This window comes from Protomyctophum bolini, assembly GCF_963924005.1.
Source record: "Protomyctophum bolini genome assembly, chromosome: 8".
Classification (NCBI taxonomy): Eukaryota; Metazoa; Chordata; class Actinopteri; order Myctophiformes; family Myctophidae; genus Protomyctophum; species Protomyctophum bolini.
Window position 1 is genome coordinate 19,916,717 of NC_137869.1, and position 144,179 is coordinate 20,060,895.

At 41.0% G+C, this 144,179-nt stretch overlaps 4 protein-coding genes across 15 annotated transcripts; 2 read left to right on the forward strand and 2 right to left on the reverse strand.

The window, feature by feature from the left end:
• The first annotated feature begins 524 nt into the window (after positions 1-524).
• On the forward strand, positions 525-51,780 carry clocka (clock circadian regulator a). Of its 9 annotated transcripts, none has more exons than XM_080770771.1 (24): positions 525-623; positions 9,018-9,074; positions 23,306-23,368; positions 24,031-24,226; positions 24,596-24,690; positions 31,695-31,754; positions 32,590-32,738; positions 33,662-33,753; positions 35,078-35,167; positions 35,557-35,677; positions 35,829-35,942; positions 36,158-36,276; positions 36,714-36,796; positions 37,282-37,388; positions 37,688-37,835; positions 38,358-38,433; positions 38,548-38,698; positions 39,082-39,182; positions 39,311-39,904; positions 41,286-41,459; positions 42,733-42,942; positions 43,669-43,850; positions 44,313-44,586; positions 45,967-51,780. In XM_080770771.1, exons 5-24 carry the CDS (start codon positions 24,671-24,673, stop codon positions 46,216-46,218), a joined length of 3,117 nt encoding a protein of 1,038 aa, XP_080626897.1. In that variant the 5' UTR covers positions 525-623; positions 9,018-9,074; positions 23,306-23,368; positions 24,031-24,226; positions 24,596-24,670; the 3' UTR covers positions 46,219-51,780. The 9 variants fall into 9 exon arrangements, with proteins under 9 accessions (XP_080626897.1, XP_080626899.1, XP_080626895.1 ...); XM_080770773.1 differs by lacking the exon at positions 525-623 and adding an exon at positions 883-1,011 and having other exon boundaries at positions 24,031-24,231; XM_080770769.1 differs by lacking the exon at positions 525-623 and adding an exon at positions 883-1,011.
• Positions 51,781-52,564: 784 nt separating this feature from the next.
• tmem165 (transmembrane protein 165) lies at positions 52,565-58,283 on the reverse strand. Of its 2 annotated transcripts, none has more exons than XM_080769716.1 (6): positions 57,898-58,283; positions 56,172-56,394; positions 55,508-55,683; positions 54,040-54,222; positions 53,772-53,877; positions 52,565-53,660 (listed from the first exon to the last, which is right to left on the reverse strand). In XM_080769716.1, exons 1-6 carry the CDS (start codon positions 58,063-58,065, stop codon positions 53,584-53,586), a joined length of 933 nt encoding a protein of 310 aa, XP_080625842.1. In that variant the 5' UTR covers positions 58,066-58,283; the 3' UTR covers positions 52,565-53,583. The 2 variants fall into 2 exon arrangements, with proteins under 2 accessions (XP_080625842.1, XP_080625841.1); XM_080769715.1 differs by having other exon boundaries at positions 56,172-56,397.
• A 374-nt stretch (positions 58,284-58,657) lies between these two features.
• Positions 58,658-64,460, reverse strand: srd5a3 (steroid 5 alpha-reductase 3). Of its 2 annotated transcripts, none has more exons than XM_080769346.1 (5): positions 64,218-64,460; positions 63,324-63,463; positions 61,634-61,825; positions 61,145-61,273; positions 58,658-59,120 (listed from the first exon to the last, which is right to left on the reverse strand). In XM_080769346.1, the coding sequence occupies exons 1-5, from the start codon at positions 64,439-64,441 to the stop codon at positions 58,867-58,869; spliced, it is 939 nt and encodes a 312-aa protein (XP_080625472.1). In that variant the 5' UTR covers positions 64,442-64,460; the 3' UTR covers positions 58,658-58,866. The 2 variants fall into 2 exon arrangements, with proteins under 2 accessions (XP_080625472.1, XP_080625471.1); XM_080769345.1 differs by having other exon boundaries at positions 58,658-59,126.
• Positions 64,461-73,596: 9,136 nt separating this feature from the next.
• Positions 73,597-107,936, forward strand: kdr (kinase insert domain receptor (a type III receptor tyrosine kinase)). 2 transcript variants are annotated; one of them, XM_080771213.1, is made up of 30 exons: positions 73,597-73,886; positions 76,374-76,467; positions 77,703-77,905; positions 78,567-78,688; positions 82,440-82,608; positions 82,952-83,091; positions 86,367-86,550; positions 87,904-88,027; positions 88,482-88,651; positions 88,797-88,953; positions 92,122-92,251; positions 93,835-93,946; positions 94,534-94,878; positions 95,199-95,342; positions 95,480-95,611; positions 97,194-97,300; positions 97,879-98,014; positions 98,543-98,647; positions 98,874-98,987; positions 99,371-99,459; positions 99,859-100,009; positions 100,441-100,532; positions 102,042-102,164; positions 102,746-102,857; positions 103,686-103,785; positions 104,589-104,694; positions 104,852-104,988; positions 105,101-105,185; positions 105,486-105,562; positions 106,676-107,936. In XM_080771213.1, exons 1-30 carry the CDS (start codon positions 73,820-73,822, stop codon positions 106,893-106,895), a joined length of 4,047 nt encoding a protein of 1,348 aa, XP_080627339.1. In that variant the 5' UTR covers positions 73,597-73,819; the 3' UTR covers positions 106,896-107,936. The 2 variants fall into 2 exon arrangements, with proteins under 2 accessions (XP_080627339.1, XP_080627340.1); XM_080771214.1 differs by having other exon boundaries at positions 82,443-82,608.
• The last annotated feature ends 36,243 nt before the right edge of the window (positions 107,937-144,179 follow it).

The following is a 144,179-nucleotide window of genomic DNA, read 5'->3' on the forward strand; positions in this document are numbered from 1 at the left end:
AATACATTTGGCATCCCCCATGGGCCTAATGATGATGAATAAACATAATGATAATCATAAAATACTAGTAAAATACATGTCAGAATTTAACAATTGACAACTTTGAAGCTCAAACTCGTGCTTACAAGTTATTACTAATAGGAACGATAATAATGATGATGACTAATCATGAAAATGAATGATGAAAATGCTAATTTAAGATTGTTTGATTGATTGAAATATGTATTAACAGTTTGTACAATGGGTATTTCAAACGAAAGCACAAAACTTGTTTACATCAGGGTCCTCGATTAATCAATCAATCAATCAAATGATGATGATGACGATTATGATGAGAATGAATGATGAAAATGCTAACTTAAGATGATGAAGAAGATGAGGAAGATATTAAGATAATGGTGGTCTAGTATACGTAGGCTTCTAGGCATGTGCGCTCTGAGCTCCGTCTATTCTATTGAGGCCCTGCCTGGTTCTTTGAACAACTCCAGTCTCGAGTCAGTTGGAGCCCTGCGCAGCAGCAACAGACAGACCGACCTAAGGCTCTGAGTCTGGACCGACCTACGGTAGTAGAGCAGGAGATTCCTTCCAGTAACGAGGGATAGACAGACAAGACAGGTCCAGCGGTAAGTGTGTATCATGACATTTATTTCTAACCATAACGTCAGTCTCCTGGTTGAATTGAATACCTGTTCTTTTTGTTGTGCAGCTCTTGTCCATTTTGCTGATTTGCATTAGAAAGAAACAGCGGGTGTGTGTGTTGTTGTGTTTGACAGAGAGAGCGAGGGTGGAGGGAATCAGGAGGGGGGAGCCGAGCAGGCCCGCTGAGTTTGACCCACATTCTTATCTAAAGCCTTGAGTATATACTTAGCCGCGCGCCTGTGTCGCGCACCGGGAGAAAGGGCAGAGCTACAAGTTCAGTAGCTCACAGTAGTGCGCCGCGAATGCGAAGCGTTGAGATCTTGTAGATTGGCATTGGCTGGTTTCGGAGCGCGACACCGGCGTGCAACTAAGGTACAACTCTCCCCTCCCCTCTCCTCTTCTCCTCTCCTCTCCTCTCAACCCACTGTACGCTAGCACTGCGAGCTAACGGTGGCTAACGTTGACACACATTTGGGACGCTTGGCTGCAGAGCGAGCAGCGCAGCTGGTGGCCGCTTTTGTTTGTCATCTGTGGAATGTCTTAAGTCTTGACTGTCCATGACACGCGTCCCAGTAAGTGTGACAAGCTGTTTAAGTTGTGTTTTTATTATTGTTATTATTGTTGCTGTAAATGGACGCTAGCTAAAGCGAGCTAGTTCGTTAGCATCGCAGCGAATTGCACCGACACCCGCCGGCTCGCCGGCACATCCGTTACACAGACACGCGTGACTTATCGAATTTGGTGACCCCCCCCCAGGTGGCTAGCTGTTGTGTATCCTGGCGCAAAAAAGCTCAACTCGAGATTTTGCTGTTGTAATAGAAACGCCAGAGGATTGTATAAGGGCAGGCTGGGCAGCTGAAGAAAAGTTGGTTTTGGAGTTTTTTTTTAAGAGGCAAAATTGCAAAACGACCACCTCTCTAGGCACTGGCGTTGATAGGTCACCGATTTCGATGTGGCAAGCTTCCAGGGGCTGCTGTGACTGACCCCTGCTAGAATTTGGTTTGATTTGGTGTTGTACTTTATATAAATGTGACAAGCACCTCGTTGCCATCGCTCGTTGCTTGTGTCTCTTTTCCTCCCAGTGACAATTCATGTCAGGAGATCACCGCTACTTTTCTCACTTGAGTTCTGTTCTGTCAGTAGCTTTTCAGTAATACATGTGTAAAGTTCTGCACTGTCCTTCATTTAGACATTGATTAGAATCGGAGAACTCTTTATTCCCACGTATGTATGGTCCGGTTTTAAATACATAATTAGCTTTGTTTTGTGAAGCAGTAACAGCCCATCGGAACAAATTTGACTGCTACCACCAAGCACATAAATTAGACATAAGACACATGTAGAACATGCATTCGGACAATGCAATAAATTAGACATGAGACTTGAGATGGAAGGAGTTATTTATAGAAAGTATGCACAGTTTTACTGTTAAGCAGTGAGTACTGAGTAGTAGTACCATCTACCAGGGTCCTATGTACCGGAAGTAAACAACAAATTGGATACAATGATGTAGACGAAAAATATTGCATGGATGCTCCTGGGACGTATCCTCAGTTATGTATCCCAAGGTCATCAGGTTTTCTGGTCTTGCAACATCATACCCCTCACTCAGGTGACCCAGCCGGGGTGATCAAGTCCCGACTTATGTCCCAGTAGCTACCCACGATCAGGCCCATTAGGGAAAGACCAGGGCCACACAATCCGCTGCTCCCGAACTACTCTAACGGGACTGGGAGGTAGACCAATCTGGCGCCTGGAAGGACTAGGCTCTGTTGGTTTACTCCTGTCCGGTCCCCTCCTACGTGACGTCTCACCGGGTCCCCTCCTGCTCTCACCAGGTCCAGGACCTGTTGCACCAGACTCCCAGCACTCCTGACACTTCATTCAGGAGTGGCGGATTCTTGAGCCGCAATGGTTCTGCAGGCTCCACCTGGGCAACTGAATGGGCTTGAATGCCTGGCACTCCTAAAAGGCCTCACCGTGGGTTGTTGGGCTTCCTTCTCACGGAAGACATTATTAGCCTGCTGTACACATAACTATTGACAAGGAACATGTGATAAAAATCAGAACTGGCTATCCAGAATGTATGACATCACATCAGTGAATTCACTCACTGCAGTGGCTCCAGCAATCACACTCACTTGTCATACCTTATGACAAATATAACTAAAGTCTATTATCTTTATCCCTTGATGGAGGCCCGAAATATTAATGTCTGTAATATATTTTATTCCCTCTCTGTACCAAATTCTAAACCCTATAATATACTTTGTTCTATGTCAAACAGTGAAAATAGGCAATCTATGTGAGCTAGTACTAGATTGCCTACCTTTCCTAATTTTTGCTGAATGTTTGCCTTTTATGACATGCCCTGCCCAGAATATGGTTCAGTAGGGTTAACATTTGTGTTGACCACAACCATGAGAGCCAATTTGATGCACCCCTTGACACAATCATTGTTTATTTAAAAATAACTTGAAGGACAACTTTAGTTTTTTTCAACCAAGGTTCATGTTTTAGGTTGTTATTAGAGAAAGTAAAAGATGAGTGTTAATTTTTTTTCATTTGCTGTTTTCTTTCGTTTTAGGGATTTTAGCTGTTTTTGACAGGGGGGGCGGGCCGGGGACATTCGAGCATGGAGCTAAATATGTATTTCTTTAAAAAAAATTATAGCGATTTATTTTTGTATTATTTAGTATAGTCCTACTAGACCCCAATAAATTACATCTGGCCACAGAAGATCACAGGATCTACTGAATGTGAAGGTAGCCTACTGGTGGGAAGCCACACTGTGTATCATAGGCTCAATATGCCAGTTTGACACATTCAGTAGATCCTGTGATCTTTTGTGGCCACATGTAATTTCTTGGGGTCTAGTAGGACTATAGTAAGGAATAAAAAAATAAATTGCTATACATTTTTGTAAAGAAATACATATTTAGCCCTGTGCTCGAATGCCCCCGCCCCCCTGTCAAAAACAGCTAGACTCCCAAAAACGAAAGAAAGCAGCAAAGGAAAAAACAACTACACTCACCTTTTACTTTCTCGAATAACAACCTAAAACATGAACTTTGATTGAAAAAAACTAAAGTTGTCCTTTAAGGCAGTCACTAATACTATGCACATTTAGAGGCTGAGTTCTGGTTCAGCGTATCTTTTGAATTGTTTACAGTGGGAGAGCGTTCACGCGTGCTGTTTTCTCTGCTTCCTGAGTTAGCCTGGCGTAGCGATACTAATATCACTGTGTGGATATTAGTCTCGACTCTTGTCCCTCTCAGTATTAGATTTTTTTTGCGATGTCTTTTTGCATACTGGGCCCTGGTTGGTTATAGCCTGGTTCCAGACGAATCTGGTTGGCTCGTCACCACTTTGGCCGTGAAGACCTGTAGTCCTCTACAATTGAGAGGAGCCAAACTTAATCTGCCTGGGGCAATATGCATACGCATTGCAAAGGCAGATGAACGCTGGCTATGCGAGGCTAGCTGAGAGCTACAATATTTTCAGCATGGACGTTTGGAATCGTTTAAGGAGAGCGCCATGGCGTTTTAAGCTGAGACAAAACGCCCGGTGGACACAGCCCCGGCCCCGGACATTTTGTAAAGTATCACTTGTATTGGGTATCCACTATCCAGGTGGCGCACAGAAACATTTCCTGCCCATCACCGTGTAGACAGACTAGTGGTGCATTCAATTAATCGATAAGATATGGCAATATATCGATCGGCAATCTGATTCCGGACGATAGGTGAATTGAGAGGCTTCTGTATCGATACAGCAATAAACGGCATGAATTATCTGGGTGACGCAGTGTTGCCAAACGTACCTCTGTTTAACGTTATCAAAGCCCCCCTTGCAAGTTGCAAATGCACTCCCTTCCCAGATCCCTTGTTAGGATGCTTAGACATTTATTTGAATTTAAAGATCTCTGTGGGCCTGAAAGTGCTTTATTGTATTTGTTCAACATGGTCATGAATAAACATTTAATCGATATATATCGTATTGTGGCCTCTGTATCGTGATACATATCTATCGTGAGATTGCAAGCAATATCCACCACTAGTGTAGACTCCTCCACGTTGCCTCCAGCTTGGCCGTGTGATCCAACAAACAAAGGCCATGTACATGGGTGGGAAACCATCAGGGGACTGAGGGGAGGGTGTTCTGTGATTCTGTCACTGCACTAGTGACTCCAACAGGTCCAACAGGCGCCTGTTGAGTATGGCGCTGAATGTTCCTCCACACCACTAGCCAGGTAAATACCTCACTGTCGGCAGTGTCGGGTGAAAAGAAGCAGCTGGCGATGTGTATCGGAGGAGACATGGTTGTCTTCATCCTTCCCAAGACCAACATTGGGGGTTGGCAGTGACCGGGACTATTTGAGGGTATAAGGAGGACTGAATTTAAGGAGGACTGAATTGGGGAGACAGGAGAAAAAAAGGGAAAACAGCATCACTTCTATAGTTAAGTTAGAACACAACTAACAACTTCCTGACTGCCAGAGGCGGTGTTTAACACTGAATGATGCAGGATTGTCCCTATCATGCCTTGGCTGACATTTTTGTTTGAGTTGAAATAAATAAATAATAATTAGCACACTATGTTAACCACTTAAACCCTTGTAGGAACTCCATTGATCAGAGTCTCCCAGGGCTAATATACTAGGTCAGCTCCCCCCCATACACTAAATATCATCTCTGAAATGTTCTGGATGGAATGATCGCCCCCAAAATAGGGACGCTAGGGTTCATGTCGTTAAGTGGCACACACTATCTTACCCACGATAAAATGTGGTAAGCAAATTGGCAATTTTGTGACAGAATTGTCCATTCAGCTGTTGACACTCAATCAGAAGGCTTCCACAACTCACAGGACGTCCTTAACATGTGTAACTAACTAATTGGGTTCATTCGGTCAGCCATACTGTACGCTTTCATATTAAAAAGTAGAACAGCAGTGTAAGCATTAAGCAAAGGAACTGACTGTGCATAAGTACTGTGTAAATTCTTTCCTGAGAGATTTCCTTGACTTTGGAGGTGTCAAGCGCTGGACTCTTTTGGTGATCATTCAAATCTCCATTACTGACCTTTTTTATAGACAAGGTATGACAGATGGAAGGCTATTTTTTAAACTCTGGATATTTATTTAATGGAGCACTTCACACATTTTCAACCGTATCTTCATATATTGGTCCTCAATAATGCTCATTATGCTTCTACAGTTCTACTTGCTTTGCCTCATAGGTGGGTTATAATATGGACCGTTCCATCATCAATGGAAGCTAGTAGGATTGCTATGATTTCCTTGTTCTTGCATCAATGAAGTAAAAGGTTTGAAATGGCCTACTGATGATGTCCCTGGTTTCTGAACTGTAAACAGCCCCAGTCTGAGAGATTATTAGTAGACAAAATGTTATAGTACCACTACCATGTTATAATGAGCATTAGTGAGGAGGACCAATTATATGAAAGTAATGGTTGAAATGGACAAAGAGCTCCTTTTAAGGCAGCATGCCTTAAAAGTCAGGCTCTAACCCAAAAGGGATGGGGTAATACCCTAGATACTGGGGTAATGGGGTATTACCCATTAACCTTTATGGTTAACCTTTGTGGTTAATGGGTAATAAGCCAAGTTTTTGATCCGGCCCCCAGCCTAATAGGTTTTAGATGTGTCTTTTTTTGCTGTTTTTCAGCATCCTTTGCCACTTAATAATACAAGGGTCACAGTCACACACAAAAAAAAATACAGTTTATTTTGTTTTTTCTTGGGTAAACTAATTTCTGAGTGCAACCCTCTTTCAGTTCATAATGCACCTGAAAGGTCATAGCACTGGTAATCGAAACAAGTTTATAATTAGAGATGCTCCGATAATCGGCCAGCAATCGGTGATCGGCCATATCGGCCGATATTCACTCTAATTGGCATTTACCCTATCTGTGATCGGCAATTTAGCCTATCTGGAGAAACTGATCTTTTACACTATTTTAAGTGGTATAAATGTCAGATATATAGTATAACATCATTTTGCATTTTTGTGACAGGCCTAAACATCCTCCCCGTCCTCCCCACACACAGGGACAGTTTTGACGTGGGTTTTGACATATACCGGTAATCATTTTGGAAAATTAAAATTTGAAACATTTCACAAGATCGGTATCGGACCTATCGGCGAACGTTATCGGTCCCCAAAAACCTGATCGTAGCATCCCTATTTATAATCGGTAATTTATTGCAGAATGATAGGGGAAGGCTCCCCTATCATTCTGCAATAAATATTAACTCTGCCTGACGCAAGGGCTGCCTATAATGAGTAGACATCACTTACGTTTTTAGTGGGAGGCCCCCCAGGCATCAGCCACACTTCTCAGCCCTGTTTTCTTGGAAGGAAAGGAGAGCATGAAGGGCTCAGGGGAGGGTCTCTCTGAGGGGATGACATAAGTGCTGCTGTGCAACACAGTTTAGGCAGTTATTTATAAAGGGCTTTGTAAGTTTGTAATGGGGAACCCTCCTCTCCACATAACTTTTCTTCACCGCACAAAATAGGCCTGTCTTTATACTCCGCTCACGTGGTAACGAGGTGGCTGAGCCCAACCGCTGACGTGGTTCTGACATGCTGCGAACTTTACTTCAGCCTCATTTCATCTTTTGACTGTATTGAGATTAAAGTACAAAGCTTGATGAGTGACTTCACTTTACCTCATTTTCAATTGCTGTCATTCATTTTCCTCCATGGCCCCTGTTGTGTGGCATTGTATTGTCTTCTTTTTGACTCAAAGCTGGCCACAAAGCTTGCAACCCATTTTGATGGTCTAGGTTGCTTGGCTCCGGGTAGAAGACGAGTTAAAGGGCCACTTCACCCCTTTTGTAACCAGATCTTATTTAAACAGTTTGACGGCCGCTAATTGTTTAATCCAGAGTTCCACCGCGCGTGAAACGCTATACCCGACATTTGTTTAATGTGTTTAATTCGCCGTTTTAAAATAATTAAAAAGAAACAGCAGATTTATCCGGGACCTGGTGACGAGGCCGTCAGGTTATGATGACGAAACCGGAAATCAATTCAACCTCTGGGCTGCTAGGGCTTCTGGGAAATTGAGCCCAATTTTCTTGTGGGCCGTTGAATAAAGCTTGATTTGACCAGGGACGCAGTCTGGGAAAGGAATCCGGGACAAACATTTGGTGAAAATGAGCTTGTAGATCGGCTATTTTCAGAAAAAATTAAAATTAGGAGGCTGAGTAAGACCCCTGGGGAACCTTGGTCAAGGAAGTATATACAGATTAAGTGGTTAATACTTTGGTATATAATTATATAATTTGGTTATTTGTGTCCTGGTTAAATGAAAAATAAATCCAGATGTCTTCTGTTCTCGTCAACATTGTGTGTGTGTGTGTGTGTGTGTGTGTGTGTGTGTGTGTGTGTGTCAGATAACAGCTTTACCACATTTGCATAAACTGATACTTTGGGGTCTGGAAAATATATGTTAGACTTTCTTTGCTTTGGCATTCCCACAGATCACAATAAAAAGAAAAACTTTGAGAATATTGGATGGTCACTTTCAAATATACGCTAAAATATTATTTATTATGGTATAGTATTACGGTAGTATGCATTATTAGCCTATGTCCGATTACGATGAAAGATGAAAAAAAATCATCTGGATCTAATTCAATTTGGGGAAGCTTTGCAATATTTTTTAACATTAACAAGTTAGTTACCCTCTCCCCCCCCCTCATTTACTTCCAAGAGCAGATGCTTGTGTTTGCGTCTCTCATAGGAATGGGGGTCTAGCAGAGCCCCATTCCATCTGATGGCCTGGAGCTTAAGTCTGAGTTGGACTCGTTTAACTAAGTATAAATCAAGCTTTAGCTGCTGGGAGAGAAGAGGAGAAGAAGTGTCTGTGCAGTCTGCGCGCTCACTTGTGTCTGTGTGTCTTTATTTATGCACGTACATGTTCATGTCTGGTCTCTCAATGCTGTTGGAGTCTCACGATGACCCAGATGTTTTAGTTGTGATTCATCTCTTAATCTGAACCTCTGGGACTGGCGGGCCGGCTTTTGGTGGATCTGGAACAGAACTCTCAGCACGGCGCAGGGCACCGCCTCAGACTTCTCTTTTCTTCAGAAACACTAACTTTACTTCGAACTCAGCTAGATGATTCCTATACTAAACACGTGTCTTCAGTAACATGATAGTTTGCAGTGGAAAGCAGCGATTTTGACAAACAATGGCTGGGGGGGACTGGGGAGTGAATATTGTCACTGTTGATGGTGATCGTCTGGTTTCTGAATGGTATCCTTCCAGGATACAACGTGAGTGCTCGTATTCTTTTCTACATTCTGAATGGTTTCTCTCTCTCTCTCTTTCCCCCTCTGTTCAACAGATGGAGAAATCAAGAAGAGTTGAATGACTGAAGCGGTTATCGCCCATTTGCCAAAAGGTAGGAGGATGAACAAAGAATCTAGGTTGAAGAACAGAATGGTTGCTGATGGATAAAGTGGTGTTGATAAGGGCAAGTTCTTATTTAATACACCATATTTATTTAGAAATGTTCAAATGTGGAACCTAATTCACAAGAAACCACAGTGGCCTGGATTTGCTCAGACATTATTCATTTTCACATTGCAAAATCCCCTAGCTTCTCTTCATTCATGTGGAAATTAAATAATGATGACTTGAAACCAATGGCGGAAGTAAAAGTAGCAAAAGTAGCAATGTATAAATACTCTGGTACCAGTAAAAGTCCTGTTTTCAAACATTTTGTACAAAAGAAGCACAAAACTATTGGCATCAACATCTATCTATAAATGCACAAGTCTCTTTACGTCTGTACGTGTGTACGTCGAGAACCGTCTTTAAATTGGACATGCGTGTTCCACACCCCCACAGGGAGTGCAGTGCCAGGTGTCGAGTTGGTCGGACCCGCGGTTGTACAGAACAGCCACAAAAGGCCTCTGTCTAATAGAAAATAACCAATCTAATCTAACTATGTTGATTTTATAATGAGAACTTCATTTTAATTAGTTTGTTAGACTGTGCCTTATTTGTTATTTTGGGTTATTACAACTTTTAGCCAACTTTTTTAAGCAAAGAAGACTAATGTTGGCTGGCTGCCCATGATTTTATTTACACATTTGATTTATCTTCCATTCCTCCAGGTAGTAATGCTGAATATCTTTAAACGGAACCGGGCCCTCTCACACCAGCGTAGAATTTGATTACTGAAATTGTGTGGCAAAACTTTTGGGACAGACATTATCACAAGGCTTTAGATGAACAAACATCACACACATTTGTATTGTATAACCTTGTGGAAATGTAATATAATCTATTTCACAATTATGACTAATACCAAACGAGGTATTCATGTTTTATATAAGATTCAGAAGTAGAGAAAAGGTTTCTTGAATGAAGCTGCTACCAGGACCCCAAAGTGGGGTCCGGGGGTCCTTGAGGGAGTTCCAGGGGGTCCCTAGCTAAATGATAGTTTGGAACCAAAAGAAACCCTTGTGGTTCTGTAACTCTGAGAGTGTACGGGTCCATTTGTACACACTCTGAGTTAAATTAACATTGATTTTACAATATAAATGAGGGTCCCAGAGATAGAAATGCCATTAAAAGGGGGTCTGTAGACTACAGTTCTACAGTAAAACTGTTCTCTTATGGGGGTACCTGGCATACCTTTTCAAATGGGGGTCCGCAGGCTAATGAGTGTCAATCATTTGGGGGTCCTTGACATGAAAACGTTTGGGAACCACTGAACTAAGTAACTAGCCGTTGGGAATCCTGTCGGCTAAGTATATGTAGGGTTTATGTCACTGGTTACCAAACGTTTTAACCCCAAGACCTTTTGCCTTTGGCCTGGGAAGGAAAGAGATTGGACTTTCAACTTGAGGCCTTTTATTTAGGTGAATTACATGCAACTAAATTGATGCAACCAAGAATGCACTGTAACTAGCATATTGTCTGTCGGGTGGAAAGCCTGGAAACCTCATGTCCTAACTAATACTTTAACCCCTTTTGGTGTTTAAAGCATTACGTTATACTTTAGCTATTGAAAAATAGCAGATCTACAAGCTCATAGCACGGCACCGAGTGCCGCACTACGAGCTTGTAGTTCTGCTATTTTCGAAAATCGTGAAAATGTGGTGCAAATCTTTGAATATATATTCTTTCAGAGCGCACGTTTTAACTGAAATCTTTGCTTCTGGGGGTACCCTGGAACAACCTATTTTCAGATGGGGGTCGGCGGCCAATTACATATATTTTTGGGGGAACTTGACATGAAAATGTTTGAGAACCACTGAAACATGGTTTAGAAGGCATTTGTAGAATCATCCTCAGGTCTAAATGGGTTCCCAAACCTTTTCATGTCAAGGACGCCCAAATTGACCCCCATTTGAAAAGATATTCCAGGGACCCCCATAAGAGAAGATGTTTACGGCTCTAGCAGTGATTCACAGTCTAATATCCAGTTTGATGTGGATATTAGACTACAGACCCCCATTTAATGGCATTTCTATCTCTGGTACCCCCAATTTATATTGTAAAAATCTATGTTTCTTTAACTTTTAATTTGTACACTCTCAGAGTTACAGACCCATAATGGTCCATTTGGTTCCAAATTATCATTTAGCTGGGGGGCCTCCTGGAGCTCCCTCAAGGACCACTGGGGGTCCCCGGACCCCACTTTGGGAACCACTGCATTAAATAATTAAAATTCAAAAACTGTCAACTACTGTAGCTTTGCATCGTGTTTCAAGCTTGCAAATCGGCTGCTTCTGATACCTTTGTGTGACGCTGCGGCTTAGCAACGATATCAAATTGGCCATTGCTGTCTTTGCTTTAAGCATTTTTTGTACCTCATGTTCCAACACCAAAACAATAACGGCATGTGGCCTATTTTCCATAAGGAAATTATTTTGCTCATATTAATCAAAGTCTGGAGCCGGAATCGCCCAGGGCTCTACTAGGCCCCCTCTTTTTTATTATTAGTTTTTTCCCCACTGCCAAGGACCCCCAAATGGAAGTATTAAAAATAAATAAAACCGTTTCTATAAAAAGCACGCTGTGAGCTTGTATCGCTATTTTTTTAAGCCAACATATATCATTTGGATAAAGGGGTTGAAATGATTGTGATGCTGTATCAACAGATTATGTGAAAAGTTGGATCCCTATCAAAATCAAAGAGGTAGCCTAACATTAGCAACATTACAGATTAGTGATTCAGTCATCAGCTTTTTTGTGCTGAGAAAGACATTTCCATGAATATTTAAACTGTAGGAACTACACTGGAGTTGTTTTGCCTTTTTATCAACAATTTCAGTTTCACTTATATCCTGTACTTTGCAACCTTAACTGCCATAGCATGACACTAATTATGATGCCAGATGACCCTGCTACTACTAGTCCACTTTAATTAAATGCTGTTTATTAGATTTAGATGATGATAGATTAGCCCTTTGTGTGCTCAGTTATGTTTGATGGAAGATACAGTAGTAACTGACGAGGAATCAGAAGTGTTTTGTTTATCTAAGCTTTAACTACATGCAATATAGTGTGACTTTGGACTGACTGGGTGTAGTCTCAAGCATACATGTGCCTGTCTCGTGAGCTATAATGACAAAGTCCTATTCCTTCCATTTTAGACAGGTCACATACTCGCAAAAGAATAATGGACAAAGTAAGGTTCTGGCCACTACTGCTGCTCGAGAGTCCTTAGCTACCTTTCAAAGTATTTGTCACAAGTTTCACTTCTTTCTGTTTCACAATCCACTGCTAATGTGGAAGTCTATACTGACTATTGATTCCTGGGGCTGACAGATTCTGTGAGTATAAAAGAGAGCATAGAGACTGCGCCCATTGTAGGCTATTCCTTGGATGTTGGTCACTGTGTACGGTATTCTAGCTAAGATGTTGCCAAGTACTCCGTGTCTTTACTCGCTGTGTATGGTCTGCGGTCGCTGTGTGAGTCACTCCTCTTGTGCTGGTGCTCTCTGTTCTGAACTCCAGTGACCCACTTGGCTCTCGTCAGAGGGCCCTGGCACTACTCCCAGTCCTCCAGGAGAGAACAGCAGCACAAGGGTCCCTGCCTGTCACCGCTGCAGCCGTCTGCCAGTGGAAAACCGCCGCTGCTTCAGACATTCCTGTCTGTGGGGCGCAGGGGTGAAAACGCAAAAACAAAGACCCCTTTTGTGGCGCTGAGGTCTGTGGATGCGTTACTGTTGGTTGGAAAAACGACTTTTAAGTTTTAGGGGGTTCGGCCCGTTATGATGATGACGTGGTGCAGTGATAATTGTCACATGCACGTGCCCTGGCCGCGGGTTTCCATACCCGGGTACAGGCTTTAGTTACGACATACTATTGGTCGACTGTTATTAGACCGACAGTCCGACACCCTAAACAAAAAACTAACCTAACTAAACCTAACCGCAAGCACGACGCATGTCGGACCAACGCTTGTCGAGAGCGACGGGTGATTTTCGCATGTGTGTCAGATCTGCGTGTGCACCCCTCCCTACACACGCACAAAAAGTACACACGTACCTTCTCCCATGCCCATAAATCACACTACGCTAGCCACGAGGAAAATCACCCTCAATTGCTCTCCAATTGTCATCAAGAGGTGTGGTGCACCATGCTGCCTCAAGGCACAGTGTGTGAGTAATAGTTTAGATATGTATTCATGGTCCAATGTCCCTCCCTGGAAATCAGCCGCTTTACATTAGCCGACTGTTAAAATGACATCCTCGCTGTACTTCAGGCTTTACAGTGGAGCTTCACAGCAGGTTTCAAATTAAGTCTTCCGGAACTGCCGGGTTACTATGGCAACGGTAGACTCATTTCCCCCTGCTATCTGTCTGGATCCCATGGACAGGCAGCGGTTGTTGTGTAGGAGTGACACTCAAGATGGGTGTGCTTCTCATTAATGGATGGCTGACAAACCCCCCTCCACTTACAGTATGCTCTCAGGTGTCAATGATGTGACGCGGGTGATGATGATGACTGCCACGAAACCGCACTTACCCAACGATGGGATACCCGAGCATGCATTACACCACCACGTGATTTGACTTATATACCTTTATTAATACATAAATGAGTGGCCCAATTTACAAGCTGGCATTAACCAGAGAAGGACCAGATTACATTTACACCTGGTATGAAAATGCATCTTGTCAATCCCTCTAGAAAGTTGATGAACGTTGTCTTATTAAATTGTAGGACCGACTGTCCGCAATGTTATTTGCAAGTGATCAGATGTGATTCTTACATCGTCCTACATCATCGACCTACCTGGATTGGTTACTGTGCTGATATAGGCGTGACTCGTGAGACAGTAATGCTTAACGTATACTCGCTTACCGAAAACAGCAGATCTATGACCTTACAGTGCATCCTGATGCGGAATGTTGTGAGCTTGTAGATCTGGCTGTTTTGGATAAATCAGACTTCAGTGTCCATGTGTCCAGAATGAGACCCATCTTTAGAAATCAGATTTGAATTTCATTTCAGTTCTCAGTACTCTAATGATGTCAAATACATCTCAGTGGGGTTTGGGGTGGTTTTTGTTGTGGTGTCGAGGGGAGGATTGAGAGCATTTACATTTTTTTTTTCTTTCTTTTTTTGCAAAATATTAGTCAAAACATTTCCGAGAACTCGTAATCGGCATCAGACCCAAATCTGGCTTAGATCTGCTATTTCAGACCATTTTTGAAAACCTTTTTTTGTCCTACACGGGGTTCCCACACTCATGGTATTCTTTGCTTTGCACTATAGAGCACCGTAGTCCCACCCCCTGCGAGGGCACCAGGAAATAATTCCACATTCATTTTCCCCATGGACGTTTCAAAAAGTATTTATTTAAAGCCTCAGACAAAGCCAACTCGGTAGGTGACAACTCAACACACTTTTCTTTTGGGCTAAACAGATATTTAGAAAGACGGAAAAAAGGGCAGGACAACACTTTTTTGTTGTTTTTTTTCTTCTTTAAATAAATACTTTTTGAAACGCCTATGGGGAAAATTAATGGGGAATTATTTTCTGCTGCCCTCGTCGTTCTGAAAGGGGGCGGGACCGCGACATTCTATAGCTATTAGCAGGTCATTGCACATATAATAGGAGTAAGAGACTCAATATTACGCTGAATGACTGTTCTATAGGTCTGGAAATCTAATATATCTACCAGTGAATATGAACAACTGAATTTCCTTACTCTATCATAATAGTTGTGATACTCAATCTGGAATGGTTCAGTGGACAGCATGGCTGCATTGTGACTTACAGTACATCCTTGCATGCATAACCTGTTTGTGGGTTGAAAGGGTTGACAACTATATGGTTCATTGTGACACATGTCACACATGTCACATGTCTCTTTGCCTGTACTGTTTAACTGCCTTTGTCCTGCTTCCCATTCTAATCTTGAACAGGAGAAGCTCTCTCCATTATGGAGATCAGCATGTTGATAGAATGGGAAGGTTGGGACAAGTGTTGACCTATTATAGCAGGCTTGTATACACAGGTCCATCTCAATTAATTAGAATATTGTGTAAAAGTTCATTTTTTTCCCTTTAATATAATTAAAAAAGTGAAACTTTCATATATTCTCAATTAATTGTGCATAAGTATTTAAAACCTTTTTTAGTTTTAATCTTGATGATTATAGCGTACAGCTCATGAAAATCCAAAAAATCCTATCAACAAATTAGAATATTGTACGAGACCATGCCACGCCCCATTGATGAAATAATTTGTTCAAAAGTAGCCCAGAGCAGAGGGGCACGGTGGCACAGTCGGTAGTGCTGTCGCCTCACAGCTAGAAGGTCCTGGGTTTGATTCCCGCTGGGGACTCTGGGGGTGTGTTCTCTCCTCTGTGTGCGTCATCAGCACCTATACCCGAGGCGGGGTTGGCGAAAGGGCCTTTTCTGTGTGGAGGTTGCATGTCCTCCCTGTGTCCCCTAGGGTAGGTACCCTCACAAAAAACATGCAGTAATCCTGGTCTCTATAAACTACCTCCCCCTGGGCAGCTGGGGAGCCTGATGGAGGGGAAAGGAACTGGTCGGAATAACGTGTTCCTTCCACACGCTACGTCCGGCTGGGAAAACTCCCCCCTGTCAGGTGAAAAGAAGCAGCTTGGACTCCTCATGCATAGAAGGAATCATGAGGCCAGTCCGCTACCCCCCCCCCCCCCCCCCAGGTTGGCAGAGGAAGCTTGGCACCCAGGATTACATTAGAAAATTGACACAATCGTGGGATAAAAAAAAAAAGTAGCCCAGACCAAGCATTGACTGCATATACTTTTCAGATGGTCGACATTTCTCGTTTAGAAAATAAATAATATATTTTTTTGTTGAGATGGGATTTTTTGATTTTCATGAGCTGTACGCCATAATCATCGAGATTAAAACAAAAAATGTTTAAAATACTTCACCTTATGCACAATGAATTGAGAATATATGAAAATGTCACTTTTTTTATTATATTACGGAAGAAAAACTTTTACACTATTCTGTGTGTTCTGTCTGTCTGGTGCAGCGGTTTACGGTTTAAAACCGAACCATTCGGTACGCCCTGCGCGGTTCAATACGGTTTTACGGACTGCAATTTTTCGGTTTTGAGGAGAAAAGAAAAAAGCATCACTGCAGAGTTCCCATCCACCCGGTGTTGTTTGGCAACAGTTGATCCACAAGCATCAATACACATTGGGAGCCCGTCTATATTCGTCAGACGACGCCATCAGATTAATACAAGATCATATTGATTAGCCTACCTGACGTTGTTGTGCTCACAGCAGGAGCTCATTAAAAGTATTTTCCGTCAGAAAAAACAACAATATTCCATGGCTGTACATACTGTAGGAAGTAGGAACTCTTCTTGTAAGCATATCTTTAATCTTTAATTGTAAACTAAACTTGTGTTTACTTTTTCTTTGCGCACACTTCTCCCTGCCCCCGTCCCCCTTCTCTTGCACTGCAGCTGCATGTGTCTGAGTGCATAGGGTGATTTCTTTCCCCCTTGAGTATAACATTAGCTTGGGCAACACGCCCTAGTCACCCTGCTTTTTATTATCATTATTAATTACTGCAGTTCCTATTATCAAGCTTGGGCAACACGCCCTATTCACCCTGCTCTTTATTATCATTATTAATGACATCATTATCATATCATTTCTTATTATTATTATGATTATGTATTTTCATTAGATGTTTTAATTTTATTATAATTAGTTAAAGCTCACTTGGCAGCTTTAAGGCCACTCGATAAGCCCCTCTGGGGCACAGTGTGTTATGTTTTTCCTTGAAAATAAGGAAAAGGCTGGATTGTGTCTGGATAGGGGAAAAATATAATAATAATAATAAACATTTATTGCTATTTATATATATATTGTTTTAGTTTTTTTGTACCGAAACCGAACCGAAACCGTGACCCCCCTACCGAGGGTATACCGAGGTACGAACTGAACCGTGGGCTAAGTGAACCATTGCAAGTGTCTTAAGCACTTATGCCATATTTTATACTTGTACTAATCGAAAATAGGCGATCTCGAGCTTATAGATGACTGTGTTTTGCTTCTTTTTGACATGAGTAGTAGCTACAGAATCAAGATCATATCAACAGAACATAGCACTGACTTTAGTGTAGCTTAAGAATCTGTACACTGTTGCACGGGATATTGCACCGGAATTTGCAGATGTTACAGGATATTGCATTGGTGTAGAATCGTCTAGAACAGCGTCTTTACATTGCCGCAAGGGGAGACACCCTCTCGTCTAAATACTGGAGTTAGGGGATGCTAGCTCTGGTGTGTGTGTGTGTGTGTGTGGGGGGGGGGGGTCAGCTGTGGAGGAATTCAGCCAAGCTATTTTTGCCCTGTACGGTGAGGTCGGTTGCTATGGCACTGCCCGCTGTTGGCACAGCCGCTGTGGCGCCTGGGTGCGTGTGTACTGTGTAGGAGGAGTGAGTGATGCTCTGCACTGCCACACGGTGACTCATATCCTCAGAGCTCCACTGCCCTACATACTGTATGAACACACACACACACACACACACACACACACACACACACACATATACATCATGCACCTTATATCAACAGTGCTCCATGTAAGTGAGAGGAAAGTGTCTGCTTTCATATACGACGAGGCAATGGATGTATTCTAGCCCTTTTAGATCTGAGTCTGATTCTAGAGACAGTTTTCTGACAGAAAATAATAATAATAGAAAACTAAATTAAAATGTATGTTGCTATATATTATCGCTGTCAGGCAGAATCCTCTTATCCATCCATGTTGGTTTAAATTATGATAGATAAACGGTTCTTGGTTCACCAACGGTTCTAGGTTGCTAAGCGATATCAACAACCGGAAATGAACCGCCGACCGGAAGTGAACATTTCGCCTGCCATCCGCCTCAATGTTATCGGATTTAGAAAAATACATTTATCTATTCTCAGAGATTGCGTCTTTGGTTAAAAAAACAAACAAAACAAAAAATAACCTATTCAACGGCCATAACTAAAGAACCGATGATCACGGTTACATTTATTTTGTTTTTAATGTGTTCACTTTTTAATGTCCCCCCCCCCCCCCCATAAATATACCCTACTGCCATAGACTAGTGTCGCTCAGAAGTAGTGAAATAGCTTATCTACAAGCTCATGAATTGTGAGATTGTAGATCGGCTATTTTCACTATTCTGTGTTGTTGACAATCTAATCATAAATACGAAAGGTTTTGGTCATTCTGGGCTTCTGCCCAACATAAATCATATATTGGCAACATCTAAAAGGACACAGATGCTGTCACGGATTGAAAGGTATAACGGCGTATATGTTTTACAGATCCAAATGAGATAGACCAGTGATTCTCATGTGAGGTTTGAATATGCATTAGGCCACAGACCGATGACAATTTGGTACGATTTGTTTAATTTTAACTGTAAAATCCCCCATGTTTATTTTACTCTGGGGTCCATCTGGTTCCATTTGTATACTCTCAGAATTTGGTCCCCAGACCTGACGTTGAGAAAGCAGTGTTCTGGAATGGAAAAACGCCAGTGATTCTGACTGTGGACAATATCCACCAGCCGCCCCAGCTGTCTGAGAGTCTTCCGTTTGTTTTAATCGCTAACTGATCAGTCCATGCTGCATCTGTCCTTTTCCCTCCTCCTCTGAGTCCTCTCCCACCTTTCCTCCAGACAGCAGCACAGTGATGTGCATTTAGTTTACATACCATGTGATCATACTGATCAAATACTTGATTGTAGTTTGATTGACCCTCACAGCACACCCACTAGTGTATAGTAGTGTAACTTGTGTTGTGTTTAGGGCTGCGACTATTTATTATTACCATAGCAATTATTCTTATCGATTGCTTTTCTGATTAACCAAATATTATTATTTTTTAATTTTGTATACACAAATAGAGTAACCGCTTAATTTTATACTTTGTTGTACCCCACGGTGTTGTGAACATGTGAGCTTGAAGATCTACTATTTTCCACTATTTTGGGACGTTTTTGACATTGAAAATGTCCGCCTATAATGACAATCATGCCCAAATTATGGATTGATTATCAATTGAATATTTTAATTAATTGTCAATTATCTGTTATTTTCTATAATCGATTAAATTGGTTAAGTTTGACTGTTGCATCCCTAGTTGTGTGTTTATACCTGGTGGAATAGTTTAGCCTGTTGAGCGTGTGAGTTGAGACATAACTCAAGAGTTATTGGTAAGAAAAGACGGTGGGACTCGGGAGGGTGTGAGGGAAGGGGGCCAGGGTCTGCCTGCGGAGCTGCGACTGTGTTGGGAACAGTGTTTGTGTGGGAGGGGGGCCGGGCGCGGAGCTGTGACTGTGTTGGGAACAGGAGGAGGAGAGGAAAGTAGGTCATTGGGTCAACGGGTCATTGAAGCACACATGACATCACAAGTTATACAACCCCGTCGTCTCACTGCGCCCCCAGTGGCCGCTGCTCGTGCTCACTGTTGCTACAATCTGTGCCTCAGCCTGTGTTTGCCTTCTGCCTCTCGCAGCAAAGGAATTTTCCTTCACGCTGGATCCCTCCCTCTCTCCCCCTGACTGTCCACTCTGTTTCTGTGAATCACGCTTGACTTTGGACTTTTATACGCTCAAGTGGTTCCTTTCCTAGTGTTTTTCTCCCCCCGTTCTCCTCATCCCTGGAAAGCACTGCAGTTTGTTTTCAGGCAGCAACAAGGTTGATACCGTAACGTTTGCTCTGTTCGGCAGCCAGCCATCAGTCAGTGAATGACTTTGCTATGACATTTAGACAGTGAGCTTAACTCACACTATACTGTAGGGCTCTGCACCGTAACGACGGCAGTTTGTTGACAGTAAGCTCCTTTTTAATGTCGCCCTAAACAAAGATGGGATTCTTTGTGAGCTGTGTTGGTGTCTGACAAATCACGTGCAGTGAGCGGTGAAATAAGCCTGCATAGCTGGATGTCTTATTGGCCACGATACAGCCCCCCACCTTTCAGAGAGCCAGTAAGCCTCTTTCACTTTTAGTAACACAGTGTCACTCTCCCAGCACTATACATTAATTAATCCATAATAAATCCATAATAAACTTTCTACACACTACGCAATGTACAGTAATGGGAATTGATTTCCTATTTTCCTTGAGGATTATTCGTCTGTTTTTATTCAGGTGCTCGCTGGGCTCTGTGCTGCTCTTTTTTTGTGTGTAGAAATGTCTCGGTATGGAAAAAAGGTTTCTGGTTTGTTGAATGGAAAACCTCAGGGTGTAGGGTTTGAAAGGGAAATGGTCTGTTCACTAAGGCTCTGCTCAATCCAGATAATACAAGGGCACTTAGGCTAGGCTCCTTGTCTGAATGTTCAAAGCAGTTACTCACCTAATTTAGTTACTTCTCTTCCGTACCAAATTACCACATACCATTACCCTAATCACTCATTACTCCGGTTGTTGTGACTTCTTGGAATTGGACAAAGTGACGCTCCTCCCATGCCAACCTCTTTGGCACAACAGTATGACTTTTGAAAACCTACCACCAACCCCTTGCCCAAATCACCTTTAGCTAAGCCCCGCCCTCTCCCACTTAGCCACTCCCACTTAGACACTTTCCAGCCGGGCTCATTCATTCCAATGTAAATATAATGGATTTTACACATTAAATACTTTTTGGAACCAGACCGTCAAAATCTCTTCCAAATCCGTCAACAAGGCCTGCCATATGCACTGGAAAAATATTTGCGTGTCATTTCTTTTTTAAAACAATGTTTTATCATATAGGAAAACTATTGGTGGAGAGGTTTGTCTAACCCATGTTATGCTTAGCTGTGATTGGGAGTTTGGGAAGGGGCTTTGCTATAGGTCAATTGTCTCAGAGACTGAGTTTTCAAGATGAATGTTCTTGTGGCTTACAGTGGTGGAAGAGTTAAGTACTCTTAACATATAAAAAAACGGAGCAGTAGCAGTACCACTAAGAATATTCTGTTACAAATACAAGTCCTGTATTCAAACTTCAAAGTTGTACTTTGTAAAAGTAGAAGTACTAACATATTGGCATCAAAATGTACTAGCAGTCATGGCCCAGATGGCTGGCGTAGACGTCTGGGCACCTCGACTGTTGATCCAGCCGTTCGAGTCCCAATCCTGACAACCTTTGCTGTGTGTCACTCCCCATCTCTTTCTCCCCATTTCCTGTAAAGACTATTTCACGTTTTCAAATAAAGGCAGAAAAAGCCCCAAAAACACAAACAATCTCACAACACATCAGTACGTGTTGTGAGCTTGTAGATATTTTCAAATAGACGAAGGTTAACGTAGGGCTTGACTGTTTAATGTATGTTTTGTCATAATCTAATTCTACAGTACTACACTACAAGTTACTTACAAGTAACTTGTAATTTTGCAAATAATTGATGTGGAGTAAAAAGTACATTTGCCTCTAAAGTTGAAATATAAAGTTGAAATATAAAGTATAAAATAATGGACGTACAAAAGTACCTCAAAATTGCACTTAATTACAGTACTTGAGTCAATGCATTAGTTACGAGCTTAGTTTCCACCTCTTGACTAGTTGTTACTCGATATGTTTATGTTGTGAAACTGGGGTGTTGATGGATTCTCCCACAGTAACTAGAATAGGGTGGGGGAGTAACTGAAACAGTGATAGCTTTAACAACACGAACCCTGTGTCCCTATTCTGCGAATGGCATAATAGGCAAGCATTCTGCGAAAACGGGAGGAAATCTGGTTAAAATGGCTGATCTGCAAGGTCACAACGTGTCACTTTGTGAGCTTGTAGATCGGCCATTTTTGGTTAGTACTATTAGATTTGACATGACATATTTTGACATGAAAAGAAAGAAAGGATCAAGTACAGACAACTGGGTGTTGACCAACAAATTACAACAAATTGTATAGGGTTGAAGTGGATATGGGTCCCATGGTCTTCAAGTTCCGAGTCTGGCCTAGAGTCATGCATAATGAACGCAATTATTTGAGATATTCGCAAATTATCATCATAATCGTTTCCATGTTGAAAAATGTTCATACATTTTGAAATGTTTCCCCCCCCCAAAAAATAGCTGATGTATAAGTTTCCAACGCGTGTTGAAAGTATATTATTAAAAGTGCCAGTAATTTCTTTGTATATTGGAAGTCATGATTTGTCATATCTGTGCAATTTGTGATTATGAAGCCTAAAAACCAAACAAAAATTAAAATAAGTGTGGGAAGTATATAGTTTAAGTGGTTAAAACTAGGTGACATCCTGGTAATGAACCAGCCGTTGAGGCTGCTGTGTTGCATGTTGTTTTCTCCAAGTTCTCCCCCATCTTTTCTTTCCGTCTTACTACACTGCACTATTTACTAAAGCAGAAATGCGTGAATAATACGCTTGAAATCCACATTGGGCAAGGCCTTTAATGTTTTGCCCATGTGTGTATGTGACCCAGTGCCATGAGGTCATATGTTAATGCCTAAGTCAAGGTTATGTTATCGTCAGACATGTTAATTTAATCCCATAACTGACTGTTCTGACATGGCCATGGGCAGCATATTATTGTTGCTGTTGGGCAGAAAACGTGTATGTCCATATACTTTGTCGTATTAGAGCAGTGGTTCTCAAACGTATTCATGTCTGAAGGACCCCCAAATTGACAACTGAGCAGCCGCAGCCCCCCGCTTCCGCATTTGAAAAGATATGCCAGATATGCCACCCCCAAAAGAGACATTTAGTGATTCCCAACTGTTTTTAATTTCAAGGATCCTCAGCATTTGATATGTATTAGACCACAGACCCCAATTTGATATCATTTTGATCTCTGGGACCCCCAATTTACACTGTAGTATCATCAGTGTTAATTTAACTCTGAGAGTGTGCAAATGGGTAGCACTTGCCGTAGCACATAGCCTTCAGAACCTTGCAACGGCTAAAATATGTAATTTATATAGCATGTTAGACAGATGCCAGGTTGATTGATCTGACTAGCATCCTAATGATACTACTTTGGATCCATTGGAAGAGACCACAGATTCTTTATTTCTATTTCCCATTTCGGACATACAAGGTTTCGACCACGACAGCAACAATAAAGTGGTCCTGTCTGTTCTGAACTTTTAAGCAGTTGTCGTGATTAAGGCTAGACAGCTAACATTTTTGTCCTTTTGTTCTCCTCTAGATTCAAGAGGAAAGTAAGACAGCAGTGTAATGACATTGTGGCTTCACATCAATTATGTGACTGGTAAGTGATATCTTTTTTGTATTATCATCCCCAGTCCGCCTACATTCAATCTAGAAAATCTGTATATGATTATCGTCCTGGCTCCACATTTGTGAGGTTACACAAGGGTCGGGGATTGGCCCACTTAACCATGGTAGCAGTCCCACCTTTTCCTGGTGTCTTTAAACATTAGTTCAGTAAAGTCAACCAGGCATGAAATTAGGACCACATGTCGCTCACATCACTGTCTTATTTTGGTATCACTGAAAACTATTGGTGAGGAAACGGTGTCAAGCCCAAATTGGTGCCTTGGTGGTTCCCAAATATTTTAGCTCGAGACCCAAAAGAGAAATCTGATGTCTGGGACCCAAACTAGTGTAAATAGCCGGTCGATCAGCTATTTCACTACTTCTTAAATGTTTTTATTATTTATGAAAATGTATGTTTTTTTTAAAACTTTTTTAAAATATGTTGGGGTAAATTAAATAATAATAATATTATATATATTATCTATATCTATGTCTATATAAAAATAAACCGGTGGAAAAAAAGAGTGATACTTTCTCATGACCCATAAAAATGGGTCCCGACTCCTGACCCAGTGTCTGTGTGGGAAACACTGAGCTAAATGATGAATGAATGCAAAATAAAGTCCCCCCTTCCCCCCCTTCCGTTCATCTCAGCCTCTCACATGTAGCTGTCATGTGGCACGTCCACGTCCGAAGCAGACGGAGAAGTCAGCTCATCAAAGGCCCTCTGGTGACCCTCAGCCTTCTGTCCCGGGACCGTCTCCGCGACTCGCCACAGCATCTCCTCTCGGACCCTGCCTTCATCCCGCACAACCTTCATCATCCTCTCAAAGGACTGGCCGCACTGGAGGTGAGGTGAGGTTATTTGGCTCCGCGTCAGCCTCGTAGATGTGTCCAAATTCACAGATACATTTGTTTTTAATCTAGTCCCTATTTTGGACAATAATAGGTTGTCACAATAATAGGTGAACATTACATTTTGTAAAAAAAATAGCAGTTCTACAAGCTATGAGCTTGTAGAACTGCTCGCGTTGTGAGCTTGTCGATCTTTTTTGTGAAGAAATTTGGTATAGGGGGTGGGTGGTTTGGGGGGGCTAGTATAGACCCCCGGGAGAACACGGCCAACAAGGTATAATATGGTTTAAGCGGTTAATTACAAAACCACTGTGAGCTGTGTCAGTATTTCTTATTTTATTCTTTTATCATTCTTTCCTCAAAGGGTATTTCACAAATGTCTACCTCACGATTAAAATCCCCCTCACCACCACTGCGACCCTGAAGAACAGGATCCAAAATGACCTCTAGCATTGACCGGTGAGTCACTCAAACCTTTTTCTTTCTTTGTTTTTTTTCTGTTTGGCTTTCCCCATTCGCCACCACCTCATCACAAATCACTTGGCTTTGCGGTTAAATTCAAGCTTGTCGCCCTTAAAACTTGGGTGTCCTGGCTCTGAACGGAAGCTATTTTAAGCCATCGGTACTCAGTAGCCATAGTAACAAGAGAAGTTGTCTTGTCTTTTATCACCATTATGCTTATGTAGGCACACCTATTTAGGTGACGTCTGTGGCTGGTCATTGCTGGTGATGTGTCATTTAATGGGGCGACAGTGGCTCAGTGACTCTCTATTGCTCTGTAAAGCACTTTGAGCTGCATTTCATGTCATGAAAGGTGCTATACAGATAAGGTTTTATTATTATTATTAGGGATCAAGCACAAAGATTTTGTGAAAATTCCGCCGTTTTAGCACTTTTGGCAGTTCTGAGCTAATATGGTAGAAGGCCGTGAGGATACCTCAGGAACTGAAGCTCAGACTCATTCGTCAAAAGACATCTGACCTTTAGATTTCTCGATGAAAAAATGGTTATGATTTCTCGATCCACTTTTCTGCCTTTTTTTGGCCACGTCACAGAAATTGCATTTGATGGAGTCTGACTCTGGTTACGGGACTACAGCGTTGACAGACAACTCTTCATCAGCCTAAACAAAAAACTGATGTAATCTCCAGTCTACCCACGCCATGTCAATCTAGCAAAAATGATTATTTTTTCAGTCATCTCAGAATTTATATGGCCCTCTCCATATATGAAGATCACCACGATGTCGATCTGACATCATCAAACCCTCTACACTTACACTCAAGACACGCTATATGGCCATGAACCCTGGCCATACCTGTTTTTCATTGTGCATTGTTTGGTCAATGAATAACAGGAGAAATACAGTATATGGGATTGTCAATATATGGCCGTATTGTGGTTGCCGCAGTGCAAGTCACACTTGATGATGAACACATGGATCTAACTAACCTCATCAAACCCTGGATAGCCACACATGGTTTGACATACTAGATGTGCATATATGGAGCCGGTCAGCAACTCTACATCTGACCTCACTGACACTTCAGTGAACGCCCTCAGGGCGCTGAACACCCTCAGGGCATCTTACTGGTTATTATTATCGAAAACCCAATTAAATTCCGGCTCCCCCATGTCCAAGAGTCACTTAACCCCTAACTTGTTTATGTTATGCTTTTAGCATTGCTTGTGTAATTGTACTTGCTGAAATTGTTAATTAACAAATGAATTAATCAATGTGTGAATTTGAGTGTGAATGGGTGCATGTAAATGCATATTGTTATAGTGCTTTGGATGAAGGCGCCCCTCTATATAAAGGCACCACCATTTTAACAGGCCGGGCAGGCAGTCCAAGCAAAATTGGGGGCCAGTTTTCTCTGTCTCTAACCAGCTTGGAATACCCAACCTAATCCCCAGATTACCATGCACACCTCCATTTTGAGCGTGCAGTGTTTTTGCTCTTTGCAAAAGCTCTTCTCACGTGAGTGAGGGGCCACCAGGGGGCTTGAGGCCAGGGTGGCCCCACTGTCAGCTTCCCTGTCCTTCCTGCCGCTGGCATCAGAGCAGCACTGAAGCCTAAAGCAAGCAGCTGGCAGAGAAAAAAGGACCATGACCTAATGTTCTGGGAGTTCTCTTGGCTCTGTGAAAGGGGAAGGTGTTGATTTAACGGCCTCGTCAAAAATATACTGAGACAAAGGGCAGCAATGGGCCCCCGGCTGAAATCTTAAAATGTACCCAACATTTCTTCTTCTTCTTCTTCTTCTTGTACATTTGCTTGGTAATTTGTTGTTGACACTAAACGCCTGTTAAAAATAAAAGGGAAGGCATACTTATGACTTCGTAAATGACCCTTGTTTTGAGACTAAGAGGGCAAAATTCAGCAGTACTACATGGGTTCACGCTGGGCACAATATACGCTGTAGAGTGCATTGCTGGAATTTGGCGGAAGTACCGCTCAAGGAAGTGACATTGACGCTTTACAAATCTGTTTACATTCTCTGTGAATGAGTGTGTGTTCTCTGTGAATGAGTGTGAGTGTGTGTTCTCTGTGAATGAGTGTGAGTGAGTGTGTGTGAAGTGTTGTGATTGGTCAAAAAACATCGTATCCAGGGGAAATACGTCTGACTGATGTTCCGGCCCGACATTACCGTCTATGCACTCTCTGTCTGCCTTATATTATGACCAGGCTTTTGTCTTCGCAGATGAGTAAGTGTGTTTTAAAATGACGAGATAAGCCTGGGACCGAGGCTAGCATGGGTGGTGTTTAAAATGACGAGATAAGCCCGGGACCGAGGCTAGCATGGGTGGTGTTTAAAATGACGAGATAAGCCTGGGACCGAGGCTAGCATGGGTGGTGTTTAAAATGACGAGATTCCTGATTCGTAGCCGCATTTTGTGCTCTTGTTTGTTTTCTATCCGTGTGTGCGAGCGTGAGCTTCTCTGGTCATGTGAAGGAAACGAATGCCACACCCGTGACACTGAATGCCTCGCAAACGTGATGCCGTGTAGAGGCAGAGGAGGACGTCATTAACATCGGCTTAGTAGGTAGACAAACACCAAGATCAGGTTCAACATGAGGTTGGCTGCAGTCCATCGTTGCTTCGGTGCTCTAAAGCCTCGGTTATTCTTAGTTGCGAGCGGGGTTCTCCACCAAAGATTACCGATCTACAAGCTCAGCTATCAGTATAATAAATCTAGTCTATTGCAAACCCATAAGGGTGGAGTCACCAGCCATGCGTGATTCTTTCAAAACGGGAAGGCTTGCAGTCCACACACACACCCATTCATCCTCCTGTGGAGAGCAAATATCATTAGTGTTAATGATTAGCTTGTACTATATGTGTCTGTATGTATTGTGTATGTTTGACCGGTGTGTGTGTCCTGTTTGAACAGTGGACCTTCCATGGTTTGAGCTGTTCATAATAATGCATCATTCAGAGGGGTCTGAGTGTGTGTGTGTCATTGTTCAAAGGAGCCAGCCTCGGGGACACCAATCCACTTTCTCTCTAGATGGAACAAAATTAGTCACGACTAGCGAGACACTGTAGTGTTTCTTACAGGTTGAGACTTTGCTTTTGGGTGTTGGGGGCACGGATCACAGCTTACATTATCTGGTGCACATAATATTGAGCATCTATTTTTTTTGGTGCTTGCACCATCTTGAGTTTCTGTTAACCACTCCCAGTCCAACAATATTTTTGTAATGAACTGAACACAATAACTGCTTACAAATTCAAGCTAAGAAAGCTTAGAAATCAATATCACATTTCATCAAAACTTTGCTAGTCTATTCTAATCAACAGTCTGACAATAGCCATGCCAAGAGCCTTGACTCCAGTAGATCTAGCCATTGACTAAATAAAGCTCTCAGCAGTGTTATTGTGCAAACATCTTAATTTCTTATATGTGAAACTAATTGCAGACAGATGTACCACATAATCCAATAAGTGCTTACAGACTGTGCTGTTGCAGTGTCTACCAAAAGTAGTTTCAGACTGTAGATGCTGTTGCGACTTGTCTGTTCTCAAAGCGCTCATCTCACCGTGATCCTAATCATAATGCTCCCCGTTTACAGTGTCAAAATAAAAATGATCCATTGGTCAATTATGCACACCATGTTCTCCACCTTTTTCCTCCTTCCAATTATTTTTGGAGTCATATGGATGGATGCTCACCCCATGTTGTTTTATGTGACTGAGGCCAATAGCAAGAGGTCCCAACTTTGCTTTACTTCCTGTATCTGCGTGAAGTGGGCGGACAGATTATTAGGAGACGGGGAGAATGTTTGAGTCTATTCGAGAATGAACGTGAACACAGTTTATGATCCATTCCTTAACTCCATGGTCACTGAACGAAATACTAGACCTAATCATCAAAGGCACACAATATTTCCAAGATAATCATACTTCTTTTAGCAAGACAAATCAGGAGAAAATCTACTTTGTTATCAACCTTTCTTAATCCCAGCAACAAACTTGCAAGATTTGAGAGGAGTCCGGAAGAGTCTCTCTGTCCATCTGTAATAGAGCGTTGCAGTCCCGTTCCTTTCCATGCCTACTTAGGACGGGGGTTCTCAAAGATTTTGGCTGGGGACCCCCAGAAATGCTTTGGCCATGTCTAGCGACCCCCGCCCCCCTCCCCACCACCAATACAGACTGACTCCACCAGGGCAGGTCAGGTTGTGGCCTCCTGGTGGCGCTATAATAGGCCAATGTGAAATGGGTGCCATTTCTTCTTACGCCCTGGATGGTAATTGGATGATTTGAGGCATTTTGTTCCAAAAATGTGTTTTGCAAAAATCCACCTGTTGGGTGCGCTATAACAGGCAGATGTGAAAAGGGTGGGATATATTCCTCAGCCTAGTAGGAAAGTCTGTGAAAGATTGCACGTAATTTGCACGCTGCGTTCATGATTTGACACTTTTTGTTCAAATTGGGCCAATCCTGCCAACTTTGAAAGCCAATGTTAGCCAATTAGGATCAAATATGAAATATTGGACAGATCCGTCTTGAGCACATGACTATAGAGATAGTGTGTTACGATTTGCGGGATTTTTGGACAGAATCTGGAGGAGTAATATAAAAAAAAATCTTAAAGTCTGCCTACTATGGAAAATTTGGGGCAGAGGTTCAGCATTGGCATCCAGGGAGTGTGTGCAAAATTTGGCATCGACCGGGTTAACACAATGGATGCTGCCAGCATCTTTCAAAATATAAGTGATAAGAGTGCCAGCAGGAGACATAATGTTCCATTCTTACCTCGCACTGGTCACGCTAAAGTCTCTTTAGAAGCGTTAATATTCCAAACGAGAGGCATGCTGAAGTCAGAAATGAAGACTGAACATTGCCCATCTGGTCAAAACCATGGAGAGCTTGCTCTGTTAGGGCAACCACACTAATAACTTTAAAAGTCCTGCCTACCCATCCCATATGTTTTACATAAAATATCTAAACTATTAATGTCACATATTTTGGTTATCTTAGTTAATTGCCTTGTCTGAATTGGCAATCCTGCAATGCTGGCAATGTAAGTACTGTAGTTTAGCCTCTCTTTGATTTGGAAATGTTTGACCACCTCTAGCCAAACTTTTAATGAAAGACTGACTCTTGACCCTTCCATTTGGCCTCGGGTGACCCCAATATACAAGAGGTCTCAACTGTGCTGACAAATAATAATCCCTTAAAGACAGAAGGGACATGACCCCCATCTTCTGCGACAACTGTAGGGTCGAGAATTTCACCCTTGGTCTTTCTTTATCCCACATGAATCTTGAAATATGTTTTCTCTGAATTGTTTTAGAGGTATTTCTGCTGGTAGTGATAGGAAAAGAAGATGTAGTAATCTGATTAGGATGATCATTTTGACGGATCTTATTCTGCCGCCAAAGGGGGAGCAGGCCCCACCTACTTTGAAGATGGTGTCTCTCTATTTTGGGCATGTCCATAGGCGAACATTTTCAAAATGTTTTAAATATTTCCAAGAATAGTAGATCATACTGTCATACGAGTACAAAATAGGTAAATCGTTTATGTGGGGACAGTGGTCAATATTCTTAAAAATATATGTTTCAATATTCATCTGTTTTTCCACGAAGAAATTGCCAAATTATCATGAGTCTTCAGAATAATTCCTATTGGAAATTGCGTTGTGAAAATGATGCAGAGCTCTACGTAAACGCAGACTCTTGGAGGCATGCAAATATAGTGTGTGTGACATGCCAGTGGTCCAAAGTGCCTTATGTTGGCATAGTCTCAGTATAGCATGCTTAGACTTGTTTAGTGGGAAAGTGCTTGAATGGAAGGAAACGAAAGCCTCTGGGCCGCCAGAACTTGACCTGACTCCGGGTGGCTAATGAAAGCAGCAGCAGTAATGACTAACTGACTAAACATCTCTGCTGTTCCACGGCCATCGCAAGCAGCTGAACAATGCGGGGCCGACGTCACGTCACTGCTGCTTCCCTGCAGGCCACACGGAACACACACGCTGCCTTATGCACTCAGGCTGGGGATGACACTGGCACGCATGGAGTGCTGGCTTATCTCTCATATCCGATCTAGAGTAAAGGAGTATCTTACTATCTTAGTCTTTTCAGTGATATGAGATAGAAGAGTACAGAGACTGTGCATGCGTTATGAGAGAAGACAGACTGTGTGCACAGTACACAGAACGTGGTGGGATCTGAGCTACATTTTTGAGTGGTGCAACCAGTCCAAGGAACAGCAATGTCTGTCCCTCCCTATGTCCATATCTCCATCCCTATGTCCGTCCCTATATTTAGGGTACCCTGCCCACTGTACCAACTAAGACATCACATTTCCCACAGATTACACCCAAGGAAAGTTTGAAGACATGACAAAATAATGACTAAGAAAACTCCCAGATTAAGTACAACAATCTGCAAACACCGCAGCAAGCTATTATGAGCTGTTGTGACAGGAGAATGATGTCCAGTGGAATATAACATCCAAAAAATGGGACAGTCATAATGTGTAATCATGTTACTTATTTTAGTTTTGCACCTATACTTAACTGCACAGGCGCAGGAGGTAGACCGGGCAGGCGGTCGTGTGTGTGTGTGCGTTTGTTTTACATTGTAAAGTGATTTGATGGGTCGGACAGACTAGGAAGGTGCTATGTAAATGCAGTCCATTATATTTTCCATTTGTACTGATCAAACTTAAACCTCAACAATGTGCAATGTGAGAAACTCTTGGTGTAGGCGACGTACAGATGCTGAAACTTATCAAGATCTACAGATACTGTAGATAAAATCACACCACATGAACTCCTGACAGGCCTATATTTGTCTCCACTGCCTTATTCCTGCTTTGCCATAACCTTATTCTTGGGGTATTTAGTATTTAGCCTGCAGCGTAGCTCCAGTCCTGAATTAAAGTGTTAGAGCCCCGGTCACGGTGCTGCTGGGAGAATCCAGTCCAACCTGTGTTGTGTTTGCTCTGCAGGGATGACAGCAGTATCTTTGATGGGTTAATGGAAGAAGATGAAAAGGACAAAGCAAAGCGGTGAGTTGCTAGCAAAGATGTTTATCCAGCTGCTCTGTAGCCTGGATTAAACCAGCAAGCCGCAATCTGTGACTTTCACAGATTTTACCCCATGTAGCCTAATCATTATCTCGCCTCCTTATAATTAATAATCAAACTATTGCAGTGGTTTTCAATCTCCATCTGAAAATAATTTGTGCCGGGGGCCCCCAGAAGAGAAGATTTGTGTTGAAAGTGTGTGTGTGCGTGCGTGTGCGTGCCACTGTGTGGGCGGGGTTATTTATTTATTTTTTAACTAGACCTGTGCCTGTTGGGCACCGGCCTACTTGGGAGGGTGGGCCTAATGGCCCACCCTGTTATGCAATACCTATTATCATAGCACCCGTTTTAACAGTCTGTCAGTCTGTGTCCCTTTTGTGCTCATTGTGGAGATCTCTGTATCTGTCTGTGTGCCTGTATCCCTTTTATGCTCACATGGAGATATCTATATGTGCTTGTTGTGAATATATGGAGATCCCTGATGTTATCAGTATATGGGCATATGTGTGTGGGCCTGCCCATACATGATATGAGCATCGGCATTTGTGTATCCCTTTTATGCTCACATGGAGATATCTATATGTCCTTGTCGTGAATATATGGAGATCCCTGATATTATCAGTATATGGGCATATGTGTGTGGGCCTGCCCATACATGATATGAGCATCGGCAGTTGTGGAAAGTCCTTGTGCAGTGGTAAACGTCCGTTTGTGGAGAATGTCTGAAGAGTGCCGACTAACTAATCAAATGGCAGGTGTGGAGAATTTGCCAAATCAAGCTAACCACTGGTTTACACCCCTGTTGTCGCCCTGACAGTGTGTCCCGTAACAAGTCTGAGAAGAAACGCAGAGATCAGTTCAATGTCCTCATCAAAGAGCTGGGGACCATGTTGCCGGGCAACACCCGGAAGATGGACAAGTCCACTATCTTGCAGAACAGCATTGACTTCCTACGCAAACATAAAGGTAAAGACATTATAGCTGTAATCCCAGGGGTTGTGGACCCATTTTTGAGGGGCGCTAGGCCCTCCTATCTCCAGTTTTGAGTGTTTGTGCAAACACAAACATTGAATGCCATTGACAGACAATTAATGGCCAGTTTTGAGTGTTTGTGCAAACACACAAATTTAATGCCATTGACAGACAATGAATGGCCAGTTTTGAGTGTTTGTGCAAACACAAACATTGAAGGCAAAAGTGAGGACGCAATTTGTGAATGGCCGGAATGAGATGATGTATGATGAGTGCCCCTCACTTTTTATAAATATCACTTATTTTTCTGAAGTTTGCTACAACGACCTTTAATGCGTGGCACTCCCCATCTCTTTTCCCCCAAATTTCCTGTGAACTTACTGTACACTATCCAAAAAGCCCCAAATATATCTAATAATTTAAAAATGCATTAAAAAAAATCAGACCAGTCTGAAGCGAGTGGTGCAACAGCACCCCCTATTGATACTCTAAACAGACAGTCACAGGGACAAAGCTGTTCCTTGGAGTGGTTGCACCACTCAAAAACGTTTAAGAAATAGTGACTTGTGTTGTGAGCTTGTAGATCTGCTATTTTCACTTTTAAATGGGGCGTAAGTATAAAATGTATATTTTGGGTCCTGATAGACTTTCACCCACTTTTTTACTTGTAAAACTGTGATGTGACGATAAAGCTGATTCTGAAACCTCAAATCTCCATATTAAAACTTATATATTTTTGCTGTGTGCTTGATCATACTACAGCGTCACACACAAGTACCACGTTTTTGAGCTTGTAGATCTGCTACTTTGAATTTGAATCCTGAAAAGTAACAGTGTTGCACATCCAGTGTGAGGTTTCCACCTGAACAGAGACGAAGCACCCAGACCTGAGCCGTTTTGTCCCTTCTCTCCATCAGAAAGTTCCGCCCAGTCGGAGTCGAGCGAGATCCGACAAGACTGGAAGCCATCATTTCTTAGTAATGAAGAGTTCACTCAGCTGATGTTAGAGGTAGGCCTGAGACACAAATATTACATAATCCTGATCGCAGGTAGTTGTTTTTTTTTGTCTAATCGTCTGGATCGTTTTCCATTCATGTGTATAAATGAATCTGTTGGATTTTTTTAAAACATCAAAAATAATGGAAGTAGCATAATATGCTACTTCCATTATTTTTTATGTTTAAAAAAAAGTTCACAGTTCACAGTCGCAATGCCACACGTTGTGAACTTGTAGATCAGGGTTCCCCAATTAGCGGCCCGCAGGCCATCTGCGGCCCGCGGAGCGCCCCCTTGATGCCCACGGAAGAATTAAAAAAATATATATATATATATATATATATTTTTTTTTTTTTTTTTTTTTTTTTGGGGGGGGGGGGGGGGGGGGGTTGGGGGGTCCCAGATATAAATGGCATTAAATTGGGGTCAGTAGCCTCTGCATGTCAAACTGGGGGTCCTTTTCAAATGGGGTCTTGCCCTGAACATTAATTTCAGGGCAAGACCTCGACCTCGTGCATGCCGACTCGGCCCCCAGCCTGGTACCGTAGTCAAAATATGGCCCTTGAGGAAAATTAATTGGGGAACCCTGTTGTAGATTATTAATCTACAAGTTCACAACGTGTGGCATTGCGACTGTGAACTTGTAGATCGGCTATTTACACTTAAAAAAAAAAAAACATTTTGGCCCTACCTTATTTATTTTGATTAGTGGTATGATTCTGGTATCGGTCATTGTCAGTATTTTCTTTTATTACAAAGTGTTTTTCAATGCCAAAAACACAATTAAATCATTCATCGCAATTATTTGTGTGACAATTAGTCATCAACTGAAATGTCATCATGGTGAAAATCCTATGACACGAATCAGGGCATCGGGGCCCATGACGTAAATCACCGTCAAATTCAAGTGCACGGTCATGTGCCCGAGACGGAGATTGCTAATCTCCGTCAAATTGGTGCTATGAAAACTGATCCATCGTCAGCAAGCCTAGAGGCGCTTGCTGACGATGGGCACATTTTATTAATGGATTAAATAGGCCCGGGCCCTCAAGGTGTTTAACTGTTTGTTTTGTTTGTACCAGGCATTAGATGGTTTCTTTCTGATTAATAACAGTATGTTTTGTTTGTACCAGGCATTAGATGGTTTCTTTCTGATTAATAACAGTACGTTTTGTTTGTACCAGGCATTGGATGGTTTCTTTCTGATTCATAACAGTATGTTTTGTTTGTACCAGGCATTAGATGGTTTCTTTCTGAATAATAACAGTATGTTCTGTTTGTACCAGGCATTAGATGGTTTCTTTCTGAATAATAACAGTATGTTCTGTTTGTACCAGGCATTAGATGGTTTCTTTCTGGCAATCATGACCGATGGGAATATCATCTACGTCTCAGAGAGCGTTACGTCTCTGCTAGAACATTTACCTGTGAGTGGTACAGCCCTTCTCTGAACCTCAAATACTAGAACATTTACCTGTGAGTGGTACAGCCCTTCTCTGAACCTCAAATACTAGAACATTTACCTGTGAGTGGTACAGCCCTTCTCTGAACCTCAAATACTAGAACATTTACCTGTGAGTGGTACAGCCCTTCTCTGAACCTCAAATACTAGAACATTTGCCTGTGAGTGGTACAGCCCTTCTCTGAACCTCAAATACTGACTGGAGCTGTCAAATGAATGAGATTGTATTGAAAGATTGGACCCAACATACTGGTGTTTGATGTTGATGTTGCAGTGTTTTATGGAGCTACAAACAGCACCAGTGGTGGGTTGACTCACCCTGCAGGGTTTGATGTGTGTAATTGTGCGTTTCAGTCTGACCTGGTGGATCAGAACCTGCTGAACTTTCTGCCCATTGGGGAGCATTCAGATGTCTACAAGGCCCTGTCCTCTCACATAATGGACGCAGAGACCGTGACACCTGAATATCTGAAAAGTAAGTAATCACACATCTCCACTGGGGCTTCATTTCAGCCCGTCATTTCGACGGGATGCATTTGCGTTATACATGTTTGATGTAAGCTTTCATAGATGCGATAGATTGTACTTTTTTATATATAAAACAGGGATTTATGTGTTCTTTCCAGCAAAGAATCAGTTAGAATTCTGTTGCCACATGCTCCGAGGGACGATAGACTCCAAAGAGCCCCCTGTGTACGAATATGTGAAGTTCATTGGGAACTTCAAGTCCCTGGACAATGGTGAGTTGAAATAAGCAAGCATCTGACACTATTAGTTTAGTTTTTCCTTTTCTGTAAATATATATATCTTTTTTTACACTTTTAGAATTTATTTTCTAAGAATAAGAACATTTTCAAGAAAAATAAACTGGAAAAGCTTATAAAAGAAATGTGTATTTTGGATCTTGAACTGGAAAAGCTTCATAAAGACTATTTGTTTTCTGCCCCTCCTGTAGTGCCTAACTGTACCCGAAACGGTTTTGAAGGAGTGATCCAACGATCGCTTCACCCGGCCTTTGAGGACAGAGTCTGTTTCATAGCCACCGTGAGGCTAGCCAAACCACAGTTTATCAAGGTAACTTAGCTTTGCCATTTTGTCAGATTAAACACAATCCTAGCATCCCTTCTGGGCATGTTGTAATTGGTAAATGTTCCGATCTACAAGCTTGCATTGCAATGGGAGGCATTGTGCGGTTGTGGATTGTCTAGTTTTGCCAAACAGTTTTGGTGCAGAGGGAAATACGTTTGTGGTTAACACATTTACCATTATGATAATGGATATAAAACAAAACAATGCTAGATGATTTCATAGATGTCAATGTTTTCATTTACATTTTTAGACTCCTACTGTAATTTATTTGCTATACTGCAGTTCTCAAACTTGGATCTGGGGACCCCCAGGGGTCCTTGAGAAGTTAGTCTGTGGTCTAATGCATATAAAACTGGGGTGTCCTTGAAATGAAAAAGGTTGAGAATCACTGATCACTGTCCCATCCTCCCCTCCTTCCACAGGAGATGTGCACTGTAGAAGAACCCAATGAGGAATTCACCTCCAGACATAGTTTAGAATGGAAGTTTCTCTTCTTGGACCACAGGTACATTTATTATTTTTCCAGTGTCTTCCGGAAACTAAACGTTTTGGCCCTTCACTGCGCAACTTGGGAGCAGAATCAATTGCAATTTGCTGGCATTATGAAGTGACCATAAACCTAATAACTCAACAAAGTAGTTCTAGTGTTATGTTGCCCCTTAATGATGGTGAGCATTGCTCACCGAATGCTTCTATTGATAGCATCTTGTTGTGTTCAGCTCCATGGTCTCTGTTTAGTCGATCTCTGTTTGCTTCCCTGGGGAAAACAGCTGTCGCTGCCTCGGGGAGGCAATTCTAGAGCACTGAGTTTTTCTTTTCCCTCTACTGTGGAAACTCCATTATAATTAGATTCTTAAATGATTGCATGTGACATGGATTGACACGGTGGATTAATCTGTGCCCTTTTAAACAACGCTCTGGAGAAGAAGTTTCCACCAACTCGTTCCAATGACGTTTTATTTTCTCCAATCATTTGTTTATGTCTACTAGAGCCCCGCCCATCATAGGCTACTTGCCATTTGAGGTGCTGGGCACATCCGGGTACGACTACTACCATGTCGACGACCTGGAGACACTGGCCAAATGCCATGAACACTGTGAGTGACTTTATTTTACTATTTTATATTATTAATCAAATTGTGACAGTATATACAGCCAATATACGAAAAAGAAACAAAAAAGCCAGCTACCTCACTGCATCCGGTTTGGACCTGTGCTACAGTAAATTAGCTTTGGATATTACAGCAAGCTGGTCGGTATCAAGAGGTGCTGTTGAAGGGATTGACTTAACTGATTTAATGTAATCCGAATTCTAATGAAATCAATCAATCAATTGAGGATTACAGCTGGCGTGGCTTGTCCTGTGCGCTCATCTCCCCCTCGCTGTGTCCCATAGTGATGCAGTACGGCAAGGGGAAGTCCTGCTACTACAGATTCCTCACCAAAGGGCAGCAGTGGATCTGGCTCCAGACGCACTATTACATCACCTACCACCAGTGGAACTCCAGACCGGAGTTCATTGTCTGCACGCACACCGTCGTCAGGTACTGAACTGCCATCAGTATTCTCTGCTGATTCCAGCACATATTGCGCCGCTCGGTCAATGTACCTTTCACGTCAACCATGTTGATGCTGACGGAACAGTCATTTTATTATTCTCTGCCTATGGGGAGGCAACTTGAACAATGCAGAGTCTGCAGAAGCAGCCTTCACACCACTCGCGCTAATCTCTCAAGAACAGATTCTGAGCGGAGCACAAAAAGTAGAGGCCGCTGTTTTTCCTTTTTTTGCCGATTGGTTCCCAGATGTGGCGCAGGCGCCTTGCTCTGGCGCCAACATGTTTACGTTGCATCTTTAATGCCATGTTCAATGTTGAGTCTACCTGGTTAAATGTCTTCACCAAATTCTCCATCAATTACTACCACGGCGCTTGGTCAAAACGACTCGTCAGGTTGAGAATGTGCTGCTGATTATCGTTTGTAGTTAGAAATGGCAGAAACCCATATGGGTCACATGAGAAAACCTAACCAAACGTTGCATCTTTTTTTCCTGTCTTTGCTGTGCAGTTATTCCGAGGTGAGGACCGAGCAACGCAGGGAGCTTGGGATCGAAGAGTCGCTGCCAGAAATGACGGTGGACAAGGTGAGATGTTTGCCAAATGTGGACAAAATGATGCAGTAGCGCAGCGGTTAAGCCATAAGACGAGCACTAGTGGTTTCCCTGTATTGACTGCTGCTTCTCTCTCTCCCTTGACAGCAGTCGCAGGACTCTGAATCAGAGTCCCAGCTCAACAACTCCAGCCTGAAGGAGGCGCTGGAGCGTTTCGACCGCAGCCCCACGCCATCAGAGTCCTCACGAAGCTCCCACACCGCCAAGTCCACCCACACCGCCTTGTCCAATCCAGCCTGTGAGAGACCACCACAAACACAGCTCCACATAAGCTTTAACCCCCTCCCAGCACTTAACCACTTAGTTCCCTAGCATACCTATTCTGGGGCAAACATTCTGTGAAAGTATCTTACAAAATTGGACCCCGGTATAAGTATATAGGATTTAAGTTGTTAATTTGCTATTTATAATTATCAGACACTAGATGTTGCATTCCACTCCTCATCGCAACTTGGATGTTGTATGTTGGTGGACTGCTCGAAGCTAAATCTGGCATGTTTACATGAGATCATGTTCAGTTGATTGTACATAAAGAAAGGCAGAACTCTGCTGGGGGGAAAAGTACCTTCCCCAACAAAAACCAAAGCAACTAATCACAGTTTGTTTCTGGCTCCCGTGCAGCGCCGCAGACTAAACTCCAGGGTGACAGGAGCACACTGGGGCGGCAGTCTGTCTCTGCCATAGAGATGACGTCACAGAGAAGGTCGTCCATCAGTAGTCAGGTCAGTCGGGATAGACTGGTTTAAGCTCATGTCTGTCTTAATTGTGCAGCAGGCTCTGAAGTGTGTGTTTGCGGAGAATATCATTGACCTGGCTGCATTGTTTGGTTTTCCATATTTTTACTCCTCAGCATTCTATGAGCTCTCAGACTACAGGGAAGACCATGGTGTCACAGCAACAGCAGCAACAGCAGCAACAGCAACAACAGCAGCAGGCACAGCAGGCACAGCAGGCACAGCAACAGCAGGCACAGCAACAACAGGCACAGCAACAGCAGGCACAGCAACAGCAGGCACAGCAACAACAGGCACAGCAACAGCAGGCACAGCAACAACAGGCACAGCAACAGCAGGCACAGCAACAGCAGGCGCAGCAACAACAACAACAGCAACAACAACAACAGCAACAACAACAGCAACAACAACAACAGCAGCAACAACAGCAACAACAACAGCAGCAGCAACAGCAACAACAACAGCAGCAACAACAGCAGCAGCAGCAGCAGCAGCAGCAACACCAACATCAACAGCCACAGCAACAGCCACAGCAACAGCAGCAACAACAGCAGCAACAACAGCAGCAACAACAGCCGCAACAACAGCCGCAACAACAGCAGCAGCAACAACAGCAGCAACAACAGCAGCAACAACAGCAGCAACATCAACAGCCGCAGCAGCAGCAACAACAACAGCAGCGACCACAACAGAACCAGCCCAGTGGCCAGGTAAGACATTGAGCTCCTTCACTCGTTTTAATGTGCACAGAAAACACTCCAGATTTTACATTGTAGAAGCTGTAGACTAGTACTTCGGTAGACTCGATGCGTATGGGCAGAGAAATTGGGATTCTTGCATATTTAATTTGGTGCAGTTTGCCTTCACACTGTCATCCGCAGCAATTGGAAACGCAGCAGGGGGCACCTTTATCAATGTGTTCCATTCATAAACTAGCCTACACACTAGTCCCTACTCCCCAGTCCCCACACAGTGACAGCACTCCATGTTTACGGCACGCACAGACAGACAGACAGACAGACAGACAGACAGACAGAATATTCTGTAGGCTATAATACACTGCAGTGTTTTTATGTGTTTTCTTAAGCAATTGATAAATGTACTCGTCCTCATTTCGATCAGGGCTTCAGTTTCCTCATTCGTCCACGTCTATCCACGGTAACGGGACATCTTTGCGCTGCGTAAAATATGCCTTCTCCAACTCCAACTGTGTTCAGCTCCTCACCCGCCACATTGTTTGCTTCATTTCCTTTATTTACTGCGGATTGCATTCACACCTGCACCGAATAGTAATCAAGTGCGATTGGAAGCGAAGCGAAACCCCCGTTTTAGCTCGGAGTAAAATGCGGTTCTTTGATACGCATTAGGATTCGAATGAGCCTTCACACCTGCCAAACTTGCACTTTCTGAAAATGCACAGCAGAATTCGTTTTAATCGCAGCAAAGCTCTCTGGTGTGAATGTGACCTAAGACACTGTTTGAACTGCATATTGCAGGCATCACTAAATACAAGGCTGTGCAATCTATTGAATTCTCTGATCAACTATATAGAAAGAAATCTGTTTTGAGGTAATGAAATAATTATTTTACTTGCATTGCCTCAAAAGTGAAAAGTTGAGTTCACTGTTTTGAGGCTGGTTTGGTGAAAGAATTATTTTACTTGCATTGCTGTTGCTTGAGCAAGACATCATGACATGTATCCAATATGTCTAGTTGTTGGGTCACGTAGTGCATTCTTCTTGGTGTTGGACAAATTATTTCAAAGAAAATGTCTGCTACAGACAGCACAGTCTGTTGGGAGTGAGAAACATAAAGCCAAATCAGACAATCAAAGCCAAAGCTTGTTAACCCTGGTAGCCTAGCTACATGTAGGTTATAAACAATTTGACCTTGTGGTGTGACCTTGGCCTTGTGTCTGAAAAATAAATTCTAAATCACAGGACCCACAACTGTGAGTTATTGTCACTCTAGCTCCACTGGACGAGGGAGGTGGAAGGAGATTGTTGGAACGGGCCAATGCAGAGACGTGTCACATACTCGCATGTCTTGGTCCGTTTTGCTGATGGTGTCTTTGTCCCCCCCTCCCACCAGCACCAGCAGCAGCAGCCCATGGCAACGTTTTCCCATCAGCTGGACGCCATGCAGCACCTGAAGGATCAGCTGGAGCAGAGGACCAGGCTGATCGAGGCCAACATCCAGCGTCAGCAGGATGAGCTCCGACTGATCCAGCAGGAGCTGTCCAAGGTGCAGGGACAGGGCCTACAGGTAGGTGGAGCTGTCCAGGGTGCAGGGACAGGGCCTACAGGTAGGTGGAGTTGTCCAGGGTGCAGGGACAGGGTCTACAGATAGGTGGAGCTGTCCAAGTTGCAGGGACAGGGTCTACAGGTAGGTGGAGCTGTCCAGGGTGCATTCCCCACACATGGGCGCACTCTACAGATCTCGCTTATAGCGCCACCTAGGGTCAAAACGGCCCTTTTTGCACGCTTCTATCTGTTACTTCACTGACACAGCGCAGTTCAACTTCAGCCAGTCAATAGTAGGACACCACTGAGAGCCACACTGCAGTTAGGTTCTTAATAAAGGGCATGCAATACAAACTAATAGCCGAGTGCGCTCCGGTGCGGTATGCAAAGGGAAATAATTACTTGTCTGTGACAATAACCATCCTACATTTTGAATTCTGTACACACGCAGACAAAGAGAAAAAAATATGATATGGGGAAAACAATTGAAAAAATATATATTTAAAAAAAATCTTTTTTTTGTGACTTCTAATTTGAATCGACTTGTGTTGTTTTAAATGAATGCCCTACTACACACTCACTACATGCTAAAGAGCATTAACCACTTAAAGGAGCAAGTCACCAATTATCAACCTTATCTTCATATAATTGGTCCTTATGGCACCATTTCTATCTAGCTACTCTGTGTTTCAATTCAGAAACCTGCCTACTACTGATATTACACTTACTGCAGGGTATTTACAGAATTTATCCTGGATGATATGATGAATATTGTTACAATGAATTATGCAATAGGCTCCTGTGAACACTACACTCATTGTGCACGCTTTGTGCAGTTTTTCTCACTCTGAATCCCTCCCCTGGCAGATGAATTAAGTGTTATCCTATCCCATCTGTGTGTGTGTGTGTGTGTGTGTGTGTGTGTGTGTGTGTCATTGCTGAAAAGCAACAACAAACTAAATACAACCACCAAAGTTATATTGTTATATTAACAACATACTCTAATATACAGAATTGACACAATTTTATTTTGTATTCATTGCAAAATTCATTGCAAAAACGTATATAGTGATGCTTTAGAACGGTTAAATATTGTTTTCATCTATTGAAGTTTAATTGTATCTATAAAAAAGTTTTTTGGGTTTATGTGTGTGTATATAAAAATAAAGCGTATTTATTTTAATTATATTGTGACAAAATATCCAGTAAAACATCGGTGGTCTAGGACCAAAAGACACTGCACAACCCTCCTCACCGCCTGTGCACTGTGCTTGTGTTGTTGTTGTTGTGGTCAGATGTTCCTGCAGCCTGGCTCTGGAGGGCTGGCTCTGGGCTCGCTGCAGATGGCTCAGGGGAGCGCCGTGGTGCAGCAGCAGCAGCAGCAGCAGCAGGGGGCCACGCTCACCCTGCAGGGCCAGGTGGTCTCTGCTGGAGCTCTGCAAAGCAGCTTACAGCAACAACACGCTGTCCAACAGGCCCAGACCCAGCAGCAGGCCCTGTCACAGGTCAGAACAACACCAATGGCACTGCAACGTTTTTTACTGTGTCTGTGTGTGTATATATACATACATACATATACATGCATACACACACACACACACACACACACACACACACACACACACACACACACACACACACACACACACACACACACACACAGCCTATATATATATTGTATCTTTTGTTAATGACTGGGTGTTTGAAATGTGTTTGTTTTTGTTTTTTACCTGTAATTCATTGTCATTGTCTGTGAAAGGTGCTGTGTAATAGTTTTTTACTTACTATAACATGTAACAGGGAGACCCTGGCCTGTTACTGAAAGAACACACTATAGCAATGGAACATACAGCTTTAACCACACACACACACGCACATGCACGCACGCGCGCACGCACGCATGCACGCACGCGAGCGCACACACACACACACACACACACACACACACACACACACACACACACACACACACACACACACACACACACACACACACACACTGCAGTAGAGCTTGCCTAGTTGACCAGGGTTGCCCGAGGCTCTAAACTTGATCTGCTCGTATTTCTACACCAAATCTCTTGGCATTGTGAGATCAGCTATTTTCGCAGAATGTTAGAGCTATTTTCGCAGAATGTTTGCCCCAGAATAGGGGGCGAATAGGATGGTTAATCTCATCCTCTGATGCGTGCGACATTGACTTTGTTTCCTGGTTGTGTGTTGTGTTTTCTCAGCGGTCACCTCTCACACTGCAGCCTCAACAGAACGTGTTGCCCGCCTCCCTCTACAACACCATGATGATCTCCCAGCAGAGTCCAGCTAACGTGGTTCAGATTGCCAGCAGTCTGGCCCAGAACAACAGCCCCAACACTCCCACCGTGGCTACATTTGCCCAGGACCGCTCTGGTCAAATCAGGTATGCTACAGCACTTGCACTCAGGGCGGCCCGCAGTTTATTTTTAGGTCTTGGGTTTTGTTTAAGATCTGAGGCCGAATCTACAAATGCCTTCTAAATCAGCAGTTCTCAAACTATTTCGTAATTCAAAATTATTCAACACTTTTGATATTTAATATTAATATTTAATTTGATATAAAATAGCAGATGTACAAGCTCTTATATCATGGCATCTGTGTCATGAAATATAAAATGGCACAGATGCTTCTTCTTTGGCTGTCATCAGTCTCCCCAAAAATACACACAACCCAGAATGTAGTTTCCCCCCTCTATCCCAACTGGAGAACCAGACATTTCAGACAGACATTTTTCATGCTCGGACATTTCTCGGACAAAGTCTGTAAAGAAAAGTCTGCTTATGGCCGAGACGAATCCACACCTGACCACGCTGTGCCCATTCCTGTCTCTCCCTGCCCGGCCCAGGTTCTCTGCCGCTCCCCAGCTGCTCACCAAGGTGGTGCAGGTCCAAGGTGGTGCAGGTCCCATGGCGTGCGGGGCGGTCATGGTCCCCTCCGGCATGTTCACCATGAACCAATTGGGCCAGGTGATGACGGCCTTCGCTCCACAGCAGGGCCAGCCCCAGACCATCAGTATCTCCCAGCAGCCCCAGCAGCAGCAGACGCAGGACCAGACAGGGCAGACGCAGGTCACAGCTCTGCAGCCGGGACAGGCCCAACCGCAGGCCCAGTTCCTCCAGGTCAGAGCTTCTCAAACCTTTTCATGCCCAGCACTCCCAAATATGATTTAAGTATTTAGCCACGGACCCCCAAATGATGTTGTGCCAACGGTGCATTTATATAGCGCTTTTATCCAAAGCGCTTTACATAGATTGTGAATTACATTCATACATTCACACATACTGTGCACTGTGACACTATTCTGGGGGAGCCCGGGATCGTACTGGGAACCTCGCGGTTGCCATCCGGCTGCTGTACCAGCCAGAAACGGTACACTAACGCTGCAGCAGGTATAATAGAAGCAGAATTAGGGGCACAGTAGCACAGTCGGTAGTGTTGTCGCCTCACAGCTAGAGCGTGTTCTCTCCTCTGCGTCATCAATGCCCATACCCGAGGCAGGGTTGGCGAAAGGGCCTTTCTGTGTGGAGTTTGCATGTTCTCCCCGTGTCCCCTAGGGTAGGTACTCTCACAAAAAACATACAGTAATCCTGGTCTCTAAACTACCTCCCCCTGGCCAGCCTGATGGGGGGGGGGGGGGGAAGGAACTGGTCGGAATAACGTGTTCTTTCCACGCGCTATGTCCGGCTGAGAAAACTCCCCCCTGTCAGGTGAAAAGAAGTAGCTTGGACTCCGAATGCATAGAAGGAAGCATGATGTCAGTCTGCTGCCCTCCCCAGGTTGGCAGAGGAAGTGTAGCGCCCAGGATTACATTAGATAATTGACACTGGGTAAAAAAATCGTGGGATACATTTTAAGAAGGATAATAGCAGTAGAATAGAATCATTGTCTTTGTGCAGCTGGCCCTGCTGCATCAATTAGCAGCAAAACAATGACAATCAATTAAATCAAGTGACAGCAGCATCGGAATGCAACCATACGCGCGCGCACACACACACACACACACACACACACACACACACACACACACACACACACACACACACACACACACACACACACACACACACACACACACAGGTAAAGCAGGGGTAGGCAACTTTAGGCACCACTGAGACTGTGCCAACATCGGCACAAAGGAGGGTTATCACTCATCACTGGCACACGTGAGAGAGAGGAGTGTTTGTTTAAAATTTATTTAAAAAATATATAGTCAAATAACTTAAATCGAACATTAAATGAACATTATAACAATGTGAAAGAAAATATTTAAAAAGAAGGAATTTTTTTATATTCGTGGACAATCCAATTAAAAATATGTTGGGATTTTTTATGTGGTGACACAAAATGGATGCTGACATGTAACACTGACCATCTAGAAAACAAAAACATGGCACAAAAGGTGGTAAAGACTGTGGTAAAGACTTAAACTCATTATTATTACAGTTACGGTATTGTACTATAGTATGAAGTTCATAATTCATTATGAATGAATGCTCCAGGCTCCTCGGCTGCTCCATGGAAACCAGTCCACACAGCTGATCCTGCAGGCTGCCTTCCCACAGCTACAGCAGGGCGCGTTCAATGTCACGTCGCAACAGCAGCTGCAACAGCAACAGCAGCTGCAGCAGCAACAACAGCAGCTTCAGCAGCAGCAGCAGCAGCTGCAACAACATCTACAGCAGCAACAACAGCAACTACAGCAGCAGGCCTCTCACAGGCCGGACGAGCGTTCGGTCACGCAGCCACAGTAAAGTCTGCCATCGAGCCAAACCCAGGCGCCGGGCACTTTGTTGTTTGTTTGTTTTTTACGCTGGAGGCGACTCATTCGGAGATGTGCTGAAAGCACAGTACTGAGACCCGCGTCTGGAGAAACGCTGGGCGTCTGCCCTGCTCCCGCCTAGCCCGATCTTTTGCACTTAACTTCACGTGAGTACAGTGTGTCTTCAACGTGTCTCGGAGTGGCTCTGGCTCGCCACCCTGGCTCCAGAACCTGCTGGGCCAAAGGCGGCGCCTACTCTCTCCGAGATGGCGGGGGCGGGTTTGTGGCATGATCAACTTTGCCAGGCTGAGCTCATTGCCCTCCCCCCCCACCCGCCCGATGGCCCTTGACAGTGTGTGTGTGGCGTGGACGCTCTGGTCAAGCCTCAACAGGAATAATTTATGCAGAGCTGTCCAGCAAACACACCGGAGCTTTCTGTCCGCGCTTCAAAGAAGTCCCTTCGAACCAGCAGATGGCATGCTTTCTGGAGTTTTTATGTTATAATATCTCCCACAGTTTTTTATTTTGTTTTCCCCTTTTGTTTTTCATGTCAAAGTAATTATGGGTCAGAAAATATTTTTAAGATGGTCTTGTAGATTGAACTTTTAACTGTACAGAACATTTACGTGTAAGATAATGTGTAAATATATGGAGAAAAAGAAAGAGAAACTAATATTTTATATGATGCATGAACAGAAAATAAGTGTAGTCTGTTATTTGTAGCTTTGAAAATGCTTTTATTTTTTTTGAGTACTCAGAGGAAAAAACGAAAGAAGCTAACATGCTTCATTGCTGATGTTCTCTGATGGACTTCCTTTTTCTCTGAGGGGATGTGTTCTGCCTGATTTATACTTGGTTGCGCATCGCGTTGTGCACCAAAAAATTGCCGATCTACAAGCTCACAACGTGTCGCACCGTGACGCCATGTGAGCTTGAAGATGCAATTTGTTGATGCCGACACCGGAACGCAACCAAGTGAATCAGGCTTTAGATGTTTGCATAGCAGACGATGCCAATGCTGCTGGTTGTGTCACAGTTTGTTTAATCCTCACAAACATCCATGTACCCAAACCCCCCAACACACACACACACACACACACATACACACTAGAAGCACTTTGAGACGCTTTTGGAATCTCGCTAAGCTTTACGCCGCAAAACAGGCAGAGGAGTTTAACTCGCCGTACAAGTCGGTAATTGAATCTGTCACTGATTCAGTTAATGAAGTGAATCCAGTCTGCCGGGGTAGGTGTGTATCCCGCAAAAACATTGCCAATTTAAACTTAGCTTTTTTTATAATGCGTAGTTGTTCCTCGTAATATTGAATTAACTAATGGCTTTTTAATTCTTCAATTCTTCTCTTTGATTTTCTTACTCATATAATGCATGAACATCAGCACAGTACCTTTTACAGGAGCTTTGTTTTTAAATGTGCCCCATAGAGGTTCTACCTCAGTACAAAGATAGTAAGATGCTTTACTACAATATGGTATGGCAATAGCAGTCATATTATCAGCACTTTTTCCCTCCCTCCCCCCTATCACAGGATAGGTTAGACTGCATTCATTTAATTTTAATTTCTAAATTTGGACTTTTCGGTATAGAGTATTGGCTTACAAAATTGTAACTTTTCAAAATTACAAAATACATGTTCTTTGTAATATCAATGCATTGGTGTTTTGACATTTTAAACAACACAAAACAATATTGAATATAGCAGATCTACAAGCTTACAACGCCTCCGATCACGTTTCGTCGTGAGCTTGAAAGTCTAGTTTTTTTATTTATTTTAATAGGGTTTAAGTGTTTAATTTATAATGTACTTTTCCCCTTCCTAGAAATGTAATGGCAGTCAAAAGTACAATATTTGTCTTTTGAAATGTAGTGGAGTGAAAGTATCCAAAAATAATACTCAAGTGAAGTACAGAAAATGTACTTAAGTACACTACTCGAGTAAATGCAATTCTATACTGTCCACCACTGTGGGTGTCTCACCTACAGTAAGCATATACCACCCATTGCTCTGATGGCAAATGGCTAAAAGCAGATTGCCCTTCCCAAGTTCCCATGAGGTAGCTGTGATCTCCTATCAGGTTTATATTTATTCACTTAACAATTTGCTGCAGGGACAGACTTCTCAGTTTACTCAATAAAAGCGGGGACAACAGAAGTCATACCTGTTTCTCTTAACCAAGTAACATAAAGCCATTGAAGACATTCTAAATGTAACCCCCTCAATTGTTGAGTCCTTCTTTGGCATACTAGAACCCCTAGGGTATCTTACACGCACGTACATACGCACGGGGGGTGCGTGCACGCGCGCACACACACACACACACACATAGTACTATACTTGTGAGGACATCCACCTTTTAGAACGGCAATTTCATGAATGTCATTTTTAAAAGATTGTATAAATCAGGCTTAACCTGAAAAAAATCCCAATTTTAAGCCTAACTTTTGCTAACAAATTCATTTCTCTTATGAGTACCCGCGCGCGCGCGCGCACACACACACACACACACACACACACACACACACACACACACACACACACACACACACACACACACACACACACACACACACACACACGTCGCCTCTTACCAGCTCATATTATCTATCTGGGCCTGAGTCCCAGATAGATAAGGGAAGAAATGTTCTCCCATGTTTTCAACAACTATAGCCGCATCTGGCTCTGCATAGAATACTCACAAGCCCAGGGGGATGGTAACTTTGCGTTTCTGTATGGGTTTTGATTAGGTGTTTGGCCTGTATTAAAGTTTGCCTTGGTGGTGGTGTTTGGAATGGTGTTCTGAGATGTCATGGAGTTTTCCATGGGAGTTTAGTGCAGCTGTCGTGTGCATTATGTATACATTATGTGTACTCCCCCTTTTCAATTCTCTAAGGGCTACCACTTGGTTGGCAAGTACTGTAGATTGCCTCATAACGCAGCTAAGTGTTTCTGGGGGAACAAGACGCTTGTGTTTCTTTTCTTAATTTACGTGGAACATTGTTCTCTGTGGAATGGCACTTTAGATATTGGAGAATGTTCAATTTAGTGCAAAGGTCACGGTTTACAGTTTAAGCCAGATTTCAGCGCCGCTGCTTGTGCGCCAGAAATAGGCGATCGATAAGCTCACAACGCATCACATTCATGACACTGTCATACACAACTTCTCATTCTCAACAGATTCATTTGGATGTTTTTGACAATCATTTCAGAGCGTGTCTGGTTTTGTATTTGAATTATAATAGCACCCGGCCCGCTCAAATTGTTATTGGTCTCTTTTTGTGATGGAAATGGTTTGCATGTTGCTTTGTGTTTGAAGTTTTGTGGTGGGAAGTCATTGGTTGTGCTGTGTAGTACTGTTAAAGTCTGTTGTAACTTCTCTTTGGAGCTGCTTTCAGCCAACAGGGCTTTAGCTGATCAGTTCAGTGTCAAAATGTTGCATTGTGTCGTAGCAAAGCCACCTCCTTCATTTATTGTTCACGTTTCAACTATATCAGTGGTTGTCAAACTTTTAATTTTATTTCAAGGACCCCCCCCAATAGCAACTCTTTTGAGAGTACGCTGGGTCCATTTGGTTCCATTTGTAAACTCAGAGTTACAGGCCTGTAAGGATAAATTTGAAACCCCCTCAAGTAACCCTGAGGGGACCACATTTTGAGAACCACTGAACGAAGTATCATAATAACCAATGTCACAAACAAATGGTGCCTATTGCTTGGCTGTTGGCTGGCTGCATATTGTTAGATCTTACAATATGGACCTGTTAGTCAGAAAATAGCCATTCATTTCAAATGCACTGTGGTGCTATAATGCATATCAGTACTAACTTGTGTCACAGCACCTCTTTTTGTATCTATTAGTTACAGAAATATAACCTTGAGTGATCGTAGATGATCACTATTCTGAACGGCGTAGACCTACTCTGGACTGGGCTAGGTAGTGCAATACCTGAATGAATGTAAATTAAATATCATTATAGTACTTATAGCATGGGAGAGATGTACAGCAACGGAGGCGTTTGCACAATGTATTATGTATTAAATATATAACCATAAAGCATAGACATAGCTTATTTTTCTATGGCCAAAATAGACCTCAGCTATAGATAAAACTATGACGTCAAACACTGTAATTGCCCTGCAGTTTATGCCGTGCAAACACACAAAGACCATGATGTTCCAATAATGTTGTGTTTTCCAGTGAAGGATTTTAAACGAACTGTGACACACACATGATGACTGTTGAATTGATTTGCCCCAAAAAATACAAGAGTTGGGTTTCTTCTCACCTTCCTGGTTATTGCAAAATACACACTCATTTCAAACTGGTCTCTAAATATTTTTAAAAGATTTATATTTTTAAACTGATAAATTATAATTCTTCACTCAATTTAAATTATTTTTATTTGTGGAGGAATATTGATTGACGGAAATACTTTTGTCCAAAAAGACCACACGATGTTCATTTTATTGTTTACCCAGTAGGGAAGAAGAAAAAAAAGTCTTAAAATGAAACTGTCAATCTTGGATTTAAAAAAATATATATTGGGATTTAAATCAAAAGACTCATTATTATTTATACACTGTTATATGGCAGTGTTCCTCGCTGAAATTAGCAAATCTACCTGCTCACAACGTGCTGCATCATGATGCGCTGTGAGCTTGTAGATCTGCTGTTTTCGGTGAAGCAGACCGCCATACGACATAAATACGTATAAGTCACGTATAAATCAGGTTTTGAAGATGAGGGAAAATGTTTTGTATCCAAAGAGGTCCAAAGATGGTTGATGGCACTTGTTTTGGAACGCCCTACAGTATGTTTGTGTGTGAGGAGACTTATGTTCAATGTTCTTGTAGTTCTGATGTACTACACGCTAGAAACTGAATGTCTATCGGTGTTCTCTTGTCTTTCCATCATTTAACTTTTTGTGTGGCGTTCTCGTTTGGCTCATGAAATCGACCAGCACAGTGCACGGTGCAAATAAGGCTGTAACACTAATCGGACAAACGATTATAAAAAACGTAATCGGTAGTTCAATTTTGTAATGGCTTAATAATCAATATTTTTGGTATGTTCATAGGTGAAATCTGTTATTTTCGATTAATCAAAACGATAATTAATAGAAAATGATAGTTTGCAGCCCTACCTGAAAGACTAGCAAATGTTGGCACAGGCGGTGATTTCACCGGCCCTCTGCTGCCACCTGCTGTTCACCTGTAGGATACACTGACTGTCGCAAGAATCACACCAAGAACAAACATTCCATTTGTAGCCATGTCATATACACCCTCTGGTGTGGAATAGATCATCACATGATCTAATTAAACCATGCAGTGTCCCCCACTCAATTGTTGCACTATGCTGCTTATTTCAAGAGCCAGACCACCATTCTTAAATGAAAACATAATTGAACCTTTTAAAGCAAATGTATTGGACATTTGCTCCCCTTACTCAAATTTGAAAATAATACTCAAGTATGAAATCATAATCTCTGTTCTGTTTGTTTTGGCAGCCACAATGAAGACTTTACTTTAGGAGTGACTTATGCTTATTTTATGCTCCGTTGTATGACTGTCATCAGTGTTTAACGACATTTAATGCATTCAGATGGGCTTTTCCGTTTGGATGTATGGGCTGTCAAGGCCACGAGGAGGGTATCTTCCGTGAATTCCGTCGTTCTTCTGGGTTCTTGGAAGCCACTGCGTTTAGTTTTACTGAGGTTAGGTTTAGGTATAGTTTTACTGAGGTTAAGGTTTGGGTATAGTTTTACTGAGGTTAAGGTTAGGCTGGAAATTGCGGAAATTGCGGAAATTGTGGAAATTGCGGAAATTGAAATTGCGGCAATTGAAAATTGCCGAAATTGCGGAAATTGAAAATTGTGGAAATTTAAAATTGCGGAAATCTTCCGCGAATTCCGTCGTTCTTCTGGGTTCTTGGAAGCCACTGCGTTTAGTTTTACTGAGGTTAGGTTTAGGTATAGTTTTACTGAGGTTAAGGTTTGGGTATAGTTTTACTGAGGTTAAGGTTAGGCTGTCGATCACAGCCAGTCACAGCACACCCTCTACGTCACTCTGTACTCAACCCGAGGAAGGAACCATGCTCGCGTCAAGGCCAGAAAGTAGCTTTTTGCCGTTCCTGCATAACTTCTGGGTATGATGTGCATACCCTCTAGAGAAAAAGACACACCCACAAGCTCACAATGTGTTGTGCAGTCTGGTATTTTCTGTGCACTACACTGTTTAACAACTACGTATGATTGGGGTTTAGGCCTTAAACATTGATGGTGTAAAGTAACCGTGTTAAACAATAATGTCTTGCAATGCAGTTGACACAAGACAGGTGTTTATTGAGCAATAGTGTCAGGCATTGGATCAATCAACTGTACAGCCGTGTCAAACAGAATTCAGACATGTTTCACAGCTGGGCACAACCCGTCAAATATTGACAGTGTAGTATCACCCTGCACATTTAAAAATATCCCCCACTCATACCTTGTCTACAGTACTTTTACAAACACAAGGAAAAACAAATTAAACTCGTCTCCTTGCGCCAAAGTTGTAAATAAATACAAATCACTTTTAGAGAAAGGTGAGACTAGGCAGTCTCATCGGGAACTCATTTTTAAAAGGCCATCCTTGTGTTGGCAGTGAAGTACGATTATGAATATAAAATAAACCAAATAAATTTTTCACTGCTTCACATAAAAAAGAAAAACACTTAAGAATTTGTGGAAGGTCTGCTAGGCCAGACTATGAACACCACTGAAGCACCGTTTGGGTACACGGCTGGCATTTATGGTAATTCATCTAATACAAAGGGTGGAAAAGTAGGACCACTTATTGGACTTTTTTTTTAAAGCCACAGTGGCAAGAAGTGCCATACCCTTTACCAAATTCAATGGTGGTCAGTGAGAAAATGGGTAGTAATGCATAACTAAGCTTTGACCGTTTATAATGTTTGGAAGAGAGTCGTTAATAGTTCAACACTATCTTCCTTCTGTGATCTTTAGCAGCCTCCAATCAGCCTACGGCCCTAGTCACCTGACCGCTCTTGGACTTGTGCTGAAGAGGCAAATGAACGTAGTCAGCTTGTATAAGATAATAAACAAGGCTTTGGAAAACAAACTAAACTGACCCAATAAACAATATTGTTTCTAGTGTGAGGGAGGCATGTCCAAAAAGGTTGAAGGGCCACAGACACACTAGTCATACAGTCGGTCACACATACATGAGAGTGCAGCTCTCATCCACACCACACAGAGTCAAGAGTACAGTCTCTTTACAGGAACAGAGTTGAGCTTTACAATTATGTACAAAGTGAGCCTGAGTCTTTTTTTTTGCTTGATCAAAATCCAGCATCTGGCTTGATGAAAAGGGCAGAGAAGGCGAAGGCCAGGAATACGATCCCTCCAATGATTGTAACTGAGGAGACAGAGAGACACAAATAATTTCCAGAAGAACTAGCATTGTACCTGAATGAACCACTTCCAAACTTTTTAGCTGTGTAACAAGCCAGAATCACCACTATCTTACCAGTCCTGACGGAGATCTTCTGGGCAATCATTCTTCCTCCAACCACAGCCAGTCCTGTGCACAAACAGTGTCCAAGTGTACCACCCACTGCCACTCCAAAAGGATCCTGGGAAAATGGTATTTATTTGGTCAGACAAAGAGTTTCCCCTTTCAACTTGGCATCACTGTTTTGGGCAGGTGGGAAAAACCTTGTAGATCTTTCTTGTACACTTTATGGGGCTTAGCTTTGAGATTAGAATGACATGGAGCCCTACAGAGATCGACTGACCTCTCTGGCGCCCAGGATGATGGTGGTGAGCTGCGACCGGTCGCCCCACTCTGCCAGGAAGGTGAGGGTGAACGCCTGGAGGAAGATGGGTGAGATGAAGCTGTGCCATTTCCGCTGAGGCAGGGTGGTCCCCGTGCCGGCTTCCACGTCCGATGTCCCGTTGGCCAGCTTATTCCGCTGGTACTGTGGCAGTCAAAAAGATGAGAGAAGGCCATTTCTACCAAACCAGAGTGTGAAACTTAACACTTATGATGCCCAGGACGTGTCTACAAGTCTTCATAATTACACCCGTAAGAGGCCCAGGACATGTGGACACATCTTTAGGTCCTTTTTAATGACATAACATGATTGCTAAAATCAATTCTTTGACAGCGGTTGTTGCTACGCAACGCCTTGCTCGTCCGTTCCGGAGCCGTTTTGTTTTGTACGCAGCCATTCACTTCCTGGTTTATGGGCCGACAATCTTCCTCTTTTCTTACTCTGAATCTACAACGCTGTCCATGGTTTTGATCAGAACGCTGATGTTCTGTTCTGGTCTGGACACAGTCATCATGCAGCTTGTTTAGAATATTAACGCTTCTAAAGAGAGATCAGACCTATTAGCGCAATGAGATTTCACCTTCCGGTTTTGGGGGGAAATGGAAGGTGGGGCTTTTCATATGCTTGGCACTCTAGCACCTTTATTCAGAAAAATTGCCCAGCATAAAGTATTAAGAAGCTCTGTGCTTATTGTTACTGTCAGGGAAAAAACGTTTGTGTGTCTTGCAAAAGAAGCCGATCTAGAAGCTCACATCACGCATTGTGAGCTTGTTATTTATGCTCATTTAAAAATAGTTATGTATGTGGGCTATATAAACATTTAACCCGTAGTATTTACAAGAGCTTGTGACTAAATAACTACATTGGATCCAATGGAACACAGGTAGGTTATTTTTCCCCCGCTTCCTGAAAGTCTGTAGGTTGCTCTCTGCAAATTTGTCCACAAGGGGTGCTTAATAAATACTCTGGCGCCTGGCATTGTTGGTATGGCATACTTTTAAAGTGAGAGTGCAATGACTTTTTGGGGCATTTTATTTTGTAGTTTCAGACTGAAACGGAAGCCTCAGTTTCTGAACCAATCAGAGTTGCATCCCTTCAGGCTATGGGACGTTAGATACATCGGTGTCTAGTCTTTGTTTACAAGTCTGACTGACATATGGTGGATATCAGCATGTGTTCTATGTGGCTTATTTCTAAGCTATGTTTTCAGATCGATATTTTAGTGTGCTGATTAAGTTTAAAATGAGTAATATACTGTCTGGTCTGGAGTAGTTCTGCAATCAAAACCAGCTGTGTTTGGAGGAACGCACAGCGATGGGAATAAAACAGGTGAATGAAATAAACATTCTTTCAGGCCTCTACACATGTACTGTAGCACGTTTTCGTTCAAAGGAAGTCATTAAAATGTCTATGTATGTGTACAGCATACCTCCTCATCTTTCTTCTTGATCTCCGCCTGCACCTCCTCCAGCTCCTCCTGCCCTTCGTCGGGGCTCATCTTCAGGCCCTCCCTCAGCATCCGCACGCCAAAGATGGCAAACAGAGCTGTGGACACGTAGTACGTGTATATTCTGGGGATGATGGTGGTGGCATAGCCAAACAGCACTGAGAGGGGGAATCGAACAAAACACGTAAAATATTACAGGTAAGATACAGAGGTAGTCATATTAACCACATAGACCCTAGCATCCCTACTCAAGGCGAACATTATTCATCTACAAGCTCAGTGAGTCGCAACGTTTGTAGTGACGTTAAGCCACATGAACCCTTGTATCTCTATTCAGGACATGAAATAGAACACTGGAAATAACCAATATACAAACTCACAACGCCACGTGTTGTGAGCTTGTAGATCAGCTATTTGACAGATTTGGCCCCAGGAGAACCCAGTCAACAAAGTACGAGTCGTTAATGATCTACCATCTCACAAAGCATTGAGAGTTTGTTGATAGGATAGTTTAACCAAAGAGATTTGATGTAGAGTGAAAAAAAGAGCCCTGGGAGATCCTGGTCAACAAATAAAGTGACTAGAATATTTGGGTTCAGCACAGAACTACTAATTACTACTACTACTACTACTAAGTTGTACCGACCTGAAAGGCAGGTCATGAGGCCCAGTGCCAGCATGGCTCCTAGCAGCACAGTGAGCCGGTTGTACCGCATGGCCATGATGGCAGCGATGAAGAACGTCTTATCTCCCAGCTCCGAGACGATGATGACAGAGATGGCCGCCACAAAGGCGTGTATGAAGCCCATGTTAGCTTTGCCGGGGTCATCTTCACTAACCACCGGCCCTATGGGATGGGGACTCGGCACCTTCTGAAAAGAAAAAAAACTGTCCATTAAAACCAATGGTTCTCACTCTCGGGTGGCACACCACCACCACAGACCACCACCACGAATGTTGTAGGTCCACCGTGGTGCATCTGGCCTTGTCAGGCGTCTAATACGAACATAATTGTGATTGGGGGAGGGAAGCCGGGTGGGGAATCAATTGGAAGAAAGACTAAGTGGGGAGAAAGAAATCACACCCATGTGAAGTGAGGGGCGCTAATATATTAAAGTCTAACTCATGTTGATTAGGTGATGTAATGGTGATGTAAAACAAACATTAAATTATCTTTATTATTAATGGCATTTAATGTTTGTTAGGGACATGATGACATAAATGTTCATCATTATCAATGGCGTTTTTAAAACGTTTACACAGAATAAAGTTGGGCAATTACTAGACATACCATTGACCAATTTTGCCATTGACTTGAATGCGGCTGCCACACAACATCACGGGGGAGGGGGGCCTACACACAAAGCCACAAAAACGCTCAAAAACAATGTTTCTCAACCTTTTCAAGCCGCGACACTCCCAAAAAAATCCTATTTGTAGTATCATATGTGAACTGGGATCCCCACCCCGACAAGCACTTGGAATTGTAGGAGCTAATGCAGTAGGCTGTCTGTTAGTTGGTTCCATAGATAAATATTGTGAAAATAGCAGATCTACAAGCTCACGTTGTCACAACTTTTGCCTCTTTCATTATTTGGCCAATGTTTGACCATCTTTTATAGTTTGTTGTTATCTTGTTGATTACTTTTGATGCAGTAATGGTCTTTCAGCTTTCATTAGGTGTGAAATATGGCTCAGAATTGTCACTTTAACTACTGTCAGTGTCAGGGCGGGGTGTGTCTTCGGTTATAAGCAGAGTAATCAGTTCCGCCCCCTTTCAGAACGTGGCCCAGGAAAATAATTCCCCATTCCCCCATAGGCTTTTCAAAAAGTAAAGACGTCTACGCCGCGGGACAAACTGACAAAGCCAACTCGAGTTGTGACAAATCATGACAAACAATGTTTTGGGCCGATCAAATAATTAGAAAGAAGAAAATAAAGGCAGGGTACTTTGTTTTTCTTCAAAATAACCAGGATACTAGCCGGTAAACAAATACATTCTGTATGCCATCTGAATCACATCAGCAGGTGACATCACCACAAATGTCACCCAGACCAGGCTGCGTCCTTTTGAGTTTTGACATCGACAGTCGACTCAGATGTTAGATTCAACTAAATAGTACATCAGAGCCACGTTGTACTGTCTGACCTGCCCTAGCATCTGCAGCACAGCACTGCAGGGCAGGCAAGCACATACGACAATGTCGCTTGCCGACAAAGAACTCCAGCTTCCCTATTCTGTTGCGAGCTTGTTGTAGATCAGCTATTTCTGGACAAGCTATTTGGTGTAGAGTGGAGGGGGAAAGAGTGCATCACAGTTGCAAATTGCAACTCTGTTTTATACAGGTTATAATGTAAATCGTGGCTCGTACCTCCTGTTGGGGCTGCTCTGGGAGCGCTTTGCCGTGTTCCTCCGGGATGGCAGAGACCACTCCGGCTGACAGCAGCACCACGGCGGCCAGCAGCGGCACCAGGACGCCGATCACACTTCTCCCATCAGCCCGTCCAGCTCCTCTGCCAGCCACCATGAGAGCAGGCATCTCCAACAACAAAGGTACGCGGATCGACGCAAACCCCAGGCTTCTCACTAATTAAAGCGAATTAAAGAGTGTGCGGTTTTAATTATCAGCGGTGACTGTGAGTCATTTGACATCGCTTGCCAACTTCATATTAATGAGGTAGATTTGTTATTTATTGTATTGGTTTACTTTAGAAGCTATTCGGCGATGTTTCTTCCCCCATCGAGCAGAGCTAAAAGATCAGAACTGCTGGTTGAAAGGGAGAGGAAAGCCGCCGCGTTGATTGGAGCGTCGGAAGGATGACGTGGACGTTGCATTTTTACGCACGTGCTGTGCGTAGCGTTGATTGGCTAAGCGCGCTGTCAGTCGTGTGACGGTGGAAAATGGGTTCAAGCTTTTGAGAGACTTCAAAAATAAAGGAAACTGAAGTCAGTGTGTCAAGGCAGCAAATATTGTCAAGCAAATATAAGAATTTCGATGGCCGAGCTCTTCAGAATAAAAGTACCCGCTAAAGTAAACAAACGATTAATTTATACATAAAAAAAATAAGTATTTAAACTAAAATATACAACACAAATTGAAATTATTAATCACACACGCATATACAGGAAAATATGGTAAGAAATACACATTCATATGTTTATTTACACACATTTACATTTTGGAATCTGGCACAACCAGGCGTTTTCTCTCTTGACAGCTTTTAGCAAATGGATGAGGACAGTAATAGTGTTCTGCCACAAAAAAAAAAAATCCATATTGGTCCAGCAACCTTTCTGCCATTTGGTTCACAATGTTCACAAGGATGGAGACAGTTACAATTTACAATACAAAAGGTATAAATGCACTGCGCTGTCTTGGGTAGGATTCAAACTTGCTCGTGTAAAACTCATGACAGAGCTGTGCAGCCAGGGCCTGGTTGAAGACCACATAGAGGACAACCAGCCACCAGGTGAGAGACAGGCCTCCGGAGACCAGGCTCAGTGAAACGTAGACTAGCAGCTCTGCAAAGTAGTGGGGGCACGACACAAACTCGAAACCGCCTCCACTTGGCATCCTGTGAGCCAGTGTTTCCACTGTTCCTGTTAAGAAAGAGCCACTGTTTAATAACATCTCTGTTTGCAATGTCAGAATTAAAAAGAAAAAAATCACACACGTGTGAACTGAGTGGTGCAATTCCCCCCCCCCCCCCCCCCCCCCTCTCTCTCTCTCTCTCTCTCTCTCTCATTACACAGCACTACCCCTCCCTCTGTTTCTGCCGCCCCCTACTGGTATAAATCGGTAACATACTCAGGCTCATGTACACAGGTGTACACACAGGTAGGTACATGGACATTGCTGATTGTAGGAGTGGTTGCACCACTCAAAAAGCAAGAGTTTGTCCTCGTTTAGTCTCTCTATGTTCATGCAATAAACGAAATACAAATAAATAAAACTGAAATCTAAGTCAAAGATGAAAAACATGAATAGGAAGTCTGATGACGGAGTCATTAAACAGGCTTTGGTTGAAAGGCGTGGTGGAGAATTTGCAGAATCATGTGGATATCAGCAGAGTTCATTGTGCTTCATCTTCAGGCCCTCCCTCAGCATCCGCACGCCAAAGATGGCAAACAGAGCTGTGGACACGTAGTACGTTTCGAGTGCATTGAGTTTCGAGAAACTCTGCTGAATCTGACACTAAAATAATTACACTACCAGATATAAATGGAACACAGGATATATGGGAGGTCAACCACTTAAAGGACCACTTCACCACTTTTCAACCTATCTTCATATAATAGGTCCTCACTAATAATCATGATAAAATGTTTTTCTACTCAGTCTGTGTCTCATAGGAGGGCTGTGGGCCCGTCCATCAGTGACACCATCGTTAGGCAGATTCTTTTAACACAATCAGCGCCGTTTTAGATATTACTCCTCCAGATTCTGTCCAAAGATCCCACAATCCCGCAAGTAACTCTATAGTCATGTGTTCAAGATGGATCTGTCCGATATTTCATATTCCATCCTATTTGGCTAACATTGGCTTTCAAAGTTTGCAAGATTGTGTGTGCGTCCGCCCGCCCGTCTGTTACCGGCTAATCTCCGGCACCGTTAACCCAGCCAAATCTTGCAATACCTCCGGAACAGAAACGGAACAGCAAGGAGTATGGTGCAGAAGGATCCCTTCAGGCGATGGGACGGTAGCTACAGCAGGACGCATGTAGTGTGTTTGTTTACAAGTCAGATTGTTGGCCAGATGTACCAGTTTACTGTTATGTGGCTTATTTCTACCCTATAATGTTTTCAGATACATATTTTAGCGTGATGATTAAGTTGAAACCGAGTAATACTGTCTGGATGGTATCTTGAATGGGAATAAAAACGGAGGATTTCTGTAATCAGTAGCAGCTGTGTTGGACATTGTAGGACGGACACGCAGATATGGGGACTCAAATGGATGAGCTTCATTTTTATTGGCTTTTATCGATGTGGGCCTCGACACGTCATCACGCAGTACGTTTTCGTTTTCAGGAAGTAATTAAAATTAGATTTTATGGACTTTTGATATAAAAATAGAAAATACACAAAAATGAAAATGTACCAAAATGTACATGGACGTGGTCTAAAAGTGTGAAAAACATATTTTTCATTTCACTACGCCTTTAAACAATATTCTTTTACAAAAATGTTTAGATTTTTATTATCGTGAGAACAATGGCTTCCATTTTTGTATTGCAACTTTTCAGGACTAGAATGCCTGCAGTTTCTATAGCTTTGATTCTCCATCGATGATGACACTGGTGGGTGGGTTTCTGAACTGCCCACAGCCCTCCTATGAGACACAGACTGAGTAGAAAGAAATTGTGCCATTTTATCATGATTATTAGTGAGGACCTATTATATGAAGATGGGTTGAAAAGTGGTGAAGTGGTCCTTTAAGCCACATTTACTTTGTTGTGCGACAAAAAAATATATAATTTTCTTGTCAATTTGGAAGTTTTCGGCTTTAATGGCATGCTCAAAACAAGGACAGCAGGGTGAAAGTATGTTATTGGTGCATACTGGAAGAGTTGTGCCATTCAGTTACTAATAGTTCAGTGAAGGTCTGTGGGTTTACCTGATCTTCCTGTGCGAAGCCGGGCCAGTTGGACCAAAGAGCAGTGTTGCAGTAACGAGGCCCCAATAAAGACCACGATTCCCCCCACATGAAGCCAACCCAACTGTTGGAGGGGGGCCTCAGGAGCTCCTGAACAGGGAATAGAAGCATATTCACTATAATTGTCAATTAGGGTGCCTATCTGAGGATCAGTGTGCTTGCTTGCTTTCTGGTCCAGTTAGACTGGGGGCCAGAAGCCACACAGTGATTCCAACTGAATTATTTCCATGAGGCCATGCATTGCTTGTGGATAGAAAACATCTCAAAAAAGTGTCACGAGTCAAAATCCAGAGATTAGCACTTTAAAGCATTATTAAAAACACTAGTAGTCCTTGATGGAATCAAACAAAACAATATTAATGTAAAGGACTTCCACATTATGTATGAAGGTGCTACATACAAATAAAGTTTGTTATTAATAATTATACAGTATCGATCATGGAGAATCACCTTGTCCAGCACCCTGGTGATCTGAGCAGAGGGCCGTCAGCCCCAGGATGACGTAGTAGCCCATGCCGAACACATACTGGACAACATGAATGACCCCGTCAGAAAACACACTCACACACACACACTCCAACAGTCTCCTGAAAGAGTGGAGCCACAGCAGGAGCTGCACGAGCAACGTAGACACCTGTGGAACTAAAACACAACGACGACAAGAACAGAAACACAGTCACACTGTACACACATTGGATCAGTGATTCTCCAACTGAGACTTGCAGTATCCCCATCAAAATAAAGAACAGTAACTTAGACCCTTTAACCCTGTTTAATACTTCAGCTATTCAAAAATAGCTGCGCCTGTGACCCAGAAGGGTGAAATCATCCGTCAAGGGCTTCTGCCAGAAACTTGGCGAGTGGAAGTCTCGCCCGTAGGGATGATGGTCAGTTAAGACTACGGAGGCTACGGAGTCCAACATACATGGCCGGTTAAGACTGAGGCGACGGAGTCCGACATACAGTCGTTGATTTTTGTTTGTTGATTTTGTGTTTTGTATTTCGGCTACATTGAAAATGAGGGCCTGCACCTCAATTGTACTACGAGCTTAAATAAAGGTTATGATGATGATGATGATGATGATGATGATGACAGTACATGTCCCAGGTTTCCGCGTGCAGTGCCACTCAAAGTGACTACTGGGTTGGGCTGCTGGATGCAAGGGTTTGGGCTGTTATTGTAACAGACCCACAGGGAGGTTTCCATGGTCAATTTGTGTTGTCTTTGAGGCTTTTATTTTGACGTGTTTCCTACCCCAAGTCAGTTCTCCAGTGCCTTTATTTGAAGGGTTTCCTGCCCACAGGGACAAATCAGTTGAATTTAAATGAGCAAGTTCACCTGCATTAGATCATAAATGCCAGCTGCCCATCTTAATGGTAGAGGATTGAGGAACAGAACTTTTTTTTTTTACTGCTAGTTGTGTTTTGTTGTTTGTTTGTTTTTTCTTTTGTGTAAGTCATGTGAATTTTGTATGCTTTATTGAAAAATCATTAAAAAACTTTGATGACAAAAGAGGAACAGATACTGCCACGAGAGGAATAGCAATACATGGAGAAGTTTGTCAACGAAGGAACTAAGGACGGCTGGCCAAACAAGCCCTGTAACAAACTGCACATGCCACTTTATTAGCACCTGGCTGGAAGGGGAACAAGGTTAATCCTTTTATTGTTTGTCATCTTGTATTTTTACTGCTTATGGTTACTGGATTGATGGTCTTATTGTTGTGGGGTTTGTATTGATTGTATTCATGGTTGATACAAAGGGGTTTCTTGAGTTATGCTTCACAGTTCACAGTAGTGATGAAGCTACTTTGATTAAGGGTTCATGTGAACATGGTTTATTTATGCTGTTTAGGCCTATCCTTTGCTGTGTGTGTATGTTTATGGATTTATTGATTGACTTATGTGATGTATATTTGTATCTTTCTCAGTTTCTACAGTGCATTTTGGAATAGTGTCAGTCAAAATCATCAGTCCAGCCGGGGTCTGCTACGTTATGTCTGGCAGATATAGTTGACGGAGGATTCACCCACGTGCACCTGTGACGCAACGCCTCACAATGCAACTGTTGCAACACATTGCGAACTTGCAGATAAGGTATTTTTTTGTAAATGTTAGAAGGGTTTGAAGTTGAACCTACCTTGACTTATTGTCCTTGGCGGCACGCCGGTCAAGAACCCCAGTATGTCAGTCAACCATACTGGGTAGGGCTGGTTGACATGCATGGCGATAAGGGCACCGTTCCACACAACAGACACTGCATAGAAGTGCCAGAACCATCTAATGGTTGACAACACAGATTCTTTTTTGATTATCTATTAACAGTTTGCAGAAAAAGGCACAGGAAAGTACAGTTCAATAGCTCTGGTCCACGGCTCTAATGCCGTTTCATTTTGTATTAGAGCTATGGACTAGAGCTAAGTTCAATACAAGGTCTGCTATTGAAGAGGATTTAAACCCAAGTAAGCCTATTGGCTTGTTTCCATTGGGGTCCATCATACTCTATTCATCTCAAATCGATTAAACCTTATTATACTCTTTGTCTGTAATATGTAAACATACACAATCGGCAGGTGGTGTAATTAATTACCCCACACCAATCACAACGCACGGTGCAAATATACCCCATTTGTGCTTCCCAGGTCAATTTTGATGACGTTTGTGCTGATCAGAGGAATTTTCAGCCTCGATGACAACTCCTCACCAGTTCGCATATAGGAAGAACCGCTCCACTGACGATGCAATAGCATCTGTGGTCCATGTCGCTCTAACCCATCTGGAGACTCCGAATGCCTATGCTAGACTTCGCTTCCTGGACTTCAGTTCGGCATTTATTGGGTGAGTAGTACACACGCCGCGCGGAGATTTATGTGTGTGAAATGAAATGTAAAATATCAGACATTCTAGGGCAGAGATAATAAAGAAAAACATATCCTCTTGACCACTTTCAACCTGGCTTCCAGATTTTGGACATGTCATTATAGCTATAGGAGAAAATGTTGACAGTATTTAAAGAAAAATGAAAGCATGTCACCTTTTGGGGACATCGAAGACATGCAACCAGCTGTCCCGTTTTATCTGTTGCTTTGTTTTCCCGTATCGAATCAAATCCTCAAATAACAGATAAACGCGCGATCTCTCCGGTCTTTTTGGCAGATGTAGCGAAATTTTATGGACGCAAAATGCCAAAAGAAAACATGCAGCTAAAAATGACCAGACAGCATTAACCACACTGTAATAATTGCTGCTTGCGCTCATGCTGACCACCGCCTCATTGTTTTTGTGCAGCATGAAAAAACGTCCCCGTTGTAAAAAGAAACAAATAAAACGGTTCCGCCGTTCCGGAGTAACCTGGAAGAAAAGTGGTGGCAAGTTGGAGTTACTTAATCCGTTACATTTTATATTATATTATGTATGTCTTAACTTGTACAACCATGAACAGTGAATGGACGTTTAGTGTCATTACCGTATGTCACTCAAAATTGAAGACTGTGACCTATAGCTGTAATACAAAGTGTACAGCAGATGGCGGTGCTGCTCATTGTCAGTATGCAACTCTATGATGCAACTGTACAGACCAGTACAGTACGAGTAGCCTATGAAGTTATGAACATAGAAAATGTGAAAGAAAGGAACTATTTTGCACGTTTAGCTTCTCAACCTTTTTTATTGACCCCCCACCCCTCTGCCTATTTGAACTGGGGACCCCATAACCTTAAAGCACGTAGGCCTACATGGAATGTTTTTTATTTTATTTTTATTGAATACTTTATTTGCAGTTTGCAAGAAAAAAGCACAGGGAAGTACAGTTCAATACAGGGTGAAGTATGTATTAACAGTTTGCAGAATTTCAAGCTCAATACAAAAACTGTTAACTTTGGACGACACCAAAGCATTACACTTGTTTACAATTGGATAGGGTCCACGGTTTTCAATTCATCAGAACATTTAGAGACGTAAATATACACTTCTATAAAACCAAAAACAGGAAATCATCAAAAAGGAGGTAAAAAGAAGGAAAAAAAGTGAGGGGAAGAGGGGTGGGGGGATTCAGATTTTACGGGGGCCAGTTTCGAATTGCAGCGGTCCATAGGTGCCCTTTGAGAGCGGTTTTAAAGGAGTCGAGTTATTCACGTCTTAACGACTGTTGTTAGGGCGTTCCACATTTTTGTGGCATAAGAGCAAAATTAATTTAGTCCCTTGTTTGTGCCGAATCTGGGTTGCACATGGTTTGTTGAACTCCCTCTGGTGTTGTGAGTGTGAACTTCGTTGACATTAAGGAATTATTTAGACAGGTAGGCCTACATGGGTATCTTGGTAGAGTAGCGAATCTTGTGGACCAGACCCACTGCAAGATTCTGTATACTCTGTTGTCAACCCCAGAATTTTCAAGTTTGTGCACATACACCTAAAGCTGGACATAGAAGGGGCTATCACCCCCAAAAAAATAGAAGTCTTTTGAATACTTACGTTTTCTTTTTTGCATGCACTTCTATAACAATCTAGTCACTCCAGTTCTATGGTCGCTCAGGTGGAGGTTATGTAACTCAATGGAGAACACCAGATTGATCAATTTTAAAAACAGATTCTTCATCTTGATAATATAATTGGTTTATATGCCATTAGTGTCTCTTTGCCAATGAACAAATAGTACTGGCCCAGTCCAATCACGCTGGTCACTGTGTCCAATTTCCTGTAAACAGACGGGACTGTCAGGAATTGGCAGAGGTACATTTACTAAAGTACATTTACTTAAGTACTCTTTTGAATACGTTTTTATTTTTTTAGCATGCACTTCTATAACAAAAAACATTGCATGGATGCACCTGGGACGTATCCTCAGTGATGTATCCCAAGATCATCAGGGTCTGTCGAACATCATACCCCTCGCTCAGGCGACCCAAGTGCAGACTTATCAAGTGCAGACTTACGTCCCAGTAGCTACCCTCGATCAGTCCCATTAGGGAAAGACCAAGACCAAGAGTGGTGGATTCCTAAGCCGCAATGTAACATTGCGGCAACCACACTTTGCAATCTTTCAAAATTGCGACTTTTCTAGTTGCCAGTTGCAGCCTTAATGTCATCAGGTTCAAATGTAAAGTAAAGCAATGTATGGGAACGTTGGGAAGAAAAACATTGAAGCGTCCCCTGTGGGCCTTGCAGTAATGTGTTAAAGACAGTTGAGTGTGTTTGTGTGACGGACTCGCTAATGTCTTTGAGGCATTCGATTCCAGCATCCTGTCTGAGGAAGTTGTGTACTGTTTCCTGTCTCTCTCTCTCTCTCTCTCTCTCTCCTGCCTGTCCCCCTGGCTCCCTCCTCCTGTCTTCATTGTGCCAAGAGATGGACCCTCTCTAGGCCCCTGGCCAACACACTGCACAACCTCTACGGTCCCCATGGACTCCATAGTCTTTGTGGTTGTAGGTACAATAGTAGACAGACAGACAGTTTTAGGGTAAAAGACAGATTCTGCAAAAACAAAGAAAAAAACAAATCACCCCTTTTTCTTTTTACAGAATGGGTTCCCAGATTGGTTTTAGGGTGACTACATTTAAAACCTAGACTTTCAAAAACTCAAATAATTGGCTGAGAAAGCCTGTAAATGAACTGACTTGGCACCATTTGTAATGCGTTGAAGCCTCTGATCGTTGCGTGTGACAGTGAAACAAACTGTATTGTCTTCTGCATAACCTTTATGTGTGCACGTAAAGATTGAATTGTGTTCAATCTTGCATTTTAAAGCCTATATCTGCTCCGGGTTAATAGTTACTGCGATGCTGTGACGTGTTTGTAGTCATTTATAGTTGAATGTTTTCCCTCTAACTGCAGTAACTGGGGTGACTTTTTTCTCCCCACGATTGTTGCAAAGGCGGCGGCTCACACAACCTCAGCGCACTTGGTTATTCATAGAAGACTTTCTTGTTAAGCTTCATGGGTCACTGAGCAGCATGATGTGTCATGTCTCAAGTCATCCACTATCAGTGGTTCTCAACATAGCGTCCGGGAACCCCCAGGGGTCCTTGAGGGGGTTCCAGGGGGTACTGTAATATAGCATCAAACTGTACTGTATAGCATCAAAAGCAGTTTCATCACCACTTTAACCCTGTTTTTATCTCTTTTTTGTGAAAAAATTGTCAACTTGGGGGTGAAAAGTGACATGAAAATGTGCACTATGTTAAGCACATTCATATGCACTGTTTTTACTGTATGAGTAGCAGCCTCTGTGACGTGTATGTAGGCTGATAAACAAGGCCGAAGCAAGTTGTGTGTCGCATAAATTGCGTGTGTGTGTGTGTGTGTGTGTGTGTGTGTGTGTGTGTGTGTGTGTGTGTGTGTGTGTGTGTGTGTGTGTGTGCGCATGCTTTACTATCGTGGGGGCTATAGGGCCAGTGCATAGGGAGGAGTTTCACTCAGAACGGGTTATTCTAGGCTATAGTAGTAGGCTGCTACTCACTGTAGCCTCACTGTAGAGACATATACCATTATAGATATAAAATAATTAATTTAGTTTATACCCTAACTTGTCCATTCCATGTGGGCCGTCAGAATTATGCTTCCATTGTAGCCTTGCAGTGCGTTGACTGACGGAGATATCAAATAATTATATACACTCTAACATCAGACACCATCACACATGAGCCCCAGGCCCCCCAGCTGAGGCTGAACAGGCCTCTTGGTCCTGGAACGTCATCCTTCTCCCTGAGAGGCCTTCATACTGTACCTCCATCATAATAAATATGGCTCTTTGTCACTACTAAGAAACCTATGCTGTGCCATATGGTATTTTAAAGTTGTTTCCAGGAAAGCCTGGTGAGGCGAGGTTACATGCTGGATAGTCTGCCGTTTTCTTTTTGCAGATAACTATAAGCATGGGATGGGACCGAGGCTACGAGGTTACTCCGTGGTGGGAAATAAAGAAATATATTTTTAGGCTTTCCACCACCTTGGAGGAAAGCCTGGTCTCTGTTTTACGGTCCCTGACTTGATCACTCTGTACCGTCTGCCTGATGGCAACAGTTCAAACAGTGAGTAACCGGGGTGGGAAGTGTCTTTCATAATGTTTTTTTAAGACAGCGGGATCTGTGTAGTTCTTCCAGTGTGGGGAGAGGGCAGCCAACAATCTTCTGTGCTGTATTTATGACCCCCTGGAGCTTTTTTCTCTGTGCCACTCCACTGTACAGCTGGTGTACCACATATATACAGTATGTCAATATGCTCTCTATGGAGCACCGTTAGAAGGACACCAGCGCGTGTGTGTGTGTGTGTGTGTGTGTGTGTGTGTGTGTGTGTGTGTGTGTGTGTGTGTGTGTGTGTGTGTGTGTGTGTGTGTGTGTGTGTGTGTGTGTGTGTGTGTGTGTGTGTGTGTGTGTGTGTGTGTGTGTGTGTGTGTGTGTGTGCGCTTGTGCTTTTCACTTTTATTGAGCAATTTGTTTGCAAACATACATGGGACTGTATTCATTGCTCCATCCTTTTGCTACCATATAAGACACAGGGAACAAAATGGCAAAGACTATGGAGTACCAACTAGCGCAACTCCCCCCCAACCCACCTTATCCTAACTATATCTAAACAAAGCAAACGGTAATATATATAGAATACAGCAATCCCTGTTACATTCTTAATAAACAGCTGTAGCTCATAAAGTCATTGAAATTGCACCAAAACCATCTTCTTGGAATCAAAGCATGTGTCTGTTACGTCACAACAAAGTTCAGCAGGCACACGGACGCCTGAGTGGTTTTGAACAAAGCATTGTACAGTGGCATCGCATCCTAGCATATGATATAGATGAATGTTGTTGATTGGCTTCAGAAGAACATTTACTTTCCACTTTCCACTGCTTTGAATCACAGTAATTTGAGTGGACACACACACAAATTGTGGCTTACACAACTTTGTGTTGAACATGTGCACAACGTACAGTGTGGAGGAGGACGCACACAGTTGGCTGTATTATAGGCAATTAGCAGTTTGGAGGATTCAACAATCTATCTGGATACACTAATGACATCTTCAAGTTGGACACCACTACAATCGTCTGTCTTAATTAGCACCAGAGGCACTCCGGCATTTGTTTCATATCACTCTGTCACTATCATCGGGACAAAGATGTTTGTATTTGTGAGTGTTAATAATACTAATATAAAATATCGCTTTTCTGAGTAGGCTACTAAAAGTCACTTTACATTTTATTAGGGAAAACTATATTAAACAGTTAAAAACGATAGAAGTAACGGTAAAAAGGGGGATTAGGTAGGGAATGTCAGTCTGAAAAGGTGGGTTTTGAGTGTGGTTTTTAAACGTGACGAGGAAGGGGAAGTTTTGATCATGCGAGCTGGGAGTTAGTTTCATAGGGAAGGCCCTGTCACCCCAAGTTCGTTTTTGGCTTGGGGATGTCAAGGACATTGGCATCCATGACAGGATAAGAGAGTACTACCACAACAACATCAGTGCATATGAAATGCAGAGTAGAGATCAACTTTTGGCTGAGCACGCCTTCTGCAATCTGCCCTTGCTGCAACGTGAGGATCATTCCTCTTTCACCTACAATAGACAATGGTACATTATTGTGGCCACAACTTGACATCATCAGCATGACGTCATCAACATGACATCACAGATCCACAGGGAAGCCACACTGTTATTAGTCTCAGCCTTGTTTTTGAGGGGCGCTATAGCCCCTCTAGGCTCCTATGCCCAGCTTTGTGTGTTTGTGTGTACCCCGGAATGGGGACTGTGAGGATAAAAATGGGTACACCCCTCCATTCCGAAACACCGCTATTCCGAAGGTTCACTTCCATGTTTCGGAATGGCGGGGTTTTACACTTTTCTATTGGGTAACACCTGTGTGAAGTGAGGGGCGCTCTTTTTTATTATTTAAGCCAAATAACACAATCAAACATGTTAACACCATGAATGAATAAAGAAAACAAAACGAGTAATACACAATACTACACAATAATACACAAAATAAATGGTACACAAAATCAAATAAAAAAACAAAAAAAACAGACAATCCCAACCACCCCTCCCCCCGGACCAAAGATGCCACAAAATGCACACCTGTGCCAAGATTCCTACCACTGTGCAATAGGAAAATAAAGACTAAATCATGTCCTTGACCATATCTGCAATACTAGACCAAATTTAATTAATGTTTTCCTCTTTCGCTCCGTGTAATATTGCCCTTGACATCTCCAGATAGATGATATCTAAAGGTTAAAGCCCATTGGCGAGATGTCAATGTATGAGGAGGTTTCCAGTGCGTAGCAACCATAATGGTGGTCAAGTACGTTCGATGAACAAAATTTAGATGAATTTGTTGATCAGGATTCCTAGCAGACAGCATAACATTAGATCACACTGTGTCCCAGCTCCAATCTGGATCTAGATTTGGTATGTCATTCCTCCATACAGTATCAACAGGCAAGGTCCCATAATTAGATTCTAATAAAAAAAGCATACAATGTGGAAACAAAACCTCTTGATCTAACTGACAGATAAGACTATGCAAAGGGTGCATTGCAAGGGTCTGCCATGGAACCCCATAAGTCCTCATGGCAGTTCTCAGTTGTAAATAGAAAAAAAAGAGTTACCAGGCAAAAATATCACATAAATTCTGAAAAGAACATATGAATCCCCTTGGAACTCCATCTGGGAAAACGAATAGGACGTTCATCCAAAAGCAAACCATCATTGTTGAACACTGGGGAAAACAAATTCCATTTCAAATCAATCTTGCACATTTTTTCAGCTGCTCTCCACACTGTTACTAACTGAGAAATGATTGGCCCAAAGCGAACTTTGCATTGATTATTCGATATGTTTGAATAGATCAAATCTCTCAATTCAATAGGATGAACCAAACTCTCCTCAAGCTCTTCAAGGTCTAGGTTTCCCTAATGGCAATTGACATTACTTTAATAAAGATACTGCCTGACAGGTATCCAAACCTTGTTAACCCATTTCGACCGAGACCGATTCTACAAATTGTCTTCTAAATCATGACAGTTTTCTGAAAAACTCTATGTCAGTGGTTCTCAAACATTTTCATGTCAAGGACCCCCAAAAATATATATGTATTTGGCCGCCGACTCCCATCTGAAAATATATAATAATATAGATTCTGATCTTTTGAAAATCATGTGATCGGAGCTTCCAATCACCCGATCCGACCCGGGGTAACCCAATAAATGTATGTTGCAACGCTCAGTTTTTTTCTTCTTCATGTGATTGAACACACTATGGCACAATAATTTTTGTGTCACAAAGAACCAGATAAACAGTGTTTCAAGCGACATCCATCCTATGTCTATGGTTGCAGAGTTTGGTTTGGGTGCAGAGTTCCGCTTAGGAGGCAGCCAATCATGACTAGGTCGCGATTGGCTGGCATCGTTTCAGCGGCGTTACAGAGTATGGGGTCAGACTCCCATTGGCTTAGGGGGCAACCAATCATGACTACCGGTAGGTTTTTTTTTCTTTATTTCCCACAATTTTATCCCACAATTTTCCAACCCATTTTTTCACCCAGTGTCAATTATCTAATGTAATCCTGGGCGCTACACTTCCTCTGACAACCCGGGGGGCCGCGGCCTGACCTCATGCTTGCTTCTATGCATGAGGAGTCCAAGCTGCTTCTTTTCACCTGACAGGGTGGAGTTTCCCCGGCCGGACGTAGCGCGTGGAAGGAACACGTTCCGATGCAGTTGGTCAGGGGGAGGTAGTTTAGACACCAGGATTACTGCATGTTTTTTGTGATTAGAAGACAATAATAATAATATCCAGTAAGACGACCTGGGGGCGAGAAGCGATCTTGCTCTAAAGGGCGAGGTCGCGTGCACGCATCTGCCTGGGTGACGGCCCCAACTATGGGGATTTTGGTAGTGGTATAGTGCTGTCGCCTCACAGCTAGAAGGTCCTGGGTTCGATTCCCGCTTGGGACACTGTGGGTGCTGGCGGTGTGTTTCCTCCTCCGCGTCATCAGTGCCCATACCCGAGGCGGGGTTGGTGAAAGGGCCTTTCTGTGTGGAGTTTGCATGTTCTCCCCGTGTCCCCTAGGATAGGTAGTACCCTCACAAAAAACATGCAGTAATCCTGGTCTCTAAATTGCCTCCCCCTGCCAGCCGGGGTGCCTGATGGAGGGGAAAGGAACTGGTTGGAATAACGTGTTCCTTCCACGCGCTACGTCCAACCAGGGAAACTCCCCCTGTCAGGTGTAAAGGAGCAACTTGGACACTCAGGCATGAAGGAAGTATGAGTTCAAGTCTGTTGCTCTCCCCATGTCCCCCATGACACAAGGGTGAAAAATGCACCAAGTCTCTGTACGTCTAGTAACTCGGAAACCATTCGCCCCACCGACTTCAAATTTGACACGCGTTCCACACCACCACACGGAGTGCAGTGCCCGGTGTCGAGTCCGTCGGTAGAGCCTCTGCAGAGGACAGGGCCCAAATGATCACCCCCAGATACTCAATACATTACGGAGCTGGCCTGTGGAGCCTGTGGAGCTGGCCCGTCAGAACATCACAATGATGTTCTGACATCACAATGATGCACAACCTCGCCCTTTATTAGCCAATAATCACACCTGATCACCCCCCAACAGCCAGGCACTGTTCTAGTTAATTTAACTCTATAAGGAGTAGGATAATAATGTTTAAAAGACTTATATTAAAGAAAGACAATAAAAATAGCAATTAAAATGTTTGGAAAAGAAAGTCTATACATTTGTCAACAGAGGTAATAAATATGACAGTGTAAGACTTCTCAATAATCTGTGCCATATAGCCTACATTTGTCAACAGAGGTAATACATGATTATTACATTATGAGTTTGTATTACATTTAAATTATTACATCATGAGCCCTTATTACATTATGAGCAATTATTACATTTGAGTTGCTACTTCCCCCCCCCTTACATCCAAACATTCCACAGTTCATGCATGCCAACATCAACACCCACGCACTCTCCTCATCTCATCCCCACACATCTTCTGAAACACTGTCTTCCTATTGTCAAGTATCTAGATTAACACAATTTAAAGATTAAAAATTGCTTATTTATTATAGCCTCTTTTAGCTTTTTGGAATTATCTTAAATCAATCAGTGCCTTATCACGACTTTTAACAATGAATGTTTATACAGGAAACTTTAGGCTATAGCCTTTGACATTCCAAAATGACCAAACATACTATAGTCACGTTGCGTATAGCTATAGTGATTCACTGAGAACGGGAGTTGAAAACAGCAGATCCACAAGCTCACAACGCGTCGCATGGCGACACGTTGTGAGCTTGTAGATCAACTATTTTCAGTCTCAGCCCACCCAGAGTAGGCTACAAGTTACGCATACGCACTCCTCCCTTTGCGCCCACACTATCCACTGCGCTCCATCCTCCCTCCAAAGCACCATCAACTCCATGACTGCAGGAGCGCACGCTTGACCAGCGCGCACATTTTGGGAACTGCTCCATGTTTTTGTTTTGTTTTGTTTGCTTTAAAATAACTCGTATAGGTTAGAAATCGATACGTCAATTGATCTGTCAAATGGACCTCTAACGACCGCATAGGATTCATTATCGCCGGTGTTCCAAACTTTTTGTTATTGGATGTTCGTGAGGGTCTCTTTCGCCGGATGATGGCTCTGGCAGTGTCCGTCATACCGCTTCTGGGGCTGATTTTACACATCCACTGGGTCTTTGGTGAGATCATCCTATAATGCATTTAAATACTCCGAGACTGTTGGGAATGTTTATATATTATTATAAATTGTCTAATAGTCTATATAGCTATCGTTTCTATCAAGTATATGTAAAATAACCCTTTGTTATATTATTATATACGAATACGATAATACAAGTGTAGGCTGTAGAGAAAGTTGTGAATATGCAACAGACAAAACCAGACAAAACATCATTGATGTTTTAAACCAATCCATTTCGGTATAAATCCACACAATGACCGAATGGGGCGCGTTCGGAAATACCACACCGGAGCCACTCTCCTATTAGTTTGCATTGCACAGTGGGCTCAGTGCGCTATTTCAGAACGCGCCCATAGGCTGGATAAGCAAGCAATTCTAGATTAGGCTAGTAATCATTACGTGCATATATATGCCTGCTCTGTTCATCCAGAGAAATATATTAATAATGTTGTGGAAAATGGCAATTTAATTAAGCTCACACTTTTGGTTGAACTTTTAAATAAATACTAATAGTTATAAAAAAACAAATTCCCATGTTAGGAGAGAATAATCCTTATAGGTGCATGTATTTACAATAAAGTCATTGATTTATCTAAATGATAACAATAGGCTAATGATCATTTTAAGTATTATTATTATTATTATTATTATTATTACTACTGTATATTATTATTGTCTCCATCAGCCGGGTCATGGTGAGAGTATGTTTTGTGTGTGTTCATTAGTGCATGTGTTACCAGCTAATCTCCAGCACCGTTGGCCCAGTCACTGCGAAACTGTACACACACTGCAGCTGGATGCCAATTCCAAACCTCTACCTCCAACAACATAACTATAGCCTACCGAACCGTGTGAAATGTTGCATGCACGCATGGAACATACTCCCTATAGAGGCCAAGGAAAACCTTTTTTCACATCTGCCTTTCATAGCGCCACCAGGGTCCAGGAGGCCGACTTTTGTAAAACACATTTTTCTTTAATATTACTCCTTTAGATTCTGGCCAAAAATCCTACAAATCGGTATCTCTATAGCCATGTGATCAAGACAGATCTGTCTGATTTTTCATATTACATCCTAATTGGCAAAAACTGGCTTTGAAAGTTTGGTGTGATGTTCTGTGGGTCAACCAATAGGAGGACTATGAGGGAGGGGGGCTGTGACACCATGTAGGTCAATACATCATCATTGATTACAGAGCTACTCGAGCCCACACTGTTTCTTCAGGAACAGTATTTTGGCTAGTTATAAGGTCCCTACACACTGCTGCGTTTTTTGGATTTTTAGCAGCGTGTTTCCCGAAAAAACGCGTCCAGTGTGCCACCACCTTTATTATGTTTGTGTTAAATTTGGGATTGAATACATTGACATTTGAAAGTCGTTTGATTTCTTTGACTTCTTCAACTTGACTTCAGATTTCCCAGTCAGTGAAAAGCGTTCCCTGGTTGTGTAGACCAGCGGTTCCCAAAGTGGGGTCCGGGACCCCCAGGGATCCTTGAGGGAGTTCCAGGGTGTACCTAGCTAAATCATAGTTTGTAACCAAATAGACCCTAACGGTCCATTTGGTTCCATTTGTACACTCTCAGAGTTAACATTTACATTGATTTTACAATATAAATTGGGGGTCGCAGAGATAGAAATGCCATTAAATGGGGGTCCGTAGACTAATGCATGTCAAACAGGGGGTCCTTGAAATTAAACAGGTTGAGAATATCTGCTAGAGCTGTAAATATCTTCTCTTATGGGGGTCCCTGGCATATCTTTTCAAATGGGGGATCAATTTGGGGGTCCGTGACATGAAAAAGTTTGGGAACCACTGGTGTAGATGGTGTGTTTGCCTCTATAGGGCAGCTCTGCTCTGCTGCAGTCCTGTATGTGTCCTCAGTCAGAAACAGGAACCCCACCTAGACCTTCCAGAGCTCTGGCTATTGAGTCTGCCCCGGCCCATCTTCCCCCGGCTTCCTGTTTTGACACAGCTCCGACATTTGCTGTGGCAATGGAAAATGGCTGAGTGTAATAGCCGGCCAGCCATAGCTAGCCAGCAAACCAAACATTCACCATCTTTAATTCGCTCCTTTGAGACTTTTGAGAGAGAACCAGTATCTGTTTATTTATTATGGCAATGAATTAATATGTAATGTTTCCGTTTGTTTCTCATAGTGTTTTGCTCACAGGAAAAATGTAAACACGTACCTAATTAAAATGTCATAGTGTGTGTTTTCAGACTACAGTGGTGCTATGAATACATATACATTGCAAGTGTTAGGACTCAAATGCACCACAGATTAAAGACATATAACAGGGGTCCAATGTTGTCACCAGGCCCTGAATCCTTAACGCATTCTCAAAATGGGGTCCAGGGACCCTCAGGGTTCCTTCCTGGGATTCCAAAAGGTCAAAGGTTATGGGGGTCCTTGAAATTAAATGTTTGAGAGCCACTGCCATATAGCAGCCCTCTGGATCATACCTGTTTTTCCTTCTCCTCAGCTCTAGATCTGCGGTACATGCCGGACCCTCCTACAATGAATGCCAGTGGCATCCTGAGGATCAATAAAACAGACAGCATGGAGCTCACCTGCAGGTCAGAGACAATCATCAATCTGTCCGTCCCTTGTCTGTCTGTTTGTCTATCCATCATAGTCCCTTTATTTACATCAGTGGTTCTCAACCTTTTTTGTCCCCCCCCCCCCCCCCCCCATCCAATGCAGTTGCCTTACTGCCCCCCACACCCATTTAAAATGTAACCTATGTTTCTGATGTATACTGTATATAATTTACCAGCTCAGTGGCCTTGAGGTTAGAGTGTCTGCCCTGAGACTGGGAGGTCTGGGTTCGAACCCTAGCTGGGTCATGCCAAAGACTATATTTGATTGTTTCTTTATTTTCGTGTCCTGCACACAATGTGCCCAACCCTCATGGGTTTATAAGACACCATTTCACAATTGCATTTACAGCATGTTTACATTACAGTATATTCCTAATTCATTACATTACAGCCCAGAGTTATACAGTATATACAGAGTACTCTGTCTTATCATCTCCCATCTTGACAAATAAAGTCCCTTTGGCAACACATTTTTTCATAGTCATTTAAATCTAGGAAATCCCCACAGATAGAAGACACCTTTCCCTTATGTCATCATATTTTGGGCAATAATACAAAAAGTTCACAAAACAAGCAATATCTCTCTTCTTCTGGAGTGGCATTAAACCTGCCAATCTCCAGTGCTAAGTAATGTTCCTGTCCGTATTTGTGAGAGATCTTTGTCTTTTGTTTAAATTATAAAAATGGGACCCAGTGCCTCCCTGCTTGGCACTCACCGTCAAGGGTTGTATTGGGGTATAAGTCCCTGTGACATACTAGCGTCATGTCCAGGGGGGTGTAGCTTGTACATCAAGCTGCCTCATGCTACAGAAACACGAGATAGACTCCTGCCCTATGGGCCTCATGGCTCGGCAAGGCTTGCATATATTTAGAAAACATATCACTGAATAGCACATAACAGATTCTTTACATTAAAATCGATGTGATTATTAGTCTACTTCCCATGGGAGATTTGTTTTTGCCATGGGTGCTATTATGGGTGGTTTTGGATATGCGCACCGAATGTGCTCAGTTTTTTTAGTGCGCTCAGAGTTGCAAATTTACGAACGACCAGTTAAAACAACGTTAATGCGTGTGTAATAATAAAGCTCAAAGGATTCATTAAACCACACATGCTGCATTTTGCAACCATTTCCTCTGCCATTGTTCGCCACCGGGGAAGTGTCTATGAGAATCCGACTGATCCCAGTGTTCATTGACCTCCCATGCAGCGGTCGGCAGTACCTGACGTGGACCACTCCTTACTCCAGCAGTCGCCTCTCCACCTCCGATTGCAGTGGCTCTGGACTTTTCTGCACCACAATGACAATCTCTAACGCCACGGCCAATGAGACAGGCCTGTACCGCTGCTACTACAAAGACCTGGAGGTCGAGGATGGCAAAACCGCCGCCTCGGTTTACATGTTTGTCAACGGTAGGACTCCATTTTTACCATATACCTCAGGACGAACGGCGTGACTCTCTGTAGTGGAAGAAGTAGCAATACCACAAAGGTAGAAGTACTCTGTTCAAAGGCTTATACGTTTTACTTGAGTCAAAGTACAAAAGTATTGGCATAAAAATACACCGTAAGTAAGTAGTACACAAAACTCTAAGTTCTCATTTATGCAGAACCTTTTTCAGAGAAATTGTCAACATTTCAGATCTACAGTACAAGCTCACAACACGCCACGGTGCAATACGTTGTGAGCTTGTAGATCTGTTATTTTCAAATAGCTACTGTATATAACTTAAATTTCATTATCCAATTAAAAACGAAAGTTTTCAAATAACTATTTTATTTCTGAGATGTAGTGGAGTAATTAGCATGACGAGTGATGTAAAGCTACAATCTGGGAGGTACTTAAATGAATACAATCTGATTTTAACCAATCGGCACCGCAGATAATGTTAATATAATAACTACACTAGCACACCTGCAGTGGTTGGAGATGGTTGTCGCTGCTATACCTCAACGGACATACGACTGTTTGTTGATGTTCTGGTACAATGATATGACATTTAACCTGTGGTGAAAAACATCTTATCCCGTAACCTTTCGATGCTTAGAGTTGTGATGAAATGTGTCATTGTAGATGAGAAGCTGCCCTTCGTGCCATCTGAGAAAGAGTACGAGGTAGTGTTCATCCGTGAAGGAGAGCTGGTGGTGATACCGTGCCGAGGCTCTATGGAGGATCTGAATGTCACCCTCCACACCGTAAGCACTGTCTGCTACTGTGCCAAACATATATAGCTTATTAGGTAATGCCCCTAGTTGATATGGTTTTATCTCTGGGACCCCAATATAAATGGTAAAGGCCTCAGTGTTAATTTAACTCTGAAAGGCAAACTAATGCACCCGGTGTACAGTACAATACTGTCAGAGTTATATGGCCCCATTTTGAATGTCCGTTTTACACTGGGGTAAGACATAAATTGGCCTCGGTCTGCGCACAATGGTATTATAGAAGCCTTATCGTCCCGTGTTGAACGCACACACGTATGGCATACGGCGTTCCTGAATATTTTAGCATTGTGGGAGTGTCCATATGTTAATTATTTTCGCTTTGCGCAATTTGCTATTAAGCCCCTTGACCTAGAAACACTCAGCGCATAACGATTAGACGTGGGTCTGACCACCTCATAAACGCAAAAAGCAATGTTTGATTTTACACATGAGCGGCTCTGGGAGGGTTGCCAAGTCTGTTTATTATAAGCGGCTTCTTTTTCTGTAAAGTTGCTTGTAAATATTGGTAGTTGTGGTTGCTTTTCTTGTTTCTAAAGTGGTTATTTGAGCTTTTCTCCTAATGTTGTTTAAACCAGTGATCCTCACACAGCACATTCCCATGTCAAGGATCCCCAGATGAATGCATTTGCCCAACTAAGGACGGCTAATCCAAAAATGTAATTACATTTTTCCAAGATTACTTTTGAAAATAGCAGATCTACCAGCTCACAATGCATCACATTCATTCATTAAAACTATGAACTCTGACTGCAGGCGGATATATAATGATCATTATAACAATGTGCAAGAAAATATTTAAAAAGATGGAAGAACTTTATATTTGTGGACAATCAAAATATGTTTTCTATTTTAATGTGGTGTCATTAAAATTAATCTGGATATGGCAGACTCACTATCTAGAAAATAAAAACATGGCACTTCATTTAAAATAGGTTACAGACCCCTGTTATATGCGCTTATTTTGGGATTTTTTTTATTGACCTATTTACTTGTTTCTATGAGACATGGCAACAGCTCTTTGGATGCGTCTTTTTATTGTGAAATGTTGAGATTAGAAGCGGCCATAATTCTTTCATTTCTCAATCTTAAAAAAAAAAGAAAACCATCTCCATAATCCTTGGGAAGTTTGCTTTCATACGCTGTATCACACTCGATTCAAGTCTTCTTCAATAAAATGCTACGAGCGAAGACCATATACCATCCACAGCATTACGCACCACGCATTCAACTCATTACTCATTTCAAATATAATATAATTATAATTTAAATTAAAATATAATTTTACTGGTGTTTCTCAATATAAACTAATTATTTTGAGGCATAAAGGTGACAGCATGCAGTGCAATAGGAATAATTAACCCAAATGTGACAAAGTCATATGTCATGTCTTCTATGGTGCCAGCCTGAAGAAATGTAATATAACGATCCCCAAAGTGCGCATTCCGTATGTGACATCAGCTGACTGGTAAAGAAAATAGTACGGACATGTTGATTGGGTAACTCTCAAACACGCCTTAAACACTCCCATGACTAATTCAAGGCCGTTTTGCGCACTCCACGGGGTGTCGAAAGCGCTTCTTAACATGCTTAAAATTGCTATATGACATACCCCACGCCCCCAGCTCATAAAACTGTAATCTTATATGTCATATTATTGGAAGTGGTTAATGGATCCCATAGACTCATAAGGATCCATTTGGACCCACAGATTTTTTAACAACCCAGTCATCACATGTTTTGTGCGTGTCATTATTGGATAAAAGTGCAGCAGAAATAGTGAACACTTCAGCAAAAGATCAATGAGAATTCAGTCAAATGTACACGCTCATTTGTGAGCGTGTACTACTTTATAGGCCTCACTACTGTTGTTCAGGCAGAATGTATTGGGCCGACAGATGATGACTTTTTGGAAACTGAACATAAAACTTTTCATTGTGTCAGTCAGCACAAAGAGGGGGGGGGGGGCACAATTAGCAGGTTTCCATTTCCTGTCTGTGCTACCTCCACCCATCACTTAGAACCTGTGACCTGCTCACAGTTTTAGTGTCATTCCACTTGGATGCAGTTTGGAAAATCACTGAGGCCTTTGCCCTGGACAGTCACCTAATACAATGAAGCAAGTTTCCCTATGGTCACTCAGCAGAATGCTTATTCAGGCCTGACGTCGAAAAAAAAAAAAAGTCTTCTAAATCATGACAATTTTCGGAAAGATTTGAGGCACATTTTAACGATTCTTCAAAAATAGATGAGCTTGTAGATCTGCTATTTTTCAATAGCTAAATTATAACATAATGTATGTATAACCACCAAAAGGGGTTCCCGCTCAAAATGGGTTAACTAAAACGAAATAGCAAGAACTAGACATTTTGCCAATACATTTTTGAATCTCATCCCCGACAAATACCTCATGTTACAATGAACTATGATAATGATAAGGAATTTATTTGCATAGCGCTTTTCAAAAAAAGGTTACAAAGTGCTTTATAGAACACCAACACGTTAAATCAACAGAAATAAACAGTAGACCTAAAATAATCCTGAGAGAAACACTTGACATAAAGGTGTGTTTTCAGAAGAGATTTGAAAAAGAGCACTGATTATGCTAGTCTCAGATCTTCAGGGACGGCGTTCCAAAGTCTATAGGGTCACGGGCCACAAAAGCCCAAGTAGCTAATGCTGGAGTATAAGGGGTTGCAGTGGTCGATAGTCGTGATGGAATAAAGGCATGGATGAAGGTAAACTAATATATAAAAAAATAAATTATAATAATTTTTATGGTATTTTATATATATATTTTTAAATTCATATACTTATATCTGTTTCTGTCTATTATGTGACTGGCTTTTTGTATGGACTATTTCTGTCTATATAGGCATGTCATGTGGTATATTGTGTATATAATTAATGAGTTTTATGATGGCCTTAGGAAATCTGAATATTTGGCTGATTGTTTGGGAGCTTTGGATGTGTGTGACCATTTTAATATTAAGCCTCTTCAAAAACTAAACTAGCGTAGCCTCTTTAAAAAATAAATGAATACTACACTGAAATAAAAATATAAAGCCATGGTCAAGCTGCAGCCAGTATTTGTCGTTACGAAATCTGATGTCAAATTAAAAGCTGCTTTCCCATGGTGGGTTCTGGAGTATTAGTTGAACTCTCTGGTTTATAGTGTGCATTGATTTGGAAGGTGCTGGTCACTTGTGAATTCTTAAAGACGTAGATTTCTCAATCTTTTGTTCTGCATGTCACAAACACAACACTGCACCACAGCTCAAAGGTCTCCTTTACGTCACTGGTCCTCAACGTGACTCCTCGGGGTCCTCCAGCTAAATGATTCATAGTTTGGAACCAAATGGACCAATGAGGCTGAAACTATGAGAGTGTACAAAATAATTACAACCATATACGACCCGAACGAGTCCATTTGGTTCCATTTGTGCACTCTCTGAACACTGAGGATTTTTCAGCATAGATATACCGGTAAACAATCATATCAAATGGGTGGCCTAATAATGCACATCAAATTGGGTGTCATGACATGATACTTGACATGAGTTGTGATTGTGTGATTGTGTGTGCGTGTGTGTGCGCGTGTGTGTGCGTGTGTGTGTGTGTGTGTGTGTGTGTGTGTGTGTGTGTGTGTGTGTGTGTGTGTGTGTGTGTGTGTGTGCGCGCGTGTGCATGCGTGCGTGTGCATGTGTTTGTGTGTGCGTGTCAGAAGTATCCTAAGAAGGAGCTGTATCCAGATGGTAAGGACTGTCAGTGGGACGCCAGGTGGGGCTTCACAGTCCCCAGTCACCTGATCAGCTACGCCGGGGTGGTCTTCTGCCAGACACGCCTACGCAACGACACCTTCAAGTCTCCTCTCTACATAGTCGCTGTTGTTGGTAAAAAAATAAAACATATGCCTACTATTGGTGTGTGTGTGTGTGTGTGTGTGTGTGTGTGTGTGTGTGTGTGTGTGTGTGTGTGTGTGTGTGTGTGTGTGTGTGTGTGTGTGTGTGTGTGTGTGTGTGTGTGTGTGTGTGTGTGTGTGTGTGTGTGTGTGTGTGTGTGTGTGTGTGTGTGTGTGTGTGTGTGTGTGTGTGTGTGTGTGTGTGTGTGTGTGTGTGTGTGTGTGTGTGTGTGTGTGTGTGTGTGAATAGAGAGAGAGAGAGGGGTGTATGTACTTTCAGTAGAACAATGGACCGTGAGCTCTCAGGGCCAACGTCTTCCCTCCCTTTTCCGCAGGATACAAGATCCATGACCTCACCCTGACCCCCCCGCTGGTCAGGCTGTCGGTGGGGGAGCGCCTGGTGCTCAGCTGTACCGCCAAGACCGAGCTCAACGTGGCCATCGAGTTCAACTGGGCCCACTCTGGACAGGCCTTGGTGAGCAGCATGCAACGCAAGCCCCACTCTGAATACACTGTGTAATCATCCCTGTGCTGTCATTTTACATTTTAACCACTTTAACCATTTTCTTTGGGTATTAAAATATCGTGATAAAGTCTTTGAATAACTTTTTAAACTCAAATCTTCGCTTCTGGGGGTCCCTGGAACAAAACATTTTGAGATGAAGGTGTTACATTGTGGGTTCAAGTATTAGTTTGTTACTGGCTAGGGCCTGCTGTGTGTACTGTATGTGGGAGGAGACCTACCTGCTGCTTCCTCCAATCAGGACTGAACCAATCATCAGCAGAGGGCTGCCCATCAGTCCACTATTTAAAGCTGTGCTCGCTGGCAGTGTGTAAAGGTTTGCTCAGTACTGTGTGCATGCTCATGCTGTTTGCTGTTCTGACACTCTGGGTTTCTAATAGTCTGGAGCTCCCTTAGTAGTCTTATTCCCTCTGATTCATGGTGGAACACATATTTTATGTCAAGTAGGTGACAAGTTGTAAAAACAGTGATTCTTAAATTTAATATGAGTATGCGTGCCAGCTTATTGTAAAAGCCACCTTTTGACAAGGAGAGTCAGCCAGCTTGAAGTAGCATTCATTTTGTAACCTTTCTTTTCTATTTGCTAGGTAAGTCAGTGTTTTCTCTATTTAAAGACAGCCTAAGACTATTTTGATTATTTATTTCAGTTGCCCCATACAGTCTTTATTTTCTTGTATAAAAACAGACATTTTCAGTTGGGTTTGAAATCCTTTAAAATTCTGAATTTGTACTTGACATTGACATTGACAAAAGAGCCTATAAAAGGCCTAATAATAAAACAAAGCTTCACTTTCCATTTATGTTACAATCCTTTACCACCCCTAGACCTATAAGGATTGTAATAGAGGTCGGTGGCTAAATACCTAAATATAATTTTGGGTGGTCCTCTTTGACATGAAAGTTTGAGCACCACTGATATAGCAAAATATATTTGTCAGGAAACTGTATGGATTTAGATGACTTTTTTAATCTTAATGGGTTAACAACATGGAACCCTAGCATCCCTATTCTAGGGACAACATTCAGTGAACACAAATTGACCTTTTATCTATCTTTGGCAAGGAGTTTTGGTTTAGGGGGCCCATTTGTGGGTCACAGATACATTTTTGGGGGTCACGACTCGAGTGAAAATGTGATGTGTGTATATGTGTGTGTATGTATGACAGGGACAATGCACATTAACACGTGATTTTTAAAATCCATGTAAATGGGCCAGAGTTAGCCAAAAGCTCACATTTTTATCTGTAGTCCCTGTGTATATATAGTATATACACACCTGTATATCAAAAGATACAACATTATTATATATATTTTAAAGCAAACAAATTCCATAAATAAAAAAATATCAATAATTAATAAGTAGTGAAAATATAGCCAATCTACAAGCTTTCAACGTGACCCCTCTATAGAGCGTCGCAGTCCCGCCCCCTACCAGGGCCCAGGAAATGATTCCCTGTTTCAATAAGTATTTATTTAAAGACCTTTTAAGCCTCGTCCAAAGCCAACTCGAGTTGTGACAAATGACAACAAACAATTATTTGGGACTAACAAATAATAGGCCTATCTCACAGCCTTTCCCCGCCCCCTTTTCTAAGCTAATGGTGTTGACGTGACGTCACTTCATAGACATTACATGTTAAAAGACCTACATTCAGAAGCCACAAACAATGCTTTTTCTGAAGGTAAACTTTATTCTATTTGTGTTAGCTGTCTTACCATCTTGTTTTCTTCATAATAATATTGGTCTTTTACATTTTAACATATGGAAACGGCCTTAAATGGTGCAGAGAAAGCAGGTAGGGATGTAGCTCTGGTCCATGAGTAAGGCTATGGACCAGAGCTACATCCTTACCTGCTTTATCTGCACCATTTAAGGCCTTTTCCAAATGCTGGAGTTCCAACTCATTTTGTGGTTTAATCACTCCCAATTTCACGTGTTTATCCTTTATCCTGTATGAGTTATCTCTCCTAATTGGATTAAAGTGATATCCCAACCCGAAATCTGTTTATTAAACGGATCCTGTAGGCAGTTATCAGAATATAGAGCTTTTTAAAATGTATTCAAAGATACATACACACAGTCATTTTAGGGGGGGGATCTGCTTTGTTTTGTCTGTTCAATGTCCAGAGGCAGGATGTAGGTAGGTGGGGAGGAGACACTGCAAAGATAATGAGTCTTAATTTATTTGTAATGTGTTGAATTAACACAGCATTGTGCAGTGGAAAGTGCAATCATGTGGTCAGAGCAGTTACCGTGGGGCGCTCTGGAGGAAGAGCCTTTGTCACTGTTTAATTATGTGTGAAATGTCCTCAGTTTATGTTGATATATAACTGAAATTGGGACATTGTGACAGACACCAGACTCATCATTATATGTAGCCTATCTGGCTTCCTTCCTGTCCGTAGAACTCTCTCTTCCTGCTTTCAGGAACCCTTCAGCTTGTCTCTGCACCAGGTTAAAGTTCAGAGTTCACCAGATGTTTATTTTTTCTCCCTGTGTTGTTAACTTCTCACATTGGATATATGATTTATTTCAGTGGTTAAAAAAACCGTAATGTCAAGGACCCTTGACATGGACATGATAGTTGTGGATAGGAATCAGTACAGTATTGTTAGTACAGTACAGTTAGTACATTGTTAGTAAGCCTACAGTACATTATTGTACAGATAGTTGTGGATAGGAATCAGTACGGTATTCCTCAACTGTCTAGTTTACTGCAGGTAGCAAGATAACAGTGGAGAGTGTTAAGCGTAATAGAATATGATCATCTATTGTTGTGAAAACTTCTAGTAACTAAATTAAATGAAGTACTCCCCACTTTGTTGGGGATCCCTGGGGTTCCCCTCAAGAACCCCTGAGGGTCCCAGGACCCAACTGGCTTACTTTAATACAATTATATATACTGTACAGTATGACTCAGTGGTATAAAACAATCTATACTTTTCTGATTCCATGCAATTCAGGTCTACTAATGAATTAACCCTATCCACGAGTTTCCAGTGTCCAAGAGGCCTTGCGTGAATTATGGGCTCCACTTCCTGTCGTCAGTCATTCAATTCATTTGAGTGACCGTGTCAGTTGATAATAATGTGTTAACGATTAAACATGTTTACAATTTGAACATTCCCGCAAATTACCTGACCATTCACCTAATGATGCCCAAGTGATACGCTATTTTGAACGTGCGTTAATAAATATGCTTCCGTACTTGTTTGGCATGTGTCAGGTGTGGCTGAATGGCTCGGGGGCCTCGCACACAACGTCACACAAGAAGAAGATGTGGGACTCTCTGGAGCTGTCCAACACGCTGACGGTGGAGAACGTCACGCTCAACCACACGGGACAATACGCCTGCACCGCCTCCAGTGGGCAGATGGACAAGAGCTCATCTGCATACCTGAAGGTCTATGGTAGGTACTGTAATAGTACTGGATAATGTTGTTGTTGTTTATGAACCCATAAAGACCTGAGACCAGATTCTACAAATGTCTTCTAAATCATGACAGTTGTCTGAAAAACCTATGTTTCTATATCAGTGGTTCTCAAACTATTTCATGTCAAGGACTACAAAAAATATATGTTATCGGCCACTGACCCCCATCTGGAAATATGTTGTTAAAGGCACCCCCAGAAGCAAATATTTGAGTTAAAAACGTTCGCTGTGAAAGAATATAATTATATTCAAAGATTTGCACACATTTTCACGATTTTTCAAAAATAGCAGATCTACAAGTTCATAGCACGGCACTCTGTGCCACACTATGAGCTTGTATATCTGCTATGGAGATTTATGTTTTCGCGAGAGCCACCACTTGCAGACAAGGACAACAATAACTTGCTGTATGATACGTCAAAGTGTCTGAGAACTTTTGCTGGTTCATTAAAACATCCGGGAAAATGCGCCACACGTCCCAGACTCTTCTTCCTTCTGGCTCCCACGAAGAAGTCCACATTGCAGTTAGACTCACTCCCAATCTTCCGCCGTAATCTGAAGATTCACCTCTTCAGTCTCACCTTCAGACCTCAATTTATCCCGTAGCACTTGCCCTAGCCTTGACAACCTTACTTGCAGGCTTATGCCAACTAAAGGATAAAATGTAATTTTGATTGTTTAGATGTTATGTTTTGCCAGATTAATTTGTATACCTGGCATCCTATAGTTTGTATGTTTGTAGTTTCAATGTACAGATTCTTTATTTTTATTTTTATAGTATACTGTTTTTAGATTGATGATAGGTTCTTGGTTTACCTATGATCCTAGATTACTATATCTGTGCATTTGATGTAGGCCTATTAATGAACCTCGTGTTTACCCTGCTTACTTTTCATCTTTCGCACAGACGAAATGAAAGCCTGGGTATCGAGGCTACCTGCTTACTAATCAGTCTGGATTAAGTGCCTAAATTGTGATACAACAACGAGGTAAACACCAGAGACATGCCATAGCTGTCATAGATATGTTCTCAAAGACAGCATAAGCCTGAGTATAAATTAAGTACCCTTCATGTACCCATTTAACCACATGAACCCTAGCATCCCCATTGTGGGGCGACGGAACATTCACTGAAAATAGCAGATCAACAAACTCAAAGCCGGTGGCAGCTATAGCACGTTGCTCTGTGAGCTTTTAATCACCTATTTCCGTGTAGACAGGAGGTGGCCTATACTATTCTTTGTATACGTTATCAAATAAGTATAGAGATTAAGTTGTACTGATGGTGAATGAAGCTAACTGTATTTGTGTGACTTCTGTGTGTTCTCAGAAAAGCCATTCATTGAGCTGAAGGACTCATCAATGAAGATTATTGAGGTCAACGTCCATGATCGGACACCTGAGACCACCATCCCTGTCAAGTACTCTGCCTACCCTGAGCCTATTGTAAAATGGTACGTAGCAGTGGTAGTGCATTTAAATACAATACATTTTCAACGTTACCGTGAGCAACAACAGTGCTGAGTGTATAGGGCAGGCCTGCCTGAGTGTATGGTACTATATGACTTGATGTGTTGTGCGATATATATTGTTGTTTTGTTTTGTTACTGTATGTGGCGTTTTTGTTGGTGTTTTTTAACAGACTGTGAAGACAAATATCCCTTTGGGGACAATAAAGATTATATTATTATTATACAGAAAGCTAATCGGAACAGAATAAAATCATCAAAAAAGGAAAAGGTCTGCTCGGAAGTTCAAAAAAAGTGTAGCGAAGGTGCGCTGATGGTGGGGCACTGAAAACTCACGACTAAGGAAAAAGAAACCACGGAATGATGAGTGTTAAGAAGTGATTTAAAAGAAGACATCTGGTTGGAAGATATGATGATTTGACATTGCTGCCTGTGTCAGGTACAAGAATGGCCAGCAGATCCGTAAAGATGACTACAGATTAAAGGCCAGAAACGATGAGCTGGTGATCCGTGGCGTGATGGAGAAGGACGCTGGTAACTACACCGTAGTTCTGACCAACAAGATCACCAGGGAGGAGCAGAGGCGCTCCGTTCAGCTGCTGGTCAATGGTACGTTTTACACTGGTGGAAAAAGTACTTACATATAACACACTACACAGGCTTAAGTGGTTAACTATCAATCATCAGACTGATCTGGAAGTTTATTTCGTATAGCTTCCTCTCGTTGGTAATGCTCCATGTTGTTCCTCCACAGTCCCTCCCCATATCATTGAGAAGGAAGTGGCGGTGGACACTGATGTCTACATGTATGGCAGCAGTCCCACCCTCAGGTGCAGCGCCCGAGGAATCCCCACACCTGCAAAGATCGAGTGGCAGTGGATGTCCGAGGAAGACTGTCCCGCCGCCTTCCAGTAAGTTGTACTTCACCTCTACACTGTGTGTGAGGGTGTGCGTGCGTGCGTGCGTGCGTGCGTGCGTGCGTGCGTGCATGCGTGTGTGCGTCTCCCATAGCCAGAAGATCAGAGATCTCCTCCTATTAAAATGTCTGGTGACTTCTAAATCTTTGAAAACAAACCAATCCTAAATATGAAGGCCCACCTTCTGCAGATTATGTTGCATCTATTTCTAGCCCCTAGCTATTTCTAGCCCCTTGGATGGATATGTTTGTGCTCTTTGGCGTCTAGTTTTATCACTCAACATAAATAAACCCAAGGTACTTTAACTTGCAGATAGATTAGCTGCCATTTAATTACTCTATGTATTGTTAGCACACCCATCAGTGAGACAAAACATATACAAGGACCGAAGGAACTCACGCGGGGTTAAAAGCCAAGGTATAGAGGTGGGTCTTTAGGCGAGATTTAAAAGTCTCGATGGAAGGGGCCAATTTGACGTGGGAGGGGAGTGCGTTCCATAGTTTGGGGGCTACAACCGAAAAGGCTCGGTCGCCTCTGGACTTTAAGCGGGTCTTCTCTGTGACCCTGAGATTTAGCTGGCCCTCAGACCGCAGTGACCTAGGAGGAGTATAGACAGACAGATAAAGAGGAGCCAAACCATTAATAGATTTAAGCGGACAGGGATCTGAAGCGGACAGGGAGCCAATGAAAGGAGGCCAAGACAGGTGTGATATGCTCACGTCTGCGAGTACCTGTGAGTAGACGTGCGGCCGAGTTCTGGACTAGCTGGAGTCGAGCAAGGGAGGCTTGATTTAAGACAACATACAAAGCATTACAGTAGACCAACCACGTAGAAATAAATGCATGTATGACCCTCAAAATCGCTAAAGGATAGCACAGACTTGATTTTAGCCAGCAGCCTTAGATGATACAAACTAGAGCTGACTACCACATTTACCTGTTTATCAAGTTTAAGGGCATTGTCTAGTTTGACGCCAAGGTTAGAGACCACAGGTTTCACATATGGCTGCAGGGAACCTAGGTCAGTGGGAACGATACCAGGACCGCTAGGTCCAAACACTATAACACTCATAATAGAGCTCTGAACACATCATACTACAAGCTCCCTGAGATTTTTCTTCTTGATTGGTGTCACACAGAGATTTTGTGCATTTATATGACCGTGACAGTCCTGGCTTTGTGTTGTGTTTGACGTCACAACAGAGCTCTGGTCTCTCTATACCAGTAAGACGCCCTGAGGGCGAGAAGCGACATCGCGTGCACGCATCCGCCTGGGTGACGGCAGACGGGAGACTGCTGGGCGAGGGCTGGCCCTTTGGCATGTGGGTCAGATCAACATATGGAATGAATTCTGTACTGGCCATATATGGAGCGTGTCTTGAGTGTACAGGGTTTGATGAGGTCAGATCAAAAAGAGTTGCTAGCCGGCTCCATACAGTATAAATTATGCAGATCTAGAGGAAGGAGAAGAGAAGACCATATGAGACAGTCAGAGACTACAGTATGATGCGCTGGGTTGTGTGCATGTGACCAAAGAGAAGGCAGCACCAGAGGGAGTCAGTCATGCTGCTGTAGCAGTTGGACACAGCATGTACTCTTTTGTTTGGCCCTACATGCACAATAAGCAGGGGTGCACATTATTATTTTGGGGTAGTACTCAAAGGAGCACCTGTAGATGTAGCTTGGGTGGCTGGTATCTCCCTCAGAGATTGCGTGAGAAGTTCAGTCACATGAGAGAGACTCAGAGTAAAGCCGCTTCATCGTTGATTGGAATGGAGACAGATTAGGTGGTTTGGGCATCTGGTTAGGATGCCTCCCTAGCGTCTCCTTAGGGAGGTCCTCGCTGTGTGTCCCACTGGGAGGAGACCCTGGGGCAGACCAAAGACCAGGTGGGGGGGATTTCCATCTCTACACAGGCCTGGGAACGCCGCGGGATCCCCCAGGAGGAAGTTGCTAACGTTGCTCTGGAGAGGGAAGGCTGGAAATCTCTGGAACTGCTGCCCCCGTGACCCGACTCTGGATAAGCCCCTCCAACGGCTGGCTTTGTGTGTGTGCCCGTAATGTCATGTAGCAGCCACGTCTATGGACTTTTAATGTTTGCTTTAAGCATGGCTCCCCGGTGACATCATGTGGCCACAGTGGGCACCCCTCACTGTCGTGGCTGTGATTTTTTTAAACCTTTAACAACACAAATCTTGTATGGGGTCCCTGGTCACAAAATACTTTCGGATATAGGTCTGCGGCCAAATGCATGTGGGCCCTTGACATGAAAAAGTTGTAGAACTTCTGGATTACAGAGCAGCGTCCTCCCCAGGTATGCCAGTGATTGGAAGGTTGTTGACAGAAGTTAAAGGGAAGGGGGGCAGGGGTTGGAGCAGAGCATCAGCAGGCTCTTATCTCCAGCCCACACATCAGAGCACTTCCTCAGGCATCTACGCTACATTTCCTGTTGTTCCTCCGTCCTCTCCCTCAGAATAAGGGAGCCACTTTTCTGCTCGCATGACTTCCTTTACCCATTGTCACACGACGCCCATCTATATCTCTAAAGCAGTAGTTGTTCTCAAAGTGGGGTCCGGGAACCAGCACCAGGGGTCCATGAGAGTGGGGTTTCAGGAGCTGCCCAGAAAAATGAGGAACTGTTTAAGCCCCCATTCGGATTTTTGGCTATTGGAAAATAGGTGATCTACAAGCTCACAGTGCATCTTATCACAATGCATTGTGAGCTTATAGATCAGCTATTTCTTAAAAGAGTCTTGACAAATCTTTCTCTTGTGTCACAGTTTGACACCTTGGCAAGAAAATGTTTGAGAACCATATAGCTCTAAGTAATAGTTTATTTTTTGCTGTAGTGTTTATTGTATTTTCCAACTGTATTTTGTGTCAGAGAATGTAGGCTTTTCCCCATCATGCAATGCGTACATGAGTGTGTGGACATAACATCTCTGCATGCAATCTGGATGTACATTGCATAACCCCACAAAACATTTCTATTTCAGTTATGAAACCCGTTTCTCTATTTTTATTCTATTATGTTTGTGTGTGTCTTCCTCCTCGCGAGTTGCGACTGCAACTGGGCGTGCATGTCCGAGGTAGGAATACAGGGAGATGGGAGAGCTTCCATTGTTTGCATGTTGTTGAGTTTCAGTGGGACTTTTTGTTCAGGTCAGGACTGCTGAGGTCAGAGGTTAACCTGGATCAGTGCAGTGGATGGAGGAACATCAACAGCACCAGTACCGGACCCAACCCCACTGTGACCGATCCAATTAACCCTGACACCGACCACGCCCAGAAGGTACATACATGTGTATGAATGTATCCGCATGCTTGTATTGTAAGTATCTATGTCTGTTGTTCATGTTTTATGGGACCCCTCGAAAAGGAGATGCTGCCTCTCAAGGGGCTATCTCTTCAATAAAAATCTGTCAACTCTATACTAGAGATGGGCGATATGGATAAAATCAAATATCACAATATATTTGACCGAATTACTCAATATAATATACTGTACATGTTGTGATGATAATATTGTATTCTGATGATACTATCACTTTTTATTTTCAAAGATTGTCTAAAGTAGCAAAAATACAGGTACATTCTATAAGCTCACAACACGTAACGTAATGTGTGCTTGTAGCTGTTATTTTTACTATTTTTTCTAATACTAAATTGTTTAATTGTATAAATTACAGTTTACGTGAGTAAAACCAGGTTACACAACGGCATTCCAAAGCCCACTATTCCGATGGACCGCCATTCTGACTCACATTACTAACCCTGTCCCCAAACAATACCAATTAATTACAGGAAACAGGGTAGTAAACAAACCATTGAATCCTAAACCTCTAGATTGCTCTCAATTAGAGCAGAGCCAGGACAATAGCAGAAACACAAATCCATTTAGATTCAAAATCAGACCATGGTCTGATGGTCTGAGGTTGACACTAATGGGTGGATTTAATCCCCTCAAAGGTAATCACACTTTAATCATTGACCTCCAGACACCTACCTCAGAGGTGACTAGATTAAGTCAGACTACATCTAAATATAAGATTGAGAAACTTTTAGTACTTTAGTACTAGTAAGACTAAATCTTAATGGCCCAGACTCTTCTTCAACAAAGATGGCGAAAGCAAACATTCTTTGTTCTGTACTCATATAATAGTATGGTACAAAACACTGAAAAAGTGTAAAACCAGGAAAAGACAACACTGATGCCATATCCCAGACGATAGTATCACGATATCGATTATTATGATAATATATTCCCTGCTCTACACCACAAAGGCACAAATGCAGGGCAGGCACCAGGCAGATAGTAATACTGTTTGTGTGACCTCAGATGTTAAGAATGCTAGGATGCATGTTTAGAGAGACACAAGGTTTGATGTTTACCTGGTGTACCTTAAATTGTGTTGTTTGTTGACAAGGGTTCATGACATTTACTTTGATCTCGCACTTGTAAGTAGCTTTGGATAAGAGCTTCTGCTAAATGTATAAATTGTAAATGTAATTTGATTTAATTTACAATTAGGGATGTCCCGTTTTTTTGCTCCCGATCCGATTCCAATCATTTGATTTTGAGTATCTGCCGATACCGATTTTTCCCTATCAGATATTTTTATTTTTATAGAACACTTGCCATGCCATATCACAATAGTAAAATATCCAAAATCACAGACAACGTCCAGTCTAATATCATGAAACGGATATAATATTGAAACAAGGGATGTCCCAATCACGTTTTTTGGTTCCCGTTCCGATCATTTGAAAATGACGTGATCGGTCCCGATTTCCAATCACGTGATCGGATTGGGACAACCCTATTTACAATGTTCATGTGAATCATGCTTGATGTCTCAAATGTTTTATGTGTAGAAAACGATGAGTTCTTTGAAGATCCAGAAGGCTGAGGTTCACGCCCTCTACAGATGTGTGGCCACCAACAAAGTAGGCCAGGATTCACGCATCATCCTCTTCCACGTAACACGTAAGCGCCACGCTGTCTCTGTTCTCTCACTTCATTTGAGGGAAGCCCGGTTTATTGACCGTCAGACCGTCAATTCCAGTGGTGGAAATTAACAAAGTAAATTTACTTAAGTACCAGTACAATTTTGAGGTATTTGTACTTTACTTGAGTAATTCCAATTTCCAATACTTTTACTTCTACTCATTTCAGAGGCAAATATTGTACTTTTACTCTACTACATTTATTTGAAAACTTTAGTTGCTAGTTACTTTGTAGATTTTGATTATTATTACAAAACATACATTAACCACTTCAGCCATTTCAGCCATTTGAAAATAGCCGATCTACAAGCTCACAATGCGTCGCATGGCGACGCATTGTGAGCTTGTAGGAGCTTGTGAGCTTGTAGGATTGTGGATAATGAGTACTATTACTTTAAGTAAATTTTGATGCAAATAAGTTTACCTGGTTGTACTTTAACTCAATTACATTTTGAATTCTGGACTTTTACTTTATTTTTACGTTGCCGTATTTATACTTACACCACTGGTCAATTCTAATCCCATTTGCTCAGTGTGCGTGTGCCCATCTTGTGCCCCCACCACCAGGTGGCCTGGAGTTGAGTTTGTCTCCGCGCAGGGATCCCGTAGAGGAGGACCTGGTGGCTCTGAGGTGTAAGGCCGACAGGCTGATCTACGGGAACCTGGCCTGGTACCGGCTGAGCGGCGTCCCCGAGTCGGAGCCGCTGCCCCCGGTCCAGCCCTGCCGCGTCCTGCCCCTGCCCCAGCAGCCCATGCCCCAGGCCGTGCTGTCCGGCCTGCAGGGCGCCAACGTGACCCTGGAGCTGCTCCTGCCTAACGTGTCCCGTCAGGACGAGGGCTGGTACGCCTGCCAGGTGGAGAACGCTAAAACCGGCGAGAGGACATGCCTGCTGCGCCTCCTGTCCCTCAGAGGTGTGACCGCACTTATTGCTTCTAATGATTTATTACACTTGGTTAATTGGGCATTGTGTGGCGCATTATAAATAGCTGATCTACAAGCTCACAATGCGTGACACTGGCGCCCATATACGTTTAAATCAGGACTTATTTTTCACACAGCAGTTGAGTGTGAAGTGACTGTGCTTGTCTGCATGTCGACTTATACACACCTCTAGGGCTAGGCTGCCTCATTCATGTTGTTTTACCCAGTATAACTGACTCGTCAGACGCTTGATAATAGTGTTTTTGTGGGAAATAACAACTTACTCTGCCTCACTATCCTTGTGTTTTAGCTCTTGAGGCAGCGAGGATCCTGAATTTCACTGACCAAAGAGTCAACATCAGTGCCACGACTGTGCTGGTTTGTAATGTGTCCGGCACTCCCAGCCCCGCTGTGATCTGGACCAAAAACAACCGCACTGTGATGCAAGGCTCAGGTGAGAGCGTAGCACAGAGCAATTATTTTCCAATGAAGGCATTGTACAACAGCGCACACTTTTTTTTGCATGCACTATGCAGCAAAACATATATTATTTGACGGCTGCTGCTAACGCTTGTCACGAACTGCTTCCAGGTGTGATTCTGAGCGAACAGAACCAGACCCTGACCATCCAGCGAGTGAAGACCGAGGACGGTGGTCTGTACACATGTACTGCCTGTAACAGCCGCGGCTGTGACACGTCACAGGCCAACTTAGTGACCGAAGGTCAGAACCCTGCTCTTAACATGCAGCGAATTAATGCTGTTACTTATCCAATTGAAACGTTTTGGAAGGTTTAATGACACATTTCCTGTTTACTGGTCAAAATGAATAAGTGAAGTGATGAGTGTGGGCCTTTCACCAGTCAGAGCAGTCCGTACTATCACAAAACCAATGTATTTATAGCCAGTCTCAAGGTTTCCGCTCACACACACATGCATAAAAAAAGTGTTGTCGTATTTATTTTATATTAAAAGATGAAGCGCAAAAAACTCTTCACTTCCGCGGGGCAGGAAGCCCGCCCCTGTTTAGCACACATCCTCCAGGGTGGTCCTAAATACAAAACAATGAGGGGGCTTCAGGACAAAAGGACCCGGCCCCCAGGCCCGGCCCCTGCTCCTGCCCCAGTTCCAGTCACCCCCCGCCCCTCGCCTGGCTGTTCTCTACTGATCATTGGAACACAGCAACAACAAACAAACACGCTAACAAGGAGCTGGGGCCTGGGGGATACGTGACCCATCCCCAACCATCGTCCTGTCAGCTGCTTTCCAGGCGCCGGGTGGCCACACTATAGCCAGGAGAGGAGTGATAGGGGATATAAGGACAGCGAAAACATAGGCCATCCGCTATATATATATATATATATATATATATATATGATCCTATAGGACGAAGCTTACGGCGAAGTCGTGTGAAATCCGACTTCCTTGGAAGGTTTTTCTCTTTTTTGATGTCTATGCCTGCTAACTGGACTTGCACCTCCTACGGGTCTTTTTGGATGTGAAGGAGTCCCTTTTTTGTCTCATATATATATATATATATATATATATATATATACTGTATATATAGTGATGACATCAGGGATCTCGGTATAACGGGTGGCTACAGTTACAACAGGTATTGCATAACCGGGTGGGGCATGCATTCCCAACTTGCATCGTTCCCGAGTTGGCCGGCCTTTGATATGAGATAAGGCTGCTTCCAGACCCAATTCCAAAAGTTGCCGCCCTCCAACCATTCAGACACCCAAACAAACCCTTTTCCTGATGCTCCTATGTTGAATGCTGCCAAACACGTCACTAAAAGCTTAATTTCATGTTCCAAACAGACAGACATGCTATGTTGCATCTAAAGAACACACCCCTTCCTTATGATACAACTTACAAGTTGTTCCCAAACCGAGAGGAAGATCTTTGACAACTAGAAAGTTGTGCATTTTCCCCCTCTTTTTTAACTTCACCAGTACTTTCAGCGCACTCATTTCTCAATACAGAGGCAGATACAAAATTATATATAGGCCTACTGTATTTTAACCACTTTTTTAGTTTTTTTTTACCACAACCACCTATTTTTAATTTGAGCATATCATTATTGGTGAAAATTCTACTATTATTGTTCTTATTAATAGAATACTATTATTATTATTGTTAATTATAAATGGTATATTCCCCCCCCCCCCCCCAAAAAAAAGCTAGATATTTCCGCTAGAGAGATTTAGATTTGGTAGTTTGATAATGCAACATAAACGCTTTAAGGACAGGTGAGACAAGTTGTGAACGAACGTGAATGACGATGGCAACTGTTGCAGGAGCCGAGGAGAAGACCAACGTGGAGCTGATCGTTCCCATCGGCTCGGTGGTCATCGCCATGTTCTTCTGGCTGCTCATCGTCTTTGTCATCCGCGGGAGAAAGAGGGTAAGAAGGCGCTTCCTCGACCTTGCCTTTGCCCGACTTTCTTTCCCTTCCTTCTATTCTTGCCCACACAAAGCCCCCATAATAACGTTTTGAAACAGGCACACACATACACGCACGGCAGGACTGATTGCCCTGGCACCCCTTTGTGCACAGGAACAACAGGGACACTCTGTGCTCCATTGAGTCACGTAGGCACCCCACGTGACGCTGGCATGGCCCCTTTTTCACTGGACGGGGCTCCTCGGTCACGGGCACCCTATTCTAGAGCAATGAGGGATGGGGCCCACTGGTGTGTCGTGAGGATATTTCAAGTGTACCCCCAAATAACTGCCAAAACACTAAGCTTTTCAGAATCCAGAATGAAGAATCCAGATTTTAAACACATGAACCCTAGCATCAGCTATTTTCACTGAATGTTCACCCCAGTCTTCAGGATAGGTCCTGAGGACTGGGGTGAACATTCAGTGAAAATAGCTGATCATGTGAGCTTGTAGATAGGCTATTTTACACAAAGATATTTAGTGCGGAAAATATGATCTAGCTGTCACCTTCTTTAACTCTGTGTCTCTGTCCCTCAGCCATACCGTGGGGACCTGAAGGCCAACTATCTGTCCATGATCCTGGACTCCGAGGACATGCCCATGGACGAGCAGTGCGAACGGCTCACGTACGACGCCAACAAGTGGGAGTTCCCCAGGGACAGGCTGAAGCTAGGTGAGACGTTAATTAGCAGGGTTCACTCACTATCAGCATCGTTTTGCTGAAAAACTAAAAGAAAACCGTGTCACAATGCGACACTTTGTGACCTTAGATCCGCTATTGTCATTGCATGTGTACACCCTATAGCGACTTTAGGGTTCGTAGAGGCCTACAATTGAAATAAGCTCCAAACATAAGCTCACTCCCAATCTTCCGCAATAGTCTGAAAACCCACCTCTTCAGACTTCATAGTTTCATTATATAGATATTTAGGTAGGTAGTTATGTTCTTAGCTTACGTATGATTCTTGATGACTATTTTTATGTATTTGATGTATTTTGTTCTTGCTTACTGTAAATCACTCTGGATTAAGAGCCTCTGCTAAATGCCTAAATGTTACATTGTAAGCAATCAAATGTGGGTTTGTGTGTGTCAAGTCAATTCCAAATCACTGTGTAACCTAGAAAGTATGGCTAATGGTGGTGTTGTTTTTGTAACGGTGAATTACATTTATAATACAATTCTAAATGTGGTGTTTTGTAGGCGACCCATTGGGGCGTGGAGCATTTGGACAGGTGGTGGAGGCAGCCGCCTTTGGTATCGAGAAAGCCACCACTTGTACTACTGTTGCTGTCAAGATGCTTAAAGGTAAATAATGTGCCTTCGTCTTTTCTGAACATAATATGTACACAGATATACTGTAGGCCCCCCACACACATCTACAGATAAATACGAACATGCATTAATATGAATCCAGACAAGGACATAATCAGGCGCACGCACGCACGCACGCACGCACGCACGCACGCACGCACGCACGCACGCACGCACGCACAGAGAGAGAGAAAGGTACAGTGATGGCTGTGTGTTCCAGAGGGTGGCTCCTCCAGTGAGTACCGTGCCTTGATGTCGGAGCTGAAGATTCTCATCCACATCGGTCACCATCTGAACGTGGTTAACCTGCTGGGAGCCTGCACTAAAGCAGGAGGTGAGTCGTCATACTGTAGTTAACCTTAGCCTGCACTAAACCAGGACATCAGGCATGCTGCACTGCTATACACATGTTGGGTAAGAAGCAATGAACTTACTGATCCAGTGTAGTTAGTAGGGCAGTTAGTTTACACAATATGTCCAAAAGAGACGATATACTGGTTATCCTTAAAATGAGACTTGATTGTTTTACAGTCTATATAATGCACAGACCTGATAGGTTTACCATATATTTTGTTTTGTCAACAATTTGTGATTTACATTTAATTTTACATTTATATTAAGTTAAAATGACATTAAAGTATGCCTTGCTTTACAGTACATTCACATGTGAGGCATTAGCCGGCATCATCATCTCTCCATCACCCTTTCTCTCCACAGCGCCTCTGATGGTGATTGTGGAGTACTGCAAACATGGCAACCTGTCCACCTACCTGAAGAGCAAGCGTGGAGAGTACAGTCCCTTCAAAGTAAACTCCCTCACTGCCTGTAAAAACAAGCCTTTGACATCCGCATACAGTAGCCTAAAATGAAATCTGTAGGCTATTAAACCTGTCGTAATTATTAGGAGCAATTGCCACTATTAATACAGCACACAGGGAGCTGTTAGGGAGCTGTCTTGGGCAAAGTGGATACTGTGTCTCGGGCAAACCGGCGACCATCTCATGTCACCCTCTCTTTTCAGTGAATGAATTCAATGATTTATGTATTGTATTTTTAACGACCTGTCTTGCCTCCGCTCACATCTGGTCTCAAACCTTTGTTAGAAGTCTGTGCCAGCGGCACAACAAGAGCTGCAAGCGCTGCATTTCACTGACGGTGTTGTCATTGTTGGCATATTTGGCATCTCTGTCTCTCTGCCCTAACAGAGGAAGAGGTTGAGTCACCAGGAGTGGGTGCGCGTGGCGGAGGATGTGACAGGAGGGGACCTGGGTCTGGGGAGCAGCCCGCACCTGGACATCTGCACCGGAACTGCCGTGTGCTCCACATTGGCCCACGACAACATGGAGAACGCCCAAGGTGCCGTACTAATTGATTTGATGTCAAACAAACAAAAAAGCTCGATCATTTTAAAGAATCATTCAATAATCTATTTCTGTTTTGTGAATGTCGGTGAAAAGTACCACCTCCCACCCCCCCCAAAAAAAGAAAATAGTGAAAATAGCTGATCTACAACAAGCTCACAATGCTTGTAGCTATTTTCAGTATTTTTGCAAGTATATTATAAATTAACGTTTAGTAAATTGAATCGTTGATATACAATTTATTTTTATACACAAAAGAACATGCTTCTCGAGAAGAATTCGATGAATCGGAAAAGTAATCGATAGCAATCAAGAAAACAATCTGTATAGTTGCAGCCCTACTGAAAACAACTCATATTTGCACAGACGTTGCTTGTTTTGTGTTTTTAATTTGACACAATAAAGAGATGTCTCTTTTGACCACAGAGAGCTCTGACTGTGACCACCTGACCATGGAGGACCTTATCAGCTACAGCTTCCAAGTGTCCAAGGGCATGGAATTCCTGTCATCACGCAAGGTGGGACCCACACCCACACCTCCTGAACATACTAGACTCTAGTATGTTCAGGATATGTATGTACTGTATGTTCAGCGATATACTGTGTGTGGCTCTAGTAACTAGAGCCACACACAGTATATCGCTGTTGTTGGGAAGAAACCTATTCAAATGTTTTGTGTGTTTTCGTAAATTAACGCCCTACTTGATCGTACTACACTACAGCATCAAAATAATTTGAATCCTGAAAAGTAACAAAAAATATTTTTTTCAGGAAATTAAGAAAAGTTAGAAAACCTTATATTTTGAAAACAAAGCAATACTGCCTCATTATAGTGTTGTGACTATATATTGTCAATTACTTGCATGAGAGAGAGAGAGAGAGAGAGAGAGAGAGAGAGAGAGAGAGAGAGAGAGAGAGAGAGAGAGAGAGAGAGAGAGAGAGATGGTGGGGGTAGTTGCTTTTGCAGAGGGTCCAATGGAGTTAAGAGGTTTTGTCCAATTTTTCTTTTACTACTTTCCATTGGTTCAATATATTTCTTTTTGGAAGCTGTCATCTGTTTGTCATTTCCGTTCTCTAAAATATACTGTACATAAAAAGAAAAATATATCTTACCATTTCTGCTAAGCAGCAACCTAGATATCTCTGCTGTCGGGAGGAAACCTCATAACTCCAAAATGTTCATTTTTCAGGAAATGAAAAATATAGTTTTTTCAGGAAATAAAGAAAACCATATATTTTTAAAACAAAGCAATACTGCCTCATCAAAGTTGGTGTTTATATATTGTCAATTACTTCCATGAGAGGGGGAGAGGTGGTGGAGTTGTTTTAGCAGACAGTTTGAGGGTCCAATGGAGTTAAGAGGTTTTGTCCAAAGCACTTTCTACTACTTCCCATTGGTTCAATATTTTCAAAACAACACACATATGTAAAACCTCAAAAATGGAGTTATGAGGTTTCCTCCTGACAGCAACGATATGCTTTTTTAATTTACAGTAGGAATTATTTAGTTGACTGCAAAGGTGAAATGGAAGTAGGGTGGTAGTGGCGGGGCATTCGGCTTACTCTCTTAGCATGTTCAGCGCTTATGTATGGCAGAAGTGTGAGCCTACAGTCTGTTTCCAGAGACGTTTCACCTACCTAATCCTCGTTGCCCTCATTAACCAACCTGGGGCAATGAGGAATGCCCAGGAGATTAATGAGGTTCCTTATCCATAGCCTTAATAATCACATGGACTAGCAAAATAGCAAACACAGCAGCCGTGGAGGCCATGTTTGACATGTTGAATTCCTTCATGCTCACAGTGCCCAATATAGTGCGCTGATTGGTCAGCTACTGCTTCATATTGATATTTTTGTAATGACCCCAAAATGCAAGTTATGATTTTCGGCACCCGTCCCACTCAAGGGGTGCCTGGACCCCAGTTAGGAAACCCTATTGTAGCGTATTAGTTCATCAGGGAATACTGCTAGGATGAAGGTGTTCAGTGCATGGTGGATGTTCAGCGTCCCCCTCCGTCTCCCCTCAGTGTATTCACAGAGACCTGGCTGCCAGGAACATCTTACTGTCGGAGAACAACGTGGTGAAGATCTGTGACTTCGGCCTGGCCAGGGACGTCTACAAAGACCCTGACTATGTCCGCAAGGGAGACGTGAGTCCTGCTTCAACTACTGTACTAACCGCACTCCTGTCCCGAGACGCCTCTATTACATGCCACCAAGCAAGTTCCCTGTACAATAAAGTTGACAGCTGTGTGGTCAGTGGTGTAAAGTAATTAAATGTATGTATTGTACACTTTTTTCCCTTTTTTTTTCTTTGTGTATTTTCAATTTTCAACACCTTTACATCTACTCCACTATCTCAGAAGCGAACATGGTAATTTCACTCCACTACAATCATTTGAAAACTTTAGTTACCGTACTAGTTACTTTGTAGATTCTGATTATTTTTACAAAATGTACATTAACCACTTCAGTCCTATATACTTTGGCTATTTGAAAATAGCTGATCTAAGCTAACAACACCAATGGTTTTTTTATACATTTAGAAAATTTGCATATGTACGTTCTGTACAATAAATTATTTTACTTTTGGTACTTTAATTATATTTCGATACATTTTGAACACCAGACTTTTACTCGTATTTCTACATTGTGGTATTGGTACTTTTACTTAAAATGTCAGTACGTCTTCCTTCACTGTGTGTAGTAAACATTTGAACTGTGCTTGCAGGCGCGTCTCCCACTGAAGTGGATGGCTCCTGAGACCATCTTCGACAGGGTGTACACCACACAGAGCGATGTCTGGTCCTTTGGGGTCCTTCTCTGGGAGATCTTCTCTCTTGGTGAGTCTAGTGTCGGTTAGGGCCGCCTGCCGGTCACCATCATTACATGTTAGTTATGGTCTTGAGAATATATTTTATAAGGAAAAGAGGGCGCTGTTTTTGTTTTGCCAATGGGTCACCAGATTGCATTTTAGTTGATTATTTTGTTATACAAATAATAGTGATTAATAATTTAGTTGTGTTTTTAGCATTGAACATGGATAGAAATTACATTTCTGCCTTCTGCCTTTTATGCTTTGTAAAGAAACATCACACAGATGTGCCAAATTTATTCACATTTTTATTAATGTGTGCTCTAATTTAACTTCACTGTAAGTGCACAGTTATATTGACACTAGCCCTAGAATGTCTGTGATCTACATACATTTCATGTATTCCAAATACACAGCCATAGATCGGTCCCATCCGCACGTGGTTAGCAGACTGACATCCCATAAATGTGCTCTGCACGGTGTGTGTGTCTTACTCATACTCATGCCATGGCCTAGGGGCCATAGGGGTGTCATGGTGGATGCTTGGGCAGTCAGGGATCTCCAGCGAAAATAATAACTGATTGGCTTAAGTAGCTTAGTAGCTCCATCAATCTAAATCAGTGTACATTATTACTTAATCAACAACAGAAGTGTAAAAGATCAACTCAATTGAACTCAGTTCTCTCAGTTAAATAAAAAAATAAAAACATCAAAGGAATAGGAATTTAGTACAAAATGTGTAAACCACTGCATCATTGAGGGTCTCCTAATAGCCCTTGGGCACTTGGAATAAACATAATGGCTGCAGTGCAGTGTCGGAGCACCTGGCTAACTAGTGCTACGTGTGCTTCTGCAGGGGCTTCTCCATATCCTGGAGTCTGCATCGATGAGTTGTTCTGCAGGAGGCTGAAGGAAGGAACCAGGATGCGAGCACCCGACTACGCCACCACTGACATGTGAGTGGAAGCATGACGTGACGTCACACCAGTGATTCCGAACCACTGGTGGGAATAATATAGGTCTAGTTAGCCTGTGTGTGTGCGTGTGTGCGTGTGCGTGTGTGTGTGTGTGTGTGTGTGTGTGTGTGTGTGTGTGTGTGTGTGTGTGTGTGTGTGTGTGTGTGTGTGTGTGTGTGTGTGTGTGTGAGAGAGACTGAGACACTTGGTGTTGTGTTAGGCTGCGGAACAGTGACACTTGGTGGTGAAAATATGCTATTTCCGTGCTCAGATCCAGGGACACATTGTCTATAGGAGTGGCTAGCACGACTCAAAGAAATTAACGTAGAAAAATGTCACAGTAGTTTTTATTGTGATGCCAATAAATAGGAACTTAAAGGTATATTCAGTGATTTCACTCAAAAAACCTATAGGTTTCGTTTTTGGCTGGGACCTTTCATCCAATCAGGATAGAGAGCCAAAAAACTAAACCTAAGGTTTTTTGACCCCCAGGGGTTAACTGGGGACAGGGAGGAACTCCTTATATGGTCAGCACACTCTATAGTAGAGAGGATTATCACAACAAAACGAAAAAAATAAGTTATATTTGAATTAGGTGAAATCACTGAATATACCTTTAAAGTGTACTATGGCCACAAACACATTTGAGATTTTCAAATGGGGCCTGAAGCAGAAAAGGTTGGGAACCACTGCCACAGTGTTACAGTTTGTTGGAGTTTATGCAGAAAATGAGGTCTAACGTACACCACAGCAGAGCATGTCTCTGGCCTGCTGCCAATCTAATGCCTTTGGTTTCCCTCCAGATACCAGACCATGCTGGACTGCTGGCTGGACCGTCCAACAGACAGACCCACGTTCACAGAGCTGGTGGAGCACCTAGGAAACCTGCTACAGGCCAGCGCTCAACAGGTTTGCTCCTCTGAACATAGTACAGCCATGTACAGTGTTGCTGTACCTCCGTGAATGCAAAAATGTTGCTCACTAAAAATGAAATAGCACTGAAGCAGATTCAGTTTACCAGGTATGTGTTTCAGGATGTGGATTCTTTTTCTGTTTTTGCCTCCAGGATGGAAAAGACTACATTCCTCTCACAGACGGGGAGCTGCAGGGGGCCCTAGCAGGACTTGACTCCAAGGGCCCCTTCACTAGGCCCCAAAGTGGAGACACCATTGCACTGCAGTATGACAATGCCCCACTCCTTGGGTCAGTACAGTATGGGGGGTGTATCAAAAGCAGAGGTATGGATTCCCCTACTGTAGGAGTGCAGGAGTGCGAATGGCTAATAAAGCTAGTCATTATTTTTTCCCCACTGCAGGATGGCCCAACAGAGTGAAAGGAGCAGTCGGCCGCTCAGCATCAAGACATTTGAGGACATCCCTCTGAAGCGTAGCAGCATCATGGTTAGTGTCGTCACCCCCCTGCGCACACACACACACACACACACACACACACACACACACACACACACACACACACACACACACACACACACACACACACACACACACACATACATACATACATACACATGTAGTCTGTGTGCGTACCTGTGTGTTTGTGTGTGTGTGATTGGACATTTTCAGAGGTTAGGTTTAGGAGAAAGAGTCATAGTTCTGCCTGATTGATATATGTACCGTTGTCATGCACCAAAAACGTACGTGTGTGTGTGTGTGTGTGTGTGTGTGTGTTCGTTCTGACAGGAGGGTCATACAGACGGCATGAGCCTCTCCCCAGAAGAGATGAAAGACCACCAGCTGCCACGCACGCCCAACTTCAGGTGAGGCCACCTGATGTTACCTTTCTTACATTGCACCATCTGTCTGAACATACAGCAGCATCCATTTGAGGTCTTTGTGGAAAGGACATACATGACTCATTTCTAGGGGCTAGGATAGTATCCTTTATCCTATATATATACTGTACCAGCGGTGCCCTAATGGTGTGCTGAGGCACACTGGTGTACCATGAGATGAGTCTGGCCACGCCTTGGGATTTTGTGACGACCACCATAATAATAATAATTAGGGGTCAAGCACAAAGCCCGAAGGTATAGCATTTTTATTTATTGCTGTAGTATGATGATGATGATGATTGATTGATTATTATGTTATACTTTAGCTATTGAAAAATAGCAGATCTACAAGCTCATAGCGCCATTGCCACGGCCTGTAACAGGAGACTGGACATGGACCTACTTGAAGAGCTGAGATTGTCTTGAAACAAATTGTCTTAAATACTCATGATTAAATAATCACTTCAGAACATCATCTTCCCAGAATAGTTCAGGTTGTTGTTGTTGCATTGCCTCAAATAATGGAACCCTCAAATCATCATACAGTGTAGAGTAAAACATAAAATTAAATTCATTTTCAACATAATTTGGGTCACAAACATTACATAATCCATTCTCTTCTGGCACCGCTAAAAAAAACAACCTACGAGGCAGGATACCAGTTCTCAGCTGGGCACACAATGACCATTGTATTACTTTTATGGCTTGACCCCCGTCTTATTGCTGCTTGCAGCTATATTTATTATTACTATTATTATGATGCAACTATACAAGAAGTTATGAATGGTTCAGATGTGCCATGAGATGTGGACTAGCCCTTCACAAACAGTCTGAAAACCGTTACTAGTCTATACTATCAAGTACTGGCATATTCATGGCATAGTTGCAGAGTATGATCTACTGCAGTGCATTCATGTAACCACTTAAACCCTACTTCAAATACATTTTTACACTCGGGGTTAAGTTAGCACTAGCCTCAGTACCCAGGCTTTCATTTTCGTCATTTAGCACACGATGTTACTATGCGTATGCGGTAGCATGCTGTCTGGTGTACTATACTGTAAGCCCAACAACGTCCCATCCTCTGCCTCTGCACAGCCAACTGGTCCGCAGTAAGAGCAAAGAGTCGCTGGCCTCGGAGTCGTCCAACCAGACGAGCGGCTACCAGTCGGGCTACCACTCCGACGACACGGACACGCCCATCTACGCTAACGAGGAGGTGATCCTGAAGCACAGCATGATGAGGCGGCCTCAACCGCCGCCCAAGACGGCCCACAAGTACAGCGCGGAGGTCCGCTACAGCACGCCGCCGGTCTGACCCCAAGGATAGTCCACCCCCACCCACCAGCACCAATAGTATCCACCAGGGATGTAAGCATTCACTCAACCTCATGAGTGTGAGCAAGCAAGCGTGTGTGGTGAACAAGCTAACTCAAAACTAGATTAAGTGCTTTAACTAGGGCATCAGGACACATTCTTTCGTCCACCGATTTAAATCGCAAATTTGAATCGATCTTTTACTTTCTCGTGATGCATTGTTTCATCCCTTGTATCCAGTATCCACCCCTATACACCTCTCTCTCTCTTACTGTCCTTATGACTGATTTACTTGGATCGGACATAGTCGTTCTACAAGCTCACAACACGTCGTGACGTGACGCACTGTGAGCTTGTAGATTGGCTATTTTTGATGCTTGACCCGGCCACGCCACTAGGCATAGATCAGGCTTAAATGAGCCTTCTTTCACTGTACAGAGCTCTTTTGACCTTAGGCAGCACTCAACTAGGAACAATCACCCGCTAATAGGAGCTTTGTTCATTATGGCGCTATTACACTATTTTCTCAAAAGATAACTTAATATATTCATCGGGGGAGGGAGGGGGGAGGAGAGAATTGATCTTTCTACAAAGAACAGGGCTCTCTGCGGTCCGCAGGGAGAATGCTATCGTGTTTACACAGCGAGCGGAGGGTCTGTGGGGGAGTCTAGATGACGTGGACACACCTACTTCCTGGCCGAGTGGAGTCCACCCAGTTCCTCTATTGCAGGAAATGGCAACAGAAATTTTAGACAATTGAGTGCGCAAGTGTTTTCTTTCTTTCATTTTCTTTTTTTGCGTCGATTGTGACATAATTGTTGGAGGGAACCAAGCACTAAGGTTTTATTTTTATTTGTTGTTAATAAAACGTTTGATGGGTAAGGACACGGTTCTCCCTCAGCTCGTTGTCTTGTACAGTTCCTTTATTCATATGACTTTATCATACTACGGTATGTTGTCAAAGGTGTATTATTAACTATACGTGTGATAAATGTATCTAGTTTTATAAAAATAAATATACCTGCACTGCAGATTAAGAGCATTCATTTGTATTCGTTTTTTTATCATGCCTGCCAGTGTCATTTTACTATCGTCCGATATTATTGATTATGGGATCTCATTTGATTATGGGGTCTCATTTAAACCTATCCCACTTTGTTGTTGTGTCATTGTACTGTATGTCCAGTACAGAATGTTAGGCATGTCTCTGTACAGTACACCCCACATCCTCTCTCTGGGTCTTACTGACCCCTAAGAAAACAATAGCTCTGTTGTGTGTGTGTGTGTGTGTGTGTGTGTGTGTGTGTGTGTGCTGCTGGCCTGTAGCTCCAGCCAGTCTGTAACCAACTCCACTAGACTGTCTTGGTGTTGAGTGGAAAGTATTACTAGGTTGTTCCGGGCTCTGGCGATGCTAGCTAAATGAATAATGTAGTTAGGCCAGTTGTGTTCACCTTGTGGTTGTGAGGGCTTTCACAGTGTCTTAAGATGTTTGTTTTTTGTGTGACCATAGCCCCTTGATGTGGCAGGAAATTAGGCTTCACATAAATTAGGTAATTTGATCACAACCTACAATTTAGGATGGGTGAGTTCAAAGACAAGAATTCGTCTGCCGTTTTGATGACTTCCTAGAACTGCTAATGGTCCATGGTCTTTGTACCAAAACAAGCTAATTAATGCACATTGAATGTGTAGGCCTACATAATTATTTTGCTCCATTACACCTGCAGCATCATTTGATCTCTTCGACAAAAATAGCTGTTCTACAAGCTTGCGTTAACTTTGTTGCAATGTGTCACATTGTAGATATGCCAAAGAACCATCAAAAATGGTTATTTAAGGAAAGAACTTTGACAAAAAGGTGGAACATGTGGCGGTGCGTCGGAATTCCAGGGATCATTCACTAAATTGTGCTGTTATTGGTAACATGCCACGCCTTTTAAATAACCACATTTTTTCTGTGTAGTGATGTTGGGCAGATAACAGCATATGAGGTGCCAACCTGGCTATTATGGATGGTGTGTGAGAGTACACAACAACAAATGTCACCCGCAATCATGGACAACCGACGGGCTAATTATAGCGTAGCGGAGGAAATTACTTTCAGCCTCTGAGAAGATTGTTTTCAAGCTCCCACACGCATTACTGTATAGTGTACATTCAGAAGGGACAGCTCAGTGCTATTGTCCAAACTGAGTCTGCTCATTTGTCCCTTTTAATGACACTAAAAGCCTATTCATTTTAGTTGATAAGGTGACCACCGAAAACTACAACATGACGTCACGGTCACGCTGCTGTCACGCTGCTGTCACAGGTTTGCGCCAGGTCAGGTAGGTTATTGTGGGCCAGCAATATTCCATATGAAGAATCGGACAGATCCATTTTGATCAAATGACTATAGAGATAATGTGTGATGTTTGGACAATATCTGTAGGAGTAATACCAGTAAGACGGCCTGAGGGTTAGAAGTGACCTCGCCCTTCGAACAGGTCAACTATGGAGTTGACGGTCGGGTCGAGCATCTGCCCGCATTCCTGGTTTCTTGTAAAAAAAAAAATATATAAAACAATACAAATAAAAAAAGGGAGAACCCGAAGCAGCAAAGCAGCAAAGAAATGTGCATCTTTTGAGAGATTATATTTATTTATTTACGATATTTTTCTTCACCGCACAGTATATTTATTTTCCTCTTGTTTTGTGATTAAAGGATGTGTATTTCAACACCATGCAGTGTGACGCGACTTTATCTTTTATTTGGATCAAAGCTTATATATACTGTCGGGACACAGTGGTGGAAAGTAACTAAGTACTTTTACATAAGTAGGCTACTGTTCTTTTGAAAAAGTATCTATTCAACAGCTCAACTGCAGCATAAAACTGTGTGTGTGTGTGTGTGTGTGTGTGTGTGTGTGTGTGTGTGCGCACGCGCGCGCGTGTGCGTGTGCGTGTGTGTGCATGGCTATCCTCAGCCTACCCCTGTTTACATGAGCTATCCTCACGTTTACATGCAACATGTTGCACATATTTTCTCAACAGGTTTAAGTAGGCTACTTACACTGTCCAAGTGATTCATGCTTTGTGCCTATTCTTTTTATTTCACTTTGATATTTTGAGCACACATATTTTTCAGCCAATGATTGTGCCTGTTATTGGACTTTATTGCCTCAATACAAGTCAAGTTGCCTTTAAGAAGGGAGATGTAACCCACTGCATGTATCTAAACCACCACACGATGGCACTGTAGCAACAACAGACCACCTGTTACACTCCGCAGATCATATAGTCCCTCGAGACTTTGGGACGGGAGTTGAGTTGATGCGTGAGATGATATCCAAGATGGCGGAATAAACAAACCTATAAAGGCCAGATAAAGGCTGATACAGACAGCCACAGACACACACGTCCTTGTGTTTATTAATATAAGTGTTTATAACCAACCAAAGGGTGAAATAATGCACGTGCGTGCGTGCGTGTGTGTGTGTGTGTGTGTGTGTGTGTGTGTGGTGCACACAGCTGTTACATCAACAGTGGATGTTCCAAACACAAATCACCCTGACCAACGGACCAATGACGGACGGACTAGTTGAACAGGTGACCGGATCCAGTGGGCGGGGCTTTGGATTTAAATAGGAGCGGCCATGTTGTTTCCCAGCAACTGTCTGTGAGCAGAATTGTTTGGTCCAAGGTAAGAAGCGTTTGTTTGAGAAACACGGTTTTATCCTTGAGCACTGTTGTTGTTTAGACATTAAGAGGATTTATAGGACTGTTTATTGTTTAAACAGAGTATTTATAAGACTGTTGTTTATTGTGACACTAAATAGACAACAATGTCAGCAATGTTTGTCCTTTTAGGCCTCATTCACACATGAAGAACACATGTTCTGTTGCCCTGCCTGTGTTTGCTGGCCGCCTCAATGCTTTTCCAATGGGAGGCACATGGTTTGACCGAACACTTGTGTTTGATTGCCCCCCCCCCCCCCCCCCCCCATCAAACACAAATGTTTGGTCAAAACCATTTGACTTCCATTGGAAAAGCATTGAGGTGGCCATCAAACACAGGCACTGGCAGAGCACAGAACATATGTTTGTGACTGAGGCCTTGGGCCTCGATCACACAAAAAAAACATTTGTCTTGTCTGTTTAATGGCCGCCCCAATGCATTTCCAATGGGAGGCACATGCTTTGACCAAACATTTGTGTTTGATTTTGGGGGGCAATCAAACGCAGGCAGAGCCCAGAACATATGCTTGTGTGTGACTGAGGCCTTGGGCCTTGATCACAACAAAAAAGCATTGTCTTGTCTGTCTTGTGTCTTGTCTTTGATTTACCACTACAGCCATATTTTGGCCATTTGAAAATGGCTGATCTACAAGCTCACAATGCATTGTGAATGTGATGTGACACATTGTGAGCTTTTAGATCTGCTATTTTCAAAAGGTTTTTTTCTGTTCAAAATGACCAAGTATGCAGATTGTCCCATTTGAAATGTTTAAGTACATTTTGATGCCAACCTTTTTACTTTGACTCAAGTTATATAATGTAGATTTTGAAGTTTAGATTTTTTTTACCAATATCTTAAAGGGACAATTCACTTTAAAAAACAAACTTTTTGTCATTGTATTATCTACTCGGGTTTATGTGAACACTACAGACAGTTTTTAAGTTAAAATGCTAAAAAGCTAAAATGAATATCGAATATCTAAATACTGAATCAAGCAACTTAAAAGCTGTCTGCAGTGTTCACATAAGCCTGAGTAGACGATAAAGTGAAATATCCTTTTAATATTATATGAATTTTACAATGTATGAAATCTGGATGAAGAGTAATGTTGTTTTTATTTATGTCTTACAGGTTAATCATGTGACCTTGGATGGGGTCATCAGGAGATGGCTGGTATTGATAATAGAGTGTCTACTCGGCTGAGCTGAAACGTATAACGGTGTCAACGAACGCTCCCTGAGATTACGAGGCGTACGGTGCTCGGGACGTATTGTGCCATACAACCTACGCGGCTCTAATAATACCGGCTATCTTCAACCGAGCGACGGAAGCCCCGCCACGGTATGTACCTGGATTACATGTGGCTGTAGTAGAAACAAGGGCTGTGTCACCATTACATGTCAAGTTGACCATTCATTGTCATACATATGATTTTACATATGTTTGGGTGAAAAACCTTACTGAGGTTTTTATGTGTTTTTAGTATTTCAATGTGTCCATGATTTCATGGACACTTCCTACCCAGACTACAATTCCCATAATGCTTTGGTGCACTGCTCCTTGTGCATAGGGGGGTCTTACTGAGACAACATGTAGTCTAGGGAGGAAGTGAGCCCAGTGTCCATGACATCATGGAGCCCATGGACACTTTTGAAATACTACATATCTAAAAACGACGATTACCCACATAAAAAACCCAGGAAAGTGTTTATTGTCTCCCAAACATCATTAAAATAAGCTCTGGTTGCAAAAGGGGTGAAGTCGCCGTTTAATGGGTTGAATCATTAAAGCTGCTATAAGCAATATGTCAAATGTAATTACTTTTTTATTTTTTGGTATTCAGACTGCCAGCAATGGGTAAAACAATATTTTGTCTCTGACACATCTTGGGGCCACAATCTGCATTCAAAGATGTTCCTAACTTTGTCATTGGTCGATTTGCCTGTCTACTTCCTGATTGGTCAGTCATTTTGACCGGGTTCTTTTTTTTCTCCTCATCATTTATTTAACTCACGACCATGATCACATGGTTTGGAGCACAGATTCATAAAAGTATACAATACATTACAGATTACATTTTTCAGAAAAGCACCCAATTTATAGATTACTTTTTGTTTTTCTCTGACCAATGACAAAGCTTCTAGGAACATCTTTGACTGCAGATTGTGGCCCCTAGATGTATCTCAGACTAAATCATTTTTGGGAGTGTTTTACTCATTGCTGAATGAAATAAAAATCATTAAAATTGACATTATTGCTTATAGCAGCTTTAATCACAATTTGCGACAATAATAAAGTAAGATATTGGTGACAGAGCTTTCAGTGACTGTTATGACTTCCAAAATGTCATCCTGTAGGCCGACAACTAAAATATATATATATTTTTCTTGTCATTTCAGAACGTGAAGCTGACAAGGCGACGTCGGTATTGAAGGTACAGTGCTGTTGCCACTCCTGGGTGCTGTTGGCAGTGAAGGTTAGTAATGAACCTTTTGATTCCTGATGCTTGTGTAAGTGGGCTACATGCTACATGCTACCATACCATAGGTTGTCATTCGCACCGTGTATCGTTTCACGTAATTTGTGTATAATGCCACTCTACATCACATGCCGCAATGTGATTTATGTATTGTTTAACATAATTTACGGGTAAAGCTGTCACGTCACGTCACATCACATTATGTATGTTCTGTTGTAGTCTTTCTGTGCTGTTTTCTGTGTCGAGTTATTAGAATTTCTATTTCCTTTCTCTTTTAATAAAAAAAAGTGTTTTATTTATTTACTTGCCCATCTATTGCCCTAGTTCTTCACTAGTGGACTGTGTACAAAATGTGATGTGGCGTCATGTGACTTATTTCCGGTATCATTATGGTAGCATGTAGCCTGCTTAACACTGTTTACAGCCTTCTATGCTGTAGATCTGTCCAAACTAACAGGAAGAAAATTATGGCAGATTTTCTTCGTTGGTTAGTTTGTTTTGTTTAGTGCTGATATTGAAGGTAAGTGGGCGTAGTTTATTATCTTTTGATGTCGGGCAGAAACCTTGTATCTCCATAGTTCAACCTTTTGTAAATTAATTTCCTTACTTGGTCATGCTACAGTGTCACACACTAAAGTAGCAAATAGCTGATCTACAAGCTCACGATGCAAAGATCATCCATTATTGAATATAACCATTAGTATCGAACATGCACGGTTTCTACCCCGACCTTTCATCTTCTCTTCTATTCTTTGCTTTAATAAAGTTATTGTTTTTTCTGGTCTCAGCGTTTTTAATCGCATTTTGCTTTATTTTTCATAAGTAATTTCTTTCTTTCCTTCTTTCCTATCTATCACTAGTTCTTCACTAGTGTATGTGGTGCGTGTGTCGGGTCGTGTCTCTCATACAGTTTCTAATCATTTGATTGGAGCTGTATCGTTTCACTTCATTTGCGTTGTGTCATTTGCCGGTAAAGCGCCATCACGTCAGTTCACATCAGATATGAACACAGGCTGGTATGTGATGTGCATTTATGTGATATTTTTATGTGATTATTTCACAAATTGCGGATAGCTCGTTGCACGCCATGCACTCTGTTCATTGCTCTTGTGTTCTAATGTCATCCTCAGTGTTGTATGTTGTGTTCTCATGTTCATAGTGTTGCTGTATTGCTGACAAATACTGGGGTCCAAAGAATGCTTCTGCCATTGCATAATTTGCACCTCGTATAATTTGTCAATCGTCCACAAATGGCATAAATTGTAATGTATATTTAAATGTGGGCAATTCTTTTGAAAACATGTAGATTTTAAAATAGAAATGTGGGACAACTGGCTAGAAAAACTGGCCACAAACCTAAGGCCAACTGCTTGGGCGGAGACCAAGAATCTTTTTGTTTTGTTCATGTTCATAAAGCGCTCCAAGTGCTTGAAGTGAGAAGTCCAGCAGCAAACCTCTAGGTCATAAGAGCATTGTTTGTGCTATATTATCAGATCTAATTTGTGAGTAAAGCTTCATCTAAGCCCACATCACATATGAACACAGGCCCGGTATGTGATGTGTGTTTATGTCTCGTATCATTTCACATTGGTGAGTAAGGCTTCATCACGTCATCCCCACATCACATGATGAATTTAGGGTTAGGGCTAGGGTTAGGTATGTGATGTGGATTGATGTGATGTATGTCTTTTATAATGTGCGAGTGAAGCTTCATCGTGTCAGTTCACATCACATTATGTGGTGTGTATTGATGTGATTTATTTATGCTGCCATTTGCAGCTAAAACTTAATTCATGCCGGTCAGTAGGCGAGGCATTGACGATGGGCCTATGACCCAAAGGTTTTCTGCTGCACTTTTCACTTTTAGCACTTTGCAGCTCTTTATGAGCACGGAAAAATAAAATATTTTCTTAGTTTATGTCTGAGGAGTTTTCCTTAGTCTTCTTCTCGATTTCAATTGTAAGACATAATCATGGCTATCATTTATAGTCCATTATGATTCAAAATATTATGAATGTGATTGCTTTTGGACCTGTAAATTACAACAAAACAAACTAAGGCACTGGTGTGGTACTACTGGTTTACCAGAATGGGGTTCAACTCCCTGCGGTGCCCTCAATTTGTTGTATTTACATGGTTCATTTTCTGCTCATTGTTGCCTTTTCAGAGATGATAACCCCCAGGTTCTTTACTGCGTTTGTACTCTCAATAGTTGGGTTACAAGTCTATTTAGGGACAAGCCCGAAGGTACTCTTGGTTTTCTCTTCTCCTTCCACCAAAAATGGCAGTTCTGGCTGAACCGTTCTGTCGGGTTTTCGCGAAATAATATGGTAGCCCCCTATTTTTATTTTATTTTTGGAATGACGATTGGCCCTGATTTCTGATCACCCCATCTGATCGGTGTTGTGTTCTTATATCCTTACTGAATTGAATCGTATACACAAGATTGTCTTTCTGGTTTCTTTATTGCCATGACCGCTCCTGTCGACTTGCCGGTCTCAATCATAACATCCTGTTACATCACCTTTGGTGTCCCTATACATTTCTGTTACCTGTCGGTACCTGCTTCCTGGTCATGTGACTTCAGTAAACAATACACGACAATCGTGACAACCTCTAGAGGGCAATGCTAAACGGTGAGGATGCGAAACCCACAACCATTGTCCATATGGGTGGCCCTATAGCACTCAACTGAGAATGCTAACTTTAAACGGGCATAGCTCATGATCCGTTTGACCGTGAGCAATAAAATGTGTCTCCTCTTGCCTCACTTTCATGTTCTGACTTTTGACCTCTGACCTTAGATCAACTGCTATTTTGAATTGTATCTTTGATCAAAATGCCCAAACACTGACTTACTGTAATATTTGTGGGTTTACTATACAGGTCCATCCCATGTATTTAGAATATTTTGTAAAAGTGTTTCTTCCGTAATATAATTAATGAAACTTTCATACATTCTCAATTCATTGTGCTTAAAGTGAAGTATTAAACTTAAAAAAAAAAGTTAGAAGCATAGAAAGAAATACAAGAGAGACGGGGAAGAAGATGCAGGCAAATACAACTGTTAGCAATACTAATGTAATGGTGTAAGATAATGTGGTATAGCAATGTTGTCGGATAATGTATGAGAATATTAAGATATGGTGTAGTGGTGTAATAATCCATGGTCGTTCTCTGTCAGGAGGCCGGGGTCCACGATCAGACGTTTGTTTGGCCCCCGTGAAGAGGCCTGGTCCACGGTCACACTTTTGATTGGCCCCTGTGAAGAGGCATGGTCCACGGTCACACTTTTGATTGGCCTCCGTGAAGAGGCGTGGTCCACGGTCACACTCGGCAGTCAGTTGGGGGTTGGGGGTCCATATTAGAAGTCCATGGAACTTTTTTTCAAATCCTCGTTTTTCAGTATACCGTTTTTCATTTTTGAGGATTTGCAAAAATAGACGGAATTATGACGGAAGCGCCAAATTTGGCAGAAGTTGACAGATATATTGGTAACAAAACTGGATATTTGGCCATCCCAAATTCTCATTCTGGTGGGTATGGGCTATAGCCCATATCGTACGGCATACTATAGCACGCCGTTTTTCATCATTTTGGAGGATTTGAAAAAAATGAGAAAATAAAAAAACGATGGGTTATAGCCCATGTTTTTTTAAATTTTGGAAAAATTAGTTAGCCTCGTTTCTCATCATTTTGGACCATGGGCTATAGCCCATATCGTACGGCATACTATAGCACGCCGTTTTTCATCATTTTGGAGGATTTGAAAAAAATAAAAAAATAAAAAAACGATGGGTTATAGCCCATGTTTTTTGAAATTTTGAAAAAAAAAGTTAGCCTCGTTTCTCATCATTTTGGACCATGGGCTATAGCCCATATCGTACGGCATACTATAGCACGCCGTTTTTCATCATTTTGGAGGATTTGAATTTTTTTTTTAAACGATGGGTTATAGCCCAAGTTTTTTGAAATTTTGAAAAAAAAAGTTAGCCTCGTTTCTCATCATTTTGGACCATGGGCTATAGCCCATATCGTACGGCATACTATAGCACGCCGTTTTTCATCATTTTGGAGGATTTGAAAAAAATAAAAAAATAAAAAAACGATGGGTTATAGCCCATGTTTTTTGAAATTTTGAAAAAAAAAGTTAGCCTCGTTTCTCATCATTTTGGACCATGGGCTATAGCCCATATCGTACGGCATACTATAGCACGCCGTTTTTCATCATTTTGGAGGATTTGAAAATAATTAGAAAATAAAAAAACGATGGGTTATAGCCCATGTTTTTTGAAATTTTGGAAAAATTAGTTAGCCTCGTTTCTCATCATTTTGGACCATGGGCTATAGCCCATATCGTACGGCATACTATAGCACGCCGTTTTTCATCATTTTGGAGGATTTGAAAAAAATGAAAAAATAAAAAAACGATGGGTTTGGGCCCATGTTTTTTGAAATTTTGGAAAAATTATTTAGCCTCGTTTCTCATCATTTTGGACCATGGGCTATAGCCCATATCGTACGGCATACTATAGCACGCCGTTTTTCATCATTTTGGAGGATTTGAAAAAAATAAAAAAATAAAAAAACGATTGGTTATAGCCCATGTTTTTTGAAATTTTGAAAAAAAAAGTTAGCCTCGTTTCTCATCATTTTGGACCATGGGCTATAGCCCATATCGTACGGCATACTATAGCACGCCGTTTTTCATCATTTTGGAGGATTTGAAAAAAATGAGAAAATAAAAAAACGATGGGTTATAGCCCATGTTTTTTGAAATTTTGGAAAAATTAGTTAGCCTCGTTTCTCATCATTTTGGACCATGGGCTATAGCCCATATCGTACGGCATACTATAGCACGCCGTTTTTCATCATTTTGGAGGATTTGAAAAAAATGAGAAAATAAAAAAACGATGGGTTATAGCCCATGTTTTTTGAAATTTTGGAAAAATTAGTTAGCCTCGTTTCTCATCATTTTGGACCATGGGCTATAGCCCATATCGTACGGCATACTATAGCACGCCGTTTTTCATCATTTTGGAGGATATGAAAAAAATGAAAAAATAAAAAAACGATGGGTTATAGCCCATGTTTTTTGAAATTTTGGAAAAATTAGTTAGCCTCGTTTCTCATCATTTTGGACCATGGGCTATAGCCCATATCGTACGGCATACTATAGCACGCCGTTTTTCATCATTTTGGAGGATTTGAAAAAAATGAAAAAATAAAAAAACGATGGGTTATATCCCATGTTTTTTGAAATTTTGGAAAAATTAGTTAGCCTCGTTTCTCATCATTTTGGACCATGGGCTATAGCCCATATCGTACGGCATACTATAGCACGCCGTTTTTCATCATTTTGGAGGATTTGAAAAAAAATAAAAAATTAAAAAACGATGGGTTATAGCCCATGTTTTTTGAAATTTTGAAAAAAAAAGTTAGCCTCGTTTCTCATCATTTTGGACCATGGGCTATAGCCCATATCGTACGGCATACTATAGCACGCCGTTTTTCATCATTTTGGAGGATTTGAAAAAAATGAGAAAATAAAAAAACGATGGGTTATAGCCCATGTTTTTTGAAATTTTGGAAAAATTTGTTAGCCTCGTTTCTCATCATTTTGGACCATGGGCTATAGCCCATATCGTACGGCATACTATAGCACGCCGTTTTTCATCATTTTGGAGGATTTGAAAAAAATGAGAAAATAAAAAAACGATGGGTTATAGCCCATGTTTTTTGAAATTTTGGAAAAAAAAGTTAGCCTCGTTTCTCATCATTTTGGACCATGGGCTATAGCCCATATCGTACGGCATACTATAGCACGCTGTTTTTCATCATTTTGGAGGATTTGAAAAAAATGAAAAAATGAAAAAACGATGGGTTATAGCCCATGTTTTTTGAAATTTTGAAAAAAAAAGTTAGCCTCGTTTCTCATCATTTTGGACCATGGGCTATAGCCCATATCGTACGGCATACTATAGCACGCCGTTTTTCATCATTTTGGAGGATTTGAAAAAAATGAGAAAATAAAAAAACGATGGGTTATAGCCCATGTTTTTTGAAATTTTGGAAAAATTAGTTAGCCTCGTTTCTCATCATTTTGGACCATGGGCTATAGCCCATATCGTACGGCATACTATAGCACGCCGTTTTTCATCATTTTGGAGGATTTGAAAAAAATAAAATAATAAAAAAACGATGGGTTATAGCCCATGTTTTTTGAAATTTTGAAAAAAAAAGTTAGCCTCGTTTCTCATCATTTTGGACCATGGGCTATAGCCCATATCGTACGGCATACTATAGCACGCCGTTTTTCATCATTTTGGAGGATTTGATTTTTTTTTTTAAACGATGGGTTATAGCCCATGTTTTTTGAAATTTTGAAAAAAAAAGTTAGCCTCGTTTCTCATCATTTTGGACCATGGGCTATAGCCCATATCGTACGGCATACTATAGCACGTCGTTTTTCATCATTTTGGAGGATTTGAAAAAAATAAAAAAATAAAAAAACGATGGGTTATAGCCCATGTTTTTTGAAATTTTGAAAAAAAAAGTTAGCCTCGTTTCTCATCATTTTGGACCATGGGCTATAGCCCATATCGTACGGCATACTATAGCACGCCGTTTTTCATCATTTTGGAGGATTTGAAAAAAATTAGAAAATAAAAAAACGATGGGTTATAGCCCATGTTTTTTGAAATTTTGGAAAAATTAGTTAGCCTCGTTTCTCATCATTTTGGACCATGGGCTATAGCCCATATCGTACGGCATACTATAGCACGCCGTTTTTCATCATTTTGGAGGATTTGAAAAAAATGAAAAAATAAAAAAACGATGGGTTATAGCCCATGTTTTTTGAAATTTTGAAAAAAAAAGTTAGCCTCGTTTCTCATCATTTTGGACCATGGGCTATAGCCCATATCGTACGGCATACTATAGCACGCCGTTTTTCATCATTTTGGAGGATTTGAAAAAAATGAAAAAATGAAAAAACGATGGGTTATAGCCCATGTTTTTTGAAATTTTGGAAAAAAAAGTTAGCCTCGTTTCTCATCATTTTGGACCATGGGCTATAGCCCATATCGTACGGCATACTATAGCACGCCGTTTTTCATCATTTTGGAGGATTTGAAAAAAATGAGAAAATAAAAAAACGATGGGTTATAGCCCATGTTTTTTGAAATTTTGGAAAAATTAGTTAGCCTCGTTTCTCATCATTTGGACCATGGGCTATAGCCCATATCGTACGGCATACTATAGCACGCAGTTTTTCATCATTTTGGAGGATTTGAAAAAAATGAAAAAATAAAAAAACGATGTGTTATAGCCCATGTTTTTTGAAATTTTGGAAAATTTAGTTAGCCTCGTTTCTCATCATTTTGGACCATGGGCTATAGCCCATATTGTACGGCATACTATAGCACGCCGTTTTTCATCATTTTGGAGGATTTGAAAATAAATTGAAAAAAAAAAAACGATGGGTTATAGCCCATGTTTTTTGAAATTTTGGAAAAATTAGTTAGCCTCGTTTCTCATCATTTTGGACCATGGGCTATAGCCCATATCGTACGGCATACTATAGCATGCCGTTTTTCATCATTTTGGAGGATTTGAAAAAAATGAAAAAATAAAAAAAACGATGGGTTATAGCCCATGTTTTTTGAAATTTTGGAAAAATTAGTTAGCCTCGTTTCTCATCATTTTGGACCATGGGCTATAGCCCATATCGTACGGCATACTATAGCACGCCGTTTTTCATCATTTTGGAGGATTTGAAAAAAATGAGAAAATAAAAAAACGATGGGTTATAGCCCATGTTTTTTGAAAATTTGGAAAATTTAGTTAGCCTCGTTTCTCATCATTTTGGACCATGGGCTATAGCCCATATCGTACGGCATACTATAGCATGCCGTTTTTCATCATTTTGGAGGATTTGAAAAAAATGAGAAAATAAAAAAACGATGGGTTATAGCCCATGTTTTTTGAAATTTTGGAAAAATTAGTTAGCCTCGTTTCTCATCATTTTGGACCATGGGCTATAGCCCATATCGTACGGCATACTATAGCATGCCGTTTTTCATCATTTTGGAGGATTTGAAAAAAATGAGAAAATAAAAAAACGATGGGTTATAGCCCATGTTTTTTGAAATTTTGGAAAAATTAGTTAGCCTCGTTTCTCATCATTTTGGACCATGGGCTATAGCCCATATCGTACGGCATACTATAGCATGCCGTTTTTCATCATTTTGGAGGATTTGAAAAAAATGAAAAAATAAAAAAAACGATGGGTTATAGCCCATGTTTTTTGAAATTTTGGAAAAATTAGTTAGCCTCGTTTCTCATCATTTTGGACCATGGGCTATAGCCCATATCGTACGGCATACTATAGCATGCCGTTTTTCATCATTTTGGAGGATTTGAAAAAAATGAAAAAATAAAAAAAACGATGGGTTATAGCCCATGTTTTTTGAAATTTTGGAAAAATTAGTTAGCCTCGTTTCTCATCATTTTGGACCATGGGCTATAGCCCATATCGTACGGCATACTATAGCACGCCGTTTTTCATCATTTTGGAGGATTTGAAAAAAATGAGAAAATAAAAAAACGATGGGTTATAGCCCATGTTTTTTGAAAATTTGGAAAATTTAGTTAGCCTCGTTTCTCATCATTTTGGACCATGGGCTATAGCCCATATCGTACGGCATACTATAGCATGCCGTTTTTCATCATTTTGGAGGATTTGAAAAAAATGAGAAAATAAAAAAACGATGGGTTATAGCCCATGTTTTTTGAAATTTTGGAAAAATTAGTTAGCCTCGTTTCTCATCATTTTGGACCATGGGCTATAGCCCATATCGTACGGCATACTATAGCATGCCGTTTTTCATCATTTTGGAGGATTTGAAAAAAATGAGAAAATAAAAAAACGATGGGTTATAGCCCATGTTTTTTTAAATTAAAAAAAAAAAAGTTAGCCTCGTTTCTCATCCTTTTGGACCATGGGCTATAGCCCATATCGTACGGCATACTATAGCACGCCGTTTTTCATCATTTTGGAGGATTTGAAAAAAATTAAAAAATTAAAAAACGATGGGTTATAGCCCATGTTTTTTGAAATTTTGAAAAAAAAAGTTAGCCTCGTTTCTCATCATTTTGGACCATGGGCTATAGCCCATATCGTACGGCATACTATAGCACGCCGTTTTTCATCATTTTGGAGGATTTGAAAAAAATGAGAAAATAAAAAAACGATGGGTTATAGCCCATGTTTTTTGAAATTTTGGAAAAATTAGTTAGCCTCGTTTCTCATCATTTTGGACCATGGGCTATAGCCCATATCGTACGGCATACTATAGCACGCCGTTTTTCATCATTTTGGAGGATTTGAAAAAAATGAGAAAATAAAAAAACGATGGGTTATAGCCCATGTTTTTTGAAATTTTGGAAAAATTAGTTAGCCTCGTTTCTCATCATTTTGGACCATGGGCTATAGCCCATATCGTACGGCATACTATAGCATGCCGTTTTTCATCATTTTGGAGGATTTGAAAAAAATGAAAAAATAAAAAAACGATGGGTTATAGCCCATGTTTTTTGAAATTTTGGAAAAATTAGTTAGCCTCGTTTCTCATCATTTTGGACCATGGGCTATAGCCCATATCGTACGGCATACTATAGCACGCCGTTTTTCATCATTTTGGAGGATTTGAAAAAAATGAGAAAATAAAAAAACGATGGGTTATAGCCCATGTTTTTTTAAATTAAAAAAAAAAAAGTTAGCCTCGTTTCTCATCATTTTGGACCATGGGCTATAGCCCATATCGTACGGCATACTATAGCACGCCGTTTTTCATCATTTTGGAGGATTTGAAAAAAATTAAAAAATTAAAAAACGATGGGTTATAGCCCATGTTTTTTGAAATTTTGAAAAAAAAAGTTAGCCTCGTTTCTCATCATTTTGGACCATGGGCTATAGCCCATATCGTACGGCATACTATAGCACGCCGTTTTTCATCATTTTGGAGGATTTGAAAAAAATGAGAAAATAAAAAAACGATGTGTTATAGCCCATGTTTTTTGAAATTTTGGAAAAATTAGTTAGCCTCGTTTCTCATCATTTTGGACCATGGGCTATAGCCCATATCGTACGGCATACTATAGCACGCCGTTTTTCATCATTTTGGAGGATTTGAAAAAAATGAGAAAATAGAAAAACGATGGGTTATAGCCCATGTTTTTTGAAATTTTGGAAAAATTAGTTAGCCTCGTTTCTCATCATTTTGGACCATGGGCTATAGCCCATATCGTACGGCATACTATAGCACGCCGTTTTTCATCATTTTGGAGGATATGAAAAAAATGAAAAAATAAAAAAACGATGGGTTATAGCCCATGTTTTTTGAAATTTTGAAAAAAAAAGTTAGCCTCGTTTCTCATCATTTTGGACCATGGGCTATAGCCCATATCGTACGGCATACTATAGCACGCCGTTTTTCATCATTTTGGAGGATTTGAAAAAAATAAAAAAATAAAAAAACGATGGGTTATAGCCCATGTTTTTTGAAATTTTGAAAAAAAAAGTTAGCCTCGTTTCTCATCATTTTGGACCATGGGCTATAGCCCATATCGTACGGCATACTATAGCACGCCGTTTTTCATCATTTTGGAGGATTTGAAAAAAATGAGAAAATAAAAAAACGATGGGTTATAGCCCATGTTTTTTGAAATTTTGGAAAAATTAGTTAGCCTCGTTTCTCATCATTTTGGACCATGGGCTATAGCCCATATCGTACGGCATACTATAGCACGCCGTTTTTCATCATTTTGGAGGATTTGAAAAAAATAAAAAAATAAAAAAACGATGGGTTATAGCCCATGTTTTTTGAAATTTTGAAAAAAAAAGTTAGCCTCGTTTCTCATCATTTTGGACCATGGGCTATAGCCCATATCGTACGGCATACTATAGCACGCCGTTTTTCATCATTTTGGAGGATTTGAAAAAAATGAGAAAATAAAAAAACGATGGGTTATAGCCCATGTTTTTTGAAATTTTGGAAAAATTAGTTAGCCTCGTTTCTCATCATTTTGGACCATGGGCTATAGCCCATATCGTACGGCATACTATAGCACGCCGTTTTTCATCATTTTGGAGGATTTGAATTTTTTTTTAAACGATGGGTTATAGCCCATGTTTTTTGAAATTTTGAAAAAAAAAGTTAGCCTCGTTTCTCATCATTTTGGACCATGGGCTATAGCCCATATCGTACGGCATACTATAGCACGCCGTTTTTCATCATTTTGGAGGATTTGAAAAAAATAAAAAAATAAAAAAACGATGGGTTATAGCCCATGTTTTTTGAAATTTTGAAAAAAAAGGTTAGCCTCGTTTCTCATCATTTTGGACCATGGGCTATAGCCCATATCGTACGGCATACTATAGCACGCCGTTTTTCATCATTTTGGAGGATTTGAAAATAATTAGAAAATAAAAAAACGATGGGTTATAGCCCATGTTTTTTGAAATTTTGGAAAAATTAGTTAGCCTCGTTTCTCATCATTTTGGACCATGGGCTATAGCCCATATCGTACGGCATACTATAGCACGCCGTTTTTCATCATTTTGGAGGATTTGAAAAAAATTAAAACATTAAAAAACGATGGGTTATAGCCCATGTTTTTTGAAATTTTGAAAAAAAAAGTTAGCCTCGTTTCTCATCATTTTGGACCATGGGCTATAGCCCATATCGTACGGCATACTATAGCACGCCGTTTTTCATCATTTTGGAGGATTTGAAAAAAATGAGAAAATAAAAAAACGATGGGTTATAGCCCATGTTTTTTGAAATTTTGGAAAAATTAGTTAGCCTCGTTTCTCATCATTTTGGACCATGGGCTATAGCCCATATCGTACGGCATACTATAGCACGCCGTTTTTCATCATTTTGGAGGATTTGAAAAAAATGAGAAAATAAAAAAACGATGGGTTATAGCCCATGTTTTTTGAAATTTTGGAAAAATTAGTTAGCCTCGTTTCTCATCATTTTGGACCATGGGCTATAGCCCATATCGTACGGCATACTATAGCACGCCGTTTTTCATCATTTTGGAGGATTTGAAAAAAATGAAAAAATAAAAAAACGATGGGTTATAGCCCATGTTTTTTGAAATTTTGGAAAAATTTGTTAGCCTCGTTTCTCATCATTTTGGACCATGGGCTATAGCCCATATCGTACGGCATACTATAGCACGCCGTTTTTCATCATTTTGGAGGATTTGAAAAAAATTAAAACATTAAAAAACGATGGGTTATAGCCCATGTTTTTTGAAATTTTGAAAAAAAAAGTTAGCCTCGTTTCTCATCATTTTGGACCATGGGCTATAGCCCATATCGTACGGCATACTATAGCACGCCGTTTTTCATCATTTTGGAGGATTTGAAAAAAATGAGAAAATAAAAAAACGATGGGTTATAGCCCATGTTTTTTGAAATTTTGGAAAAATTAGTTAGCCTCGTTTCTCATCATTTTGGACCATGGGCTATAGCCCATATCGTACGGCATACTATAGCACGCCGTTTTTCATCATTTTGGAGGATTTGAAAAAAATGAGAAAATAAAAAAACGATGGGTTATAGCCCATGTTTTTTGAAATTTTGGAAAAATTAGTTAGCCTCGTTTCTCATCATTTTGGACCATGGGCTATAGCCCATATCGTACGGCATACTATAGCACGCCGTTTTTCATCATTTTGGAGGATATGAAAAAAATAAAAAAATAAAAAAACGATGGGTTATAGCCCATGTTTTTTGAAATTTTGGAAAAATTAGTTAGCCTCGTTTCTCATCATTTTGGACCATGGGCTATAGCCCATATCGTACGGCATACTATAGCACGCCGTTTTTCATCATTTTGGAGGATTTGAAAAAAATGAGAAAATAAAAAAACGATGGGTTATAGCCCATGTTTTTAGAAATTTTGGAAAAATTAGTTAGCCTCGTTTCTCATCATTTTGGACCATGGGCTATAGCCCATATCGTACGGCATACTATAGCACGCCGTTTTTCATCATTTTGGAGGATATGAAAAAAATGAAAAAATAAAAAAACGATGGGTTATAGCCCATGTTTTTTGAAATTTTGAAAAAAAAAAGTTAGCCTCGTTTCTCATCATTTTGGACCATGGGCTATAGCCCATATCGTACGGCATACTATAGCACGCCGTTTTTCATCATTTTGGAGGATTTGAAAAAAATAAAAAAATAAAAAAACGATGGGTTATAGCCCATGTTTTTTGAAATTTTGAAAAAAGAAGTTAGCCTCGTTTCTCATCATTTTGGACCATGGGCTATAGCCCATATCGTACGGCATACTATAGCACGCCGTTTTTCATCATTTTGGAGGATTTTAATTTTTTTTTAAACGATGGGTTATAGCCCATGTTTTTTGAAATTTTGAAAAAAAAAGTTAGCCTCGTTTCTCATCATTTTGGACCATGGGCTATAGCCCATATCGTACGGCATACTATAGCACGCCGTTTTTCATCATTTTGGAGGATTTGAAAAAAATAAAAAAATTAAAAAACGATGGGTTATAGCCCATGTTTTTTGAAATTTTGAAAAAAAAAGTTAGCCTCGTTTCTCATCATTTTGGACCATGGGCTATAGCCCATATCGTACGGCATACTATAGCACGCCGTTTTTCATCATTTTGGAGGATTTGAAAAAAATGAGAAAATAAAAAAACGATGGGTTATAGCCCATGTTTTTTGAAATTTTGGAAAAATTAGTTAGCCTCGTTTCTCATCATTTTGGACCATGGGCTATAGCCCATATCGTACGGCATACTATAGCACGCCGTTTTTCATCATTTTGGAGGATTTGAAAAAAATGAGAAAATAAAAAAACGATGGGTTATAGCCCATGTTTTTTGAAATTTTGGAAAAATTAGTTAGCCTCGTTTCTCATCATTTTGGACCATGGGCTATAGCCCATATCGTACGGCATACTATAGCACGCCGTTTTTCATCATTTTGGAGGATTTGAAAAAAATGAGAAAATAAAAAAACGATGGGTTATAGCCCATGTTTTTTGAAATTTTGGAAAAATTAGTTAGCCTCGTTTCTCATCATTTTGGACCATGGGCTATAGCCCATATCGTACGGCATACTATAGCACGCCGTTTTTCATCATTTTGGAGGATATGAAAAAAATAAAAAAATAAAAAAACGATGGGTTATATCCCATGTTTTTTGAAATTTTGGAAAAATTAGTTAGCCTCGTTTCTCATCATTTTGGACCATGGGCTATAGCCCCTATCGTACGGCATACTATAGCACGCCGTTTTTCATCATTTTGGAGGATTTGAAAAAAATGAGAAAATAAAAAAACGATGGGTTATAGCCCATGTTTTTTGAAATTTTGGAAAAATTAGTTAGCCTCGTTTCTCATCATTTTGGACCATGGGCTATAGCCCATATCGTACGGCATACTATAGCACGCCGTTTTTCATCATTTTGGAGGATATGAAAAAAATAAAAAAATAAAAAAACGATGGGTTATAGCCCATGTTTTTTGAAATTTTGGAAAAATTAGTTAGCCTCGTTTCTCATCATTTTGGACCATGGGCTATAGCCCATATCGTACGGCATACTATAGCACGCCGTTTTTCATCATTTTGGAGGATTTGAAAAAAATGAGAAAATAAAAAAACGATGGGTTATAGCCCATGTTTTTAGAAATTTTGGAAAAATTAGTTAGCCTCGTTTCTCATCATTTTGGACCATGGGCTATAGCCCATATCGTACGGCATACTATAGCACGCCGTTTTTCATCATTTTGGAGGATATGAAAAAAATGAAAAAATAAAAAAACGATGGGTTATAGCCCATGTTTTTTGAAAATTTGAAAAAAAAAAGTTAGCCTCGTTTCTCATCATTTTGGACCATGGGCTATAGCCCATATCGTACGGCATACTATAGCACGCCGTTTTTCATCATTTTGGAGGATTTGAAAAAAATAAAAAAATAAAAAAACGATGGGTTATAGCCCATGTTTTTTGAAATTTTGAAAAAAGAAGTTAGCCTCGTTTCTCATCATTTTGGACCATGGGCTATAGCCCATATCGTACGGCATACTATAGCACGCCGTTTTTCATCATTTTGGAGGATTTTAATTTTTTTTTTAAACGATGGGTTATAGCCCATGTTTTTTGAAATTTTGAAAAAAAAAGTTAGCCTCGTTTCTCATCATTTTGGACCATGGGCTATAGCCCATATCGTACGGCATACTATAGCACGCCGTTTTTCATCATTTTGGAGGATTTGAAAAAAATAAAAAAATAAAAAAACGATGGGTTATAGCCCATGTTTTTTGAAATTTTGAAAAAAAAAGTTAGCCTCGTTTCTCATCATTTTGGACCATGGGCTATAGCCCATATCGTACGGCATACTATAGCACGCCGTTTTTCATCATTTTGGAGGATTTGAAAAAAATGAGAAAATAAAAAAACGATGGGTTATAGCCCATGTTTTTTGAAATTTTGGAAAAATTAGTTAGCCTCGTTTCTCATCATTTTGGACCATGGGCTATAGCCCATATCGTACGGCATACTATAGCACGCCGTTTTTCATCATTTTGGAGGATTTGAAAAAAATGAGAAAATAAAAAAACGATGGGTTATAGCCCATGTTTTTTGAAATTTTGGAAAAATTAGTTAGCCTCGTTTCTCATCATTTTGGACCATGGGCTATAGCCCATATCGTACGGCATACTATAGCACGCCGTTTTTCATCATTTTGGAGGATTTGAAAAAAATGAGAAAATAAAAAAACGATGGGTTATAGCCCATGTTTTTTGAAATTTTGGAAAAATTAGTTAGCCTCGTTTCTCATCATTTTGGACCATGGGCTATAGCCCATATCGTACGGCATACTATAGCACGCCGTTTTTCATCATTTTGGAGGATATGAAAAAAATAAAAAAATAAAAAAACGATGGGTTATATCCCATGTTTTTTGAAATTTTGGAAAAATTAGTTAGCCTCGTTTCTCATCATTTTGGACCATGGGCTATAGCCCCTATCGTACGGCATACTATAGCACGCCGTTTTTCATCATTTTGGAGGATTTGAAAAAAATGAGAAAATAAAAAAACGATGGGTTATAGCCCATGTTTTTTGAAATTTTGGAAAAATTAGTTAGCCTCGTTTCTCATCATTTTGGACCATGGGCTATAGCCCATATCGTACGGCATACTATAGCACGCCGTTTTTCATCATTTTGGAGGATATGAAAAAAATGAAAAAATAAAAAAACGATGGGTTATAGCCCATGTTTTTTGAAATTTTGAAAAAAAAAAGTTAGCCTCGTTTCTCATCATTTTGGACCATGGGCTATAGCCCATATCGTACGGCATACTATAGCACGCCGTTTTTCATCATTTTGGAGGATTTTAATTTTTTTTTTAAACGATGGGTTATAGCCCATGTTTTTTGAAATTTTGAAAAAAAAAGTTAGCCTCGTTTCTCATCATTTTGGACCATGGGCTATAGCCCATATCGTACAGCATACTATAGCACGCCGTTTTTCATCATTTTGGAGGATTTGAAAAAAATGAAAAAATTAAAAAACGATGGGTTATAGCCCATGTTTTTTGAAATTTTGAAAAAAAAAGTTAGCCTCGTTTCTCATCATTTTGGACCATGGGCTATAGCCCATATCGTACGGCATACTATAGCACGCCGTTTTTCATCATTTTGGAGGATTTGAAAATAATTAGAAAATAAAAAAACGATGGGTTATAGCCCATGTTTTTTGAAATTTTGGAAAAATTAGTTAGCCTCGTTTCTCATCATTTTGGACCATGGGCTAAAGCCCATATCGTACGGCATACTATAGCACGCTGTTTTTCATCATTTTGGAGGATTTGAAAAAAATGAAAAAATAAAAAAACGATGGGTTATAGCCCATGTTTTTTGAAATTTTGGAAAAATTAGTTAGCCTCGTTTCTCATCATTTTGGACCATGGGCTATAGCCCATATCGTACGGCATACTATAGCACGCCGTTTTTCATCATTTTGGAGGATTTGAAAAAAATTAAAAAATTAAAAAACGATGGGTTATAGCCCATGTTTTTTGAAATTTTGAAAAAAAAAGTTAGCCTCGTTTCTCATCATTTTGGACCATGGGCTATAGCCCATATCGTACGGCATACTATAGCACGCCGTTTTTCATCATTTTGGAGGATTTGAAAAAAATGAGAAAATAAAAAAACGATGGGTTATAGCCCATGTTTTTTGAAATTTTGGAAAAATTAGTTAGCCTCGTTTCTCATCATTTTGGACCATGGGCTATAGCCCATATCGTACGGCATACTATAGCACGCCGTTTTTCATCATTTTGGAGGATTTGAAAAAAATGAAAAAATAAAAAAACGATGGGTTATAGCCCATGTTTTTTGAAATTTTGGAAAAATTAGTTAGCCTCGTTTCTCATCATTTTGGACCATGGGCTATAGCCCATATCGTACGGCATACTATAGCACGCCGTTTTTCATCATTTTGGAGGATTTGAAAAAAATGAGAAAATAAAAAAACGATGGGTTATAGCCCATGTTTTTTGAAATTTTGGAAAAATTAGTTAGCCTCGTTTCTCATCATTTTGGACCATGGGCTATAGCCCATATCGTACGGCATACTATAGCACGCCGTTTTTCATCATTTTGGAGGATTTGAAAAAAATGAGAAAATAAAAAAACGATGGGTTATAGCCCATGTTTTTTGAAATTTTGGAAAAATTAGTTAGCCTCGTTTCTCATCATTTTGGACCATGGGCTATAGCCCATATCGTACGGCATACTATAGCACGCCGTTTTTCATCATTTTGGAGGATTTGAAAAAAATAAAATAATAAAAAAACGATGGGTTATAGCCCATGTTTTTTTAAATTTTGAAAAAAAAAGTTAGCCTCGTTTCTCATCATTTTGGACCATGGGCTATAGCCCATATCGTATGGCATACTATAGCACGCCGTTTTTCATCATTTTGGAGGATTTGAATTTTTTTTTTAAACGATGGGTTATAGCCCATGTTTTTTGAAATTTTGAAAAAAAAAGTTAGCCTCGTTTCTCATCATTTTGGACCATGGGCTATAGCCCATATCGTACGGCATACTATAGCACGCCGTTTTTCATCATTTTGGAGGATTTGAAAAAAATAAAATAATAAAAAAACGATGGGTTATAGCCCATGTTTTTTGAAATTTTGAAAAAAAAAGTTAGCCTCGTTTCTCATCATTTTGGACCATGGGCTATAGCCCATATCGTACGGCATACTATAGCACGCCGTTTTTCATCATTTTGGAGGATTTTAATTTTTTTTTTAAACGATGGGTTATAGCCCATGTTTTTTGAAATTTTGAAAAAAAAAGTTAGCTTCGTTTCTCATCATTTTGGACCATGGGCTATAGCCCATATCGTACGGCATACTATAGCACGTCGTTTTTCATCATTTTGGAGGATTTGAAAAAACTGAAAAAATTAAAAAACGATGGGTTATAGCCCATGTTTTTTGAAATTTTGAAAAAAAAAGTTAGCCTCGTTTCTCATCATTTTGGACCATGGGCTATAGCCCATATCGTACGGCATACTATAGCACGCCGTTTTTCATCATTTTGGAGGATTTGAAAAAAATGAGAAAATAAAAAAACGATGGGTTATAGCCCATGTTTTTTGAAATTTTGGAAAAATTAGTTAGCCTCGTTTCTCATCATTTTGGACCATGGGCTATAGCCCCTATCGTACGGCATACTATAGCACGCCGTTTTTCATCATTTTGGAGGATTTGAAAATAATTAGAAAATAAAAAAACGTTGGGTTATAGCCCATGTTTTTTGAAATTTTGGAAAAATTAGTTAGCCTCGTTTCTCATCATTTTGGACCATGGGCTAAAGCCCATATCGTACGGCATACTATAGCACGCTGTTTTTCATCATTTTGGAGGATTTGAAAAAAATGAAAAAATAAAAAAACGATGGGTTATAGCCCATGTTTTTTGAAATTTTGGAAAAATTAGTTAGCCTCGTTTCTCATCATTTTGGACCATGGGCTATAGCCCATATCGTACGGCATACTATAGCACGCCGTTTTTCATCATTTTGGAGGATTTGAAAAAAATTAAAAAATTAAAAAACGATGGGTTATAGCCCATGTTTTTTGAAATTTTGAAAAAAAAAGTTAGCCTCGTTTCTCATCATTTTGGACCATGGGCTATAGCCCATATCGTACGGCATACTATAGCACGCCGTTTTTCATCATTTTGGAGGATTTGAAAAAAATGAGAAAATAAAAAAACGATGGGTTATAGCCCATGTTTTTTGAAATTTTGGAAAAATTAGTTAGCCTCGTTTCTCATCATTTTGGACCATGGGCTATAGCCCATATCGTACGGCATACTATAGCACGCCGTTTTTCATCATTTTGGAGGATTTGAAAAAAATGAAAAAATAAAAAAACGATGGGTTATAGCCCATGTTTTTTGAAATTTTGGAAAAATTAGTTAGCCTCGTTTCTCATCATTTTGGACCATGGGCTATAGCCCATATCGTACGGCATACTATAGCACGCCGTTTTTCATCATTTTGGAGGATTTGGAAAAAAATGAGAAAATAAAAAAACGATGGGTTATAGCCCATGTTTTTTGAAATTTTGGAAAAATTAGTTAGCCTCGTTTCTCATCATTTTGGACCATGGGCTATAGCCCATATCGTACGGCATACTATAGCACGCCGTTTTTCATCATTTTGGAGGATTTGAAAAAAATAAAATAATAAAAAAACGATGGGTTATAGCCCATGTTTTTTGAAATTTTGGAAAAAAAAGTTAGCCTCGTTTCTCATCATTTTGGACCATGGGCTATAGCCCATATCGTACGGCATACTATAGCACGCCGTTTTTCATCATTTTGGAGGATTTAATTTTTTTTTTTTAAACGATGGGTTATAGCCCATATCGTACGGCATACTATAGCACGCCGTTTTTCATCATTTTGGAGGATTTGAAAAAAATGAGAAAATAAAAAAACGATGGGTTATAGCCCATGTTTTTTGAAATTTTGGAAAAATTAGTTAGCCTCGTTTCTCATCATTTTGGACCATGGGCTATAGCCCATATCGTACGGCATACTATAGCACGCCGTTTTTCATCATTTTGGAGGATTTGAAAAAAATGAAAAAATAAAAAGACGATGGGTTATAGCCCATGTTTTTTGAAATTTTGGAAAAATTAGTTAGCCTCGTTTCTCATCATTTTGGACCATGGGCTATAGCCCATATCGTACGGCATACTATAGCACGCCGTTTTTCATCATTTTGGAGGATTTGAAAAAAATGAGAAAATAAAAAAACGATGGGTTATAGCCCATGTTTTTTGAAATTTTGGAACAATTAGTTAGCCTCGTTTCTCATCATTTTGGACCATGGGCTATAGCCCATATCGTACGGCATACTATAGCACGCCGTTTTTCATCATTTTGGAGGATTTGAAAAAAATGAAAAAATAAAAAAACGATGGGTTATAGCCCATGTTTTTTGAAATTTTGGAAAAATTAGTTAGCCTCGTTTCTCATCATTTTGGACCATGGGCTATAGCCCATATCGTACGGCATACTATAGCACGCCGTTTTTCATCATTTTGGAGGATTTGGAAAAAAATGAGAAAATAAAAAAACGATGGGTTATAGCCCATGTTTTTTGAAATTTTGGAAAAATTAGTTAGCCTCGTTTCTCATCATTTTGGACCATGGGCTATAGCCCATATCGTACGGCATACTATAGCACGCCGTTTTTCATCATTTTGGAGGATTTGAAAAAAATAAAATAATAAAAAAACGATGGGTTATAGCCCATGTTTTTTGAAATTTTGGAAAAAAAAGTTAGCCTCGTTTCTCATCATTTTGGACCATGGGCTATAGCCCATATCGTACGGCATACTATAGCACGCCGTTTTTCATCATTTTGGAGGATTTAATTTTTTTTTTTTAAACGATGGGTTATAGCCCATATCGTACGGCATACTATAGCACGCCGTTTTTCATCATTTTGGAGGATTTGAAAAAAATGAGAAAATAAAAAAACGATGGGTTATAGCCCATGTTTTTTGAAATTTTGGAAAAATTAGTTAGCCTCGTTTCTCATCATTTTGGACCATGGGCTATAGCCCATATCGTCGGCATACTATAGCACGCCGTTTTTCATCATTTTGGAGGATTTGAAAAAAATGAAAAAATAAAAAGACGATGGGTTATAGCCCATGTTTTTTGAAATTTTGGAAAAATTAGTTAGCCTCGTTTCTCATCATTTTGGACCATGGGCTATAGCCCATATCGTACGGCATACTATAGCACGCCGTTTTTCATCATTTTGGAGGATTTGAAAAAAATGAGAAAATAAAAAAACGATGGGTTATAGCCCATGTTTTTTGAAATTTTGGAACAATTAGTTAGCCTCGTTTCTCATCATTTTGGACCATGGGCTATAGCCCATATCGTACGGCATACTATAGCACGCCGTTTTTCATCATTTTGGAGGATTTGAAAAAAATAAAATAATAAAAAAACGATGGGTTATAGCCCATGTTTTTTGAAATTTTGAAAAAAAAAGTTAGCCTCGTTTCTCATCATTTTGGACCATGGGCTATAGCCCATATCGTATGGCATACTATAGCACGCCGTTTTTCATCATTTTGGAGGATTTGAATTTTTTTTTTAAACGATGGGTTATAGCCCATGTTTTTTGAAATTTTGAAAAAAAAAGTTAGCCTCGTTTCTCATCATTTTGGACCATGGGCTATAGCCCATATCGTACGGCATACTATAGCACGCCGTTTTTCATCATTTTGGAGGATTTGAAAAAAATAAAATAATAAAAAAACGATGGGTTATAGCCCATGTTTTTTGAATTTTTGAAAAAAAAAGTTAGCCTCGTTTCTCATCATTTTGGACCATGGGCTATAGCCCATATCGTACGGCATACAATAGCACGCCGTTTTTCATCATTTTGGAGGATTTGAATTTTTTTTTTAAACGATGGGTTATAGCCCATGTTTTTTGAAATTTTGAAAAAAAAAGTTAGCCTCGTTTCTCATCATTTTGGACCATGGGCTATAGCCCATATCGTACGGCATACTATAGCACGTCGTTTTTCATCATTTTGGAGGATTTGAAAAAAATGAAAAAATTAAAAAACGATGGGTTATAGCCCATGTTTTTTGAAATTTTGAAAAAAAAAGTTAGCCTCGTTTCTCATCATTTTGGACCATGGGCTATAGCCCATATCGTACGGCATACTATAGCACGCCGTTTTTCATCATTTTGGAGGATTTGAAAAAAATGAGAAAATAAAAAAACGATGGGTTATAGCCCATGTTTTTTGAAATTTTGGAAAAATTAGTTAGCCTCGTTTCTCATCATTTTGGACCATGGGCTATAGCCCATATCGTACGGCATACTATAGCACGCCGTTTTTCATCATTTTGGAGGATTTGAAAAAAATGAGAAAATAAAAAAACGATGGGTTATAGCCCATGTTTTTTGAAATTTTGGAAAAATTAGTTAGCCTCGTTTCTCATCATTTTGGACCATGGGCTATAGCCCATATCGTACGGCATACTATAGCACGCCGTTTTTCATCATTTTGGAGGATTTGAAAAAAATGAGAAAATAAAAAAACGATGGGTTATAGCCCATGTTTTTTGAAATTTTGGAAAAATTAGTTAGCCTCGTTTCTCATCATTTTGGACCATGGGCTATAGCCCATATCGTACGGCATACTATAGCACGCCGTTTATCATCATTTTGGAGGATATGAAAAAAATAAAAAAATAAAAAAACGATGGGTTATATCCCATGTTTTTTGAAATTTTGGAAAAATTAGTTAGCCTCGTTTCTCATCATTTTGGACCATGGGCTATAGCCCCTATCGTACGGCATACTATAGCACGCCGTTTTTCATCATTTTGGAGGATTTGAAAAAAATGAGAAAATAAAAAAACGATGGGTTATAGCCCATGTTTTTTGAAATTTTGGAAAAATTAGTTAGCCTCGTTTCTCATCATTTTGGACCATGGGCTATAGCCCATATCGTACGGCATACTATAGCACGCCGTTTTTCATCATTTTGGAGGATATGAAAAAATGAAAAAATAAAAAAACGATGGGTTATAGCCCATGTTTTTTGAAATTTTGAAAAAAAAAAGTTAGCCTCGTTTCTCATCATTTTGGACCATGGGCTATAGCCCATATCGTACGGCATACTATAGCACGCCGTTTTTCATCATTTTGGAGGATTTGAAAAAAATAAAAAAACGATGGGTTATAGCCCATGTTTTTTGAAATTTTGAAAAAAAAAGTTAGCCTCGTTTCTCATCATTTTGGACCATGGGCTATAGCCCATATCGTACGGCATACTATAGCACGCCGTTTTTCATCATTTTGGAGGATTTGAAAATAATTAGAAAATAAAAAAACGATGGGTTATAGCCCATGTTTTTTGAAATTTTGGAAAAATTTGTTAGCCTCGTTTCTCATCATTTTGGACCATGGGCTATAGCCCATATCGTACGGCATACTATAGCACGCCGTTTTTCATCATTTTGGAGGATTTGAAAAAAATGAAAAAATAAAAAAACGATGGGTTATAGCCCATGTTTTTTGAAATTTTGGAAAAATTAGTTAGCCTCGTTTCTCATCATTTTGGACCATGGGCTATAGCCCATATCGTACGGCATACTATAGCACGCAGTTTTTCATCATTTTGGAGGATTTGAAAAAAAATAAAAAATTAAAAAACGATGGGTTATATCCCATGTTTTTTTAAATTTTGAAAAAAAAAGTTAGCCTCGTTTCTCATCATTTTGGACCATGGGCTATAGCCCATATCGTACGGCATACTATAGCACGCCGTTTTTCATCATTTTGGAGGATTTGAAAAAAATGAGAAAATAAAAAAACGATGGGTTATAGCCCATGTTTTTTGAAATTTTGGAAAAATGAGTTAGCCTCGTTTCTCATCATTTTGGACCATGGGCTATAGCCCATATCGTACGGCATACTATAGCACGCCGTTTTTCATCATTTTGGAGGATTTGAAAAAAATGAAAAAATAAAAAGACGATGGGTTATAGCCCATGTTTTTTGAAATTTTGGAAAAATTAGTTAGCCTCGTTTCTCATCATTTTGGACCATGGGCTATAGCCCATATCGTACGGCATACTATAGCACGCCGTTTTTCATCATTTTGGAGGATTTGAAAAAAATGAGAAAATAAAAAAACGATGGGTTATAGCCCATGTTTTTTGAAATTTTGGAAAAATTAGTTAGCCTCGTTTCTCATCATTTTGGACCATGGGCTATAGCCCATATCGTACGGCATACTATAGCACGCCGTTTTTCATCATTTTGGAGGATTTGAAAAAAATAAAATAATAAAAAAACGATGGGTTATAGCCCATGTTTTTTGAAATTTTGAAAAAAAAAGTTAGCCTCGTTTCTCATCATTTTGGACCATGGGCTATAGCCCATATCGTACGGCATACTATAGCACGCCGTTTTTCATCATTTTGGAGGATTTGAATTTTTTTTTTAAACGATGGGTTATAGCCCATGTTTTTTGAAATTTTGAAAAAAAAAGTTAGCCTCGTTTCTCATCATTTTGGACCATGGGCTATAGCCCATATCGTACGGCATACTATAGCACGCCGTTTTTCATCATTTTGGAGGATTTGAAAAAAATAAAATAATAAAAAAACGATGGGTTATAGCCCATGTTTTTTTAAATTAAAAAAAAAAAAAGTTAGCCTCGTTTCTCATCATTTTGGACCATGGGCTATAGCCCATATCGTACGGCATACTATAGCACGCCGTTTTTCATCATTTTGGAGAATTTGAATTTTTTTTTTAAACGATGGGTTATAGCCCATGTTTTTTGAAATTTTGAAAAAAAAAGTTAGCCTCGTTTATCATCATTTTGGACCATGGGCTATAGCCCATATCGTACGGCATACTATAGCACGTCGTTTTTCATCATTTTGGAGGATTTGAAAAAAATTAAAAAATTAAAAAACGATGGGTTATAGCCCATGTTTTTTGAAATTTTGAAAAAAAAAGTTAGCCTCGTTTCTCATCATTTTGGACCATGGGCTATAGCCCATATCGTACGGCATACTATAGCACGCCGTTTTTCATCATTTTGGAGGATTTGAAAAAAATTTGAAAATAAAAAAACGATGGGTTATAGCCCATGTTTTTTGAAATTTTGGAAAAATTAGTTAGCCTCGTTTCTCATCATTTTGGACCATGGGCTATAGCCCATATCGTACGGCATACTATAGCACGCCGTTTTTCATCATTTTGGAGGATTTGAAAAAAATGAAAAAATAAAAAAACGATGGGTTATAGCCCATGTTTTTTGAAATTTTGAAAAAAAAAGTTAGCCTCGTTTCTCATCATTTTGGACCATGGGCTATAGCCCATATCGTACGGCATACTATAGCACGCCGTTTTTCATCATTTTGGAGGATTTGAAAAAAATGAGAAAATAAAAAAACGATGGGTTATAGCCCATGTTTTTTGAAATTTTGGAAAAATTAGTTAGCCTCGTTTCTCATCATTTGGACCATGGGCTATAGCCCATATCGTACGGCATACTATAGCACGCAGTTTTTCATCATTTTGGAGGATTTGAAAAAAATGAAAAAATAAAAAAACGATGTGTTATAGCCCATGTTTTTTGAAATTTTGGAAAATTTAGTTAGCCTCGTTTCTCATCATTTTGGACCATGGGCTATAGCCCATATTGTACGGCATACTATAGCACGCCGTTTTTCATCATTTTGGAGGATTTGAAAAAAAATTGAAAATAAAAAAACGATGGGTTATAGCCCATGTTTTTTGAAATTTTGGAAAATTTAGTTAGCCTCGTTTCTCATCATTTTGGACCATGGGCTATAGCCCATATCGTACGGCATACTATAGCACGCTGTTTTTCATCATTTTGGAGGATTTGAAAAAAATGAAAAAATAAAAAAACGATGGGTTATAGCCCATGTTTTTTGAAATTTTGGAAAAATTAGTTAGCCTCGTTTCTCATCATTTTGGACCATGGGCTATAGCCCATATCGTACGGCATACTATAGCACGCCGTTTTTCATCATTTTGGAGGATTTGAAAAAAATTAAAAAATTAAAAAACGATGGGTTATAGCCCATGTTTTTTGAAATTTTGAAAAAAAAAGTTAGCCTCGTTTCTCATCATTTTGGACCATGGGCTATAGCCCATATCGTACGGCATACTATAGCACGCCGTTTTTCATCATTTTGGAGGATTTGAAAAAAATGAGAAAATAAAAAAACGATGGGTTATAGCCCATGTTTTTTGAAATTTTGGAAAAATTAGTTAGCCTCGTTTCTCATCATTTTGGACCATGGGCTATAGCCCATATCGTACGGCATACTATAGCACGCCGTTTTTCATCATTTTGGAGGATTTGAAAAAAATGAAAAAATAAAAAAACGATGGGTTATAGCCCATGTTTTTTGAAATTTTGGAAAAATTAGTTAGCCTCGTTTCTCATCATTTTGGACCATGGGCTATAGCCCATATCGTACGGCATACTATAGCACGCCGTTTTTCATCATTTTGGAGGATTTGAAAAAAATGAGAAAATAAAAAAACGATGGGTTATAGCCCATGTTTTTTGAAATTTTGGAAAAATTAGTTAGCCTCGTTTCTCATCATTTTGGACCATGGGCTATAGCCCATATCGTACGGCATACTATAGCACGCCGTTTTTCATCATTTTGGAGGATTTGAAAAAAATGAGAAAATAAAAAAACGATGGGTTATAGCCCATGTTTTTTGAAATTTTGGAAAAATTAGTTAGCCTCGTTTCTCATCATTTTGGACCATGGGCTATAGCCCATATCGTACGGCATACTATAGCACGCCGTTTTTCATCATTTTGGAGGATTTGAAAAAAATAAAATAATAAAAAAACGATGGGTTATAGCCCATGTTTTTTTAAATTTTGAAAAAAAAAGTTAGCCTCGTTTCTCATCATTTTGGACCATGGGCTATAGCCCATATCGTATGGCATACTATAGCACGCCGTTTTTCATCATTTTGGAGGATTTGAATTTTTTTTTTAAACGATGGGTTATAGCCCATGTTTTTTGAAATTTTGAAAAAAAAAGTTAGCCTCGTTTCTCATCATTTTGGACCATGGGCTATAGCCCATATCGTACGGCATACTATAGCACGCCGTTTTTCATCATTTTGGAGGATTTGAAAAAAATAAAATAATAAAAAAACGATGGGTTATAGCCCATGTTTTTTGAAATTTTGAAAAAAAAAGTTAGCCTCGTTTCTCATCATTTTGGACCATGGGCTATAGCCCATATCGTACGGCATACTATAGCACGCCGTTTTTCATCATTTTGGAGGATTTGAAAAAAATAAAAAAATAAAAAAACGATGGGTTATAGCCCATGTTTTTTGAAATTTTGAAAAAAAAAGTTAGCCTCGTTTCTCATCATTTTGGACCATGGGCTATAGCCCATATCGTACGGCATACTATAGCACGCCGTTTTTCATCATTTTGGAGGATTTGAAAAAAATGAGAAAATAAAAAAACGATGGGTTATAGCCCATGTTTTTTGAAATTTTGGAAAAATTAGTTAGCCTCGTTTCTCATCATTTTGGACCATGGGCTATAGCCCATATCGTACGGCATACTATAGCACGCCGTTTTTCATCATTTTGGAGGATTTGAAAAAAATAAAAAAATAAAAAAACGATGGGTTATAGCCCATGTTTTTTGAAATTTTGAAAAAAAAAGTTAGCCTCGTTTCTCATCATTTTGGACCATGGGCTATAGCCCATATCGTACGGCATACTATAGCACGCCGTTTTTCATCATTTTGGAGGATTTGAAAAAAATGAGAAAATAAAAAAACGATGGGTTATAGCCCATGTTTTTTGAAATTTTGGAAAAATTAGTTAGCCTCGTTTCTCATCATTTTGGACCATGGGCTATAGCCCATATCGTACGGCATACTATAGCACGCCGTTTTTCATCATTTTGGAGGATTTGAATTTTTTTTTTAAACGATGGGTTATAGCCCATGTTTTTTGAAATTTTGAAAAAAAAAGTTAGCCTCGTTTCTCATCATTTTGGACCATGGGCTATAGCCCATATCGTACGGCATACTATAGCACGCCGTTTTTCATCATTTTGGAGGATTTGAAAAAAATAAAAAAATAAAAAAACGATGGGTTATAGCCCATGTTTTTTGAAATTTTGAAAAAAAAGGTTAGCCTCGTTTCTCATCATTTTGGACCATGGGCTATAGCCCATATCGTACGGCATACTATAGCACGCCGTTTTTCATCATTTTGGAGGATTTGAAAATAATTAGAAAATAAAAAAACGATGGGTTATAGCCCATGTTTTTTGAAATTTTGGAAAAATTAGTTAGCCTCGTTTCTCATCATTTTGGACCATGGGCTATAGCCCATATCGTACGGCATACTATAGCACGCCGTTTTTCATCATTTTGGAGGATTTGAAAAAAATTAAAACATTAAAAAACGATGGGTTATAGCCCATGTTTTTTGAAATTTTGAAAAAAAAAGTTAGCCTCGTTTCTCATCATTTTGGACCATGGGCTATAGCCCATATCGTACGGCATACTATAGCACGCCGTTTTTCATCATTTTGGAGGATTTGAAAAAAATGAGAAAATAAAAAAACGATGGGTTATAGCCCATGTTTTTTGAAATTTTGGAAAAATTAGTTAGCCTCGTTTCTCATCATTTTGGACCATGGGCTATAGCCCATATCGTACGGCATACTATAGCACGCCGTTTTTCATCATTTTGGAGGATTTGAAAAAAATGAAAAAATAAAAAAACGATGGGTTATAGCCCATGTTTTTTGAAATTTTGGAAAAATTTGTTAGCCTCGTTTCTCATCATTTTGGACCATGGGCTATAGCCCATATCGTACGGCATACTATAGCACGCCGTTTTTCATCATTTTGGAGGATTTGAAAAAAATTAAAACATTAAAAAACGATGGGTTATAGCCCATGTTTTTTGAAATTTTGAAAAAAAAAGTTAGCCTCGTTTCTCATCATTTTGGACCATGGGCTATAGCCCATATCGTACGGCATACTATAGCACGCCGTTTTTCATCATTTTGGAGGATTTGAAAAAAATGAGAAAATAAAAAAACGATGGGTTATAGCCCATGTTTTTTGAAATTTTGGAAAAATTAGTTAGCCTCGTTTCTCATCATTTTGGACCATGGGCTATAGCCCATATCGTACGGCATACTATAGCACGCCGTTTTTCATCATTTTGGAGGATTTGAAAAAAATGAGAAAATAAAAAAACGATGGGTTATAGCCCATGTTTTTTGAAATTTTGGAAAAATTAGTTAGCCTCGTTTCTCATCATTTTGGACCATGGGCTATAGCCCATATCGTACGGCATACTATAGCACGCCGTTTTTCATCATTTTGGAGGATATGAAAAAAATAAAAAAATAAAAAAACGATGGGTTATAGCCCATGTTTTTTGAAATTTTGGAAAAATTAGTTAGCCTCGTTTCTCATCATTTTGGACCATGGGCTATAGCCCATATCGTACGGCATACTATAGCACGCCGTTTTTCATCATTTTGGAGGATTTGAAAAAAATGAGAAAATAAAAAAACGATGGGTTATAGCCCATGTTTTTAGAAATTTTGGAAAAATTAGTTAGCCTCGTTTCTCATCATTTTGGACCATGGGCTATAGCCCATATCGTACGGCATACTATAGCACGCCGTTTTTCATCATTTTGGAGGATATGAAAAAAATGAAAAAATAAAAAAACGATGGGTTATAGCCCATGTTTTTTGAAATTTTGAAAAAAAAAAGTTAGCCTCGTTTCTCATCATTTTGGACCATGGGCTATAGCCCATATCGTACGGCATACTATAGCACGCCGTTTTTCATCATTTTGGAGGATTTGAAAAAAATAAAAAAATAAAAAAACGATGGGTTATAGCCCATGTTTTTTGAAATTTTGAAAAAAGAAGTTAGCCTCGTTTCTCATCATTTTGGACCATGGGCTATAGCCCATATCGTACGGCATACTATAGCACGCCGTTTTTCATCATTTTGGAGGATTTTAATTTTTTTTTAAACGATGGGTTATAGCCCATGTTTTTTGAAATTTTGAAAAAAAAAGTTAGCCTCGTTTCTCATCATTTTGGACCATGGGCTATAGCCCATATCGTACGGCATACTATAGCACGCCGTTTTTCATCATTTTGGAGGATTTGAAAAAAATTAAAAAATTAAAAAACGATGGGTTATAGCCCATGTTTTTTGAAATTTTGAAAAAAAAAGTTAGCCTCGTTTCTCATCATTTTGGACCATGGGCTATAGCCCATATCGTACGGCATACTATAGCACGCCGTTTTTCATCATTTTGGAGGATTTGAAAAAAATGAGAAAATAAAAAAACGATGGGTTATAGCCCATGTTTTTTGAAATTTTGGAAAAATTAGTTAGCCTCGTTTCTCATCATTTTGGACCATGGGCTATAGCCCATATCGTACGGCATACTATAGCACGCCGTTTTTCATCATTTTGGAGGATTTGAAAAAAATGAGAAAATAAAAAAACGATGGGTTATAGCCCATGTTTTTTGAAATTTTGGAAAAATTAGTTAGCCTCGTTTCTCATCATTTTGGACCATGGGCTATAGCCCATATCGTACGGCATACTATAGCACGCCGTTTTTCATCATTTTGGAGGATTTGAAAAAAATGAGAAAATAAAAAAACGATGGGTTATAGCCCATGTTTTTTGAAATTTTGGAAAAATTAGTTAGCCTCGTTTCTCATCATTTTGGACCATGGGCTATAGCCCATATCGTACGGCATACTATAGCACGCCGTTTTTCATCATTTTGGAGGATATGAAAAAAATAAAAAAATAAAAAAACGATGGGTTATATCCCATGTTTTTTGAAATTTTGGAAAAATTA

Excerpts from the sequence above, each read along its gene's own strand:
- kdr (XM_080771213.1), top strand. The coding sequence starts at position 73,820 with ATGATGGCTCTGGCAGTGTCCGTCATACCGCTTCTGGGGCTGATTTTA. Across the intron at positions 83,092-86,366 it reads CCCACTCTGGACAGGCCTTG|GTGTGGCTGAATGGCTCGGG; the intron begins GTGAGCAGCATG and ends GGCATGTGTCAG. Across the intron at positions 105,563-106,675 it reads CCACGCACGCCCAACTTCAG|CCAACTGGTCCGCAGTAAGA; the intron begins GTGAGGCCACCT and ends GCCTCTGCACAG.
- clocka (XM_080770771.1), top strand. The coding sequence starts at position 24,671 with ATGACCTCTAGCATTGACCG. Across the intron at positions 38,699-39,081 it reads CGCCTTGTCCAATCCAGCCT|CGCCGCAGACTAAACTCCAG; the intron begins GTGAGAGACCAC and ends GCTCCCGTGCAG. Across the intron at positions 43,851-44,312 it reads GACCGCTCTGGTCAAATCAG|GTTCTCTGCCGCTCCCCAGC; the intron begins GTATGCTACAGC and ends TGCCCGGCCCAG.
- tmem165 (XM_080769715.1), bottom strand. The coding sequence starts at position 58,065 with ATGCCTGCTCTCATGGTGGCTGGCAGAGGAGCTGGACGGGCTGATGGG. Across the intron at positions 56,398-57,897 it reads CAGAGCAGCCCCAACAGGAG|AAGGTGCCGAGTCCCCATCC; the intron begins GTACGAGCCACG and ends TTTTCTTTTCAG. Across the intron at positions 54,223-55,507 it reads TCAAGAAGAAAGATGAGGAG|TACCAGCGGAATAAGCTGGC; the intron begins GTATGCTGTACA and ends TGACTGCCACAG.
- srd5a3 (XM_080769345.1), bottom strand. The coding sequence starts at position 64,441 with ATGAGCGCAAGCAGCAATTATTACAGTGTGGTTAATGCTGTCTGGTCA. Across the intron at positions 63,464-64,217 it reads GTCTTCGATGTCCCCAAAAG|ATGGTTCTGGCACTTCTATG; the intron begins GTGACATGCTTT and ends GTCAACCATTAG. Across the intron at positions 61,826-63,323 it reads GCCAAGGACAATAAGTCAAG|TTCCACAGGTGTCTACGTTG; the intron begins GTAGGTTCAACT and ends GTTGTGTTTTAG.